General features: G+C 35.1%; 1 protein-coding gene and 5 long non-coding RNA genes across 23 annotated transcripts; 4 read left to right on the forward strand and 2 right to left on the reverse strand.

Annotated features, from left to right (window-relative positions):
• The first annotated feature begins 3639 nt into the window (after window positions 1-3639).
• Window positions 3640-21549, forward strand: LOC129923273 (mitogen-activated protein kinase kinase kinase 13-like). Its single transcript, XM_056013540.1, has 4 exons — window positions 3640-3740; window positions 4020-4127; window positions 10875-12015; window positions 21256-21549. The coding sequence occupies exons 1-3, from the start codon at window positions 3670-3672 to the stop codon at window positions 11035-11037; spliced, it is 342 nt and encodes a 113-aa protein (XP_055869515.1). The 5' UTR covers window positions 3640-3669; the 3' UTR covers window positions 11038-12015; window positions 21256-21549.
• Window positions 21550-45111: 23562 nt separating this feature from the next.
• Window positions 45112-87824, forward strand: LOC129923276 (uncharacterized). Of its 15 annotated transcripts, none has more exons than XR_008775202.1 (23): window positions 45112-45290; window positions 48878-49035; window positions 52070-52260; window positions 54403-54510; window positions 55603-55711; window positions 56361-56477; window positions 57140-57264; window positions 59747-59857; window positions 60121-60216; window positions 61080-61202; window positions 61482-61624; window positions 62934-62996; window positions 63144-63210; window positions 63441-63547; window positions 63655-63778; window positions 79925-79996; window positions 80238-80442; window positions 81118-81231; window positions 82659-82776; window positions 85613-85751; window positions 85987-86076; window positions 86457-86545; window positions 87025-87824. It is a non-coding gene; the product is annotated as an uncharacterized LOC129923276 (long non-coding RNA). The 15 variants fall into 15 exon arrangements; XR_008775204.1 differs by having other exon boundaries at window positions 54403-54475; XR_008775203.1 differs by having other exon boundaries at window positions 54406-54510.
• On the forward strand, window positions 67764-71865 carry LOC129923286 (uncharacterized). The gene is made up of 2 exons (XR_008775231.1): window positions 67764-69789; window positions 70618-71865. It is a non-coding gene; the product is annotated as an uncharacterized LOC129923286 (long non-coding RNA).
• LOC129923291 (uncharacterized) lies at window positions 71406-77866 on the reverse strand. The gene is made up of 2 exons (XR_008775237.1): window positions 77695-77866; window positions 71406-72617 (listed from the first exon to the last, which is right to left on the reverse strand). It is a non-coding gene; the product is annotated as an uncharacterized LOC129923291 (long non-coding RNA).
• Window positions 87825-102725: 14901 nt separating the features above from the next.
• Window positions 102726-107320, reverse strand: LOC129923283 (uncharacterized). Its single transcript, XR_008775227.1, has 2 exons — window positions 107168-107320; window positions 102726-104489 (listed from the first exon to the last, which is right to left on the reverse strand). It is a non-coding gene; the product is annotated as an uncharacterized LOC129923283 (long non-coding RNA).
• Window positions 107321-115180: 7860 nt separating this feature from the next.
• On the forward strand, window positions 115181-134647 carry LOC129923278 (uncharacterized). 4 transcript variants are annotated; one of them, XR_008775219.1, is made up of 8 exons: window positions 115181-115474; window positions 125998-126419; window positions 129854-130089; window positions 130344-130491; window positions 131539-131894; window positions 132475-132666; window positions 133332-133397; window positions 134024-134647. It is a non-coding gene; the product is annotated as an uncharacterized LOC129923278 (long non-coding RNA). The 4 variants fall into 4 exon arrangements; XR_008775220.1 differs by lacking the exon at window positions 129854-130089 and adding an exon at window positions 119103-119275 and having other exon boundaries at window positions 115182-115474; XR_008775217.1 differs by lacking the exon at window positions 129854-130089 and having other exon boundaries at window positions 115188-115474.
• Window positions 134648-144179: the final 9532 nt, after the last annotated feature.

Here is a 144179-nt window from a genome sequence, read left to right on the forward strand (position 1 = left end):
TTTTATGATAGTAGATCATCATGGGGTCTAATCGCTGCAGTAGCCCTGCCTCTAATATCTTTGTGATGTGGTTTAAAATGTGATACCTAGGATCCTTCTGTAGCAGCTCAATTCCATTGCTAGGATCCTCCTCTCTAGCTCTGCAGTCAGTATCCAAGACTCACAAGCATATAAACAATGAAAAGTAGGCATGCTGATGCCTTGGTAGTAAGGGCACCTAAATTCCCTAAGTAATGCTGCCTATAATATAGCTTTAAAAAGAAAAGGACAATGGGCATTGCTGAAATCGAAATTTTCAAAACAGGATCCTTACTTTACATTCAGCACTAATTTTGTAAGCAGCTCAAAGGCAGATCCAAAACATTTTTTATGGGCCGAAAGTCGAGAGGCACTGAAGGGAGCACAAAGAAATTGTCGTCCAAAGCAAAGCTGGCTGCACAAGGAAAAAAGGCCACTCTTTGGACATCCTGCTAATAATAATAAGGCTAGTGTTCGAGTCCGAAGATCAGTGAGGAATGCAGTATTTCACGTGGCTGCGCAGTCCCAGCTGTGACCTACATATTTTGCCACATCCAGGGCAAGCATAACCATTGTCCGCAGGTGGTCGATTTAGATTTTCTTTTCGCCGTTTGTTCTCGACAGCAGATTTTCTTTTGGTTTTAAAATATGTATCCCGCGGCCTTCGTAAGTGACCTCCAGCTGTCTCGTTCTGAGGCCGCATGCAACCAGGTGCTCTCATCTGTCAGCCAAGGAAAGTTGACGCCTAAGCTGGTCTTTGAAGCGTTTCCGCGGGGGAAAAAATGGGGGTGGGGAGGATTTAGATCTAGTTGCGCCATAAATCTAGAATCTAGACTATATGTAAGAAGAATAGAACTACAGAAAACTGAAAAATATCCTTGGTAACTGATAATTTAGTTTATTTGATTTCGTGGCTTTTCAAAAAAAACTTTTTTAAGCTTACGTACAGTCAACTCATTTGTTTTGAAATCACGGAAATGGCAACACTCAATGTTTGTCGTAGAAATTGAGGGAAAATTGATAGATTTCAAATTCCCATCTCTAGATCTAGATGATTCTGTTGATTCTCTTGCAATTGAAATTAGTAAACAGATTCTAACTGACGATTTCGGTAACCTAAAATTTTTATAAATAGTTTAAAATACTTTAAATGAATCTGGTAGATTGGTAGATCTATCATCTTCTATAAGTTCTAGACATCTCTCTAGTGAGACTCTAGTCTCTACTACTCTGACTCTAGTAGTATTTAAGTATTCTTTATTTCTTAGTTCTAGACTAACTCTTGAGCTAGGCCTAGTACTACTACTAGTACTCCAAGTAGTACTCAGTGTGTAGTAGTACTATTAGTAGCACTCTTAGACTCTAGTAGTAGTAACTAGATTCTAGATCTGATCTAGATCTACAGTAACTTACGTTTATCGAACAAGTTAGCTCATTCGCCGACATTTTTTATGTTTGAATTTGTGTATCTCCGTAAAAATTAGACCTAGAAAAAAACTGATTATATCTATGAACTCCTCATCCATTTTTCTTAAAAAGTAGATATGTTTTATTCTATTACTACTCAAAGTTAAACTTATATTTGATGTTAAAGTGAGTCAGGTTGATGATTTCAAAAGCTTAAATTATCGAACACTTTTTTTACCTTTATCTTATCTTATCGAACATTAAGAACTTATCGAACACATGAGAAGTATGGTGTTTAAAAGTGTTATAATCTTAAAATTTTGTGAAAAGTATGGTGTTTCAAAAGTGTTATAATCTATTTTTTTTTTTTTTATTTATATCATTTTCTTTTTACGCCATGTCAAGACAGACAGATTTTAGTCATTTCCACATGGTCCACATCGAAGGAATCTATAATCTATCACTGATCAGCTCTGCTTAGAAACTGACGGTGCTAAGCCCAGTAACGCATTATCGTAGTACTTATTTAGGTCTAAGCTATTTTGAGTCATAAGGTCATTAATAAATTAAATCCAGATATTATCTATTTGAGGGAGAGCCTAATAAGCTTTGGTAGCCAATAGATAATCCTCCCCAAGTCATTGCAGGACACAACAGTTTACTTGGTTCACCTAAAAACAAAACATACGGTACGCGGTCCTACGTAACTAGCCGCCGATCTAGCACGCTCAGTGTATGTAACAGCCCAAAAGTCAGTGCTAGATATTTTTCGATCTGGGCGGGGAAGGGGGGGTTGCTGAAAAGCTATGGTAGCTTGCGAGCTGTGTTACCTATAGATGTAGATAGATCCGCAATCCCTAAACCACCTGGTTGACCAAAAAAAAAAACCGTATTTTAGAGCACGCTTAGTATTTGTCACACACACACAAACAACATATCTATATATCTATCACGCCTAGTGTTTGTGACCTAATTAGCGGCTTGACCTTAGGTATTTGTATGCATAGGTTACCACACTCTCTATATACATGAAATTTTAAAAATAAATCATCAACCTATTCCTTTAAAAAAAAAGGGTCATCACCAAAGAATAATTTTAATGGAAAATATCTTTTTTTTTTTTCAGGAGTGCAATGCCCAGAAAGAGACTGGTACCATCATTTAGACAAATTCTCATGCACATTGAGATTGCCTCTGCTGAATTACTTCGGTTCAGTCTGGAGGACTTTTCTGAATCTCAAGTAAGTCCTTTACTGATTGACACTATGGGTTCTGTCATTATCAACAAGAAACTCTTAAGAAATTATCTGAGGTGTTCTCATTTTCCCAATTAAAATATACAGATGAAAAACCTGCCTTTGTGCATTATGCATATATATATACATTATTATTTGAGTAAAGAGCAGATGGCCTCCTGACTTGTCATATTCTGCTAGAAAATTTGTCTTTTTATGGCATTTAACGTTTAACAGTACACATGCTTTCTTCATGCAGCTGATGTATCCAAAGGAGTGGCAATTGCTGATACAGTTTGGTATCAGTGGTGTTGCAGGCTCTGCAAATTGTCTAAGGGTTGCGGTCTCCTGATTTTTTCTCAGGGTCAACTCTCAAAACCTTTCCCATGATTCGGTATAGCTGCAAGGCAGCAGAGCTTTTAATTCAGAAGTTTCCTTCTCCTAGGTGGGTACAAAGAATTGATATTACTCTAGTATCAGCATCATGGTTTGTCATCAGAAGTTGGCTTTGTACTTAATGTAGCTGTGTGATAGCAGTGCTAGAGCCAGAAGTGAACTTGTGCTTTGAATGATTAAAAAAAACTTTTTTTCAACCAATGCAAAGCTTCTAAGCTTTCTTCATACAAAAAAAAGAGACAGCCTCTTATTTTCTAGCCTTCTTTTACACTCTGAGAGAGAAAAGCTTTTACACTGCAAGTATCCCTGCTGCTATAAGGTAGTAATGGTGACCATCTTTCAGACTCTATTCAAACTTCTTATTCTGACCAAGAATGACGTTGAAATAATTTGACCTGATGCAGAAATAAAGCAAATTTAACTCCTTTCTGTTCCAGCTCTGGCTTATCTTCTAATGTCATTAGTTCTTAAAGTGAACCAATTCCTATCTAAATATTTTTTCATGATACATTTTTTTTTCTACTATATATATTTAAAAATGTTAAGAAAATATTTAAACCTTTTTTTTGCTTAGGGAATTTGGAGGAAAGAGATTCGTGAAAATTTCCAAAAAATGAAAGCTGAAGGTTCCAACTTACTCCAGCTGGAAGAAGAGCTTATAAAAAGAAGAAAAGAAGAATTAAGGTATTTTGTATGGAGAAGATTTGGGTTTTTTTTCTTTCTCATGAAATTAAGATCATTTATTTATGCAACTGAATTTTTTTTTTCATTTGACTTTTAAGTACTTTGTTTTATTTTTAAGTAAGACATAATAGACTTGACAATTATATTTTTAATTATCTCATGTCCTGACTTGTATCTATATAGACTTTGACTAAACATATAGTAAATTTGGATATTTCCATTATTTGTTGCTATGAAGTGTTAACTGTTATGTTTCAATATGTTAATTATTTTGTTTAGATATGCACAGGATGTCAGAGAGCATTATGAAAGCAAGTTGAACAATTTGTATATAGAATTAACAGCTTGTATGCTGCAACTGGAAAAGAGGGAACGGGAGCTCATCAAGTAAGGACATGTTCTTTGGTGTTAATGTTAGTCATGCTTTACAATGTTTTAGGGGTGCTTTTCTCAACCTGTGGGCCATATCACAAAAGGACCCGCTGACAAGGACTTGACTTATTCCTGTGCATTCCCAGGGGAGCATAGGGCCACAATCACACCTCTCCACCAAACTCGGTTCTGAGCAGCTTTCTTCACTTGTCATTCAAGTACCCTCAGCTTCACGGATGACTGACCTCTTCCAGGTTTGCGTGGGTCTGCCCACTTTCCTCTTTCCTTGCGGATTCCAATCAAGTGAGTACCTTACAACATCGGTAGCTGGTTTTCGCAGGGTGTGTCCTATCCAGCTCCACTTTGGCTTTGTGATGTCTTGGGCTATGGGCTTTAGTCTAATTCTCTCCCACAAATTGCTGACAAGGAGCAGTCACATATCTGGTCCCTTTTTTTTAAAAAAAACTTTCTTATGGCAGTATTAATAAAATTACTTTATATTGTACAATTAAATTTTACTAAGATTATATATCAGTTATTTTTATTTATATTATATTTATGTTAATTTTTGTTGTAAATGTTCTTTTTCAACGGATACACATTTAGATACAAGTAAAGTAACTTTAATGTTGCGTATACTACCACTTTGGAAAGCCTTACTATTTTACTATTGATATAGATGTTTTGTATGAACCACAGCATAAGCACAGTATATTCTATTATAGATGTATCTAAATAAGTGTTTCCCAAATATTGGAATATAAATATTGCACATTGGAAAAAAAATTTAGCTGAATATTTATCTTATTTTTAAGGTAGAATATTCCTTACATTTAAAATATATAATTTGTAAAACACTTTCTGTTTTGTATTAGAATTTATGCTAAGATAAACTGTTATTATAATTAACCCATTAGCTCCTTCTGCAATCTGAAACATTTTCTCCTGTCATTGTTGTCGTAAACTGTTGTAGAACGTTTCTAAAATCCCCTTTTTCAATATAGGCCTACTTGCTTTAAACTTTTTTAAATAGAAGATTTCTCATAGTCTTGTTGCAAGCATGACTATAAATCATTGTGAAGATTATCGATTCTATTTTTAGTAAAATCTGGAAGATTTTTATTGTTGTAATAATTTTTCAAATGAAATGGCCCATAATCCCCAGTGTATAAGCCCCCACCTGAGAAAATGAGTTCTTCTTCATTGTTCTCATTGTTATGTTGTAGTGTTCATATGACTAGAGATGAACTGCGCAGTGGTTTCCATATAATTTTCTTTCTATTGGGGTGATTTGGGGTCAATATCTTATACTGGCCTCTTGGTAGAGAGAGCAGTTTTGGAGGACATGGTCGGCATTTTGTGGGAAGCGTGGTCGAGGGGCTAAGTGCGCTTGAACTTGGCTACCTAGAAGGGGGCTCGAGGTTCAACACCCGACTCGGGCAGAGTTGCGTTTACTGAGCGCCTAAAGGCAGCACGGAAAACCAACTCCTAGATACCCCCTCCCCCCCACCGGTCCACAAATGAGATTGGACCAGAGCGCTCTGAGCATGCTATAAGCATGAAAGTAGCGCTGTATAAAAGCTATAATAATAATTTTCTGGTGATACTCCACATGGGCAGATTTCACTGGTTCCAATTTTGAGCTTCCGGTACATTTGTTGTTGTATTCTGTTGAGTCCGGTCCTGAGTCGAAAGATTGACATTGGTCTTGTCGGGATAGCTTGTAGTAAGCGTCATCTTTCTTGTGATTTGGATGGGAGCTCGTCCATTTCTCATTTATTTTATCTACAATTAATTTCTTCATTTCTTCTGGATAGAGTGCAGAGTTTACTTGTGAGTTTGTTCTCCCACTCTTGGCGAGTGTGTCAGCCTTCTCATTTCCTGCTAGTTGTATGTGAGCTGGTATCCATTGAATAACAGTTTTTTTTTTGCTGTTGTTGTTGAGCTTTGTAAGTGCTGTTCTGAGGTTTTTAATATAAGGGGAATCAGAGTTTTGCAAGCTTTGGAGGGTTGTTTTCGCGTCTGTTAGAAAGACAATCTGACTGTGAGGAGAACTTGGATGATTTGCTAGCATGGTAGCAGCTAGTGCTAGTGCTTCCCTTTCTGCTCTGTGACTGTCAGAGAGCTTTCCAGTTGCAATGGATTTTTCTAGTTTTCCTCCATCTGGCCATTCGATAAGTATTCCAGCTCCTCCATTTGTGGTGGCTTTATGGGATGAGCCATCCGTGTAAACTCTGATCCATTGATTGCTAGGGTAATTGGTATGTAGAAAACAGTTCACTATTTCCTTGAGCTCTGTTGGTCTGTAATCAGATTTTCTTTTTATGTTTTCAATATGGTCCCTTATAGTAGGAAGAGGGCCTTCGTCCCAGGGTGGAGATTCATTATAGTGTATTGAGGATTCCAGAGTAATTTTTTCAAGTTGGTGTTTCTTTTTTAGGCTTAGAGATTCCTGTATGAAATTGGTTCTTTTGAGACGGTTTTTTGTGCCAGTTTTGTGGATTTTTGTTCTGAGTGGGTGCTTCTTCAAGGTTTCCAATTTAGTGAATTGGGAAAGGATTTTTATTTCTCTTCTTTCATTTAGAGAGATCAGGGCAGCGGTTTCCTCCATAGCTCTTATGGGTGTTGTTTTGATTGCTCCTGTCATTATCCTTTGACCAATATTTTGAACCTTGTCTATTTTTCTTAGGTTGGTTTGGGCTGCTGAGCCCCATGCTGTGGCACCATATTCTAGTACAGGTCTTACATAACTGGTATAGGTCTTTTTCAAGATGTTGTGATTAGCTCCCCAATCTGTGCCAGCTAATTTTTTCAAGAGGGATAGTCTCTGGATGCCTTTACTCTGTGTTTTATCTATTTGGTTTTTCCAGGTTAGTCTTGGGTCATAGGTGACTCCAAGATAAGTAGGGCTGTCATTTTTTTCTAAAGCTTCCTTATCTAATGTTAATTTTATTGTTTATTGTTTTGTTGACAGTGAGAATATGGTATATGTGGTCTTTTTTGTGTTGATGGACATGCCCCAGTCTTTGGACCAATTATTGAGTTTATCAAGAGCATCTTGTAATCAAAATTTCGATGTTCCTACATATTCTTCTGTGCTAATTATGGCAAGGTCTTCTGCATACATGCTGCTTTTAACTTTTCTTGGTTGGTTTTGATTTAGATCGTTTATGAATACTAGGAAAAGTGTTGGGGATAGGACTCCTCCTTGGGGGACGCCATTTTTTATACCCACTGTGTGGCTTCTTTGTCCTTGCATGCAAACTAAGGCTTTTCTATTATTTAGATATTCCTTTATCCAGTTGTACATTCTGTGGGATATGTGATGCTGGATTAGCTTGAGCAAGAGACCTTGTTCTCAGACTTTGTCAAATGCTTTTTCTAAGTCAACCCACACAATTGTTGGTTTCTTTTCTTTAAAGCCGTCTTCTATTTCTTGTGTGATGAAGGCAATTTGATCTTCTGTTGATCTGCCTTTTCTAAAGCCAGCCTGGGCTTCAGTGAGTAGATTATTTGACTCAAGGATCCATGTCAGCCTTCTATTTATCACTCTTTCCATCAGTTTGCAAGTACAGCTATCCAGTTTATTTCTTGGTTTGCTTTGCTTTAGTATAGGGATCATAATGGCTTTTTTCAGATGTTTGGAATTCTGCCAGATTTCCAGCTAGCATTGAATATTTGTAGCAGTTTTCTTTTGGCTTGAGGACCCAAGTGAAGAAGCATGTCATTTGATATTTTGTCCGAGCCCGGGGCTTGTTTTGGTTTGAGGACTTTTAGGGATTCATCTAGTTCCTTCATTTTAAGATTAGTGGTCATTCCCAAGGAGTAAGCTGGATTGTTTTCTTTAATTTTATCTGGGATTTCTGAGTTTACATCTTTATTTCTACTTTCATTAATTTGTATTTGTCCTACGCTTTGGAAAAACTTAATGAATTCATTTGCTGCTTCTTGGCCTTTCAGGGGTTTGTTGTCCTTTTCTATTACTATAGGAGTTGTTCTGCTTTCTTCCTGGTTGAGACATTTGGCTATACGCCAGAGTTTGTGACCATCTCTATATACGTTTAGTTGTTCTCTTTTTTCATGCCAACTTTTCCTCAAGGCAGAAAGGTAATTTTTCCTGAAAACTGTGTTAGCTGCTTTTAGATTTATGTTATTTTCTATACAAGGGTTATTTTCTACTTTTTCTGGCTTCAATAGTGTCATTGTGGAGTTGTTGAAGGTGATCAGACCAGTTGGGGATATAATCTTTTCTTGCTCCTCTAGGAATTGATTCCTTAGCTGCTAGGAGGATTGCTTTGGAGAAAGCTGAGAATGACTTATTAACCTGATTTGATTTGCAGTTTATTGAAGTTGTGTATAGGTCTGTGAGCTTTGAGAATAGGTGCCAGTTGGCTTTTTTATAGTTGCATCTGGGGATGGTGGAGTTTTCTGATATTTTGAAGGAGGTATCGATACTGATCAATATGGGTCTGTGGTCACTGGTGGCTAGCTGGTCTGCAACTTCTCTGCTGCACTTTTTGGATAAGTTGTCAGTTGCAAAGGCTAGATCTGGAGTGGTTGATGTTAGCCAAGCTCTTGAGAAAAAGGTTGGTTTATCCTCAGGTTTATTAAGCAATATACGTCTGTTCTCTGCTTGCCATTCTTCAATTTCTTCTCCCCTGGCATTTAGGTCTGGGTATCCCAAGCTCTGAGAGTGACTATTCATATCTCCTAAGATTAGACAGTCTTCTTGGTCAGGTATTTGTATGTGGTCAATCTCGATTTCCTTGTCTGGTGGGAAGTAGCAGTTAAATAGATAAATATTTCCATCTGGGAGAATTAGCTTAGTTCCCATTATTTCTGATTCTGAGGAGTTGGGCATAGTTATGTCTGTGGTAGGAATATCATTTTTAATGAGGGTGGGGATTCCTCCTTTGGGTCTGATTTCTCTATCTTGTCTGATGCGAGCTTCTTTTTTCTTGGAGTGTTGGCCAGTAGTATTTACTTTCTTGTCCCTGCTCCTGGCTCCACAGGCAGAGATAGAAGAACCACCAGCTCGCTTGTGTGGGCTCCTTCGAGGGGGAGAGCCCGGCCCCCTACCTGCGCGGCAGGACGCCACATCTATTACAATCGTTACTGAACTCCAACATAGATGAAGTTGCTTGTCAATGTGTTATGCGCCAGGAGGCCCATTGACTCCGACTTCAGCCTGCTTTTCTTTCTGAGTGTGCTCCCATAGCCTTTGATCATCCAAGATCATCTGCAAGGTAGCAGGTGTTTATTTTCTGAGTTTTCTCTCCTAAATGAACTACTATCCCTAGCTAACGGGTTTCATCTACCCGGGTTTAGAGTTAGAGCGCCCTATACTTGCTTTTTGCAATCATTTCCCTGGATTTCTCAGATGTTTTTAGTAAATATTCTAACCACTGGAATACTTCACCTCATCCTCCATGACTGCAAACCAGTTGGTCCTCAGCTGTTTATTTGCTATTCACAGCTAACCCTTATATCTAAGGGTCTTTCCCCTATCCGCCACCTGGGGACGCGCTTGGTAGAAGGTGGTAGCTCCCCCAAGAGAAAATTAGTATTTTTGAAGCTTTTTTTATATTCTAAAGGTATTAAAAGTATATATTTTTTTAAACTAGACATATTGTTCTATTTTTTAAAGTTGTTTGTTTATTTAGTATTAGATCTTAAGTTTGATTACTTTTTCAAAATATTTATTTTTTAGGATTCAAGGTTATCCCTCTTTGATTAGGGCCTTGAAAGGTTTTTTTTCTAACTGGAAATAGAAGCTATTGGGTTAAAATTTGAAAAAAAAAAATGACTACATGATTTTGGGTTCTTGAAGTGCATATCTTATTTAAATCAGGCCCAGTATTGGTAAGTTCAATGCTAAAAATGAATTTTGAACCCAAGATTGATTTCAAGTTATATAAAATAATTTTGGATCATTTTCAGCTCTTCATTCTTTTTTTTTTTTTTTTTTTTTTTTTGAGACTATCTCTTGTTACTTATGCATGATGTTGATATTTTCTGTATGATTATTTTGTATCATGGCGAACATTGAATTTTAATCATGAAATATTTTTTTTATCAGACGAGAACAACAACTGACTTTGTACAATAAACATAGAAAGAGTATCGTTCGACCAATCATAAAAGCTCAAGAAAAGTTAGATTGACTTGGTAAAAAATGTACACATAGGTCAGGGTCTGAAGTCACGATGTAAGTAAATTTTCTTGTTGTGTGAGTGTATCTTTATATCCACAATCTATAGCTCACACTCCACTATCATACTGCAAGGGATCCTTGGCCATGTAGACATAAAGCATAAAGAGAAATGAAAAGATAGAATTTAGGTATAGAATGAAATAAAGAGACAGATTTATGGACAAAAAGGGAAATGACAAGGCACAGTCTTACAGAGGGAAATGACAAGGTAGACCTAATGTCAAAGTCAGGGTCATTAATTGAGGAACTGGAAAGACTTGTAATCTATAACACTGTTAAGTAAATATTAACTAACAATCATAAAGAATATCTTCACCAAATGGTATTAAGATGCACAGGCTGAGTTTTGTATAGATAAATGACCTGCCATTAGACCTATAAATGTTTGACATATCAAATTTGAATATGTCACAATATGAAAATGGTATTTAGAAAAAGAAAAAAAGAAATTAATTTTAGAATATATATGTGGTTTTTAAAAGATGAATAACAAGAGATGGAGATGAGATAATAAAAATAAAGACTTTTTATTTCTCTTCTGACTTTAGGCCAGACTCTATGAAAAACACAGAAGGGAGCATGACAACTAGCTCTGAGCTGGTACCACCGTCTCCTACGAAATTGCGCACCAGGAAGTCTCGTCATCGTCGGAATAACAGCAGAGGGTCTATGAAAGACATTACCTCTGCTCAAATCTCAATCTACATATGAAGCATCACTGGACACCCAAACATCAGACAAACTTAACCCTGCAGGGCTTCATCCTACTGACCATGCACCCTATCCTGGGACATTTAAATTTTTGGGACCTGCCACTGCAATCGGGGAGTATCGAAGTGAAGATGAAGCTGATGGCCAAGAGACAAGGTTAACTCATATGGAAAACAACATGAAGAAACGTCAGGAGTGTTGTAGCAGAAACTTATCCACTTCTGTCACCAGGCACTTGCCAATCTCAAAACACTCACCTGTAAGTAAACACCAGCATCAACACAGAACTCTTCATCCTATCAAGACAATAACATTAATGATGTCTGCTTTGGCTGTGATGGTGGCTGCAGTGATGCTACTTGTAGCAGAAATGCTCATCCCAGTCAGTGCAGATGTGGAGTGCACATGTGACCTATCCCCTCTGTCCAGCCCAAAACAGAACTTTGAAACTATGAGTGAAAAATCATCTCCGGATATTGACCTCTCATTCCGACCTGAAACTGGGTCAGGTTCATGTTCTTGTTCACCGGTTACCTCTCCTGCTGACATACTGGAGGATCAATCAAATCCGGTGCGAGAAAAAGACTCATATGAAAATTTAAATTACTAATCAATAGCTCAGCCACTGAAAGTTGTCATTTAACATCTGGTCAACTTGAGGAATCTCTCCAAGACAGTCCTACTACCAACTCTAACAACACACAGTCTGTGCAACAATACAAATTTCAACAATCAACTTCTGGCTGTCAACTCTGGCTTTAAACGTGTACATAGCAGTCAGGATATGAGGGGACAGAAGAATAGAAGCCCCTCCAGAAGGATTCTTGAATCTGATTTGATGAAGAAAGGAGTTATGAAAACATTAGAGGATACAATGCGCTAGGAAATTTAGAGACCAACTGTTTCCAAAGTGGAATAGAAAAAAGAAATGAGTCACCAGAGAAGACCAATGCTCCGAAGAAGTTTAGAAATACAAAGGTTAGTATAGTAAAATATTGTATCAATGTTAAATGACCATTTTTGTTGTGTAGTTATGTAGGTCTTATCTACACTGATCTTAGTAAAATCCTGACTTCCCTGTAACTTTGATCCACACTGTGTCAGTGGGAGTCTTCCAAAGTTGTAGTTTGATCATGACTCAATTATTTATTCCACACAGTGTCAGCGGTGATAATCCCCATCTTGATAATAAAAGACATAACCATATAAATTTCATTGAACCGAAGGTTAAACACCAGTCCACTAATCAGGACTGAAGTGCCAAAGTGTTCTTGTATCACATAGAATAATCATTTAATTGGTTCCAGGTCACTTCATCCAATGGTCACTTCATCCCATGGTCATTTCATCCGCTAGTCATTTCATTCTCTAATCCATCAAATTATAATTGTAAAAAGTAAGAAATTAACAATATTTCATATATTTATTTTTATTATTACACATTATAATATAATAATTATAATAAGTATAATAATAATAAATATAATAATTACACATTAATAAATAAGAATAAAGTATAATGTCAATATAAAAATTGCTTTTGCTTGTTAATTGAAATCAATAAGATAGGCTATTGATAGTAGGTACAGAAGAAAATCTTTTGATTTCTATTGCTGTACATTGTTTCTAATTTCTCGGCCAGTGTTGCATATGTCTTGAAGTCAGCGTTTATTAGAATAAATAAAATGTTATATATTAGGGTTTGAAATGACACGCACATATTTAAGAAAAAAAGTTTGACAAAGAAAGATAAAGTGAAAGATGGCAGTCAGGTGATACTTTATCTGCGGTATGGTCATAAGTATTCTAACTATTCTCATCTCTCAAAAGATTTACACTACTTCCACCACACCTTGGCCTTTGATGATAATTTATGAGAGCAGATTGGCATGATCATAATTATTCAAATTGTACTTCTATTTCTAAAAAGATTTTCCCCACTTCCACCACGCCTTGGCCTTTTGTCATTACATCACGCCATATGCACAGGATAATATTGACATCCCTACAACAAACAGAAACTATATAACTAAATACAAACCCTGCATTACAATATATAGGGGGAACACTATAAACACTATAATAACATGTTCAAAACATAAAAAAAAATATTCTAAATAAGAATATTTATATGTTATATGAAATGAGTGCTTAAAGGCAAACCCGTAACAACACAATTATACAATGACTAAAAACATTTTTAATTGAGAATGTTCTGACCAAAAGTAAGAGGGATGAAATAACCAGTCACCATGTAATTGGACCAGCCAGTTATTAGCACCAAAATGATCATTTCCTGGTGCGGTCAGATTAAACAGACTCAAGTCTGTAAGGTTATACAGCCTCGTATGAATTTTTATCTTCAGCCTATATGGTTTGTTAGTGGGATACTTATAAAATCACAGATGATAGATTTGTATGTTTGTATCATTTTTCTTATTTCATCTGGTTTGTAAAAAACAACAACACTTGAAATAAAAAAAAAACTGATGGTGAAAATGCTCCTCATGAGTTATGAAAATATGAAATCAAGATTAATTTGTTAAATATTAAATCCATTGCCGTGTCTTTTCAATTGTAGCAGGGATATCAAGGCGAATTATTGCAAATGTATGTAGGCTTTGCCCCTCCCACCCACCCCCCGCCACCCACCAAACAAGAGGAGAAGCAGTCTTTATAAGACATGCATCTAGAAACTTTCATTTGAACAAATCTAAATGATTACATACTTCCTTTGAATAATTATTGTATTTGCAATGTATGCAAATTTACTTTCTTCCTCTATGGGGGACATTGCCTGCCAAACTCCAGTTGGTGCCTTCTGGTAACTTGAGGGAGTTTACCCTCTTGAATGTTTTGAAACGAGCTAACATTGTGAAACCTCTTACAGTCGCTGGCCTCTGCAGGCTAACTGGTTATATGCTAGTGTTTGGGGATAGCAATGAGCTGTGGCTTACATGGTTCTTGCATGCTTGTCTGGTTTAAGGGCTGTGATTGTCAGAATTTAGAGCTACTGCTGGAGTTGATCTGCTGCCTGTTCTAAAGACTTTTGAAGGGTCGAGCCTTTCTCATATGTGTAGGTTCCAAACTGGTGGTATTAAAAAGGATCTCTTGCCCCCCTTCACTTTTGTGGATTAAACCCTAAAGATGATGCTTCCTTCCACCTCACAATTGTTTGGCTATGTGAGAAAAATTGTCAGAAATGAAACATTCTATATTTTCTTGCCAAATGTTTTAGTGTTCAATGTACAGTGGATATGAAATAATAATAATAATCTTTGTTATCTGTAAAGACACTTGTCTTACAATTTGTGCATTACTTCAAACAAAACATTATAACTATAGAAAACCAAAATGTACATTCACACCAGACTCACTCATAATTTACCTGTGAAAAGTTTATATCAGATAGTTTCTGTGAAGTAAGATTTCATTCACATAATACTTTGTTCTAGTTATCATCATTCATTATGTTTATAAGCTCTAGCTTGGGATTGCACTAGACAAATTGTTAACAATCTGGGCCAACTTAGAAAAAGTTTTGACCACTTTCTGAGCCAGGAAATTATTTGTTGAAATATTATTAAAATCTTTAACATAATTTAGATAAATTATAAGTCTTGGGTTAGTTTTGTTTTATATATATTTTCTTCAGAAATTTAGCATATTACCTCCTAGTTCAAACATCCTGCAGGATGACAGGTTTGAACCCAGGGCCATTGTAATGACAACCAAAGCACAGACCACACTGCTAAGAAGCCATACTTACTTAGTAGTCAGTTCTTCCATCTATCCATCCCAGTGGCGCTACAGCCCATGGAGGGCTCTGGCCTGCTTTAACACATCCTTCCATTCAGATCTCTCCTGGGCCTTTCGTCTCCACGCCCTAACCCAAAGCTGCTTCAGATCTGCTTCCACGTCATCTATCTATCGCATTCAGGGTCTGCCTTTGGGTCGCCTGCCTTTTGGTTTCTGCCTGTATACGATTTTCGCCCCTCTGTTATCTGACATTCTTTCAAGGTGACCTGCCCTGTTCTTTTTTATTTCGTTCACTATTGGTGGGTCTTCATATAATTGATATAACTCATGGTTAGTGCTGTCCTCCACCCTGTTTCATCCTGTATGGCACCATAGATTTTCCTAAGAATTTTTCTTTCCCAAGTGTTAAGTAAATTTTCAGATGTTTTTGTCAGTGTCCAGGTCTCACTTCCATACATTGCTGCTGGTCTTATTATGGTTTTGTATATTATTTTCTTGGTTTTCCTTGAAATCGTTTTGCTCTTAAGTAAATGGTGGGTGCTATAAAATGCCCTGTTGCCTGCTGCTATTCTTTCCTTTATTTCTGTTAGTAGGTCATTTTTTAAATTAATAGTACTTCCTAGATATTTGAAAGTTTGGACGTTTTCAAATTCGTGGTCTTTGATTTTGATATTTTGTCCCTCTGTTTGATTGTCTCTTGTCATTGTGATGTACTTGGTTTTACTGTCATTGACCTCAAGTCCTGCTGGTCGAGATGCTTCTTCTAGTTGTATGAAGGCTCTAGCGATGTCAGAGGTTTCTTTACCCAATAAGGCAATGTCATCGGCATAAGCAAGGTATTGTAGAGGTTGGCTGTATATCGTCCCTGTTGGTTGTGGACCCATGTTTTCTCTCCTGAAGTAGTTAGTAATAGTTCCCCTTGTGTTTATGTGTATATTTCTTATAACTCTCTCCAGTGTTAAATTGAAAAGCATGCAGGAAAGTGCGTCTCCTTGTCTTAATCCTCGTTTAATCCTAAATTCCTGTGAGTGTTCTCCTTGTATTATGACTTTGCTTTTTGAGTTGTTTAATGTCATATGTATAAGTCTTGTCAGCTTGTTGGGTATTCCAAAATCCTGTAGAGTGTCATATAGGTATTTCCTTCTGATACTGTCATAAGCCATTTTATAGTCTATAAAGAGTTGGTGGATTGGTATGTTGTATTCATGGCATTTTTCTAGTATACATCTTAGTGTGAAGATGTGGTCGGTTGTGGATTTGTTGGGTCTGAAACCACATTGGTAGTCACCTAAGATATCTTCTGAATATTTTCCAAGTCTCTTAGTTATAAGCCTAGACAGTATCTTATAAGTCACATTTAGTAGAGAGATTCCTCTGTAATTACAGCACTTTAACTTGGATCCTTTTTTGTGTATTGGGGTTATAAGAGCCGTTTCCCATTCTGTTGGTATTACTTCTTCTTCCCAAATTCTTGATATTAGTCTTTGTATTTGGGAATGTAAGTCTTTCCCTCCATATTTAATTAGTTCTGCTGTGATTTGGTCCTCTCCTGGTGCTTTGTGATTCTTCATGGTCCTAATTATTTCTGATGTTTCAATGAGTGTTGGAGGGTTCACTAAGGGATCTGGTCCCCCATGTGGCAGTTCATATTCTCCATTGTCTCCATCTTCAGTGGTATTTAGGATCTCCTCAAAGTATTCAGCCCATGACTCTGCTGTTTTCTGTAATAAGCTGACCATCTTTGTTCTCACACATGTGAAATCCGTTCTTTTCATCTTTAATTTTCATATAAATTCCTCTCATGTCTCCCTCCTTTGCTAGTTCCTCTATTTGAGTAATCTTGGACTTTTCCCATTCCCGTTTTTTCTTTCTTACAACTTTTGTGGCCCTCCTTCTTGCTTCATTGTATTGCTGTCTAGTGTTCCTGGTTTCTCTCTGTAGCATTATCATTCGGGCATTGTTCTTCTCTTCTATAGTTTGTCTGCATTCATCATCATACCACCCTATTATCTCGTTTTTTTGTTTAAACCCAACTACCTCTTCTACTGTTCTTTTGATCGCATGCTTTATTATTTCCCAATGCTCATTTATGTTATTTTCGCAGTCCTTTTCTAATGTTGTCAGTTGCGTTTGGAGTGCCATTCTATAAGTTTCTGCAACAAGTGGATCCTTTGTGAGTTTTTGACTATCATATTGCTGTGCTCTCTTTCTTTGGTAATTGTGTATGGTACTTATTCTTTGTCTAAGTTTAGCTTTTACTAGTAGGTGGTCTGAGTCAGCATTAGCTCCTCTGAAACTTCTTACATCTAGTATGTCTGATCCATGTCTCTTATCTATGAGTATATGATCTATTTGATTCTGGGTGTTGCCATCAGGTGAGATCCAGGTTACCTTGTGAATATTCTTATGTTGGAATTTTGTGCTGCTGATAGACATTCCTTTTCCTGATGCAAAATTCACTAATCTTATGCCATTATTGTTGGTCTCTTCATGTAAGCTTTCTTTGCCAATTATTGGTCTGAATGCTGGTTCCTTTCCAATTTTTGGATTGAAATCTCCTAGGACTATTTTGATGTCATGTTTTGGTGCTTCATCATAAATTCTTTCCAGTCCATCATAGAACTTCTACGTTTCTTTTATTGTGATTTGTGCTTTGGCTTTGGTTTAACTTTAATCAAGTCTTTATCTAAGCCTAAGCTAGAGATTTATAGTCTGTTACGTAGCTCTAGTCTTGAGACTTGATTGTTCTATCATCTGATCGGACTGTCCTAGAATACTAGATATCCAAATCTAGATCTATAACCTACATTTGTATTACAATGCCTAAATACGGGACATCGTTTAATGCGCTTTGGCTTGAAAAAGATATTTACAGATCTTGGCTTCAAAAATCATCCGTCAGTGACACCAAAGCCTTTTGTCGTCATTGTAAAAAACAAATTGACATATTATGCATGGGTGAAGCAGCACTTAAATCTCATATGAAATCAGATAAACACAAGCGAGAGTCTGGAAAGTCAGATGGCTGCTTAATGATTGCACCCATATTTGCTAAAAAGGCTGCTACAGTTACAGCGACTGTCACTTGTCCTACAGCTATGCCACCAACCCCACAGGTGCAAGCTGCTCAAGTCATTGATCCTAGCCAAAATATACCAACAACCTCTACGTCAACCCAGGCGCAATCATCAATCAAATCTCACGTGACCACAGAGGAGACAATCAACGCAGAGATACTATGGGCTTTGAAAGTGGTGTGTTCTCATTACTCATATAACAGTTGCCATGATATTGCTGATCATTTTGCTCGAATGTTTCCTGACAGCAACATAGCTAAAAAAATGTCTTGTGGAAAAGACAAAATATCCTATCTTGTGTCTTTTGGGCTTGGTCCTTATTTCCAGGATCTTCTAAAGGACAAGCTCAAAACTGTGAATGATGGTTTTGTACTATTGTTTGACGAATCTCTAAATCGAGAACTAAACAAGAAACAAATGGATATGCATGTCAGATACTGGGATACAGATAAGGTGAGTTGATTTGTTTAATTAAATTATAATTAGGCCTACACTAAATAGGTTAAATTAAACCTAAAGATGCATGAGTGCTATCTAATTATAATGAAAATAAATATTCAATATTAATGATGATTGTAGAATTGTTAATGAGATAAGACTGAATATAATTGTATCTATCGATATGCTAAATATTTTTTGAATTTCCCAACTTTAGGTTGTTACAAGGTACTATGGCTCTGCTTTCCTGGGTCATGCTACTGCTCAAGATATGCACCAAAAATTATGTGAAAACTTTCACTTTGACGGAAAAAGTGTTGTTCAGATATCAATGGATGGTCCAATGTCAACTGGGCCTTGTTCAAATTACTCAGTGAGGACCTCCAGAAAGCATCAGAAAAAAAGTTTGTGGACATTGGCAGTTGTGGGCTTCATACAATGCACAATGCTTTTCGTGCAGGCCTTGCATCAACTGGCTGGGAACTGGGTCATTTTTTCTCATCGCTGTCTTGGCTTTTCAAAGATACCCCAGCAAGAAGGGAAGACTTCACATCACTAACTGGCAGCAGTGATTTTCCTCTTGAACACTGTCAGCATCGATGGGTGGAGAATGTTGAGGTGGCAGAGAGAGCTCTCAAAGTATGGCCCCACGTAAAAAAATTCATTCAGTCTTTAATTACTGCTAAAAAGGCAATCAACACAAAGTCTTTTGAGCACCTGAAAGGCTGTATGGATGATGTACTACTAATTGCCAAAATTGAAAGCTTCATATCCATTGCAAAGGTTTTGCAACCTTTTTTAAAAAGATATCAAACAGATGCACCACTGTTGCCCTTTATGGCCCAAGACCTCTTCAACATGCTTCGGTCATTGTTGCAAAGATTTGTGACACCAGCTGTCTTTAAAGAATGCACTTCAGTTACAAAATCTCCACTGAAAAATCAGCTTGTCCAGTGTTTGAAATGGCTACAGCCTAAAAACATTGTAGAAGATTTTGATGGTTCTTTAAGAGACTTAGATGCCACTTTGAGCTACTTAGTTGAGCTTGGCCGTGTCAGCGCAGATGACTGTGATGATATCAAGTCGGAATTCACCCAGTGGCACAGTTCCATTGTCACCACAAATTCCATAGTATTCCAGTCCTTTAGTATCCAATGTGATAGACTGGATACTTTTTTTAATCAACATATTAACAGTGAATTCAGTAAACTATGGGCACTAATAAGAGGAATTTTGATTCTGTCTCATGGCCAAGCCCAGGTCGAGAGAGGTTTCAGTACCAATAAAGAGACAATGTGCGTCAACATGATGGAGAGAACACTTATAGCCAAGAGAATGATTTGTAACAGCATTGAAGCAATGGGAGGAATTAAAAATGTAACAATTTCTTCAGGCATGCGAATGGCTGCTGCTTCAGCCAGATCAAAGTATAGAATTTATCTGGAAGAAAGGGCTGAGGAGGAAAAAAGAAAGAACCTAAAAAGGAAAAGAAACGATCAATTTGAAGAACTTGAGGCTATGAAAGCCAAAAAAGCTAGGTTCGAAAGGGACATTACAAGCCTCACTGACTCTGCGGACAAGCTTGCAGAAAAAGCAGAAAACACTAACAGTCACAAATTTTTAATAGAATCCAATGCTTTACGTCGCTCTGCAAAGCTTAAAAAAGAGCAGATTGAAAAACTTACTTTGGAAATGGAAACCAAAGTGAGGGAGATCAGTGGACTCTAAAAAACATTAAAAACCCTTGTATATATGTAAATATATTGTAAAGAATGGATGTTCAGGATGCGTTTTATGGTAGGCCTTACACTCATACTAGTTTATAATGTATTTTTTTGCATGTTTTGAATATCTTGAGTAAGTTATTTTTATTTAGTAATCAAATCTAAATTATTCCAACCTATATATATATATATATATGGGCTATAAATATTTTTTTTAATTTTTTGGCGCGAACTCTTATGTCCTGGAATTTTTAAATTTCTCCTTGAAAACTCCTTGAAAACTCCTTGAATTTCAATTAGACTTTGGTGCAGAAACCCTGTAGAAGACTTCTTTTCTGTTATCATCTGCATCTTCAGTAGGGGCATGAACATTGATAAATGATATGTTGAAGAATTTTCCTTTCAAATGCAGTGAGCAGAGTCTATCCATTACAGGTTTAAATCCAATGACATTACCTACCATTTCCTTTTTAACAGCAAAACCTGTACCTAAGTTGTTAGTGCTTCCACCACTATAAAATATAGTATACTCCTTGGTTCTGAGAATGTCCGAGTCTTTCCACCTGATTTCCTGTAGGGCTACAAGGGGTATCCTATATTTCTTTAACACTTCAGTAAGTTGGGCTAGCGCACCTGCTCTATAAAGGCTTAGCACATTCCATGTCGCAAAACAAAAATCATGTCCTTTTCCAGGCCTAGGTCGTTTTCCGTTGAGATCTGTCCGGGTTTTCTTGTGTGTATTAGCTTTCGTAACAGTATTTTTTATATGACAGAGTAGTTAGCCCTGTGCATAACCATCTGGGGGGCTGCCCCTTTCAGCTCTCTGGATAGCTGCCTTTATTTTCGGGTAAGGTGCCCTAGCCTTTGTGGATCCCTCCACTTCCTGCAAGGCAGCAGGTTTGATTTTGGTCCACCCCGGGTATTTTATTTCCCCGGTACCCACCATATCTGGAGGGCATTCCCCTATCCGCCACCTGGGGAGGCGCTCGATTGGAGATCAAAATCTCCACACAAGAGTCAGTTCTTCTCTTTAGATAAAATCTGTGAAGAAAACTGATGAGATTTTATGTTTAAAGACAAATTTACATTAGGTTTAAAGACAAATTTAGATTAGGTTTAAAGACAAATGTTAAAAAAATAAGTTCATCCACAGTAATTATAACTTCAAACTAAATGACAACTGTATGTTTTAATCACACCATTTTGAACTGTCCCCACAGCACTCTGAAGATTCATGCTCAGAAGAAGTAGGAGACGTTAGTGAGGATGATGAATCAAGTAGCCACCCTCCCTGTCATCAGTCTCACTCAACTCTCAGTTCTGAAGGTGTGTTGTCTGAGGAGGACATGACTAGCAATCGCTCTGGTCATCAAGATGGCAGTGGTGATAATGGCTTGTTGTCTACGGGTAGTGCAGAAAATTTACAAGCAGAGTTGACAAAGTTTACAAATATACCTGATGGGTTGTCCGACAGGGAGAAGACTATCAGGAAGATGAAGAATAAAGTCAACTCCCCTGACATATTTGAAGTAAGTAGGAACTATTAGTTTTGTTTGTTTTGGATGTACCTTCAAATTTGAAGATTATTTTCCAAACCTCTTGCAGGATGATGGGGTATGGCACCGGGCAAATTTTGAACCAGGGATTAGGCAGCCCTGCTTTCCATTCCAACTAGTTGTCGATAAATAAATTTGAAAAACTAAATAAAATAGAAAGAGGCATTATCTCTGAACATCAAGAGGCTACACTGAAATGGCCTGGAACATATACTGCATATTTTTCCTCAAGTAAAAGCACATGTTAAAATGTGCCATCTCTACTTCTCTTTCATGAAAACTTTCCTTAAAGAGATGTACAGCTATATTGTAGCGTGCTGCTCAAAAGAAAATAGAAGAAATGTGGGGGAAAAGAAGGAAAACATTCATGCAGCTAATTAGAGAGTTTAAAAGCAAACACTGCCTCAGGTTATAGAAAAGAAAATTAAGAGGGCTAAAGTATAGGTGGGGGGGCATGGTGGCAGAGTGAGTGTTTGGCTTCTAAATAGAAGACAGTTGGTCATTGTGCTGGCCACTTAACACACTTGTTAACCATCTGTCATAGAAACAAGGCGACCTTTATATCATCTGCCCCAGCATGGTTCAAGGTGTGGGTGACTGCCAAGGGCCTTGTGGTTTTAGGGGCCTCACACCTCCAAGGTTTATCTATTGCATGAAAGACGCGCATCTAGTAGAACAAAATCATTTGAAAAAAAAAATCTTCAATTTCTATAGCGCTGTTAACACACAAAATGTAGGCTCAAGGTGTTGTGATAACATGGCTTAAAGAAAAAAGTTAAAATGACAAACCAATTTTTTAAAAGGTTTGAGCAGACAAGTCAAAATTTTCTTTTTGAGTGTAATGAAGCATGTTGCTTGGGTCAATGCTTGCATGTACTGAAAAAAAAACCCTCAACTTTTGAGGAAGAAACTTGGCAAAACTAGAAGTGTTTAGCCCAAAGCAAGGCTCTTAGAGGGTCACATGGAGTGATCAGTTCACTAAGGTTCAAGAGCATATCTTTGTTCTAAATGCAAAAATGACAAAGTAAGGCCACCCTGTAGTTGATCTTGTACTCACAGAAAGCCAATCAAGTGTATACTAGAGTGTACAGAATCTCATGTTGTTTTGTTTCTGAATTCACTGCAGCTTATCAGTTTTACATGCTGGCATTGCATTTTATTAGTTAAGCCAGAAAAGTATGAATGCCTAAGCAAGCTTTTTTGTTGACACACTTGTCAAATATGGTAGAATCTTGCCCAATATGTGCAGCTGCAGACAGAGATGCTTACAGAACTGAATTATGTGTGGGTCAAAAGATACAGTTGATTCAAGAAAACTCTGAGATTGCGAACTACATGTTATGCAGATTCAACAGTGGATATTTAATCACATCTGTCTCTTCTGCCAGTCAATTCAAGTGTAGTTTGTTTTTTTTTTCATTATCTGCCCCATCAGCTGCGGGGTGGGGGAGGTCTATAATGTATGAGCTGCTGTCTCTGTAAACTTGGAAAAATTTAAGTAATTCTGCAGTCAAATAGCTGTGTATAAAAGTATGAATAGTTTCAAATATTTTTTAATATTCACTATTAGCTCTAAGTAACTCTAATTCTGCTTCACTTACTAACTATATTTTTATTTCATTTTAGAAATGTGATACAGAAACTAGTTCAAGTTCTGATGAATGCTCTGACATGACTGTCTCATCAACTATACACAAAACCAGATCTGTAGAAACTAGTACACACTGGTAGTAGTTTTTCTCTTAGTTCTATTTCCTCCAGACAGAAGTCATCAGTTCTATCACTTACAATTAGTGTGTTCAGTGAACTGTGCTAGATAAACATCATTCGGACATCGATACAAATGGTTAGACAACCATTTACAATGTTTTGTTTGGACATCCATCAAGTTGGATAGACTACCATTTACGCTGTTTTGCCATTTGTTTAAATCAAGCAGTAAACTAGTCCTGTGACGTCATGGATTCAAAATTTCACTATAACAAAAACATCTTAAAACACAAAGACAGCATCTTTGAATTGCTATTACTTGGAGGATGTAACAGTGCATCAAACCAATGTTTTCACTGCTCTTGGTCTGAGACCACCATCAATTGCACATAAACAGATTCATTTATCATTGTGCACCATCTTTAGAAATGAGGACCTTCATGGAATGCATTCAGTTTAAATCTGAATTGAAGTCATGTAACAATCTCAATTTAAAAAAAACTCAACAATTGACATGTCGCCACTACAGCAAGTCAGGAGAAACAGAATTTCTGTGAAAATATCTTAATTTTATATCTTTACACTTAAATAAATAAATAAATTATTGCTTTAATATAGTGCTACTTTCATGCCTATAGCATGCTTATAATGCTATGGTCCAATCTCATTCATGGACCAGTGAGGGGGTATCTGTGAGAAGGTTTTCCGTGCTGCCTTTAGGCGCTCAGTAAACACAACTATGCCTGAGTCAAGTGTCGAACCTCGAGCCCCCTTCATAGGTAGCCAAGCCAAGTTCAAGCGTACTTAGCCTCTGGACCACGCTTCCCACTTAGAATAAACTTTAATTGTATATTTTTACACTTAGAATAAGCTATTTAGTTAGTTTGGCTACCATACACAAACTGTCTGTCATTGCCACTGATACATCAAGACTAAAGAGTTTTGATTTTCCCTACTTATGCTCATCTTCTTTGCATTGATGCGAATATGTAATTTTTTTTTTTTGTGGCATGATTCTAATTATCTTATACTAATAGTAAATGTTTATGTAAGCATCACCTAACCATATCCTGATTGTATTATGCTTGTCACATATAGAAAAAGTAAAATGATTGCTATTAGGGAAAATCATATTAAAATGATGGCAAATTTGTGCATTTTCTGCCAATAGAAACTTGATCTAAACTAATAAAAGCATGCACTAAATCAATAAATGAAATTGTCATTTTATATCAGATTTGTCAGTGGTTTATACAAGTCTAGAATAACTTTTCAAAGCTAACCCTGGGCCATTGATGTATTGTCTGGAGGAGGATGAGCAGTATTTTTTTAATTTTTGTTGTTTTATGTCCATTCTAACAGTTCTGTGAACTCATCCTTTCTAAAACTACCAGCTGTTTCAATTGAACTAACTGCTTACTGGTTAATAGATTTTTAAAAAAAATTGCATTGTTAATTATTTTGATCTAAATGAGATTTGATCAAAGGACATTAGTACCTTTAGATTCTAATTTTGAAATGTATTTAGTTAAATTATGCTACAAATATTAGTGATTTTCACACATTTTTCCATTTCTCTGATTTTTGCTTCTTAGATAATGTACACTGATGACATAGACCTATTTTTTTGTTTCTAGTATAAATAATCAATTTGAACAAGTCTATGTGAATCTTGTGCATATGAAATTTACCTTCCAAAATCCCCCTCAACCCCCTCCCTTTTTTTTTTAGTTTTATCAGGTGAGTCAATAATATTTAAACTTCAATGAGTTACCAAAATCATTGTAGATCAGTTTTATAATTAGTACTGGATCCACTACATCTGTGGGGATATGATCATTTTGAATGGTGGCACTTCATATGGGGATAGAGCCAATGATAGAATCATCAGATGTTTGTGGGAACATTTGGAAATAAAACTAAGTGGGCCTGTGAAGAAAGGCTTCTAAGTGTATGATGCTTGCTATATATTTTAATTTATTTTTAAAGTGAACTAACTTTTGCACTAATGATTTATTTCCTTATGCTAAACCCAGTCTAGCTTCAATTCATTGTGATTGACCTATCTATAAGTAGGCTATCTCTATAGTCACTTTCCCCACTATGTAGTTTTATTACTTCTTTCATCTTAGGGAATCCTATTCAATATGTCATTTATTAAATGGCTTCACTTCTGAAATAATTTCTTTATATGTCTGGTAATTATTAATACCAAATCTTCAGAGATCAGCTCCAACAGCAGAAATAGATTATACCATCAACAACATTTTAATACTAGTAATTTTGTTCAAAAATAACACAAATTGTTAGTTGTATCAAGTCTTACAACATTGGCAAGATGTCACAAATTATACATTCGACAGTGATGTGCCTGGCTGTCTGAAATTGCATGAGTGTTTTTGTCTCTCATTGCACTTTGTTTTAAAAGTTTTTGTACCAGACTCTCCAATGAGACCAATTTTTTTTATACACTAACTTCCTTCTATTGTCTAAAGGCATTGACTGATACTTCTAAACAAAGATATTTATTTTCTCTCTTTGTTCAATTTTTTTTCTCTTTCTTTACTTTTGGATTATCTTCCTTTTCTTGTTTACATTTAAGCTATGGAATGTTACATTTTCCTTTGATTTAGAATCATCTATTTCTGACATCAGCACAAATTTTAGGGCATTCTCCCCTTATGAATATTTTATTGCTAAGCTCTTTGTTGTGTCTTAGCATTTAGTGCTGAATTCACTACTTCTATAGTGATATGTCAAAGGAATTTGTTAGGCTTCACTTGTTTACAATATCAAATTAGGCAGATAAAAGTTAAGTTTTTTTTTGTTTTGTGTATTTTAAGTAAGTTTTATATAATGACAATAATATCATAGTAAAAACAAAAGTGTTCGATATGAAATGAAAACAGTTCATAATGGTAGTGTCTTTGGCGACAGTCAAGTTTTGTTTATCAAGAAGTTTTGGACTTAATTATTTGGTTAGTGACAGCGATGACAGACAGATTCCCTTCATTATTAGATTAAATGTTTGAACCGCCAACACACTTGATTGTCTCATTCTATTGTTGGCATTGCCTCTGTGTTCATTTGGTTAGTTGAAATTAGTTGTTAGAATACTCAAGACACAGCGAAGAAGTTCCATCCACATGTACATCTAGGCCTGACCACAGTTTGAAATGCTAAGAAGATTGTCAAAAACTAATAGTCAAATTGTATGAAATAATTGCTTCTTGGTAGAATGAGATGTTAGCCAATCTTGTAGGATGTTAGTAAAATCTTGATTTTTTTTCCCTCTTCTATTATAAATAAAAAGACAATTATACATATTTTTATCTATCAGTATTAAACTTAGTTCAAAAATGTGCATCAAATTTTCCTTGGAGAAATAAAAGCCATTTGTTGTAGCTTCAGGTTCTTGAGTGAATTCAAAAGTTTCTGCTTCTAGCTGCTATGTCCCTTCAGATGTCAAGTAGCCATTGGACTTGAAAGAGTGTCAACAAAGTATCACTGAAGCCTAACCTTTATTGATTAGACTTGAGAGAGTTCTTTACTTACTTACTTAGACTTAGGTCCTCCCGCACCGTTCGGCGCATTGGGCGGCAAGCTGTCTCCATAAAGATCTGGCAATGTCTGAAGCCTCCTCCCACCTGGTGTCCACTGTTCTGAGGTCCTCCATGAAGGTATGCCGCCAAGTAATATGAGGACGTCCCTGTTTGCGCTTTCCACGTTTTGGCTTCCATGTTATCGCAACTCTTGGTGTGCGTAATTCATTTTGACGTAGAACATGTCCCGCAATCCTCATGTGACACAACCTCACTAAGTGTTTGACTCCCAGTTCGGCATAGGATTTCCTTGTTTGAGACCCGATCTGTGTAACTGACTCCCAAAATCCGTCTCAGCCATCTCTGATGAGCCACATTTAGTCTTTTCTCAATTTTGACAGATGACTTCCACGTCTCACGTGCATATGTAGCAGTTGGAATGACCTTTATTTCAATGCTGACATAACAAACAGACAGTTTGTTATTATTGTATTTGAAAAACATAAATGTCTATCAAAATTGAGGCCTACTTTCTTAAACTCTTTACAAAGGTAACCTGTTAATCATAAATACTGTATGTTAAAAGATGAAGTTAGTGATAGGCTTCTTCAAAAGTTGGTTACAAGTTTCAATTGTGATTATAGAGCTGCTTGTTTGTTTGTTGTTTTTATGGTTGTTTTCTTTTTATTGAAAATAGTCAACTTTTTATGTGTGTGTGTGTTTGATCTCAAAACACACAATAAAAATTAAACTGAGTGAATTCATCAGTTTGAATTTTAACCAGGTGCAGTAGTTTGTATTTCAAATATCAAATAAGTCCACTTGGGCATTGTTTGCTTATTGGGAGCTCTGTTTAATTAGCCTGCCACTAGGAACTTTTGTCTCTTTAAAAAAAAATGAGCATTTCCTTTAATTTCCTTTGAACTTTAAGATGACTCATTTTCAAAACCTGATTGCATTCAAGGTTTGCGTGGCCGATTGCTGCACTTAGTGTAGCTATATTGGCTTAGCCAATGTACAAGGAACTATTGCATATTGGTAATAAGCTAAAGCACAGGAAAATAGTATTTATTGATGACTATTGCTAACAGCCAATATGAAAAGGATTTTCAGCCAGTGCATGTTTTCAAGAGGGGAAAAGTCCTCTTAAATAACTATAAACAATGATTTCATTGGCAGTTTTCTTTGCTTCTTTTCTCCTCATTTTCATCTTTGCTAATGTTACATTTATTTGTTTAGCTCAAGTTTATTTATTTAATGACAATATTTTATCAAATCTTAAAAATTTCAAAAATAATTTAAAATTAACATATCACATTTTTAAAAAAGTTGTTTTTTTATGTATCTTATAACATGGTAACCACTAGTCATTCCGAGATAAGAATAAAAATAAATGCACATTTTTTCAAGTCTATTTTTGCATTCCTAAAAGCATGTATGCATCCAAAATCCAAAACAGCGATACCCAGCATAGGGCCTGCAGGCCATATCTGGCCCATGGTGCAGTGCTGTTTGGCTTTTGAAGCTTCTGCTCATAGTGCATAATCAAACTGCAGAGGCAAATTTCATTTTTGTTTTTAAATGTGGCCCATGACCTGTATTAGAAATTCAGCCTTCAGACTGGAAAAGGTTGGGCAGCGCTGATCTAAATCATTCCTTGTGAGTTTTGTCCACATCTTTCTTAAGCAATGCATGATTTTATTTCCTGTTCAACTTTTCATAGGCCAAAAAAAAAAACGTGTAGGCTTTTTAAAATGTTGATAGAACAGAAAGAAAAAAATAGATTTAAGTTTTCTTTTCAGGGGAGGGGGGCTTCTAGTTATTAGAAATACAGCATTCGGTCCTACAAAAAAAAATTTTTTGTTGAGACTTAAATTTGTTTTGTTTTTTTTAATAGATCAATTTTCATTGTCATCATCTCTAAATTGAACTATTCTCAATCTGAAAAAAAAAATTTTGTCATAGAAAACATTTATTACTACATAACCTGAAAAAAAAAAAAGTTAAATATTGTATATTACAATATCTTATTGATTTTTACTAATGAATTTTTTATTTCAGTTTTTCTGTGTCTTATTACTCTTCTTCCATACATTTGTAAGTGTTTATTTCATTGTATAGATCCTTTTATTTATTTTAACACACACATTGCTTCGTTTGTCTTAAAGTTTACCAGTGACATTTGTATTACATGTCCAGATTATAATTGTTTAATTTGGCCACATAGTTTTGTCACTATTCCATTCATTAGACAAACTCAAGTTTTGCTGGATAAAACTTGCTTCATCGAAACATTGGTTTCGCTGGCTGGACTATTACCTTGATTCTACCTCTTATTGAAAAGAGTTCATGTTATTTTATGCTTTTGTTTGACTTTTGCACTCTCAAATATACAAAACATTAATCATAGGAAAATCATGAAACAATTGTTGTTTTTTTTGCCATGTCTACTACTGTTGTTAAAATTTTAGGGGAAAAGGGGGGGGGGACAAAAATGTCCTCTGTGGACCTCAAATTAATTTTTTTTTAATGTTTGCTTTTTGGTTTGTTTTATTTACATTTAGTTTGTCTTGCTTCTCATTTTATAAGTTTGAAGAAACCAAACAACATGAGTGAACATCTGCTTAATACTTATTTTTTACAAATTATATTTGGTAGCACTCTTTGGCTTTTTTTTTTTTTAAAGCCTTTCTTGTTGACTAAGTTTTAAAGTTGCTGTGTGATTACTACATTAAAACAAAAAAAAAAAACAGTTTTGTATATGATATTATATTACATTATTATTCATAATTGTTACTTATCCATTTTTTTTTTACATTCAAATACTTGTACATTGACAGTAGAACTCTTTTGTGTTCTCCTGATTCCTACAATCATTCTAGTGGCAGCCATTTTATTTCTTGTTATTTGTAGGACTATGATTCAGTTGTTATTGTTGTCAATTAGTGCTGCTAATGGTTATTATGTATTGTGTGTATATGGTTTTAAAATCTTTTATGATTATTCTAAAGACAATCTGAATAATGCTTCCCATTAACAAATGATGGGTTTCAAGGCATTGAACTTGACTTGTTATAAACTAATAGGCCTGTAAGCTAATAAACTAGAAATGATTGAATTTAGTTGTGATGTCTTTTTTTTCGTTTCATTTAAGAAATGTGCATTCTAAAAATAAAATAGACCCCATGTTTTAGGAAGTAATTCAGAGACATTTAGGTGGGGTAGCTAGGTCTTGTATTCCTTTTTAGCATTAAAGAAGCTACATGTATCACATAAATAAACTAAATACAAATGTGAAGGTAACTGCTGAACCAATGCATTAAAGAAGTTGATAATCGTCTTGCAAGTACCTCTTTCACTCATGCTGCCTACAAATAAATGACGTCTACCAAGCAGTGGTTGTCACCACTATTTTGAATAGTTCTTCAATTAAAGGTGCCTCCACTCTAAAATAGGCTTACTTTGAAAGGACCAAATTACAAATATAACTGTACCAGTGACTGCCATATAGCTATGGACTAGGCCGTGTCAAAGCTAAACAGCCACCGTAAGAGTGAAGCAATAAAAAATGATATCTCCTCATGAACTCAATGACCTCTTTGGCGCACCACAACAAACACATCACCATCACATCTCTGAGATCCAGACTGCGGCCCGTCTCCTCCAACCTGGTGATTTGGCCAAGCACGCTGTCAGTGTGGTAGCCAAGACCATCACCAAGTACACCAACAGCAAAAAAGTTTTGTAACAATAAGTCAAATAAAAGCCTTTTCATTTAACATGCCATTTTTAGGCCTCTTCTTGTTCACAATTAGATAATTCCCTATCCGATTGAGTCTCTTTTGATTTATCTACGTCATACTCTGTTAACAAAATTTAAGAAACTTGGTTCGAACTCTAATAATAGAACTTTCCCCAAATGAAAATTATAGATCTATTGTATTATTATATTATATTTGTCGAATGTCATAGACACACAAAAGGCCTTCTTAAATGCTGATAGATATTTTCTCAAACATATATTTTATTGCCTTGCAGATTTAGATATTAGTAAATGTATTTGAAAAAAATGTGTAGCCACTTGGATGTCTTTGTTAAAAGATGGAAGGTCAACTCTTTTTTTTTAAAGATTATATCAACTCACTCTGTCTGTCTGGTAAAAAGCCTGCACACGTTAATTCTCACATATATTTCTAATCGCTTAGAATTATTATTATTATTAGTTTAGAAAAATCTAGATCTATTACAAATTGGATTACATGACTAATACAAAACAATTGATACAATTATTCTAAATATAAGGTTTATTTTTTATAAGTGATTTTTTCTCTTTTTCTTGTTATGTTATACTTTCCCACCCCAACACGAATTAGGTCAATGTCATCATCTTCCCTATTTCCCTCGTTTAGCACAGTGTAATAAAAGTTAAATCACGTGACAATAACGTGTGTAGTCTACAGGGTATTAAGGTCAACGACTTCTCCCTAAAAAAAAACAACTTTGTTATTGTTACACTTTTTGAAATGGTCATACACAATCCTCAATGTTTCATCTAGACTCGGCCAGCTAATTGTCTCTTCTAACACAGTTTTTCCAAAGTGTGGTAGCCTACGCGAATCCCAAGGGATGCAGAAAGAGTTTGAACAGAGTGCGCGTTGCATTGCATTATTAATGATGTTTTAAAATACTTATTTATTTTGTTCAGTTAATACATTAAATTAAAAGCTAATAACTTTTCAATCACATTTTATTTGATGTATTACAAACTAAAACATCGAATGTAGAGTGAAGAGTGTGAAGACTAGAAAGCAAAGATAAGAATGTAGAGATGAAAAAATGAAGATAAGAATGTTAATATGAGAATGTGAATATACGAATGTGGAAATGAAATTGTGAAGATAAGAATGTTAATGTGGGAATGTGAAGAAATGTGGAGAAAAATGGCAGCTGCATCTGAAAAACGCGAAACAACTTAAAAAGACAAAGGCATAGCCCTCAACAAAAATAATTCAGACCGACACGCTCCCTGGTCACTGCCACATTCTTATGTGTGTGAATCTTGGACGCTGACTGCGGAACTAGAGAGGAAGATCCTAGCAATGAAATTGAGATGGTAAATATTGAATATACAAGGATCCTAGGCATCTCATACAAAGACAGCATCACAAAAGAACCGATAAGAATTAGGATCACAACCGCGATTGGACTCCAAGACAACCTGCTTACAACTGTAAAAAAAAACAACTCAAACTAAACTTTATGGCCATATCACAAGGTCCCATTTCTTGCAAAGACCTTCCTTTATTAAACAGTACCAGAAAAAAAAAGAAAAAGGCAGATAGAGAAAGCGATGGGACTCTGGGAAGACAACGTAAATGAATGGACGGGCCTGTAATTGAAAGAGATTCTAGCCAAGGCAAAAGATAGAGAGGAATGGAGAAAGATGGTCGACAGATCATATGTGGTATCCCAGCGGTCCAACAGTCTAGGGCACGTGTACTGCTTGGTCTCTTCAATTATCAATTTTGTTCTGCCTCTCTTAGTTCATCATAGAACCAAAACATGATTTTGTTCATAAGAAATAATTTCATTTGTTCGTATCTGTATGTGTATTTGTGTTTATGCACATGTGAATGATGATCCTATACGGTCAAATGTTTCAAGTCGCCATGTCGACACGTGTATTTTGGGTCGTGTTTTTATTATCATGTGCTATAGGCTAGGATTTTAGTGCACGAGTTTCGCTCGCGTGGCTAGCCTTTAGAAACTAGCTGTGTTGCTGTACATTAAACTTGAAAAAAGGTGACTAGTCAAGCATTGTTATTTCACATAGCACTTAACTCAGTGTTTTTCATACTGTATCCGGGGATCTCAAGGTTCCACGTGACGAAGGAAGTTCCACACAAAGATGAAAACTATACAATTAAAATAAATTCTTCTCTAAAAGCCAGTTTATACAATAGGATAACTTCAAAAATAATCGACTCGTCCCTTACTACTGTTTAGTATGTCTATTACTATTCTATAACGACCTTCACAAAAAAAATTTGCGCGTTTTTAATGTTATAACATGCTTAGTGCACTAGGGTCCAATCTCATTTATAAAATAATGGAATGGGCAAAGGGAATACATGTGTATAAGAATGTTTCCAAACTAACTTAGGGCGCTCAGTTAAAGGAATGGACCTCATTCACCAATCGTAAACAAACAACATTTAGCCACGTGATTCTCTATCTCTTCTATACAAATTACGTAATACACACAGGCTGTTACGTGACAGTTTTTTCAATATTTTATCAATATTATCACGTGGCTAAATGTTGTTTGTTTACGATTGGTAAGTGAGGTCCATTCTATTCGACTCAAATTTTAAATCCTTCGAAAAAACAATTTCCTGGTGCATATTTAGAATGACCTCTAGCTGCTTAACTAAGCGGTGTGTATGACTACTTCTAAGTCACACAGTCTACAATAGAAATACACGTCTTCTTATTTTATTGTGATCTCTACTGGCAAGCTGTTCAGTTTATAACAGATATAAACGAACTGAAAACAACTTAACTATAAAATAAACGTAATTTTACTATCAATATTTCAAGAACTAGACTAATTTAACATTGCTTCTTTCTCTTTACAGACCATTGGATGACAGCCAGAATTTCTCGAAAATTTGACTTAACATAAAATTATTTACTTAAAAATTGTATTTATATTTTATTTATATATCACTGGAAACATTAAAATATAAGGGTTATTTGTTAAATGCTTCAATTTAACTATTCAATTTAACTAATTTAATTATTTTGTAATTAAATCTGTGATTTCACTGTAATTTATATTTCCTCAAAAGATTATGTTTATGGTTTCTTATGTATACAACTCTTGAATACTTGCGGTAATTTCCCACGACATGTATTAAAAATAAAACTTCAAAAGCAATGTTTAATTGTAAGATTATTATATTTTTAAAAATTATAACTGTCCAACCAGAGTTTTCATTGTCCACACACACACATCCATTAAAGGGACATTTCCCCTGGCCATGTTAATCGTTAGTGTTACGTTAGCCCTGTTCATGTGTAACTCCAGGGGATAACACCTACATTACCTTGCTACTAGACCTCTACAGAAGAGATAGTGACTCAATGTGTAATTTTAGTTTAAAAAAAAATATATACATATTTGTGAGTTTGAGTAGCACAGCCGTAAATTCGGAGCTCGCGATAGGGGGTGCGAGCTCTTGAATAAATGGGGGAGGTGGAACAAGTCATTTTCTTTTTCAAGTGAGCTAGCAGAGGGAGCCAGACCCAAGGGCCGCCCAAGACTAACTTACAGAGATGTCTGCAAGCGAGACATGAGAGCCATGGTCATCGACCAAAGTATGTGGGAAGAGATAGCCCAAGACTAACTTACAGAGATGTCTGCAAGCGAGACATGAGAGCAACGGGCATCGACCAAAGTATGTGGGAAGAGATAGCCCAAGACTAACTTACAGAGATGTCTGCAAGCGAGACATGAGAGCCATGGGCATCGACCAAAGTATGTGGGAAGAGATAGCCCAAGACTAACTTACAGAGATGTCTGCAAGCGAGACATGAGAGCCATGGGCATCGACCAAAGTATGTGGGAAGAGATAGCCCAAGACTAACTTACAGAGATGTCTGCAAGCGAGACATGAGAGCCACGGGCATCGACCAAAGTATGTGGGAGGAGATAGCCCAAGACTAACTTACAGAGATGTCTGCAAGCGAGACATGAGAACCATGGGCATCGACCAAAGTATGTGGGAAGAGATAGCCCAAGACTAACTTACAGAGATGTCTGCAAGCGAGACATGAGAGCCATGGGTATCGACCAAAGTATGTGGGAAGAGATAGCCCAAGACTAACTTACAGAGATGTCTGCAAGCGAGACATGAGAGCCATGGGCATCGACCAAAGTATGTGGGAAGAGATAGCCCAAGACTAACTTACAGAGATGTCTGCAAGCGAGACATGAGAGCAACGGGCATCGACCAAAGTATGTGGAAAGAGATAGCCCAAGACTAACTTACAGAGATGTCTGCAAGCGAGACATGAGAGCCATGGGCATCGACCAAAGTATGTGGGAAGAGATAGCCCAAGACTAACTTACAGAGATGTCTGCAAGCGAGACATGAGAGCCACGGGCATCGACCAAAGTATGTGGGAGGAGATAGCCCAAGACTAACTTACAGAGATGTCTGCAAGCGAGACATGAGAGCCACGGGCATCGACCAAAGTATGTGGGAGGAGATAGCCCAAGACTAACTTACAGAGATGTCTGCAAGCGAGACATGAGAGCCATGGGCATCGACCAAAGTATGTGGGAGGAGATAGCCCAAGACTAACTTACAGATATGTCTGCAAGCGAGACATGAGAGCCATGGGCATCGACCAAAGTATGTGGGAAGAGATAGCCCAAGACTAACTTACAGAGATGTCTGCAAGCGAGACATGAGAGCCATGGGTATCGACCAAAGTATGTGGGAAGAGATAGCCCAAGACTAACTTACAGAGATGTCTGCAAGCGAGACATGAGAGCCATGGGCATCGACCAAAGTATGTGGGAAGAGATAGCCCAAGACTAACTTACAGAGATGTCTGCAAGCGAGACATGAGAGCAACGGGCATCGACCAAAGTATGTGGAAAGAGATAGCCCAAGACTAACTTACAGAGATGTCTGCAAGCGAGACATGAGAGCCATGGGCATCGACCAAAGTATGTGGGAAGAGATAGCCCAAGACTAACTTACAGAGATGTCTGCAAGCGAGACATGAGAGCCACGGGCATCGACCAAAGTATGTGGGAGGAGATAGCCCAAGACTAACTTACAGAGATGTCTGCAAGCGAGACATGAGAGCCACGGGCATCGACCAAAGTATGTGGGAGGAGATAGCCCAAGACTAACTTACAGAGATGTCTGCAAGCGAGACATGAGAGCCATGGGCATCGACCAAAGTATGTGGGAGGAGATAGCCCAAGACTAACTTACAGATATGTCTGCAAGCGAGACATGAGAGCCATGGGCATCGACCAAAGTATGTGGGAAGAGATAGCCCAAGACTAACTTACAAAGATGTCTGCAAGCGAGACATGAGAGCCATGGGCATCGACCAAAGTATGTGGGAAGAGATAGCCCAAGACTAACTTACAGAGATGTCTGCAAGCGAGACACGAGAGCCATGGGCATCGACCAAAGTATGTGGGAGGAGATAGCCCAAGACTAACTTACAGAGATGTCTGCAAGCGAGACATGAGAGCCATGGGCATCGACCAAAGTATGTGGGAAGAGATAGCCCAAGACTAACTTACAGAGATGTCTGCAAGCGAGACATGAGAGCCATGGGCATCGACCAAAGTATGTGGGAAGAGATAGCCCAAGACTAACTTACAGAGATGTCTGCAAGCGAGACATGAGAGCCACGGGCATCGACCAAAGTATGTGGGAGGAGATAGCCCAAGACTAACTTACAGAGATGTCTGCAAGCGAGACATGAGAGCCACGGGCATCGACCAAAGTATGTGGGAGGAGATAGCCCAAGACTAACTTACAGAGATGTCTGCAAGCGAGACATGAGAGCCATGGGCATCGACCAAAGTATGTGGGAGGAGATAGCCCAAGACTAACTTACAGATATGTCTGCAAGCGAGACATGAGAGCCATGGGCATCGACCAAAGTATGTGGGAAGAGATAGCCCAAGACTAACTTACAAAGATGTCTGCAAGCGAGACATGAGAGCCATGGGCATCGACCAAAGTATGTGGGAAGAGATAGCCCAAGACTAACTTACAGAGATGTCTGCAAGCGAGACACGAGAGCCATGGGCATCGACCAAAGTATGTGGGAGGAGATAGCCCAAGACTAACTTACAGAGATGTCTGCAAGCGAGACATGAGAGCCATGGGCATCGACCAAAGTATGTGGGAAGAGATAGCCCAAGACTAACTTACAGAGATGTCTGCAAGCGAGACATGAGAGCCATGGGCATCGACCAAAGTATGTGGGAAGAGATAGCCCAAGACTAACTTACAGAGATGTCTGCAAGCGAGACATGAGAGCCATGGGCATCGACCAAAGTATGTGGGAAGAGATAGCCCAAGACTAACTTACAGAGATGTCTGCAAGCGAGACATGAGAGCCATGGGCATCGACTAAAGTATGTGGGAAGAGATAGCCCAAGACTAACTTACAGAGATGTCTGCAAGCGAGACATGAGAGCCATGGGCATCGACCAAAGTATGTGGGAAGAGATAGCCCAAGACTAACTTACAGAGATGTCTGCAAGCGAGACATGAGAGCCATGGGCATCGACCAAAGTATGTGGGAAGAGATAGCCCAAGACCGGACAGCATGGAAACAGAGTGTACGTGCTGGTACGAACTTTGCTGAATGCACAAGAAATGAAGCTGCATCGGTCAAGAGAAAGAAAAAGAAAGCTGCCCTGTCAGTGAGCCCTAGGACAGATGAATATAAATGCTCGAACTGTGGCAAACTCTGCCGATCCAGAATTGGCTTGATCAGCCACTCCAGATTCTGCCACGTCTCAAGACGTAACCAAAGCCAGTGACTCATCTGGGCGCATCCATTGTCTTACGAGACAGAAGGAGCCATGTATATCAATCCATGTTTTGTTATTAACCAAGCCAAATGACATTTCATGTATTACAAATGTTTTTATTTTAACTTCGTTTCATCTTTTAAAAAGAAAGAGCAATTCGGGTGCTGGTCCTTAAAGCGTGTGTAAAGATGCGGATGGGCTGAGTGTATTGTGTAGACAAATGGCTTTGTGTGGGTGAATGCAACAACACACTGGATAAAGAGTAGGATTCTGATAGCGGTTAGTACATATAAATGTGAAAGAGATGGTACATGGGTTGACCATTCTAGATTGCTTGAATGTGAACGACGACTATATCAACACTCCCCAATGGAGTACAAACTTAGATTTAGTTACAGATCAGCCGATTCACATATACAAGTAGGCCTATCTCATTAAAACCGATAACAAAATAGTAAATACACCCATACACATATAGTACTCGGGCGCCTAGGCTAATATTGCAATTTATGTAATAATATTTTAAAGTATAACAATTTGTCCACAGACCTAATCATTACCAGTAACAAGAACCAAACTAAATAAAAGAGAAAAAATAATATCCCTTTCATACTCTATAACAGAGGTTCTCAAACTTTTTTGATCCGGGGACTCCTTTGAATAGTCAAAATTTGCCCTCGAATCTCAAAGTGACAAAGCTACAGAACTACATAGTAGATAATTTTTAAAATGTAGAAAAAAAAGTAAAGGGGAAGGATTGATTTATGAAATTGTAACTTTTGTTAAAAGTAAGTTTTAAAATAAATACTTGGATAACTGTCACGAGATTTTAGGAGTGTATTTGTGTCCGGGTCAATGTTTTTATAAATAGCAACCGCAAATTTCAAGTCCTTTTTTTTTTTAATGTCATGAGATTCTTGGCGGCAATGTATCCAAATAAAAGACGGGAAATCAGCCAACAACTTTGTACAATGATCCATAATGCAGGGTATAAAATTGGAATTATTTTTGAAACCAGAATCTTTCATATCATTGTTCAAACATTGGTTGTAAGTTCCTCTTTTTGTGTGTGTGTTTTTATTGTGTGTGTGTGTTGATATCTCAATTAGCTGCTCCTGCATTAGTATGGATTGATCTGTGTAATGAAATGATAACGACTAGAATACCAATAACATGGCTTTATTCGACAAAATTAGACTACAGTAAACAGTGAATGACACCAGCACGTCTAACATACCACTGATGCAGTCTATACACACATACACAATGGCCATGACCTTCAGACACGCTGGACGCACGCAGAAAATCAACTCAGTTACACTACAATCTGTTATTGGGATCTAGAGTTTGTCTACGCGCTAAAGAGTTCAGTAGAGTCCGATAGGGTATATCAGGTGAAGAGTGTCTTCAAATCTGTTGCCTAGGTCGTCATAAAATAGTTCGTAAAAGACAATAAACAATAGAGATGGGCGAGTCGATTATTATTCGAATTATCCGATCGAATTAACTGGCTATCAGCGAAGAAATTATTTTAATTGTAAACTATTTTCTTTTTTTTTTTTCGGACCTCCCCACGGTCGTATGTGGACCACAGTTTGAGAACCACTTCTTTATAAACAAACAGAATCCCGCTCCTAACAAAAAAAAAACCAGTTTGAGAACCACTTCTTTATAAACAAACAGAATCCCGCTCCTAACAAAGACCAGCTTAGCACTCTAACTTCTGGCCCAACACACATAGTCTCCCCTGAATAAAAAAAATGTTAACAACACAATTCTCATGTCTCACAATAAAAACAACTTGCACACAGTCTCACATCTTACACCCCTCTCTCCTGACATACTGTACTAGTGGAGAGGCTTTTTACAAAACTTAAATTGACTCTGTCCGTCTGGAAAAAAATCTGAACACGTTATTACTCCAGCACCTATTTTCTGATCAAGTTGAAACTTCACTACTGGAATTCTGTCTCCCCGCACCTTCGATATGGAGTCACGGAGGTCATGGTCTCACGCGTGACGGCTGGGGGATTGGTGGTCTCAGGATTCGAGACCAAGATCGTCTAGACCAGGGGTTCTCAACCTGTGGATCGCGACCCCTTTGGGGGTCGATTGACGACTTGCCAGGGGTCGCCTAAGACCATCGAAAATATGGATTGTTATTGTCTACTCTTCTATTGCTGTGTGTGTGTAAGGGGGGAGGGGTCGCGGCAAAGTGAGGAATTGTAAAAAGGGGTCACCGAGCTTAAAAGGTTGAGAACCGCTAGTCTAGACGACAGTGTGGAGCGCATAGAACATGACCGAGCAGCCATCTATCTTGTGTGTAATAATAAATCTAACCAATCTAGTTAATTAAAACTAGTTTACATTGATAATTAGCGATGTTTATTTTAATGTCTATCAATTAATATTAGATCAATCTAACATTTATTTACTTTTTTTTCTTTTGGTCTTCTAATGAAATAATTCAGAAACCAGTGAATCTATTTCTAAACGTTTGCTGTTTTTCGCTTGTGCTAATATGTTTATATTACGTCAATGTTTGTTGTGAATGTTTTTGTGAGAAAGTACTGTAAAGGATATTACGAAATAAAAAAAAAGGAAAGTCTTCTATGTCTACTTGTATAAACACAAAGTCTCTGTTAGTATTATTGTTATAATTTATGTCTACAGTATTTTATTTATTTATCTGTGACAACAGAACATCGCTCATGGATAGAACAGCAAGTGAAGTCAACCTGCTCTGTGTCCTAGAACTTGTTATATACTTTTTTACTTCTCTCAACTTCGAGAATGACCGAGGCCATTCGTTATAAAAAGCCTCAACACTGACCTGCAACGTCACAACCTGTGGACAGTGCAGATCAATAGCTAGTTGTCACGTCGGAATGACCACTCTTCTGAACAAACGGTAACAGGCTTTGACAGTGTTTGGAAAATACAAAATGCAATTGTATATATGGTATAGAGTAGTATAGACTATAGACCATGTTTGGGGGAACAACTGAAGCATCAACAAAAAAAAAAGTACAACAGATGTCTGAGAAATATCTTAGAATATACCTGTACGACAAAATAAAAAAAAAAAAAACACCTGTGTGAGATTGGTTGACAGAGAAATTAAGATATGCAGATCTTAGAAATAAAGTGGAGATGGATTGGTCACACCCTTTCAAAAGATACCAACAACAGAGCTAGGCAGGCTTTAAGAGTGGAACCCCCAAGGCATAAGAAGTAGAGGAAGACCAAAAAAGACGTGGCGACGCAGTGTACTAGATGAAGCCGAGAGGACCGGGAAGAGCTGGGAAGCCAATCAAAAACTAGCAAGAGACCGTGGATGTGGTGTGCTTTTACTGAGGCCCTAGGTTCCATGAGGAACGCAAAGGAAAGATGATAATGATGATAGACCATATTATCACTTATGATCTAATGGGGTGTTTCTTCCAATATTTAGTGGTTTTAATTTTTAATTAATTAATTAGCGCCAAACTATAATTTGTTAATATTTTAATAATAGGAAAATCTAAGATATACATCTTTTTATAATTTCACTTAAAAAGATAGTTAAACAATTGACAGATGGTTCGGAAGCGTTGGTCTATAGGTCATATAGGTCATACACTGACATTACTAAAGCTATATGCTCAGAGCATTCAGGTGATCAAACCTAGAAAAAAAACAGTAACACTTTCACCCACACCCATCCCTTTCTGCCTTAAAATAAACAGGCTAGATCGCTAAACGGTGGAGAGTTGACCATTAGTTTGTGTTGGATTGGTCAGATAGGCCTAGTCTATCGTGTAGTCGGTGTCTCGATATGTCGACTAGTTGCTGTAATGATGAAAAGACTGCCGTCTCCTTGTGCATAATAGGGTTGATTGTCTAGCGAATAAATAGCACATCTGAAGGTCAAGGATAATTATAGATCGACTACAACACAGGCCAAATTTGTCTTACCCCATCCTTTCATTGTTACTTGCCAAGTAGGCCTACAATGTCTTTAGATCTATTTCGTCTACGCATTTTTTAAACTTTGCTGTAACATTTCGTATAAAGTAACTTACTGAATTTCTTAAAAAAAACATAATAGGGCCTAATACATGTAGGCCTATACAACACACATTTTAATAATTCTTATTATGTCATTGATATGCATAATATATCAGGAACTATCGGTATATGAAATACATAAGTTGAACTAATAGCTGAAGTTTATAAAAAAAAGGGGATAGGACCGGAAAAACACACACACACGCGCGAATATATATATATATATATATATATTTGTGTGTTTTTGTGTGTGTGTGTGTGTAGTTTACAACCAGCCTTTTTCTTATCTTGCAAGATCGTTTGTAAACATCGTATTTCTGGATTTATTGGATATAGATTTCACAAAAAATTTAAATAAATAAAATAAAATAAAAAGAACTTCCATTCAAATAGATTAACTGGGTTTAGACCAAATATGCTATCGTTTGTTGCATCAGTACTTTTGACAGAGGCTAGTTGGCTTATACTGCCTACATCTCAATGGTAAAGTGACATTGAGATATACCACACAAAAAAAAACTAATTGTAGCAGCAGTTGTTCCTTCTTTAATACGCTTAAAATAATTGAACTATTCATACATTTATTCAGTTGACTTTAGCATGTTATATATTATGATATTAGCAGTTGAAAAGTAATGGAAATAACAAGGCCTAGCCTCTGTAAACACGCCACAGCGTGACTTTTTGAAAAGTAGATCGAGATTCAGAACAACCCCATTACAACCAAAAATGTTTAAGATACAATTCCATTTTATTAACATGAACAAGAAGAGAAAAAAAAAAAACTAACAGAAGATTGCCAACACACTAATAACACGTGAACACACTGAACATTTGAACAAATGAGACTACAAGAACCCCCCCCTCCCCCCAATTGCGGTAATACCATCAATTATTTTATCAAAATGCAGGGGAGGGGGAAGTCATACCGACGCACGTGTGCAGTGTGATTAGGGCTAGCCACTATTACGAAAAACCTGATTGAAATATTTCCTCACACCAAAGAAGTCCAAACCACTGGTAGGCCTATACAGCTTGGGATCAACATTAAGAGGTTTGATATAGTGTAGCGCTGTGTGCTACAAACTGCCTAATGGTCGCCTACGCCGTCTCCTTATTTTTCCACAGGGTGACCCACAAAACCTTTCCCACGTTTGGGTATAGGTGCAAGGCAGCAAAGGTTTGAGTTCTGTTTTCCGTCTGCTAGGTGGGTAGCAAACCAAGGTTAATGAAAACAGTTCCGCAGATTCAATATTTGTGCCACACGTGAAAATCAAGAAATACATAAGAAACTGCTCTTTGCGAAACCTTTTACAATGATATTTCAAGAAAATAAACTAATTAATATTTAATGTTGGAAGGACTACTTCATAGAACAACAAATTCCTATATGAAACATAATATTCATAGCAACGGAGGATAAGCCTTAAAAAAAACACATTTCCAGTGTGTTTAGTGATTCCAGCAATACATATAAATTGTTTTTTTAATTGGTTTAAATTTCAATATAAATGTTTGTTTTATATGTTTCGGATGTTTCTTGAGAGTTGAAGATAATTACTTCCTAGTCCAAACCTACCGCAGGAAGACGAGGGATGGGAGTGGGCAGGGTTTGAGCCCTGGACCATCGATAAATCTTGATCGACAGTCCAGCGCGCAAACCGCACGACCAGGCAGCCAGCAATAGTTCTATATGACTTCATATGTAGTTTTACAATTTTCACTCTTCAACTAACAACATTTAGAAATTATTTTTAAAAAATGTTTATGAATTTGCAAAAAATTTGCAAGTTAAGCAATGGATCTACCGAAAACCAGAAAAAAATGGCAAGGGGTCTACGAGACAAAAAAGTTTGGGAACCACTGCATTATATCTTCTGCTTTAATCACATAAACTCACTCTCAAATGATGAATTGAATGGGAGATAGGTGTGAAATATAATCATGTGTGTGACCAGAACTACACAAATCATTTAGAGAACAGAAAAATTGCATTCTACGTGGATTCCTAGGACGCCCCTGCTGAGTCCACCCAACTCTAATGGGTGCTTAACATTAGTTGGGGAAGGTAAAGGCGGTTGACCGTTGTATTGGTCATATAAAACCCTCGTTGAAACAGTCGGCCATTGAAATAGATGAGCTTTAACATCATCTACCCCTCCCTATCAATAGCAAGGTCTGAAATGGGTAGGCTACCTATTAGTTGTTTTGCAATTTAAGATTGAATGACACGTTTCATTAACTAAGTTGCAAAACTTTTTTTTTTAAGTTTTATTATTTTCATTGTCCTCCTTTTGAAGGCTTTGTCCTTCTTTCTGTGCTCCTTGGGCTTGCATGTATAAAGTGACCCTAATCTAGCCGGACATCTTATAAAAAAGGACCAAAGTCTTACGTAACAATCTCTTATTTACTTCTACTATAATGAATTGGGTTGCTATAAGAATACTTCTTATTTTATCTTATGAATTACAGACGTTTCTCAAAAATATAATTACGTCCTTATCAAATACATGTGTTAATCTAGTTACGCATGTTAATTAGGGACAACCGCTAAACTCTTCCCACCGTCACCAGACTCGTGTGTAAAGAAAGACAGTTGAGTCCAAGACAGCAAGAGAAAGACTGTGCAGTACCTTGAGAGTCCTCTAAGATGTAGCTGTGCGAGCTAGAGAGACTTGTAGGGATTAGTTAGGCAGTTCTGTTGTGAAGAAAAGCATTTCAGTTAGTGTAGACAATTGTGTTTATTGGCTGTTGTTGATGTAATTTGTCATTAAACCGCCACTTTGTTTATTGAAGCTTTTGTAGTCAAGTTGTTTTAGATGTGTTGTGTTGTTGGCAGTGTTTGCAAAAGGCCTGATAGAGAAGATCGTAACAATATAAACACACACACATACACAATCCATATTAAGGCTACCAAGTGAAAAAAAAAATAAGCGAAAAGTTTCGCTAAATACTCAGAACGTGCGAAGTGTTCCTTTAAGGAAAAAGTTTGGGAAACACTGCACTAGAAACACAATAGCGCTGACCTTTATCTAGGTTTTCTTTCAGTGGACAGTGACTTGAAATTCCCATCGCTTAAAAATTAATATATGAACAAGAAAATATAAAAAAAAATACTTTTAGAAAAAAAAACTACAAACTTTTTGACCAGACAGACAGAGTTGATATAAGCTTTGTAAAAACAATTGGGGAAGGGGAGGGGGAGTATTTGAAAATCCCCACGGACCTCCCCCCCCCCCCCCAATTTGGAGGGCAACCAAATTAGTGTGTTTTTTTATATAAAAAAAATAAATATTACGCAAAATGCGGAGGCCTCAAAAGAGGCCAAGCCCCCTGGGCCCCCAATCGATGAAAAATTCCTAGCTACGCCCCTGCCTCAGACAGGACAGAGGTGAAGAGCCCTACGTCCAGGCCTGGTAGTTAGATAAAAGCCTTTCTAACCACCAATGGGATAATGGCGCCTACGCCCTTCTGGACTTCACTGTAGGTAGACAACTAGAGCGTGACCGCTATGTCGAAGGCGCCGATTAGAGTCGTCGATTTTGGGTTGTTTCGTTTACGCACGCACTGCTAGTTTTTAAATAACGATTTATACCTTTACTAACTCTGACCTAGAAGAGCGATAGTGAAGCTATTTTTAGGTGCTTATGATTATCTGCACATGTTGGAATAGATTTTTTGAAAATTACGTTTTTTTTTTTGCTAGCCTTCAAAATGAAACATATTTAGGCTTATGTGTAGGCTTTAATAGAATAAGATTCTAATGGGAATATTGATGTTTCAGCTGTAGAATATGGATATAAATAGTGATTGGGGTAAGTAATTCTAGTAGTAGACTAGTCTGACTAGTCAGTGACACAGTCAGTTGAGTAAGTCACTAGACTCACTAGTCTAAGTCTGACTCTGACTAGAGTCTAGACTAGTCACTAGTAGAGTTATAGAGTAGATTGGTAGATCTATATAATAAGTATATTACTATATAATAAATATATTATAGACTATAGAGATAGACTAGATGAAGATTCAAGATCTAGACCTAGACTTAGACTTAGACGACTAGACTATACTACATCTAGACTCTAGATCTAGAGACGAGTAATCTAGACAAACTAGAATCTAGATTCTAGATAGTTACAGTAGAGACAGTAGAGTAGAGTCTAGATCTAGAAAAAATCTAGAACTAGAGTTATCTAGACTAATCTAGGTCTAGAGTTTCTAGTAGCAATTTGGGTAGCAATTTGTATAAATTTGTTGAATTTGTCTCATTAACATTTGACAAATTTGAGACCAATTTTTTTTAGTAGTGAAAATGAATAAAAAAATTGATGCTAGATCATGAGTAGATCCAGTATTGAATATATGTTAGAATAGATCTAGTGAAACGGGAGATTGGAAGGCAACTAGATCTAGATCTAATCTAAAATAATCTAAATTATATGACGTGATATTTTAATGTTTTTGAGCTCTGCAAGTGCAGGCCTATTTATGACTATGAATGAATCGGTGAATGATCATCAAAATATTATTCAATGATGCTGAACGTGAACCCTAGGTCTATTTTTTTCTATTATAAAAAGAATGTTTTTGACATTTTTGCTATGTTTTATTAGATCTAATTATTTTTTGCCTGTGAATTTAGTCATAAAATTGATTTTTTAAAATATCTGATACAGAGTTATATATCCCTTCTCTTAGCCTGTCTTAGGGATAGATAGTTTCTGACAACTGTTTAGTGGTGAAAGGGTTAATATAAACTAGATCTATAATTACTACTTTAGTATAATATAATAATGTATAGATCTCTAGAGATTAGATTGATTAGATTAGATTGAATAGATTATAGATCTAGATCTATAGAAATCTATACTAAACTGACTAAATGGTATATTACTATTTATAATGTGTATAACATAGATCTACTGACTAGATGACTATACTATATTGTCTAGATCTATAACTAGTTAGTAGTGTAACTATAATTTAATACTATAATAATTTAATAAAGTATAGACTCTATAAGTAGTATAAGTACTATATAACTTATATTATTATAATTATATAATATAAAAATATAGTATAAATATAAATAATATTAATGGACCTCATTCACCAATCGTAAATAAACACATTTAGCCACGGCATAATATTGATAAAACAATAAAAAATATGTATCAGGTAACAGCCACTATGGATGGCATGTACTTTGTATAGAAGATATAGATAATCACGTGGTTAAATGTTGTTTGTTTACGATTGGTGAATGAGGTCCATTAACTATATTATAATTTTATTTAGTATGAACAAAATATAGTATAAAATAGTAGTATTTTAATTAAGTATAGTCTATAGTGATATAGTGACGGTATTGTCAGACAAATAGTATAGATACTCAGATAGTGTGAGAAAGTCATACTATTTTAGTATTATAATTAAGTATAGTCTAGTAACTAGTCTATAGTGACTATACTCAGATAATAGTATAGACAGATAGTGTGAGATAGTCATAGTATAATGATTATGATAATAATGACTATTGTGATTTTCTAGATCTATAGTAATATATTTTATATAATAATAAATTATAATAGATCTATTATAATCTAGATCTAGAGTAGTTTATGCTATTCGGACACCTATAGACCAAAATTTCAAAGTTTTGACTTTGACAGCGCATTATTTGACAATGGTTTGACTTAGAAAAGAAATAAGTATCAAAATCTTCTTTAGTTTAAGTTTAAGGAGAATAAGGATGACTACTTATATTTGTACCCCTAACCTATGTTTGTTATTATATTTAAGGGCAAAGAGGCCATGTGTTTTCATTTAATGCAGACAAATTTGACTCACATTGTTTTATTCCGGAGACCATAATTTATTTCAGACAGTCTCTATATTTAGGCATTAATGTTAACTAAATTTTTGTTTTTTGTTTATTAATTTAATACCTTTCTGATACAGATGATCTTTTGTAGTATAGTACAGGTTAGGATAGCCATTCTTGCCTAAATAGCTGAATCCTCTATATTCTCTCTCTATAAATCTATCTAGTAGGTCTAGATCTAGGCATTTAACTACATTCAATGTACCAAGCTCACTACAAACATTTGCCCATTTATTCTCTATAAAAAAACAACAAACAAACAAACAAGTATAATATAAGATCATTAACATTGATGTCCAAAACTGGCTGTCTGAAATAAATTTGGGTAAGAAAATCGTAATTTAATTCAAACACCCTATTATTTTTGTTGTATAAAATAAAACAACTTGGCTTATGAATCAAATAAAACAGCTCCAAAAACAGAATAAAAAGTATTGCCGGGCTCATTAGCATAGACTTAGCCAACCAAAAAATATAGTCTTAACCCTAGGAAGAGGTAAAGTCATCCGGGTAACATAGGAAAAAACAAAAACCTGATATAGACATTTGAAATTCTTTTTTCTTACATAAAAAGACAGCTAAATGGAAGGAAATTGGGTCAGAATCATTGGAAATGGACATGCTAGTTTCATATTAAATATCAAAATAAAGATTTAATGACAACAAAAACAGCTAGTGTCCGAATTCATGTAATGTCCGTATTAAATAAACTACTCTATTAACTTTATATAATTATATTAGATCTATATTACATTATTAGTATATAGATTCTAGTTTCTAGATCTATCTCTCTCTATATATATTTATATCTCTAGATCTAGTATTTGTGGATGGCTGCCTGGTCGTGCGGTTTGCTCGCTGGACTGTCGTTCGGATTTATCGACGGTCGAGGGTTCAAACCCTGCCCGCTCCCATCCCCCGTCGTCCTGCGGGAGGTTTGGACTAGGAAGTAAACTATCTTCAACTCTGAAGGAACATCCGAATTATGTAAAACATTTTACAAACAAACAAACAAACATTTTGGACTGTCCTTTGAATTTATTGATGGTCATGGGCTCAAACCATGCCCGCTCCCATCCCTTGTCCTCCTGCAGGAGGTCTTCACGTCTGACCAAACTATGATATCTAGATCTATATGGTGACTATGACTATGAGTAAAGTAAGGGACAGTCTACTAGAGTCTAGATCTGAATCTAGATCAAGTATTACAGTAAGACTACAGTATTAGTGACAGTAAGAAAGCCAAAGTGCTGCCTGTAATCCTGTATTGTTGCATGATGTAGAATCTTAGTGCATCTAGAAATCCAGTCCATTCCTGTATGATTTATGTATATGATGATCAAGTCGTGTATATTTATCACATATATATGATGTCAAGATGATGAAATTTATCACTACATCTAGATCTTATTTAACCTATTTAATACAAAATAGTTATTTTGAAAGAAATACTGTTAAAAGACATAGTAAAATATGAATAGAGCAAATTTTTTTTTTTGTTTTAATGTCATTATTTTTCAGTCATTTTGCAGGAAACACTGTCCATCCATCCATCCCAATGGCACTACAGCCCATGGAGGGCTTTAGCTGGCTTCAACACATCCCTCCATTCAGATCTCTCCTTCGCCTTTTATCTCTGTCACTATCTGTGGGTCTTCATACAATTGATATATCTCATGGTAAGTACATGTCCTCCACCCTGTTTCATCTTGTATAGCACCATAGATTTTCCTAAGAATTTTTCGTTCCCAAGTATTTAGTATATTTTCGGTTGTCTTTGTCAGCGTTCAGGTCTCACTTGCATACACTGCAGCTGGTCTTATGGTTTTGTATATTATTTTCTTTGGTTTCTCTTGATATTGTTTTGTTCTTAAGTAAATGATGGGTGCTATAAAATGCTCTGTTGCCTCCTGCTATTCTTTCCTTTATTTCTGTTAGTAGGCCATTTTTTAAATCAATTATACTTCCTAGATATTTGAATGCTTTGACATTTTCAAATTTGTGATTTATGATTTTAATATATGGTCCTATCTTTTTGATTGTCTCTTGTCATTGCGATGTACTTGGGTTTACTGTCATTGACCTCAAGTCCTGCTGGTCTTCTAGTTGTGTGAAAAAACTAGCAATGTCAGAGGTTTCTTTTACCCAATAAGGCAATGTCATCGGCATAAGCAAGGTATTGTAGAGGTTAGTTGTATATCGTCCCTGTTGGTTGTGGACCCATATTTTCTCTCCTGAAGTATTTAAAAAGTTAGTAATATTTCCCCTCGTGTTTATGTGTATATTTCTTATAACTCTCCAGTGTCAAATTGAAAAGCATGCAAGTTCAACTTATTTCTGCTGTAATTTGATCCTCTCCTGGTGCTTTGTGATTCTTCATGGTCCTAATTATTTCTGATGTTTCAATGAGTGTTGGTACACTAAGGGATCTGGTCCTCCAATGTGGCAGTTCATATTCTCCATTGTCCCCTCAAAGTATTCAGCCCATTCCACAATCAAATAATTCAAATAATTAAACCGTCTTACTAGAAATAGTTTTACCTTTCAGCAAAGGAAAATGTCAAAATCTGTTTTCACTTGCTTGCCTGGAAAAATGGGAAAGTTTTGTTTGAAAAGATTTAGCATTCACATACATTTCATGTGCAATACCTCCGAAGAAAAAAAAAGTTTGAGTCTTCCACTCTTCATTAGAAATATTAGTAGCAAAGTCATAGTCAATGTCCTTCAAGGAACGTAACAATTTCTTCCTTGAGATCCAATATTCTACTCAATATCTTGTCCATGTTAAGCCAGCAGACACTACTGTGGTACCGATCATTGGAATGTTTTATTTCCAAATCTTCAAGTACTTCTCTGAGTTTCAATCTTTGACTGGATCTTTAAAATATTGCAAATAAGAATTTACGCTAGGTTTAGTTTAGGCTTTTTAGAATGATGTGTAGAGACTATTTCTTTCACCTCTTCATCATAACTGATAAGAATCAGAAATTTCAATAATTTATATAGATATTTAAAAGTAGTTATTTTTTATATATTTGCATTCTTTATATGTATAATCTATGAGCTCACCTAATTTCTGTAGGTATGCGCAGGTCGCATAAAACAGTTAGGCGGGTCTCATGTGGCCTGTGGGCCGTAATTTGCACACTTCTGATCTAGCATATCCGATCCATGTCTCTTATCTATGAGTATATGATCTATTTGATTCTGGGTGTTAAATCGAGTGAGATCCAGGTTACCTTGTGAATACTCTCATGTTAAAATTTAGTGTTGCAGATAGACATTCCTTTTCCTGATGCAAAATTCACTAATCTTATGCCATTATTGTTGGACTATTCATGTAAGCTTTCTTTGCCAATTGTTGGCCTGTATGCTGGTTCTTTTCCAATTTTTGCATTAAAATCTCCTAGGATTTATTTTGATGTTATGCTTTGGTGCTTCATCATAAATTCTTTCCAGTCCATCATAGAAGGCTTCTTTTTTGTTATCATCTGCATCTTCAGTAGGGGTATGGACATTGATGAATAATATGTTGAAGAATTTTCCTCTCAAACGTAGTGAGCAGAGTCTATCACTTACAGGTTTAAGTCCAATGACATTACCTGCCATTTTCTTTTTACAGCAAAACCTGTACCTAAGTTAATGCTTCCACCACTATAAAATATAGTATACTCCTTAGTTCTGAGAATGTTTTTCCACCTGGTTTCCTGTATGGCTACAAGAGGTATCCTTTATTTCTTTAACACTTCAGTAAGTTGGGCTAGCGCACCTGCTCTATAAAGGCTTTGCACGTTCCATGTTGCAAAACAAAAATCATGTCTTTTCCAGGCCAAGGCTGTTTTCCTTTGAGATCTGTCCAGGTTTTCTTGTGAGTAGAAGCTTTCAGGACAGTATTTGTTTTTTATATGACAAAGTAGTTAGCCCTGCGCACAACCTTCTGGGGGACTGCCCCTTTCATCTCTCTGGATAGCTGCCTTTATTTTCGGGTAAGGTGCCATAGCCTTTGTTGATCCCTCCACTAATTTCTCACAATTTATTGAATTAGAATTAGAATTAGAAAAAGCTGAAAAGAAAGAGAGGGATAAACTAGAAACATATATTGGGGAATAAGAGAAAGAGATGAAAGAGCAGCTCAACGAGCTCATCAAAAAGAATTAAAAGACTTAGAACTCAAACAAAAACAATTAGAAACCAAACAAAAAGAAAGTGAGGAATGGATAGAATTAGCAAAAGTAGAAGCAGTCAAAGTAAACCCTAATATATCGACCCAACAAACATCTCCAAATTCCATAACTTTAACATCAAAGAGGAAACTCTTGAAAATTACTTGGATCAATTTGAACACATAGCATCAACCTACACAATGTTTAGTGAAGAAATGGCAAAACAATTATTATTTTGTCGGGAGAATCTTCTCTCGATATTAATTGGAAAAAGGCTTAGAGTCCACTAAACTCTAATGCCTACCTTATATGGGTTGCCTAAATCAGCAAGGGAAACCAATGACTTAGCAGAGTAATCTGAGTTTAAGGCAATAAGAAACAGTCGTAATAAATATAGTTTGTTAAGATGTTGACCATTTGTCTATATTTCAAAAGAAATTGGACTGAAAACTTGATTAGTTGTAAAGAAAAAATTTAACCCAAGAAACTTAAAAATGTTTAATTCAGCTATCAGAATGCTTAACCTTATATATCTTTTTTTTTTTTCAAGAATAGAGATGTAATTCTGCTGTGTCCCCGTGAGTTGGAAACCAGTAAGCAAGTCTTCTAATAGAGGTCTGATAGAGTCATGTACATCAAGCGATCAGCACTAAAAGATGTGGACCTGATGTGGTGTCAAGCTGATGAAGCTTTTGCTTTCTTCTTTTGGCTGTTCGTTTAACACAAGACAAAGCACAGACTGTAAGATTTTTTTCCATTTTATGTTAGATTTTTGTTTTAAATTTCTTTTTAAGATTAACTTCATGTTTCTTCACTTAACCTCATGTTCTTCATCGTTCTCATTGTTATGTTGGAGTGTTCATATGACTAGACCAATACATGAGATGAACTGCGCAGTGGTTTCCAAATCAGGGAGCACTCCATATAGTTTTCTTTCTATTGGGGTGATTTGGGGCCAATGTCTTATACAGGCCTCTTGGTAGAGAGAGCAGTTTTGGAGGACGTGGTCGGCATTTTCTGGTGATACTCCACATGGGCAGATTTCACTGGTTCCAATTTTGAGCTTCCGGAACATGTGTTGTCGCATTCTGTTGTGTCCGGTCCTGAGTCGAAAGATTAGACGTTGGTCTTGTCGGGATAGCTTATAGTAAGCATCATCTTTCTTGTGATTTGGATGGGAGCTCGTCCATTTCTCATTTATTTTATCTACAATTAATTTCTTCATTTCTTCTGGATAGAGTGCAGAGTTTACTTGTGAGTTTGTTCTCCCACTCTTGGCGAGTGTGTCAGCCTTCTCATTTCGGTTCTTGATCATTTTTTCTGCCATTTTACCAATGTTGGATGTTAGAGAAATTGGTCTATAACTTTTTGAGTCTCCAGGTGGTTTATTTTTCTTTAAAATGGGTATTATGTTTGCGGTTCTCCATTCCTGTGGTATGTCTCCAGTTTTCCATGTTTGGTTGATAAAGTTAAGTATACACTTTTGGGCCTGTGGTCCTAGTCCCTGAATCATTTCAGTTGTTATTTTATTGTTTCCAGGGGATTTTCTTGACTTGAGGCTTGAGGGCAGTATTGAGTTCATGTAGAGTGAAGGGAGTGTCAAAGATCTGACAGTTGACTGTTGGAGCTTTTTCTTCTTTCTTTAAGATATTACTGAAGGCCTGGTCCAGTTGTTTTCTTGGCTTTGACTTGTTAATGCTGGCAAAATATTTATTGAAGGTTTCAGCCTTTTTAAGGTTTTCTGTTATTATGTCGTCAGTGCCTTTTATAGGTTGGGGGTTTGTTATTTGTTTCTTTCCTGTTAACCGGTGCAGAAGGGTCCAGGCCTTTCGACCATCCTTGTTTAGATCTAGTTGTTCGCATGTTGTGGTCCACTTTTTCTTTTTTTCTGTTTTAATTTTGTATCTTATAAGCCCTGTCAATTTGTTGTACGTTGTCTTGTTCTCTCTAGTAGGTTTTTTTTCTATAGTCTTCCTGGCCATGTTTCTTTCTTTTACTAATTTATCTAATTCAGGTGTCCAAAAAGGTTTGTATTTCTTAACTTGGCCTTGAGGGATGTGTTTTTTTGCTGCTTGTAAGATGTTGGAGACTATAGTTGTGTAGGTTGAATTGACGTCTGTCTCAATTATGCTTGATAGTCTTGTGTCTTTTTCTTGTGAAAAACCTGTCCAGTTAGCTTTTTTATAGTTCCATCTAGTTGTTTTGTTGGATTGGTATCTACCTGGCATTCCAATATTGAGGAGTATAGGCCTGTGGTCACTACCTATGTCTTCAAGTACTGTTATTTTAGAAGAGTTGGTGATGTCTGTAGAGATAAAAGTTAGGTCAGGTCTGCTAGTTGTGTTGTGTGCTCTGTGGAGGAAAGTTGGAGGTGAAGTTTTGTTTTGCAGAAGTTGTAGGTTAGAGGCATTTGTTACATCCTATATTTCTTTGCCATGCTTTTTGTAGTGTGGGTAGCCTAGGGAAGGTGTGTGTGCATTGATGTTGTCAGCTATTATTGTCCTTGTGTAGTGTGGTAGTTGTATGTCTATTTCTGCTGTTGATGATGGTGGGCAATAGTAGTTTTTGATGTTGTTCCTCCTCTCCAAAGAAGTATTTCCTGCGTGTCGATGTCTGTATTGTTCTGTATTTGTTTTACTGTGGCTTGTGTGTTGTTTCTTAGGAGGGTCATAATTCCCTGACATTTGGTGCAAAGGAATCTGTACTGTGTGTAGCCTGTGATGTTTATTTTTTTCTTGGGCAGTAGTGTTTCTTGCAATAGCGCTATGTGTATATCATGCTTCTTGAGTATGTGTTGGAGTTCTGTTGTCTTGTTTTGTAGGCCTAAGATGTTTAGTTGCAAAAGGTTTAGGTGTTTGCTGCTAGTCTGTTTTTTATTTCCAGTAGCTGACTTATCACAGGCAGTCCTGGAAGAAACTGACATGCGCAGACCTTTTATGAGGCGACGTCTGAGCTCGTATGGATTTTTCGTTAAATTCCTTGGCATTTAGTGTAGGCTGGCTGTTTCCTCAGGCTTTTTAAAAATCTATAAATATATATAGTCCCCGCATTTTAAGGGAGTTTTCGGTCTTGGCAATTTTCTCCAATACTGACATAAAAGGAAACATCTAGGTCTGAAGACTGTAACCGGAATATCCATGGGACAAGGTGGGGTTGGCCAATGGTCCATTCTCCGCCATCCATAGAGCTCTCCAAATGGAACTTTTCTGCAGTAGAAAGCTTAAAGTGGACTGTGCCCTGGGTATGCCCTGTGGAATTGTCACATCCTGGATCCAGGCCCCTTTACGATATCACATTCACCAGATCCAGAAAAAAAACACTTCATGATGGCTTTATATATAGTATTAGAATGTAGTGAGACAAGGACCTCTGTCTGGTGTAGTGCAATCCAGACCTCCGTCAAAAAGCACCTAGAGGGGGGGAAGGTCCACTATTATTCACTTAGAAAAATGCAAGTGGAAAGGCAGTGGGGTTATTTATTTCTCTTGGTCATTTCCAAGCCCCGATACCCACACGGGGGAGTATCGCCACAGAGTGGAGGTTTGGAGAGTTTTCCTTCTCCTAGATGGGTTGCATTATTTAGGCTGACGTGCCCCATCAACACGAAGCTAAACTGGTTTTGAGGCGCCAGTGTTCCGCCTTTCATCCTTTCTCCTGTCAGTTTGTAACAACACATAAAAAAGGAAAGTTCCCCTTTCAGACCTTGTGGTCTATAGGACAGATGATATAAAGGTCATCTGTTTCTGTGGCCTATTGTAAGTGAGGGTGTCATGTGGCCAGCACAATGACCAACCGCCTTTACTTTTCCCCAATTAAAATTAAATGTAGCCAATAATCATTTAACTCTTTGGTTAATTATGTTTTGTTAAGGACAATGAATAATAGTGCTATGTTTCAACTTGATCTGAGTATGGGAAGTGGGAGAATAACATGTACACAATTTTTATCAAAAAGTCAGTCAGACTTGATAAAAGCTTTATAAAAAGTATATTGATATAGACTAGTTTAGGTAACCAAGTGAGCTAAAAGATAAACAAAAATTGTGATGTTTGTGACTCATGGAGTTTTTATTTGTATTTTAAGGATCGTCATACCATTTTAAGATCCTGGGATGTGAAAGACTTTGCACCGGACTGTCGTCAGTATCTTTACCTCTTCCATGCCGGCAATAAAATACATCTGAAACTTGTTGGTAAATATTTATTTTTTATTATATTGCTCTAGATCTAGATCCTAGAGGCTTTTTTTGCAGTCTGTAAATGTTTATTTTTAATTTTCAAACATTAATATAAAAATAATTTTTTGTTTTATTATAATTGCTTTGTGCTATATTATAAACAAAAAATTTATAAAAGTCTAATCAAAGCATTCTTTTCACCCCGAATGGCAAAAAAAAATTAATTCCATCTAAACGTGGAAAATAATTCAGGATTCAAAGAGTTCTAATGGGTACCTGACTTTAGTTAGGGAATTGTAAAGGTGGTTGATCATTGTGTTGGCCACATGACACCCTCATTAACCATGGGCCACAGAAACAACATCTACCACATAGACCGCAAAGTCTGCAAGGGGAACTTAACATACATTTAATGCTTTACTTTTTGGTATAAACTTAAATTTGTTAGCTTCAACTAAATAATGACTTAAGGGGAGACTAACGCTCTGAAAACAATAAATTGGGAAAAAAAGATTTGAATGCTGGGACAAGAAGCCCCTGGATGAGGCTGCCAAGTGATTGGTTCAAATTTCACACAGTTCAGGCCAAACTCTTAGGCCCTTACTCAAATAGAGTAATGTTATTAATATATTTACATTTTGACATCAAAGTTTGTACTTCACAGATCATATTGTGCGTAAAGATGGGTTAGGTTAGATGAGTTCAGCTTTGCCTTGTTAGCCAACAACTGTCTGTATCCTGGACTGTCCACACTTGTATTATTGCTGGTACACTTTCAGCAGTAAGTTGACTTTAAAACATTCCTAAGTTATGACTGTTTTAGTTTTCAACTTCCTTTTAAAATAACTCTAGAACAAAATGGTGACAAAATGAGCCTTATAAACTCAAGAACCCTACATATAACAAATAATTTAAAAGTTTTTAAAAACAATTTTTCAAATTGAAAAAAAAAAAAAAGCTAAACATGTTCTCAGTGTGTTTTACAGCTCATTGCATTGCACTATTAGTTCATTCTAGATTTTTCTTTGTTTCTGGCATTCATCAAAACTGTATCTAAAACTACCAACTATGTCATTTCTTTTGGCAGCCCTGGAAAGGGTGGGTGCCTAATGTAAAGCTTGGCATTTCTTAAGATCAATAGAGAGGCAATAATGTTTGGGCAGCCCATGTTTTTAAAAAATCTAAAGCTAAGGAACTAAGCAGAAAGATGGTCAACAGATCTTTGTGGTGCCCCAATGGTCTAACATGCTAAAGGATAGGTAAATGTGATGAAGGAATGCAGCTTGGAAAAGAAATATTGTCTCTCTCAGCAGATGAAGATTAACAAACATTTCATTCTGAAATTGATTTAACATTTGTAATGTGTCTCTCTAACACCAGAATATAAAACTCTATAAGACTTGGAATAATCTAATTAGTTTCTTACTTCCAATGCCACACCAGGTGAGCCATGACAGCAGACGTATAGAAGGCATGCTGGGAATGAAATTCATCACATACAGCTGCAAAAAAGTATTTTCATTGGTAATTATGTGGGCTGCACAAGCCTCAGCTGATGCTCACCAAAGGTAAGTGTATGCAAGTATAGTTTTGTACATTGATACAATAGATAAGCAGTTTTTATGATTGCTTTATTATATTAAGCAGATCCCTTTAAAAAAAAGTTACTTCAAAATGTATTGGCCCATCAGTCATGTGAATAATAATGTTTTCATAGCCAAATGACATAATTATAAAAAAAAGTTCCCCTTTCAGACCATGGGGCTGATGATGTAAAGTTCATCTGTTTCTCTGGCCCATGGTTAAATAGGGTGTCATGAGGCCAGCACAACAACCAACCACTAAACCCAAAGATCCCAAAATTAGAAATTTGAGTCTTTGACAGGATTTGAACCCGGGACCCCTGGTTCAGATAGCTAAGTGCTTTACCACTCAGCTACTGCGCCTCCAATTAACAAAAGAGCGTAGTAGCAGAATTTTGTCTTGTTTTTCTAAGTACTATTCATGTGGCGTTGTTCTGAATACGTTGCATCTTTTGTCATCAAGTATACCTGCTAGCACGGCGTTGCAGTAGTCAAGGCGAGAGAGTATGAATGCCACAGCGGCGTTGTTCTGAATACATTGCATCTTGGCTATTTTGTCATCAGGTATACCTTCTAGCACGGCGTTGCAGTAGTCAAGGCGAGAGAGTATGAATGCCACAGCTAGCATTTTTGTTGACTCAACACATTTGGATCTACTAGTGGACCTCTTTTAATAGTTCATTTCACATAACACTTTTTCATTAATGTGGCTGTAGAAAGATGTTCCTTTCCTCATGTGTCCCAGGTTAAGGTGACATTTGGCATGCTTTTTTTTTCAGAACTGAGGCAAATCTTTTTCGCTGTCCATACCTTTCTTGGTTACCATTTCTTTACATAGTGTGTACATCTGGAACTGGTCGTGAATTGTCCATAAAAATAACACTTGGTATATGATTGTCCTGCAGGACCAAGCCAGCTCAGACGTCATTGTCTGAGGATTGTAAAGATATTTGGAAGACCAATTTTATCAAGTAACTTTATAAATGTTATAATATCATTAGCTCTTGGAAATCCTATGCCGAACTGGGAGTCGAACACTTAGTGAGGTTGTGACTGAACGTCGCATGAGGTTTGCGGGACATGTTCTACGTCAAAATGAATTACGCACACCAAGAGTTGCGATAACATGGAAGCCAAAACAAGGAAAGCGCAAACACGGACGTCCTCGTATTACCTGGCGACACACCTTCATGGAGGACCTCAGAACAGTGGACACCAGGTGGGAGGAGGCTTCAGACATTACCAGTGACAGATCATTATGGAGACAGCTTGCCGCTCAATGCGCCGAACGGCGCCGGAGGACCTATGTCTAAGTAAGTAAGCTCTTGATACCTCAACATCATCAGCAACTTACATCATTCAATAATTTTAGCTACATTTTATAACTTCAGCTATTAATGTTACTAAAATATAACATTATCAGCTATTGATGTAATTATATTGAAAGTTACCTACATCATGATATCAACAGTGATGTTATAATAATACAAGATACATCAGTATCTGGTCAGCATGAAAGAGAGATGAGTGCTGATGTTGGAAAGCCCAGCAATCACACATTTTATGTGCAGATTTTTCCTCAGTAATGGAGAGGTTAGTCCATATCAAATAGAGGGCAGTAGAGCTTCTCTATTCCATTTTTAAATGATTCTTGGCCTCCTTCAGTCATAAAGACAAAGGTTCATCTCATAGAACACTTTTTCAACTTAACAGTTTTATTCCATAAATCCATGGTGTTGTTTTTTCACTCTGCTCTATATGAAGCTTTTCAAAATCAACACCAATAGCATGGAGAAAAAAAGCAAAAGCACAGGATAGACCCTCATGGAAAGCAAGCATAACAGAAATGACCTGGATCACAGTTGAATATGATGCAATGTTTAGTGATCAAAAATACCAAGCCTGTGACTGCAGATGTGTATCTAGGATTTAGGACTGGCCTCTTAAGGCACATGAGTAGTTGCAAAGGGAAAAGATCATCTATTGAGATGTTAAAGGATGTAGACAGACAAGCTTCATCCACAACAATATTTCTTGCAACTTATAACATTTTTATCTTGCATATCTTTGTCACACTTATTATAAGATTACTCTCTAAACCACAATAGTACAAGTTGCCTTATTTACAATACTGTTTGCTTACTGTCAGAATACTAAAAATAGCCATCTATGTTGAAATATCACTAGCTAATGATAACTTATTATCCATGGTTAGATACCAACTTCATTATTTAAATAAGTACCTTCTATTCATCATACTCATTAAAATAGAGAGGCAGGATAATATTTAAAGAGTTTAAAAAAATGAACATTTTCTGGGATTTTTGAAAGTTATTAGGAAAAAAAATTACATACTACACACTTTCAGTGTCAGAACACTAAAGTCTGCAGAAACTGAAGTAAATCCTTTTTGTTTCAACTTACCTGTTTTATGCCATAAATCCATTTTTTTTTCACTCTGCTCTAGAATGTTGAGTCAGATATTGAAGCCAGAGCTTTGTATCTAAGTCAAAGACCACTAGTATTTGACAGTGTTTACAGAGGACAAGATGTCCCAGCTCAGTCCAAAATTCATAAAGTAAGTATAAATATTTATTAAATTATAAAAAAATTTTATGTATAGAATTAAATAAGCAAAGGGTTTACAATAGGTCTAGTGCAAGATACATTCTAGGATAACAAATCTATATACCAGTGATTATAGGCAGAAGAAAGTCAGTATACCATTGTTCTTAGAGGAAAACTTTAAAGACCAGCTCCTACAAATAAATAATATTTGCTACTTTGTCAAAATGTGTTTAAAAAGAAAATTTGTTTACAATTTCTTTCTGTTCTAATTAGGACTGTGTCTCAGCGAAGCATAAGAGTTGGTCTTGGATTCAAACAGTCAATGAATGTTTAGGCATTCATAGTGAAAATACTGCTAACTATCATCAGGTAAATATTATTCCTTTTCCTTTGTGAAATTTTGTGTATTAGAAATTGCTAGCTAGAATCAAAAGTTATTGATTCTCAGTAAATAATTGTGTAGTAAATTTTCACCCAGCCAACATAGATTAAAAATAAAAATAAGTATTTCAAGACTTTCATCTTATATAGAACCAGAGAAATAGAAAAAAAATATGGTAAAAGAAACATTTAAAATGCAATATTATGAAATGAGCTGGGCTCAAAACTGGTCATTGGAAAATGCAGAAAACTAAAGTGAAATCTAATTAGAAGCAGTAGACCAAGTGAAACATTATTACAAGAAGTAAATGAAACTGACACTAAAGTTTGAGTAGTTAACCAAAGTGTCAATAGCTGTAGAAGTGGACAACCAGATGACAGTTTAATACAGGCAGAAAACCAAAATTGCATGCCAATTTTAATACTAAATCAAACATCTCAGTACAATCAGTAAGACATGCATGAAACCAGGTCTATGTCTACAATAATTGCATCTTAATTGTACCAAGATGCTCTGATATTTTGACCATGATGTTCTTATAGATGTAGTATAATGATAAGACATTTCTATTCTTATGTTCTGTAAGTTCTACCATGATGTTCTGATAGAAGTACCTTAATGATTAGGCATTTCTATTCTAATGTTCTGAATGTTGTACCATGATGTTCTGATAGAAATACCTTAATGATTAGGCATTTCTATTCTAATGCTCTGAATGTTGTACCATGATGTTCTGATAGAAGTACCTTAATGATTAGACATTTCTACTCTAATGTTCTGAATGTTCTACCATGATGTTCTGATAGAAGTACCGTAATGATTAGACCTTTCTATTCTAATGTTCTCAAAGCTCTACCATGATGTTTGCCACCTGGAAGAAGACATGCTTTCATTCTTGCTTTGGATGGACAGTTCAACAGTCAGAGCTCAAGTCAAGACTCAAGATCCTGATGTCATGTTAAAACATTTCAGAGTAAGATTATTTATCATTCAGCTTTATTTAGATTTAGATTATATATCATAAACAAAACACAATTATTTTTTTTCATTTTGTAGTTCAAGATTATGTCCTTTTTTTAATTACTTTTTTTTATATTCAGAGCAACATATTTCATGTTAAGATTACTCTTTAGCAAAATTGTACAGGTTTTTTACAGCACTAGAGAAGGTTTAATAAATATAAAGAAAGAAAGTGTCAGATGCTGATGCACAAATAGGAAAATAATTCTTTTGCTAATAATTTTTATTTCAGTTAATAAACAATTGTTGGACTATCAGGGCTAGTTAGATCTTCTCACAGAGCGAAGTTGAGATATTCACCCAGTTCATCACCGCCAAGAACTGCCAGAATGGCATTTGAAGGCTAGAGCTCTTGTCCAATATCAGCACAAACATGTGAGTTTGCCATGGGACTTTTTCATTCAGTTTCCTTGTATGAATCTTTATTATTCTGTAGGAGAACCAAATTGTTAAAGTTGCATCTATAATTGTTCTGTATAGCTGTGTCTATAAACTAAAGCCAGTTATCATCATTGAATTGTTTAGACGATTTTTTCAATGGTTAACCAGATAGTTGCTAATATCAACCTGATCTTGTACAATGAAAATTCTACAGCTACAAAGGACTTGTTTGAAGTCTTATGACCTTTGATGCACTTAAACTGTTAAATGGCACAAGAGTGATCAAAGCTAGGGCCAATTATGTCTTTGTCATTTATCTTTTGTACATTCTTTGAAGTTCTACAAGAACATTCCCTAAAAGACACAATGATTTAGCCACTGTTCAAAGATTTATTTTCATGTCTGTTAAACAAATTTTTTTCTTTGTAGTGACATATTTTATTATAAGATAAGATTAGATAATTTTATTGATCCAATCAAATAGAAATTCAGTTTGACTACAGTTTACAGTTGACAACATCAGCGTAACTACTGTACAATAACATTATAGATGAAAAATTCGAACAACATTCACACACGAAACACAGCGCTTTATAAATTTGACTTCTATGTACTTCTCGATGACGACAGCTGATCTTGTAACACTCCGACCGAAAGTGGGATAAAGGAATTTTTAAATCTTTCTGTTTTAGTCCTAATGGAAATGAGATGACCACTTCATTCAGATCTTATGTAACAGGGATTTAATGGGTGCAGGTTGTCCTTATTTCTTCATTCCCAATTAAAAGTCAGTCTGTTTTTGAAACAAAAATAAAAATATTATTCTCATTTAAACATACAACTGTTGTTATCAAAGATCTTGTTCTTTTTCATCATTCCAAATTGAGTTTCCTTGATTTTAAATTATCAGACAAAGTTAGGTGCAATAATTGTCTTGTTCCTGTTTGTTCATGAAATAGTTGGGAGCTTATCCATATATCTTGTGTTAGGACTTGTCCCTGGTCCATGTGTACCAACATCATATCATAGTCACAGTTTTAAAATGCTTGAAATAAAGTTCATCCAAAGACCAAAATAATAAATAACCAGACAATATTTAAATTTGGAAAGCCTCATAAGGAATTGTGTGAAATGAAATATCTTAATTGTAATATAAAAAAAAATGTTCCAAAAAGGTTTGATGTCACTTAGATCACATGGTACCAGAGCCGGTTTAATTAATGATTAGTGGTAGCTAAGTCTTCTTAATGTGGTTGTATTTGTTGGGATTAATAGTAAAGATTTTTGTTTCTTATACATTCAGGTGTCATTAGCAAAAGGGGACTTTGTCAAGATTTTGGAAAATTTTGATGCTGAAAGATGGAAGGTAATTTTTGTAATTTTTTTCAGTATAAATCTAATTCATTAGCGATTATCAATATAGTCTTCTTATAAATATAACAGCCTAAGTGAAATCTTGGCCTAAACTGTTAATACTATCTCATCTTCTGTGTGTTTCATATCAAAATTTTAGATGGAATAGAAAGTGAAGTCCCTGCTATTGTGTTGGTCATTCCTTCCTGCTTCCAACAGATTGATAAGTAAGTGGATGAATGTTTACATGTTAGTGAAATTAAAACTAGTTGTAAAGTAGGTCAAGTTACAAAATGATTTTTATTTTCTATCCACAAACCTAAATCCTTTGTGAAGTAGCTCTAATAATCTCTTATTATTAAAGATTCACACTTTCATTGAAATACTGTCTATTGATTAGTATGCACTTTCAATGAAGTCATTTTCTAATCTTTTGTTTTGTCTTTGTTGATTTTAGATTAGGAGAACAAATCAAGGTCAATAGTTCTATTGATTGCTGCTGATAAATGGTCACATTTAATCCAGTTTTTAAGTGCTGCTATTTCCCAGACACAGTCCAAAGATGTAAGTACACAGTTGGAATAGGGAGTTATTTATCTATTAATCATCTTTTTTTTTTATTTCTGTATGTGGTAAAAGCTCATAAAATAATATTTTGTTATTATTCATAGTTATGTTTTTCCTGCTGAAGATGATGAATGAGGCAGCAGACATCTTGAAAGGAGCTGATTTCGAGTTCCTTCAACAGTCTTTTCATTTTATTTAGGAAGAAGCTCATCAGTCACTTCAAACCAGGTACAATAAGCAGTAATGTTTGTACTGTAGATATTAGGAATTAGTGTTGCAAACAGAAAGAGATTAATTTTTTCCTTCTCATGATTAAATTATTCTTACCATAATAATAATAATAATAATAATGTTTTAATCTGAGGAAATGTGTTTTACATATGTTTACTGTATATTAGAGTGGGGGCAGGGCTGGGTGCGGAATGTGGTCATTGACAGAGCATGTCAAACACAGAGCAAAGAACCAAATCAATATGTGCTTGACATAATCCTGGGTGACATGCTTGCAAATGTCACTTATCAGAAAGACCTTTTTTTTTTTTGCGATAGAGATCATCTAATGATTATTTCACTTGGCACTGCATTGCTGCTAGGTGGAGTTGTCATATAAGAGTGCTACTGGTTCATGTCCTGGTCAGTGTTGTCATGTAGTTGGCTATATTTAATTCACCATGTTCTCTCGTTAATAAAATATGGTCCCTAGTGCTGGCTTTATTATTAAGTAATATGTATGCATTGATCATTATTTTAGCACTTAGCTTCATTTTTGTATTTAGAACTAAAAGTAGCTCATAAAAGCCCAAGGGCAATACAACAATTTTAACATCACAAAAGTGAGACTTCTAGATTATATTAAAGAAGAGAAAAATTGGCTTCAGTAAATTCAGTTCATTTCAGTTTCTTTTTTCATTTCATTGTGAAGGAATTTTTCTTGTTAGTTTATATTGAGCCTTTCTAAAAGTATCATTTGTGCTTATTTGTTATAGGATTCAAGTTTATGATATATAACTGTTCAATTGTCTTAAGTGGATTTGTGTCTATTCTATACTAGTTCATAGATTCTCTGCTCTGAGAACCTCTATATTTAATATATACTATAAAAAAACTTTAAAATCATGTTTTGAAAATAGGTTTGTGTGTAGGAAAAAAACTGTTTGCATACTACATAAAGAAAAATTTGGTTTCAAAGGCAAAATTAGTTTATTAGGAATACAGTATAGAATCTTGAATCAATTCTTTAATTGTGGTCTTAGTTTTTGAGATCTTAAATAACAGACTGCACAAAACAAATTATTGAATTAGTTCATATTTCCTAACTTAAAGCTAAAGTATGCAAGAACTTTTTATTTTTAAATGCCATGGGTGCATGGAACAGCTTGCACTAATTTGAAAATGTGTTATGAATACAGTTTAAATCAGTAATGAACAACTATATTTCCATGTACATATGTTTTTTTTTAAAGAATTATTTGAAAAATAAAAATTAAGTTGTTACCAAGTCCATATATCCAAAATTAATGTGACTTGATCTCTAACACAAATTTGTTCTTATTTAGGTGATGATGGAGTCATAAACAGTAGGATACAGAGGTGGAACAAAACTGGAGCTTTAGTTTGTTTGTTTGTAGTAAGTCATTTTTCTTTTTTTGAAGTCATTTCGTTGCGACAAATCAACTAATTTGTTTGATTTTTTTTTTTAAGAAAAAGTTGGTTTTTGAGTTTTGTCAACACAAGTCAGTTACTTTAAAGCTGTAATTCTCTCTACTGTACAACAGTATTTCTGGTTTAAGGCATGCAATACAATTTTGGGTTATTTCTTGTCTAGGAACTTGGCGTCTACTCCAGACATTATTCTGAAGAACACTCAAGTAAAAGAAAAGAAGAAATGTTAAAGGTTAAGGACCTGGTCTCCAATCATAGTTACACTTCAAAAGCTTTAATTTGAAAGGTCAGTACTTAGTGATGGGAACTAAACTAAATTTAAAAAGTTAAACTAAAACTAAGTTTCAACTAACAAAAAGTAGTTAAACTAAAAGTTTATCATGAATTTCAAAATGTAGTTAAACTAAACTAAAGATTAATCATACCATACAAACCTTTTCATAACTTTGGGGGGGCGGGATCTAGACCTATCTAAAATCATTCGACTCTATGCCTGCAGCTTGAACTAATTCTTTTAACATTGTAGAGCATAATAACATCAGTATTGAGGAAGATGTTTCTTACATAAACGTTAATGCACAATAAAATTTAAAAAAAAAGATGTCTAAATAAATATGTGCGCTTGTATATTTGCCTTGAATTAAAACCTTTACCTGGTACTTTTACAAAAAAAATTATATTAACTTATTATTATACCGGTAAAGTTTAAAATCTCATTAAATAACAGATTTAGAATTTCAGATTTAGATCTAGTAACGAAAGATATAGAAACAAAATTTTGGAGTGTTATTTTCTTGTCTGACCACTCAAAAACACTATTGCATAACCGTTAAAAGTGTGCATAGAAAAAACCATGGGGTGGTCTTGTCACTATGGGCCGCACACTGCAGTACACTAGACCTACATGTGTCTATGTCTATCTGATCAGGTTGTCAAAATCACTGTCTGTTTACTTTTTGGGCAGGAAGGGTGTGTACAAATTTCAGTGTAAAGATAGATCTACGAACATGCTTGACTAAACATGGGCCAGTGTGTTATTTTCTTGTTTGACCACTCAACATTAAGCAAACACAATTGCATAACGTGCAATGAAAAAAAAAAAACAGGGTAGTCTTGTAGTATCATTGACTACACATGTACAGTACACTAGGCCTACAGACTGTTAAAATCAGTCGGACACAGTCTATTTACTTTTTGGTCTGGGAGGGTATGGATTAGGATGTTGTTTTTTTCTAGAGTTCATTATGCTAATGCTTTTAGATCTATAATTGAGACATAGATCTCAATAATAAGTCTTAAGACTAGAATCTATTATATGTCTCTGCTTCATCAAAGGTTTAAGCTATAAAAAGGTTGTACTTGATGTTCCTGCAGAGAATGAATTGACTAAAACTACTAAATATTGACCTAACTCGCTAATCAGATTCCCACTATAAACAGAAATTAAACACCAGAACATGATTTTAGAAAAAACTCGGAACAACTCTATTCATAATATTGCATAAAAGCTTTTGGTAAACAAATGTTTAGCAACATTTAATACTACTGCTAGTTTCAAGTGCAGATATTGACTCACGGGTAACTTCTACTTTACCCTCTTCAAATGCAGACTGACAAAATAGTTGTTAACTGCATCACTCTTTGATAATCAAAGGTTGTTGATATCACAAGACCAGAAAACTGGGATGTGCTTTTCAACCGCTACTACATGTTGAAAATTTTACAAATTTTTATTAAACATTTTAGTTTGTAACTAAAAAAAAACTATGATTTTAACTAAACTATTTTTTTCTAGTTAAACTTTGGCCTTAATTAATTTGTTTTAGTTAAACTAAAAGTTTCTAGCTTTTTAATTAACTCTTGCACAGTGATATATAATGTCTGATTAGATTTAAGTAGATCTTGATATAGATAGATCTAGATCTAATGAGACTAATAAAAGTCCAACGACAAGTCTAGATTTATCTAGAGTTCTAATCTAGATTCTTGATCAAGAAAATATCATCTAATGAGTGATTTATAGTAGATAAATCTTTACTAGGAATTACAAGTGTCTAGAAAATCTAGGTTTAGTCCTAGATTTTAGTGATAATGAATGATACATTATTTAAAGAATATAATAAATATAATTAATTCTACATTATTTTTAAAAATTCAGCGACATCTTTTTAAAGTCGCTGCAACAGGCCAGTTTAAAAAACGCTGGTGGACAAAATTTCCTAAAATGTTTTCAAAGTCTGTTCCCATCACTGATTGAAGTTAATGTTAAACTATTCGTAGAGTTAGTGAGACAAAAAATTCAAGTTCAAAAATGGAGGCATGTGTTTGTGCGTGCTAAATAAAAACTTGAATGTAATAGCCACTAACTATCAGAAAAAAAAATTTATTCTTCTTCTTGAAACTGTCAGAGTTGAGCCTTCGGCTATTTGGAAGTGAACAAGAGCTCTCTCTCACTGGCCTGAATGAGAACAGTGTACACTGTTCTGTCTGGCGGGTGGGTCAGACTCACAGCAAGAGGCCGCGTACACTAAGACCACCCCCCCCCCCCCCCCCATTTTCCTTTTCTATACCAGGCTAACCATGCGGGACACGCCATTTATGTAACAGCCCCTTGAGGAACAGCGCCTGGATTGTGACAAGGTTGTGGGAGCTTTTTTACAACTCTGCGCAATGCAAGAGGATGCTCTCGCACCCCCTTAGGCACCCCCACGGGAGTCTTGTTTTGCTACCCTTTAACCTCGTTTCCTCCTACGATCGTTTCCACCCGGGCACCACTATGAGGCAGGGTATCATGCCCGGGAAAAAAATTTCTATCAAATGATGATTAATTTATATGTCAAGATAAATGTCAAGATTTTTTAACCACTTATTAATCTGCGTGTCATGTGTTTATCACAAATACCAACTATCTTTATTTTCCAACAAAGGAACCAAGGCCTTCTGAAAATCCTATTTTGAAAATTGTTTTATTTGGATTCATGTCAAAATATTTAAAAGATCCATTTTGTATAATTTAAATAATAATTGTGAAATTCAACTTGATATAGCCTAGATTTTAGTCCTACTCATAATATTCTGTATGTATAAATGATTATTTTTTCAATGAGGTTTATAGGCATATTAGTCAAATATTGTATATGTAGCATTAAACAATATAAAATTTGTTTATAGTAGGGGTGCACTGGATAGTACTTTTTTATATCTGGCCGGAGCCGAATACCTAAGTGTCTTGTAAATAGCTTGTATTGCTGAGCATTTTACGAAACTGTTAATAACATACCTATATTTGTTTGTTTTTTTCTCCTTTTATATACCTTATTGTTTTAAACTCTGTTACTGATTGATTTATAAAAGATTAACAGTATAAACAAAAATTAATCTGTGTAGCATGAGCGTGTCTGTATGTATGTACAAGGCCACCAACTATAAAGGCTGTGTGTTGGAGGGTCAATGTAAAATATGTTAGTAAATATTTAACTAGTTACTAATGTAAATCTCTCATCTGGCTTGTATGGTGGTTGGATGTATGTGTTCAAGAATTTCTGACCAACAACTGGTCATCAGACTTGTAATTTTAAGTCCAAAGACTGCTTCTGGATTCAAGGGCATAATACTGATAGCTGTTAGTTAATAGTTGGAATCTGAAGCGTTGTAGGTCATATATTTATTAATCCATTTGCGGCAAACGATATTTTATTAACAGCAGGAACATCTATTATACCTACTCATAGCCAGAGCCTTAAATGTTGCGAAACATAGATTTAATTGTAGTCTGTAGGCCTTTTATTGATATCTATGTTTAGATCTACTGTTATATAGATCTAAGAGAATTAGGAAAACCAAAAAAACAAAAACATATTTGTTTTATTTTATTGTGCAACGAACGTTTGTTCAGCGCCCTAAATGACATTTCTCTCCAAGTAAACAAACTTAGTCTCATCATCTAGTTACCTCTAGACAGTGTCAATATTTCTCAACAATCTGCGTTAATCCATTCTGGCTTAAGAATGGTCAATGTCTATCAATACTTTGTCATGGATTAAACAAATAAGAAGTTGAGCATGTTGAGTCTCTTGAGTCCTCCCTTTAAAGATACCCCTGGTCAGTGTCTGTTTGGCTTGTAGTCCAGCCTCCTAATTGAGACTTAAAGTAAACAAACTTATTGTCCCGGCCAAAAGTATAAAAGGTGTGGCATGTGGTCCAGACCCTTGATTGACAACCTATCTCATAATAAACAAACTCATACCAGATTAACCTTATAAAGATTTGGCTTGTAGTCCCGCCCCTAATAAAAATTCTTCTCCAAGTAAACAAACTCAGTTCCCTCATAAGATGTGACCTCTGGAAAGTGTCAACACGTTGACATCTGGCTTGATGTGGTAAGCTGCCTATCTGTGAACTCAATGTTATGGACTATACAAACAAAAAGAGGTGGGGGTTGCTCATCTCTACCTCTGGAGATATACCCGCACATCTAGACAGATTATCAGCGTGGCGTAGTTAAGGAATATTACATGTTTACTAGACCACTCAAAAGTCAAGACAAGCTTTTAAAATGTGCATGACATCGTTGCTATGTATGTAATGCGAATTTATAATGTAAAGTCTTATTTCTATTTAGATTAACATGCCTTGTCTTTGTACTAAAAAAATATTTGGTGCATATTCATAGTTTATAGTTTTAAAAACAGATTTTTTTATTTGAAACAAAAAAGTTAATGTATTTCAGAACTGACATTATTGAATCATGTCCACTTTATGAGTATTGGTTTATTTTTATTAACATGGAGATTTAGTTTAAACTTCTTGTTGGACATCGTTTATCAGCATCGACTACTTTTATATTGTTTGCCTTTCGCCTGTGTTGTTTCGATATTTAAGTGTTACCTCCGTTTGGCGTATCTGGAAAACACTTAGCACGGAGGCGCATAACAATATTCATAGAAATACAGGTGTAGCTTTTACTATCCGGTAGTGATATCCAACCGGAGCCGGATAGTGAAAAAGTGCAGAATATTCAGCAGAAGCCAGAGCCGGAGCAACTATCCGGTGCACCCCTAGTTTATAGGCATATCCATCAAATAATATTCTATCTGCATGATGACTGGGTTAAGTTTAGGGATTTGGTTAGGTGAACCCCATGACAAAAGTCAAGGAACAGATGATATATAATATATACAGTTAAGCATTCTGTATTTAAAAGATCTCTAACATAAAAAGTTACTCACTAAAACAACTTAAATTTCCTTACTACGTCATTGCAGTGTGTTAAATTAGTCTTTCTGATTTCATGATTAGCCATGTAAGCTGTCCATTTCACACACTAGAAAATGATTTTTTAAATATATTTAGTTACTTAACTTTATTTTTGATATTAATACAATAAACATTCTTTTATTTTACAGGTCTTATATTTTTGTGGAAATAAATTTTACTAGTGGAGTTTTTGTAGCTGCCAGAGTGGATCAAGGTGGATGTGATATCTATTTATAAACATGTATACCAGTATATTGTAATCAGTGATTTTCATTTTTTGGTAACAGTTTGTTTCCATTTAGATTGCAGTCTTTCTTATGTGAAAACAAGATGTCTGCATAATCTTAGAGGACATTTTTAAACTCATTTAAATTTATTAGATGAAATATTTATAAAACATACAATGTAAATTGTTTTGTAAAATGATTATACATTTGAGTTCATAAAAATGTGTAATTTTTTAATGGCATCATGTTTCTGCTTATCTGTATCTGATACTGATGATGTGTTTTCTAAATCTATTACTGCTTCACCATTGAGGAAAAACTGCACATGTTTAAACCCATATCTGAAGTAACTTTCCAGAAAAAAAAAAGATGTATGTTGGACAGTGTCCAAAATTTCAAATCATTTCCTTCAAAATGTTATCAATTTCCTCCATAACTTCATAACATTATTGAATTTTTTCCTTCAGAACACAATTGTAAATTATCTTTTTTTTTTTTTTTTTTTTTTTTTTTTGTTAAACCACAATGAGAGTCTAATAACTAATAGTCTAGCAAACAATTACTTATAATTTGCCTTATTATTATACAATATTAAGATTTACTTCTGCAGGGATGAAAAACTTTTTTTAAAATACAATAGACATGTATAATAATAAAGTACATTCACACCTGACTCACTCATAATTTACATGTGAAAAGTTTATATCAGATTGTTTCTATTTAATGATTTGATTGCCATCAGTGTCTTGTATCTCTTTTGTGATGGTAAAGTCACAAAATGTAGGAAACCCCACTGTGTTTGGTCCAGTATGTGGGTTATTATATGTAAGTCTATTGTAAGTCTATTACTGTTTAAAAAAATACAATAGACATGTATAATAATATAAATAATAATAATAATCTTTATTGTCGTATAACTATAAAAAACCAAAAGTACATTCACACCTGACTCACTCATAATTTACATGTGAAAAGTTTATATCAGATTGTTTCTATTTAATGATTTGATTGCCATCAGTGTCTTGTATCTCTTTTGTGATGGTAAAGTCACAAAATGTAGGAAACCCCACTGTGTTTGGTCCAGTATGTGGGTTATTATATGTAAGTCTATTGTATTTTCTATATTATTTTACAAATGTAAAAAAAATAAAAAGAAATTGTTACACTGTTGATGTTTTTAAACTAACATTTTTATTTATTTATGCTTACATATCTGTTGTGTTTTAGTTTGTTCATAAATATAGATTCTTAAATTAAATTGTTTGTTTCCGCACTTATAAACCATGATCATCTGTAAGCCTATCTTAACTTTTTTTTTTTTTTTAAGTTCCAGAAAACATTTATATTTTTTTTTCTTGAAACCACTCTATGGAAGCCTCAATTTTAATTATATTAACTTTCATCATAAACATTGGATAGCTGCCTGGTTGTAATGTAGCGGTTTGCTACCATCTCAAGAAGAGCTTTTCCATGAAACATGCCTTTCCAAAATACTCACTATTCTTAAAGATAACCTTCACCCATTAAACCACTGTTACATAAGATCTGAATGAAGTGGTTGTCTCCTTTCCATTAGAACTAAAATAGAAAGATTTTAAAACTCCTTCATCTCACTGTCGGTCAGAGTGTTACAAGATCATCTATCATCATCGAGAAGTTCATAAAAATCTAATTCATAAAGTGCTGGTTGTGAGTGTGTATGTGTTTTGTGTGTGAATGTTGTTCGTATTTGCATCTATAATGTTATTGTTACAGTAGTTATGCTGAGGTTGTCAATTGTTGTCAAACTAAATATCCATTTTCTGGACTGTCGATCAGAATTCTCAATGGTCCAGAGTTCATACTCTGGCAGTCTGCCCAATGACATCCCCGTCATCTTGCAGGAGGTTTGTACGTGAAATTATGTTATCCTGAAGGTACATCTGAAACATGTAAAGCAAACATTTCTTTAGTCTGGCACACAACTTGCACAAGCTTGGACATATGTCGAATACCAGAATAGTTTACTCTAAAGAAAAGTGTAAATATTTGAAATCCATAAATCTATATATGAAAGTCAAAACATGGACTCGCTCTTCTGTGATTCTCCTATTTAAAGATAATTTAAAATTTTACCCAGTTTTTCATTACCTCTTCCTTGGAATAAGTGATCACTTTTTGCATTCAATATCTTTACTAGAACTGCAATGGTCCTCTTTCCTAAATCATTTTTTTTTTATTTCATCACTTAAATTTGTAAAATGTAATGCAACTTTTTATTCAACAAAATATATTTCTTTTTCAAAAATACTGAATATCACACTATAGCTTTTAGCCATTATGAGCCAATGCATGGACTACATTGAGAATGGTAATGCCTTATGGCAATGGTGAGTGACTACAAATTGAAAGATGTCATAATGAACTTAAAACAGTTTACAGCCATTAAAAGAACAATAAATAAAATAATATTTTTAATTATTATTTGACTAAGCCAAACTTAAAATACACTCAAAAGTAAATTCAGCTTAATGTCCATGTTAACATTTCGGAGAAAAAAAAAATTCTGTTTCATTATGTTATTAGTAGAGTTGATCATGAATTCTCTGTAATGAAGAAAATCCTGTTAAAGGGGATAGAATCAAACTAAGGATCTATAGTAATAAGGCTTATAGTCTTCGAGTCCGAAGATTGATGAGGAATGCAGTATTTCCTGTTGCTTCGCAGCACCAGCTATGACCTATATATTTTGCCACTTCCAGCACAGCATAACCATTGTTCATCTATAGAGGTTAACAAAATGCTTCTCATTCATGATCAAAGATGTCTACAAAACATCATCATCATCATGAACCGGTTAACAAAATGCTTATCATTCGTGATCAAAGATGTCTATAAAACATCATCTCATGTACTGGTACTGAGCACGAATCCCTCTTAGTTCACACACACATAAAATCTCAATGTGTTCGCAAAGTTTAAGTATATTCTCATTTTGAATGTAGCCTTCACTAATATGGATGCAAAAGACGAGTTTATCTGGATCATTAAATTAGTCATGGCCTACGGAAGCATATACCTTATTAAATTAGCTCTATTCTACGTTTCTTTTTGCAGCTGTTGTCTTTCTTTCACAGCAAGACAATTTCGACTACAAGAAATCGATTTTAAGCTACGTTTTCCCAGTCCGATATTAGTTCCACATTCTTGGATAGAAATCTTGAGTGTAATTTCATAGCGTTTTTAATGATCCCCTTGTGTCTTCCTCTGCAGTCAATCGGCCATACGCTTAAGGCAATCCTTTTGTTTTGATGAGCAGAAAGGTCGGCCTAACATATGTTCACCCCCCCCCTCTCCAATCCCATGAAACCATTTTAAGATCAGCTTAGAGCCAGCAAGCTTTAACTGACATAGAAAACACCTGGCAGAAGCGACTTCAGAACGAGACTTCGAGACTTGTTACAAAGGCTGCGAGATACACTATTGAGACAAAAAAAAAAAAAGAAATCTAGGCTACTGCCGAGGACTGAGTTATTTTATAACAATAATAATAAGGCTCGTCTTCGAGTCCAAATATATTATACAGACGTTACTTCAAAAAAGAAGATGATTACGTCCCACGCGTCATGCATTTAGTCATGCATATTAAACAATGACCTAAACTCTTCCAAGCCACGTACTGGTTTTTCCTGGCTAGCTCAGGCTACCCATTCCAAGCACTAATAGCACTAGGGAAGAAGGAGCATTTGTCCTAGCATACGGAACGAAGAATATGCCTTTATCTTTGTTTCTTTTTGAGTATTTTATTAAATTTTGTATTTGAAGATTATGGATATAAAATGTTTTATGTATAATTGCTACTTTACTTTTGAGTCTTCTATCCTGAAGATTAATGAGGAATGCAGTATTTCCCGTAGCTACGCCTCCTCAGCTGCGACCTACATGTTTTGCCACATCTAGCGCAGGCATAAACATTGTCCGCCGCTGGTCGATTTAGATTTTCTTTTCGCTGTCTACAACAGTCCTCAGCAGCAGATTTTCTTATGGTCTCAAATGTGTATCCCGAGGCCTTTGTAAGTGAACCTCCGACTGTCTCGTTCTGAAGCCGCCTCCAACCATTGTCAGCAGGCGACTTTTAGAGGTATCCTATCGACCTGTTGCGGCTAGTAATTAGTTAGCTATTTATCTAAAATACTGTATTGCCTCTAATATATTAGGCTATCAATTAAGTCTAATATTTAATTTCAACACTGATGTTTAAGATGCAACTCAATTTTATTGACATGAAAACAAGAAGATGAAAAAAACAACACACTAACAGGAGACTGTAATACACAATTATAGGCCAAACAAACTTGAGAAAAACACGTCAACACACTAATAAGGCTTGTCTTCGAAGATTAGTGAGGAATGCAGTATTCCCCATGGATGCGCACCCCTAGCTGTGACCTACATACCCTGCCACACACAGGGCAAGAATAACCATTGTCCTCAGGTGGTCGAATTAGATTTTCTTTTCGCCGTCTGCGTCTGTCCTCGGCAGCAGATTTTCTTTTGGTCTCAAATGTGTATGCCGCGGCCTTTGTAAGTGACCCCCAGCTGTCTCGATCTGTTCGAACGCGAAAACACTGAACAGTAGAATAAGGGAGACTACAAGAAAACAAACACACAGCTTACACAAATACACATATAAATGTAACAGCCTCCTTTATAACAATAATAATGTTATATTATTACAAGCAGGGCGGACTGGCTATATGGGCATTTGGGGAAATGCCCGGTGGGCCGGTACTCAAAGGGGCCTAAAGCAGGCATATCAAACACGGCGTTCGGCGACACTTTGCATGCGGCCCGCTTGGTCAGCTCAAAAATTATCAAAATAATATTAGTCTATTACGCTGGAAAATAAGAGATAACAAGCTACTTGAATTGAAACAAGTATTTGTTAAGCTGAACAACGAGAATGAGTCTGCAGTGAAAGCAAGCTACATTTTGTCAAACTTAATTGCAAGCCATAGCAAATCATTAGTGAATGTGAGTTTATGAAGGAGTGTGTCGTTAAAGCTGAGATTTTTTGCACTGCGTGAAGAAAATGTATTGTTTCTGAACATGAAAGGTGAACCTGTTGAACATTTCCAAACTGACGAATGGATTCAGGATTTTTGCATTTATAGTTGATCTCAATGCTCACCTGCAAGACTTGAATTTGAAACTTCAAAGTAAAGACAAAATTGTCACTACTGCGTGTGATCATGTCAAATGCTCTCAAGCAAAATTACGACTATGGATAAATCAAATATGAATAGAAAATCTTGTTTACGTCTCAACGTGTCAGGAACTAAAAATATTAAATACGGCTACAACATTTGGTAAATATGTCCTACACCTGGAATCATTAGTAGATGCTTTTCAATGACCGTTTTCTTGACTTCGTTTCATACGAGCAAGAATTTTCGTTGTTTGTATCTCCATTTTTATTTGCTTCTGAAAATGCTGCTATAATGTGCAACTAGAGCTGATGGAAAAGCAGTATGGATCTTTGTTGAAAGCAAAGTAGATAGAAGTGGCTGTGCCAAAATTTTTACAGTCATTTACCTGTAAAGAAAGTTAAATTGCGGAAATTTGCAGCCCGAATTCTTGCTTTGTTTGGAAGCAGTGATCTCTGTGAGCAGTTCTTTTCCATAATGAAAGCTACAAAAACACCTTCCCGTTCGAGATTATCTGATCAAAATTTGTCATCAGTGATGAAAGTGTCAGTGGCAAACAAGCTTCAATCAGACATTTATAAACTTGTATCCCAGAAAGAATGTTAAGCATCAGGACAAAGAAAATAACGCGTAATCATTGTAATTTATAATTACCAAAATAGTAGGCTACTACAAATTTAGCTAACTATGGGACAGGTATATTATGCTATTAAATAATGTATTCTATTGTATTGTTTATCATCATCATCACTACTTTGAGTTCCTCATGGAACATAGGGCCTCGACAAAAACACGCCACTCTCCACGGTCTCTTGCTAGTTTTTTTATGGTTTCCCAACTCTTCCCGGTCTTCTCTACTTCTTCAAGTACACTGATGCGCCATGTTCTTTTTGGTCTTCCTCTGCATCTTGTTCCCTGGTGGTTCCACTCTAAGGCCTGCCTAGCGCTGTTGCTGGTATCTTTTCTAAGGGTCTGACAAATCCATCTCCACTTCCTCTCTATTGTTTATAATTTACATAAAACTAGTAGGTTGTTTTGCAACTGATTTTTGGCTGCGGCCCCTCAGGTCATAGTAAGTTTTTTATGTGGCCCATACACCTTAATGAGTTTGACATGCCTGGCCTAAATGGTCTCATGAATGCCACTATGGCACGCATAAAATTTTTAAAGGTTTTATAATATTCTCTTATATAAGGGGCTATATGAGCATCAAGTTAAATACATCTTTTACAGACTACAGTGTAATACTCATTTAATCTCACACATGTTCAAAAATAATGTAATAGCCTACATACGTAGACAGTGCTATTAGTAGGCTTCATTCTTTAGGACGATTCAAAAGCAACATAAGTCCTATATTTCTTTTAAAGATATAGAGTATTATAGAGCATGCATACATTTATCAATACGTCATTAAAAAAACCCAATGATTTTGAGAACAGATAGGCATATAATTGGAGACCCATCAAATGATATACAATTTACGAAATGTACTGTTTAGAAATGCCTGGACCGATTTTGACATCCAATCCGCCCTTGATTACAAGTACAAGTTCTTCTTCCCTAGTGCCATTAGAGTCTGGAATGGGTTGCCTGGATCAGCCAGGAACACCAACTTAGAGTTTAAGCCCCTTATTAACATGCATGACTAGATTGACACATTAAACGCATTTGACGTAATTAGCATGTCTTCTTGAAGACGTGTCTGTAATTTAAAAGATAAGATTAGCCTATAATAAAGTCACCACACTCAACCATTCCCTGGCCACTGCCAACAAAAGGTAGATGAGGACAAGGACGCCGCAGATTTTACCGTAAGTAGATCTAGATCTAGACGACTGGACAGATATCTAGATATATTAGAATTAGATTGTTGAATCTTCTTATCTTATAAAATACAGAGTCCCCAGACGTTACTTTGAAAAAAAGAAGATTATTATGTCCTACGCGTCATGCATCTAGTCATGCAATGACTTAAATTCTGCCAAGTTGAATCTTATCATTTTTATTTTACACCATGTGGCATGTCATAATTATAATCAGATTACCAGTCATCATAACAATAACATGTTATGAATTATACTAGACTCTAGATCTGTATAAATCTAATGTACATCTTTGTCTAAACCTAATTAAATTAACTAATTTGGTAATGTGCAGTCCAAGACTCATTTTCTCTCTAATATATGTAGATCTATGTGTCATGCTAAATGTACCCAAGTCCTGGGCAATACCATTTATTATAATGACACATACAACGAGAAAATAAGATTCAGAATGCCACTTTACCGACATAGAACATGTTTAATTACATTATTTGCACTATAATACAGAAAAATAGTTAGAGTCCACACTTAGACTATATATATCCAAAAAAGTCCAACTGTCCTGGACTAGGAACAAAAAACACACTCGGAGATATGCGCTGTCTGGGTGCAGCAGATACTTCATGTTACTGTACTCAGATATGCGCTGTCTGGGTGCAGCAGATACTTCAGGTTACTGTACTTAGAGATATGCGCTGTCTGGGTGCAGCAGATACTTCAGGTTACTGTACTCAGATATGCGCTGTCTGGGTGCAGCAGATACTTCAGGTTACTGTACTCAGAGATATGCGCTGTCTGGGTGCAGCAGATACTTCAGGTTACTGTACTCAGATATGCATTGTCTGGGTGCAGCAGATACTTCAGGTTACTGTACTCAGAGATATGCGTTGTCTGGGTGCAGCAGACTTGGACTTTGCTGATGATGTTGCACTACTCGGGGCTACAAATAAATGCATTCAAGAAATGACGGAGAGCCTAGACAGAGAGGCACCCAAAATTGGCCTCCGCATAAACTTGGATAAGACTAAAATTATGCGAGTTGGATATAAGGCAAAGGGTGTCCCCGTCAGACTTGGCGAGTCAAAGCTTGAAGAGCTGGACAAGTTCACGTACCTTGGCAGCATCATTACAAATGATGGAGATGCTTACCATGATGTAGCATGTCGAATAGGAAAGGCAGGGAGCATTTTCCAAAGGCTGCAGCCTATTTGGACTAGCCAAGCCATTGGACTCGAGACAAAAATACACCTTCTCAACACAATCGTCATTCCAACTGCTACATATGCATGTGAGACGTGGAAGTCATCTGTCAAAATTAAGAAAAGACTAAATGTGGCTCAACAGAGATGGCTGAGACGGATTTTGGGAGTCAGTTACACAGACCGGATCTCAAACAAGGAAATCCTATGCCGAACTGGGAGTCGAACACTTAGTGAGGTTGTGACTGAGCGTCGCATGAGATTTGCGGGACATGTTCTACGTCAAAATGAATTACACACACCAAGAGTTGCGATAACATGGAAGCCAAAACGAGGAAAGCGCAAACAGGGACGTCCTCGTATTACCTGGCGACACACCTTCATGGAGGACCTCAGAACAGTGGACACCAGGTGGGAGGAGGCTTCAGACATTGCCAGTGACAGATCATTATGGAGACAGCTCTCCGCCCAATGCGCTGAACGGCGCGGGAGGACCTAAGTCTAAGCATAATATCATTATGGTTTCTAAACAAAAAACTGCTGTAATTTGGAAGTTCAAAATATATAGAGATCTATGTTACTATGTAGGCCTATTAAAAGAAAAACATAATAAAAAGGCAGAAAAAAAAATACATCAAAAAGATATTATTTTTTTCTTTATGTAAATTTGATGCTTTAAAAAAAAAAAAGCAACAACTAAGCAAATAAAAAAAAAAAAAAACATGTAAAATAGAATAAATGAGACTGCATAGAGTTGATAAAGTAAGCTTACACTGTTACACTAGAAACAAACAGATAAGTTTAAAGTCAGGCCACTGATTTTAGAGATTTAATGTTATTTAATTAAGAGAATTCAAAACATAAATGAAAAAATTACAATGAGACTAATAAAGCTTAAACTGACCCCATGGTACCAAACACAGGATTTTTTTTATAGTACTGGTAACTGAGGAAGGTTTATTACAGGCATGAGTTTGATCTTTTTGAAACTAATTCCTAAAAAAAAATGTTTTCCTAGGCAACTTCAAAACTACTTTGTCAACTATCCAGAGATTCAGGGGAATGAAATCTTAGACTATTTATAATTAAGGTAAATTTGAGAAAAATAGTAATTTCTTGATTATGATTTTAAAACTGCTTTTTTCTATGACATATATATTATAATGTAATAATGTTGTTTTTTTTCAGTTAAATTAAACTGATGCAAACAGTATTTACTTATTAACTTTGACTTACTGATTATCTATGATGAGTCTGGAATTATTATGTGTGCATGATCTAAATTGTGGTGACCCATTCTGATTATTGTAAAAATGTTTTACATGTTTCAGATGTTCCTTCAGAGTTGAAAACAACTACATTCTAGCTTGAACGTCCCACAAGAAGATGTGGGGTGGCAGCAGGCAGGGGTCTAACCTAGGATCATGGAGACCACTAAACGATAGTCCAGAGTGTATATGATTGATTGAGTAGACAAAGAAGGGATGGATTACTGGAGCTAAGAGAAGGCATAATTTAACAATAGACTACTTTGGGGTAAGTTTCCGTAGCTGCCCCTACACTTTCTATGGTCTTATGTATTGGTTTTCTCTAGACTGTTTTTGTTTTTTTGTTGGTCTCTATTACATACACAGTTTAGTTCATAATATAAAGATATTTATATTTAACTCTATATGAAAAAGTTTATGTTAATATGTATTACAAGTGCTATGCCCCTTTGCTTGGGTTTGAAATGCCCTCTGTGTCAAATGAGTTAGCCTTAGTCAAGATAGCAACATTAAAAAAAAAAACATTCTTGAAAATGAACTCTACAAAACGAATATATTTGTTCTAGTTTCTACTAGCCTTAATTAACAGTTGACTGTCTAGATTTTACTTTTCTGTTGAATGAAATTTAGATGTTTATTTATTTATTATTTTTCTTTGGTTTATCATAACATAAAGCTTGCTCAGTGCTCAGTTTAAGCTCTTTGGGGAACATGTGGGGAGAAGCAGTATTTGGGAGAAGATTTCCATGCTGTTTCCAACCCTTACTTAACCCTTTCTGCAACATAGCTCAAGCCAAATCTAAATTGAAAATTTATGAAAATGTGTGGTGCTTACTGGAATTCTAAATCCAGCCCCTTGAAAGGTAGCCAACTGGTGTATGCCCCTCAGCCCCACAGGGACTTTGTATAAATCTAACAACTAATTTTAATTTATCTTCATCAGATATGGAATGAGAGAGGCTATAGTGTTGATTATATAAATATGTAGGTCTCAGCTGGGGCTGCACAGCCACGGAAAATACTGCATTCCTAACTTATCTTGGGACTTATTATAAAGGTAATTGTCTACATTTTATACTATACTATCTTTATAAGACATACTGTATAATAATACTTGTATATTTTTGGAAAAAGTGAAGATCTTTGTTTTTACCAGATCATATTGGATGTATCTGATAGTTGTCCAAGAGTTAAAGATTAGTTTCTTGTCATCACAAGGCATCACTTATTCTATAGTGAATCATTGTAGAAATGATATAAAAAGTATTCTGACTTTTAATGTATATTGACATTTTTTCTCAAGTGATCATAAGGACAATCTTCTATAGCTTTTAAACATATCAAAATATTTTTTGAATATATAATAAACCAGATGGTTCATAAATAAATTGATTATTGAAATTCAACAGATTGTATATTTAGGGTCATATTTTCCTAATCATTTTTGTTTTTGAAATTATTAGTTCTGTTAGAAGGCCTGCATACAAGATTTACCAGACATCTTTGTTTATCTCTCTATTTGCAGACTTTGAGAAATGCATTAGATTTAAACTTACTTTAGACTTAGGTCCTCCCGCGCCGTTCGGCGCATTGGGCGGCAAGCTGTCTCCATAAAGATCTGGCAATGTCTGAAGCCTCCTCCCACCTGGTGTGTCGAGTTTGCCGTTTCTGTAGCAATAGTGGTTTTACAGGGTGGGGGTCGCTAGCCCCACGCCAAACCCTCCTCCTTTTTCACCTGGGCTTGGGATTTAAATGGCTTTTAAAAATATTTTAATTATAGCACATGATGGAGGATGGGATATTGCTCATGACATCTTAAAAGATAAAAAAAAAAAATGAGCTAAATCTGTTTATGCTATTGGGTATGTTGGTTAAGTTTTTTACTCCCCAAAGCTAGTGATGATGAGATAGAAACAGATAAAAAGACACCACATAATTATTTTCAATTTTCCCTACTGCCATTAGAGAGGGGAAAGGGATGCCTCAATCAGACAGGAAAACCAATGACTTAGTAGAGTTGAAGTAACTTATTAACATGCATGACTAGATTGATCATGAAATGCATAAGACATAATTATATTCTCTTTTGAAGTAATGCCTGTAATCTAGAAGAAATGAAGATTGTGTTGTCCTGTTCTTTTTGGTCTTCCTCTGTGCCTTGTGCCTGTGGGTTCCCATCTGAAGCCTGAATAGCTCTTTTGTTGGCATTTTTATTTTAGGTGTAACTTGTGTATTGTTCATTATTTATTAAGTTTTGAAAGTGGTTTTCTGAGTTTGGAAAGATCTAATCAACTTTCTAACAAACAGCTCTGCTAGCTTGTAGACATCTAGGTGAACATATAAGGATATCTAGCATGTAATAAATTCTATGAAACTTTTAAAAGAATAAGTATATTATTATGAGGTTGCTTTTAGAATAAAGGCATATATTAATATATGTAAATAGTTTTGGAAAGTGTTATGCAAAAGTGATTCTGTTCACAGCTGCCATTATCCAAGGACATATGATTCTCTGGAGGCTTACATCACTGGAAAAAGTCTTTGGGCCCCTGAAGATTACAGTACATGTAATGCTGCAAAAGGAGGAGGATGCTGGGCCAGGGTAAACACTCCATAACATAATGGCATAGTGAATGAAATAACATTTTATTTTAGTGTATAATAGTTGTAATTTTAGTCTAAAATATTTAAATAAATGTTACAGTATAAGCCAGTTCCTGAATTAGCTTGTCACAATGCACATTCAGCCAAAGTTAAAAATTCTTGAATAAAGTTATCTTTATTGTACTTAAGCTAGCTATATCCTGTATAGGCAAAAGATTGGCAGCAATTCTCTCTGCAAATGATGATGTGCTGATTCATAATGGAACATTTGATTTTTTTTAATTGGGGGGGGGGGGACTTAAGTGGTTAAGTGCAGATTGAAATCTTGGTCAAGATTGTTTTTGAATTTCAGGATCATAGAGTGCCTCAGGTCTGTGCAATTTTAATGACATTAGTTGGGGAAAGTAAAGAAGGTTTATCATTGTGCTGGCCATATCATGATACCTTTATAACTGTAGGCCACAGAAACAGATGACATTTAAATCATCTGCCCTATAGATTGCAAGTTTTAAAAGGCATTCTTATTACATTTTAATCCGCAACTATTATAATAATTTTTTCAGACATTTTTTCTTTTCTGAGCCACTAAATTGATGATTATGTTAAATCAACAATTGATTTTAAAATAATATTTCTGATTTACTTTGATGCAAGAAAAAGCTAATATTATAAGCAATACTTACTATAGTCAAATTATGCACTTTTATAAAGTATGCTAAGCAGGCTTAAACAAAGCATAAAAAAAGAATATTTGCTATTGATCTTTTAGAAAATGGGGCTATAGAATATACAACTATATATTTGTTATAATTTTAATGAAGGTTTTTTTGTTTTTACATTTTATCCTCAAATTTAAATCAAAACTATGTCAATAGCTATATGTCTTCATAAGTTATAACTAATTTAACATGTATTTATCTTTGGAATGTTTGTAAATTGTTTTACATGTTTCGGATGTCCCTTTAGAGTTGAAGATAGTTTACTTCCTAGTCCAAACCTCCCGCAGGGTGACGGGGGATGGGAGCAGGCAGGGTTTGAACCAGAGACCATCGATAAATCCGATCGACAGTCCAGTGCGCAAACTGCACTACCTGGTAGTCAGGATCGTTATCTGGATAACTATTGTCTGATAAATTGAAATAATGATTAAGTCTAGAAGAAGTAAAACTATGGCATGCATCCTGTCTGGAACTATCTATTCACCTTAATAGATTTCGATTTAATTCCACTAATTTCGATAGTAAAGCAGTTTACTTGCTATGTTGTGAGTCTTTTTTTTTAAAAAAGATAAAAAAAAAATGAAACATCTGTTGGTGCTTCTGCTCTGACACTGAAAAAAAAGTAGGTCTGTTGAAGTTAATGAATAATAAAAACAAAGAAGAATATCCAGATCATACATGATTACATTTTGTAGTGTCATTCAATAAGGAAATCTACTTGAATTGTAAGCATGTTTCTAACCCTAAATATTTACTATATAAATAAATTATGGCTTTCATATAGTGCTACTTTCATGCTTATAGCATGCTCAGAGCACTATGGTCCAATCTCATTTGTGGACCAGTGGGAGTAGGTTTTCTAACTGCCTTAAAGCACTCAGTAAGCACAACTCAACTCGAGTAGTGTGTCGAACCTCTTGCCCCCTTCATAGGCAGCCAAGTTCAAGCGTAGTTGGCCTCTTGACCACACTTCCTACTAGGCTCGATTGGTTACCTTGGTTGTGGAAAAGGAAATATTTAAAGTTCTTGAAGTGTTCAGTATCCTCATTTTGTAATTAAACCTGATGCATAATGGACATTAATATTTTTACTTTATATTTTCATGTTTCCAACTGTGAATTGCCTCTTACTTTAAAATTTAGCTCTAGCTGGATAACTTTGTGCAATAAAAAAATTATGTTTAGATTTTGGAAATTATAATTTATGTGCTACATTATAAATTCACTATATACTCGTAGAACTATTGCTTGGAATCTAATTGCAAGCTTCTACAGTCGACTGTCATACTAGATAAGGTCTTATGACTGCATTAGAACCTTGGTCAAGCAACTATAATGTTTGCCCCCCCTCCCTCCCTTCATATGGAAAGCAGGTAAATCTTTCATTTAGAGCCAAATTATATAACCCTAACCGTATTTATACAATAAAAGTGTACTGAGCATGTTATAGTAGAAAGAAGACACATTATAGAAATCTTATACATAAGAATTTGGATACCAAGAAAAAAAATCTTTTCTCTAGTGAAACTAGATCTGTATGGATAATGGTTTGCTTTTAATCTTTAACAATACAGCCAATCAACCTTACTGGTACATCTGGTAACAGGTACATCTCTTATGGCTAAAATGACCAGTGTGTGTGTTTTGTATCAAGGATGTGCATGTTGTTGGTTTTGAAAAAATGTTTGATGTAACTGCCAAGGCTTTTTACAAATCTTTTGTATGTGTGTATGTGTTTTTTTTTTCTATTTTTTTAAATTTTGTATTGTAATCGGAATTCTTAAATGGTGGTAAAAAAATGTAAACCACTATTTTGACTGTCAAAAACAGTAAACCTAAAAAAAATGAATTTTGTAGTTTTAAACAAATTGAATCACACTTATAACATATATAAAATATAGATTTATAACATATTGAATCACACTTATAATACATACAGGCTGGCTGCCTGGTCGTGTGGTATATTGTTTGGACTTCTCTATGGTCCTGGGTTAATACTCTGCCTGCTGTCATCCTGCTGGAAGTTAGGACTAGGAAGTAAATTATCTTCAACTCTGAAGGAACAACTAAAATATGTGAAACATTTTACAAACATTTTTTTGTTTTCCTTTCTCAGCACATACAACTCAATTTACTTCTATTGGCTGGAAATATTTAAAGCATGACAGTGGCGTAGGTAAATTACCAAATAGTGGATCTTATGTTGGATTGATCAGCCCTGATGAACTGACCTGACCATTGTAATTGAAACCATAGTGAGTCATAATTTCTTAAAAGCACTCTTCTTACCTCCCTCCCCTCCCCTTAAGATTCTAAAGAAAAAATTTGTAGCATGTTACATTACTAGACTGTAAGACTATTTATGACATATCTGTCAGACATACCTACAGGTTGGAAAACCTATCTATTTGACATACCTAGATGACATATTAACTCTGATTAATAAAAGAAAAAAGTTTTTCAGACACAATCACTTTATTTGTATTTCAGACTCATGACCACTCTATCTGTATAGGTCCTGGTATACCCTGGGATGATGTTCACCCACAACTTTTAACTTGAAATCTTAAAGGAAGTTTTGTAAGTATATTTCATTAGATTCTTCTGCTTAAAATAATTTATAACAATAAAGAAAAAGTTAAAGACTGCTATTGCATGAGGCTTGTATTAAAAAAAAAGAAAATATAATTACTGACAAATGAATTCAAAAGTTTGATGTCAGCTGGCAGAATATGAACCTGGCACCATTGTGAAAGATAATCCAGTGTGCATACTGCACAACCAGGCAGCCATCCAGTCTTAAATTAATCATTTTATTTAGTTTTAAATTAGACTGTTTTATGTTTTATTTGTATCTCTTTTCTATGGACTTTCTTTTGTTTTAACAATAATTTATTACCAGTTATATAAATTTAGTAGAATGTTTTGCAGCTAAATATCACTACCATTGTTATCTTTAGGCTAAACTAACAAGCATGAATGTCTGGTACAGTAAGATAGGGTTAATGGTCAACCTGACATTATGGTTCATTCATTGGGACAGCTAATGGTGAGTCAATTCTATTTTTAAATATTAAATTAATCTGATGAATTCCTTTGACTCTTTTTGTATTAAGTATCAAACTTGGCAGTGAAACAAAGACCAAGGAAAAGAAGCATAACTTAATTTATTTAGGTGATAGAGTAGCAGAGTAGGCCTAAAGTGTCTAATGCAGAACATTCTCAGGACATAAGCAATGTATTCATATCTTGTACCTTTGCTGAAATGTTAACAGACAGAAATTTAAAGAAGGGAATCCACCTGGGAAATAGTTTAAAGAGTGTTGGTAGACAAAAAGATTTTTTAAAAATAACTATAGACTTGCAATGAAAAAAAAAAAGAGCCTACTGCTGTGCCACACCAGTTGGTTAAAAGAAAGACTTAGCAAAAGAAAATCTGGAGATGCTTTAGTAATAAATAAGTCAGCACTTTAATATTGTATTCATATATATATATATATTCATATTATCACATTCCATCTTTCACAGTTTGTGTCTGATCAAGCAGTTCTCAAGTTAGGGCTTGATGAAGTCTACAAACTGACCATTATATCTACTGGACAAAAAAGGATCTTATATGTATATTTTAAACCTGGTCAATGCCTATTTCTCCACTATTGTCGACATCTTGAGATTTAGCACGGCGTGACATCACCATCGGCAGAAACCGAAGACGGCTGATACATTTGTGTGGGTGAAAAACTGAAGGCGTCGCTCAAAGACAGCTGATACATTTGTGTGGGTGAAAAACTCAAGGCTTCGCTCGAAGACAGCTGATACATTTGTGTGGGTGTAAAATTCAAGGCGTCGCCTGAAGACAGATGATACATCGTTTCCACGTGAGCGCTCGTCACCAACTTTTGACACGCTCTTGCATTGTCGAGGTTTCACCTTACATTGCTATACAGAAGGTCCTCCATTTAGACCTCTGTTCACTTATGGTCATTCTAATTTTTCAGAGACTTTACATATTTGGATTATCTAAGCTGAAGTTCTCCACTTAAGTACTGTTGGATTATTTATACGAATGTTCAAGTACTTTTGGATTATTGATCTTTGACGTTGAAGTTGGACTAACTTGTACCTATTGGCGCTCTCCTAGTCATCGTTGTACGCCGAAGAAATAACACATGCCTGCATTACTACACTTACATTTTGGATTATCTGTTGGACTTGTGTTAATTGTAAAGGTCAAGAGGAAATATTTTTTGACATTACTTGAGCATTTGAGCCATCTTATGGCATATGACTGGATTATTTTACTACTACTTTGATGCTCACATTGATGTGTATTCTCATTCGGATTACTTAGTTACCTTACCCATGGATTATTATTGAACTACTCAAGCTGTATTTGTATTTGACAAGCTACGAGAGGATTAATCTAGATCAGTCTACAAAAGAAAGTCTGTAAGTTATAATTAAGGATTGAATATATTCATATGATTAATAAAGTACATTGATTTTGCTGTGGTATAGCAGTAATTGAAGTTGATTATATATAGAGTTAGTGATTGATAACTCTTGGAACCATATTAAATTGATTTTCATTTTTTAAATTTGTTACCTTAAAGGGCGGTCGGCGTGGGTCTGTCTTATGTTTTGAGACTGAATCGGCACAATTTATTTGTTCCATTCCATTTCACTTCATCTGATAGGGATCTTTAGGGATTTTCTTGTTGTTCTCCTAGTCCTAATAAGGTCCGAGTAGACCAGCCTTAATAGGTAGGGACTTCTAGATCATTTGGAAATTTTTTGTTTAGTGGTATATAGTTTTGTTTGTACAATCGTAGTGTGATTTCTCTTTGCATTCATATTGTTTGTTTGTGTAAGTCTTGTATTTACATATCTGTGATTCTCTTGTCAAAGTCTTCTATTTATTGATTTCTTTTAAAGCAGACTGCATTGTTATCTATATTGTTTTTGTGTTCGTCACCTATACTTTAATTTATCTCTTTATTCTCTCATTAATTAATTTTTTTTTCATTTTTTCACTGCACATATAACATGTTACAAAGATATATTTGAAGTAATAATATTGTGTACATATATACTATCACTTGAATTAGAGCCTTATTTTTTGAGCTCTTGTACTTATTTTGTATTGACACATTTCTCGTACTCTGATTATTTTGTTGGTACATTTTGACGCAACACTTATTACTATTGACTCATTTGTACATTGTATTTGGCACACATTGATTATAAACTCAACACATTTATTGGCCATCTATTATTTAAATATCAAATATACATGCAAAGTGAGACATTATTATTTGTATTTTGATAAATAAGCACTCACTACACAGTTAATACTACATACAGATTGGAATCCTATATATTTGTTGACTTTATACACGTTGAAGATTATTTAATATTTATTGACATTATACACACTTGAAGCCTAAACCCATACCTATCAACAATGTCTACCTATGATAAAATCTTGGAGTTGGCCAGAGAAATGGAATTGAAGGGTGAAAAGAAAAGAGAATTTTTCGAAAGAGAATTGGATGAATTAAAGAAGAAAGAACGTGAAGTAGCGGAACGAGATGAACGAGCGGCAGAAAGAGCGCATCAGAAAGAAATGAAAGAAATAGAGAGAAAAGTTGAGTTAGCTAAACTGGAAGCTGCAAAAGTGAATCCGAACATATTACAACCACTGACACAGCAAGCCAAACCATACGTCTCGAAGTTCCATAAGTTCAATGAGAAAAACGAAACTCTTGAAAACTACATTGTGCAATTTGAGCACATAGCCTCAACGTATGACATGTCTCCTAGAGATATGGCCAAGCACCTACTCGCCAATCTTGCAGGTGAACCGCTGAACATAATAGCCACCCTGACACCTGAACAAAAGACTGACTACAAGGCTGTGAAAAACAGACTCCTCGAACACTTTGGCAAATCCGAGGACCACTACAGAAAACTCTTTCGAGACATCAGATTGCAAAAGAACGGTGATTACAACAGAATTATTTTTGAAATTAAGCAAAATATCTTAAAGTGGCTTGAACTCTCCAACTGTGATATGATGAGACCAGACCAAATCATTGATATGTTCTTAATTGACAGTGTACTATTGAATGTTACAGACAACATTTTCACTTTCCTGAAAGAGAAGAAAATTAAAAACGAAACAGAACTCATAACTAACCTGAATTTATTCAAAGACAGCCATCCCAATCACACCATCGACAGAAGAGACCATCAAATAGCTGCCACCATTAACACTGATTCAAGTAAATTCAAATACAGCAGCAACAATAAAACCTGCTTTAACTGCGGCATAAAGGGTCACATAAAGAGCCAATGTAGATCAATCAACAGAAGCACTTTCCAGTATCAAAGTGGCACATATCGAGACAATAAATATGACAACAGAAGAAACAGCAGAGCAACCCAAAGTTACAGCCCTAATGATAGAAGAAGGCAATACAACACCAACAACGATAATTACAACTTCCAGAACTATCAAAGAAGACAGCAATACAATACCAACAACTTTCAGAACTATCACAGACAATCCAGACGTGATGGCTACGAACGAAACAGATACAACAGAAATACTTCAAACAGATGGCAAAGTAACAGCAACAATAGAATCCATAGACGCCCTAGCAGTTATGACAACTCAGCCGCAACCATCGACACTCACGAACACGAACATGTAGCATTCATGAACTCAACTCCAGAAAATAATTCCTATCCATTACTTACAAACCGGCTGGACAACGCATCACGAAACAGTAACATTAGAACTGGAAACACACATGACACTAGTAGTTAGCAAGCTAGACATAGGGCAGCACAACATACAATTTTGTTTATTATACAATAGGATACAACACCATCACAAAATCATTAAATATCAGTAATATAACTAAACAATGACATTGTTCACATAAGTCAACAACTATAATTATCACACTATTTTACATAACACTAGCACCGTTAAGGACTCATTAGCCAGTACAAGTGTAATTCATTGAATCTGTTGATGCCATATTCTACATATAACTTTGATTGTATTTGTACACATGACACTTCAAAAGGTCATATGTGCCCAATTTTTGCATATGTGTAAATTATTTTTCCAAGAGTCCATTTGAACAGAACGCAGTCATATTAAAACCTGAGTATGTGACACTATTTATTGAAATGTATTTTTCATTTTTTCAAATGTACATAACCTTTGTAAATTGTATAGATATGACTGTGACATTGATCTTCACTGATGAATTTATTTTTCCCACATATCAGTTTTGAAGACTATTTGAGCTTAATTGGAGGCTTGAAACGATACACTTGATGATATGTAATGCAAACAATGATTTTTTGAAAAGAATATTGTATTTAATTAGTGAGATCTATTTGAGCATTACTGATGGCTTGAAAAATAATTGATACTGTGTAATGCAAACTGAATCTTTGAATAGAAGATTGTACTTAATATGAGAAGTATTGGAGCATTATTGATGGCTCATGAAGTAATATATATAATGTGTGATGTAATCGCTGATTTTTTGAGGAGAAGATTGTATTTAATATGAGAAAATTATTTGAGCATTATTCTCGGCTCGTGAAGCAATACATTTGATGTGTGTCGTAGACACTGACTTTTTGAGAAGATTGTATTTAATATGAGAAAATTATTGTAGCATTATTGATAGCTCGTGAAGTAATATATTTGATGATGTGTGATGTAGACACTGATATTTTTTGAGGAGAAAATTGTATTTAATGACAAAACTTTTGGAGCATTATTGATGGCTCAAGCAGTATATTTTATATTATGTGATGATAACACTAATTTTGAGAAGAATATTGTATGGATATGAGAAAACTATCGAAGCATGATTAATGGCTCGAAGTAATATACTTGATTTTTGAAAGAACATTGTACTTGATTCATGAAGACTATTGGAGCACTATTAATGGCTCAAAGTAATATATTTGATTTTTGAATAGAACATTGTATTTGAGTGATGAAGACTATTAGAGCACTATTAATGGCTCGAAGTAACATATTTGATGTTACATAACGTGAAAAGCTGATTCATTTTTTCGAGAGAAGATTGTAACTTACACTTATGTTAAAAGAACTTGTGCTCACAGTAAGACATATGAGCCAAATGAATATCATGATAACGACCTTGATGCTTTAATATGCTTATGATTTTGATGATTTAAATATGTTCCTCATAAATCATCATTAAAGAATATATTTTCTTGACTTTCATGATTTAGTAGCATTGTCAAAACATTGCCATTATTTTTGTACATAAACCATTGAGACAACATAAATATTTATTATAGATACATTTCACTTGCATTGATTTATTTTAAAGAACATTGTCAATATCTTTTCATTTGACCATGTAACCATTGTCAATATTTTTCATTTGATTATGTAACCTGATGGGATAAACTAAGTATATTTGTATACGAGCATTTTTCATGGCTGCTCATTCCTTTGTAAAATTAATATTGAAAGCATTCTTTTGATAAATTGAGAATTTACTTTGAAATTTTGTGTAAAGAAACACTTGCCTTTTGAGTAATGTTGACAACTATGAGTATTGTCTACACAGACAAATATTTTTTCAAATATTGTAAGGTCAAATGAGACCATATATTAGTCTCATCAAATTTTTTGATGGCATGATAAGACATGTGCCAGAGATTATAGCACACATTGTACATTTGTATGGATTATTTCTCTCTCAAAAGATGTGACTATACATATAATAGTATTATTACTTAAATTTCAAAAGATTTTTACAAAATCTTTTTTTTTTGAGGGAAAGGGCGTAATGTCACAGTCTTAGTTGACATTGCATGATCTAAAGTTCACGTCATGTTAATAGTTTAAAAGACATGTGGAATTCCTAATGTAGAAAACAGGAAGTAGAATGAATAAAGTTGACTTTGAAGTCAGTCAGTCAGTCAAGTAAAGCAGACAAGTGAAGTCAAGTTAGAAGTCAAGTGTTATTCTTTGGACAGAGTGGTCAAGTATATTTTAGTCCGGGATGGACAGTAGCGACTTAGAAAAGTCTGTAGTAATTTCAGTTAGAAAGTAACTTGTGGGCAGTTGTTGCCAGTGGTCTTTTGAGACATGTATTAGTTAATCTATATTTCTACACAGTGTTGCCCGCTGAGATGCGGACATGATTTGTTGTTAACGTATTGGATACTTTTGATACCACTGTTATGCGGATAGGATTATTATTTCTTGACTTGTAGCACTAACAAGGAGTGCAGTATATTATTATTATTATAGTAAAATAAACTTCATGTTGTCTGCTGAACGGACTTGAGTCAGTCGTATAGTGTTTGTCTTGTCACGTGTCTAGAGTACTTCAGGAAGTAAGAACTCAGTATTACACCATTCAACGTTCATTGACAGACCCCCTTCCTCCCAACCATTTCCTCTGCCTTATCTTGATGACTTTGACTTTAATTAGACATTAAGCTTTCCATGTGCTGAAATTTAGCATTGTAGAACAGGAAATAAATTGTCTACGACAGTTCAAAGTGTGTATACATTTTTTTTGACGCACCCTGTAAATATATTGTATTCATTGATTTTTTTATTTTACCATTTTCTAATATTAGTTTGTTAGCTCAATAACTATTAACCTTTTAGATTGTTATCTTTTGTAATGTTAAGACTAGAAAACAATCTCAAAATTATATTTAGGACGATGATTACAATTACTTAGTCAATTACTTAGATAAAATAATTATAAAACAAAAGTTATATAAAGACATAATTATACAATGTTTATGTTTTGTATGTTCATAAAAATGTGTATAGCAGTGTTATGGAGTGTGTGTGTGGGTGTTTCCAAGGTAACGTTGAGAAATTAGCGATTGGTTGGCGGATATGCAGTGAGGATGGTGAAATTACAAAAATGGTCTAGTGTAATGCAAATTACCCAGGGATCTGAAACTGTACAGACAGGTTTTTTGTAGTGAGTTAGATTTTGTTTAAAATACTCAAAATACCATTTTATATTATTGCTACTAGATTTATTTCATTTCATCTAGGTTAGTATTAGGGTTAGTGTTATGTTGTAATAAAAGTTATATTTAGTTTTGTTTCATAAAAAGAAGTTTTTTCAAGTTTCACAATTAAATATATATATATATATATCCAAGCAGTAGTTCTCACCAAACTTTCATACACTGGCAGAACTACCTTAAAAAAATGTTCTGCTGGAGGCTGGTGTGGGTAGTATAGAAGAAATACTTATTCAACAGCTGTGATGGGTTGGAAAATTATCCCACATGGGGGGCGACTGCATGCCAAATGGTATCTTCAAGGATGGCGTAACGGGGTGCTCCTGTAAGCACTATAAAGATTAACTCAGGCACCTTTTTGCCATAGAGGAAAGTAGGTTGTAATAGGGTTTATAAAAACACTGCACTCATCTTTTATCTTCAGCATCATTATTATTATTAAACCATTACTCAAATTTTGCTTTGTTATTTTGCCATGTAGCGATTTACTGCTGCTGGGGTGAACAATGCTTAAAAAAATAAAAATATGCTGTGTTTTTACTTTGGCCCAGCGGTGGCTCCCACATTTATGTCTTTTGTATTTTTCTATACCAGTTCTGTTACTATGCAAATGCAAAAAAAAAAATGCAAGTTTTTGCACTATTGATATTTTTTATACTAATTTTTTATTTATATTATTAATTATTTATTATTATCTAAGCATCTGTTTGTATTTGAGCTGGGTAATGAATATAGATTCTTAAATTTAATTGTTGTTTGTTGCTTTACTCACTTTTAAACTGTGACCATGTAAATTTTGTCTAGATGGAGAATGGTAATGTCTTAGTGTTAATGATTAGATTGAGAATGTTAATGTCTTAGTGTCAATAATAACAGTGAGAATGGTAATGTCTTAGTGTCAATGATAACAGTGAGAATGGTAATGTCTTAGTGTCAATGATAACAGTGAGAATGGTAATGTCTTAGTGTTATTGATTAGATTGATAATGGTAATGTCTTAGTGTCAATGATTACATTGAGAATAGTAATGTCTTAGTGCCAATGATAACACTGAGACAATCATTAGATTGAGGATGGTAATGTCTTAGTGTCAATGGTGTAACACTATGATTAGAGTGAGATGCACGAGATGATTTCAGTTCACGTGAAAATGGGTCTTACACATTGTCGAGCAAAGAGGTACCATTTTTGATCACATGACCACGATTTTTTAGTAAGTTAGCGCCATGATGTATCAAGAGACGTAGGTGTCTGTTTTATGAAATTGGATTAAATAATATGAGTACCTAATTGGAGATATTTCTATGGATGTAGTTTGTATTTGATGTGAAATAATTCATGATATTTTATGGCTGAGATTGCCTACTTTATGAACTATTATTTGATGTAATAAATATTTGTCTGCCAGAGAGTAGTTTGTAATTATTTTATCCATAATATGTAATGTGTTTGATTAAGAATACAAGAACACTACATCAAGGCCAGAAGAGGCCCTTATACCATTCAATCAACATTCACACCATTCAAGACGGTACAAATAGTTAGATTGAGAATGGTAATGTCTTAGTGTCAATGATTACATTGAGAATAGCAATGTCTTAGTGTCAATGATTATATTGAAAATGGTAATGTCTTAGTGTCAATGGTAATTTTTTAGTGTCAATGATTAGATTGAGAATGGTAATGTCTTAGTGTCAATGATTAGATTGAGAATGGTAATGTCTTAGTGTCGATGATTAGATTGAGAATGGTAATGTCTTAGTGTCAATGATTACATTGAGAATGGTAATGTCTTAGTGTCATTGATTACATTGAGAATGTTATGTCAATGATTAGATTGAGAATGGTAATGTCTTAGTGTCAATGATTAGATTGATAATGGAAACATCTTAACCTCATTGATTAGATTGAGAATGGTAATGACTTAGTGTCAATGATTAGTTAAGAATGGAAAGTCTTAGTGTCAATGATTACTTTGAGAATGGTAATGTCATAGTGTCAATGATTACATTGAGAATAGCAATGTCTTAGTGTCAATGATTATATTGAAAATGGTAATGTCTTAGTGTCAATGGTAATTTTTTAGTGTCAATGATTAGATTGAGAATGGTAATGTCTTAGTGTCAATGATTAGATTGAGAATGGTAATGTCTTAGTGTCAATGATTAGATTGATAATGGAAACATCTTAACCTCATTGATTAGATTGAGAATGGTAATGACTTAGTGTCAATGATTAGTTAAGAATGGAAAGTCTTAGTGTCAATGATTACTTTGAGAATGGTAATGTCATAGTGTCAATGATTACATTGAGAATGTTATGTCAATTTTTAGATTAAGAATGCTAATTTTTAGTGTCAATGATTACATTGAGAATGGTAATGACTTAGTGTCAATGATTACATTGAGAATGGTAATGTCTTAGTGTCAATGATTACATTGAGAATGGTAATGTCTTAGTGTCAATGGTAATGTCTTAGTGTCAATGATTAGATTGAGAATGGCAATGTCTTAGTGTCAATGATTAGATTGGGAATGGTAATGACTTAGTGTCAATGATTAGATTGCGAATGGTAATGTCTTAGTGTCAATGATTAGATTGAGAATGGTAATGTCTTAGTGTCATTGATTACATTGAGAATGGTAATGTCTTAGTGTCAATGGTAATGTCTTAGTGTCAATGATTAGATTGAGAATGGAAATGTCTTAGTGTCATTGATTACATTGAGAATGTTATGTCAATGATTAGATTGAGAATGGTAATGTCTTAGTGTCAATGATTAGATTGAGAATGGAAACATCTTAACCTCATTGATTAGATTGAGAATGGTAATGACCTAGTGTCAATGATTAGATTAAGAATGGAAGGTCTTAGTGTCAATGATTAGATTAAGAATGGAAGGTCTTAGTGTCAATGATTACTTTGAGAATGGTAATGTCATAGTGTCAATGATTACATTAAGAATGTTATGTCAATTTTTAGATTAAGAATGCTAATTTTTTAGTGTCAATGATTACACTGAGAATGGTAATGACTTAGTGTCAATGATTAGATTGAGAATGGTAATGTCTTAGTGTCAATGATTACATTGAGAATGGTAATGTCTTAGTGTCAATGATTACATTGAGAATGGTAATGCCTTAGTGTCAATGGTAATGTCTTAGTGTCAATGATTAGATTGGGAATGGTAATGACTTAGTGTCAATGATTAGATTGCGAATGGTAATGTCTTAGTGTCAATGATTAGATTGAGAATGGTAATGTCTTAGTGTCAATGATTACATTGAGAATGGTAATGTCTTAGTGTCAATGATTACATTGAGAATGGTAATGTCTTAGTGTTGATGATTAGATTGAGAATGGTAATGTCTTACTGTCGATGATTACATTGAGAATGGTAATGTCTTAGTGTCGATGATTACATTGAGAATGGTAATATCTTAGTGTCAATGATTAGATTGAGAATGGTAATGTCTTAGTGTCGATGATTACATTGAGAATGGTAATGTCTTAGTGTCAATGATTACATTGAGAATGGTAATGTCTTAGTGTCATTGATTACATTGAGAATGTTATGTTATGATTAGATTGAGAATGGTAATGTCTTAGTGTCAATGATTAGATTAAGAATGGTAATGACTTAGTGTCAATGGTAATGTCTTAGTGTCAATGATTAGATTGAGAATGTAATGACTTAGTGTCAATGATTAGATTAAGAATGGAAAGTCTTAGTGTCAATGATTAGATTGGGAATGGTAATGACTTAGTGTCAATTATTAGATTGAGAATGGTTATGTCTTAGTGTCAATGATTACATTGAGAATGGTTATGTCTAATTTTTTAGTGTCAATGATTAGATTGAGAATGGAAATGCCTTAGTGTCAATGATTAGATTGAGAATGGTAATGTCTTAGTGTCAATGATTAGATTGAGAATGGTAATGACTTAGTGTCAATGATAAGATTGAGAATTGTTATGTTTAAGTGTCAATGATGACTGACTAAGTTTTGGAGGATGTCAGGAGGAGCATACCAGTTTACAGCAACTTCTATTAGTGACCATAAAAAGAGCAATGAAAAAAGGGCCTTAAAAGTTATTCAATTACAATCTTAGAAGCCCAACTACAAAGTACTGTTAAGTAGTAAACTCACTTTAATTTTTATAATAATACTTTGAAAAAGTTTTCTCTATTAAATCAATTATTTTATAAGAGTTAAACATACATTCTCTATGAAGAAAATATGGTTACAGGAGGCGAATCACAATATAATCATCTGTAGTGTAAACAAAATGTTACTTCGTTACCAAAGATGTGTTAATTTCACACAAAAATAAGCACAATGTCATTGTATTCACAAGAATTCATTCAATCTCGTTTTCACTATGCATGAAGATAAACATATTCACATTTTCTAAAGACTCTGGCGTTCAAAATTTTGCACAATGTCATTTTATTTGTACACGAAGGTAGCTGCAAAGTCTTGAGAAAAAAAAAGACTATATCTAAATCATTAAATTAAGCTTGGTCTAAGACTACCTTGTTTCTCATTATATCTTTTATACTTTGCTAATCTACTTATAAGTCATTAAGCTGCTTGGCTTTGTAGCACTGGCAAAGATATATATATTGTAACGTTTCTCACTACCCAGATTCTCTGCAAACTGTACCACACGACACAACCAATTCAAAGAACTTGACAACTCAGGGCTGAGTAACAGTTTAATATCAAATATAGACATTACGATTAGGATTTTATAACATTAGCCAATTGCGATTGAACTTGGTCCGTGAACGAATAAAAAATTACGGTTGGGGTTCGATGCTTAGTGGAGAATCTTATTAGGGGGTTGCAGCACTAAAAAGGTTGAGAACCGCTGGCCTATCTCAAGAGTTGCCCTGGCTGTAAACGTCATTGTCTAGGGGGTTGGGTAACTGGAAAGCGACTCTAAGCCTTAGTTAGCTTCTTGACGACAGAAACATCTTAACTTGTAAAAGTGTAACATGAACATACAGGGCTAAATTTAACTATGTGGAGGCCCCCGGGGTAGAAATTTTGTAGAGCCCCGTACACTTTTTCAAAATCATAAATTAAAAAATCCACTTATTAATAATAAAACTATATGCCATGTTTTGGAAGAAAGAAACAAAGTAGGCCTGCTTGTAAATTTATTCTACTTTATACTTTATAGACTCTTAAACAAAATTTTTATTGTATTTTTTTAGTTAAACAAAGAAGGTACATTTAATTTATCTTTGAGTTTGTGGAGGGTAAGGTCCTGGTTTGACGCACAGCCGTTGAGATTCGAAACTGCATTTCTAAGTTGTAAGCATGATACAAGCATACACTTCTTTCTTGTCAATCGTAAAATTTAAAGTTTTGTCGGAAAAAATGTTCGAAACAAAAAACAACAAACATAAAAGTGGCTGAAACGTCAAAATTTTGAGACTTAAAATCTTGTGGAGGCCCCTTTCTTGTGGATTCACTGGGGCAGTAGCTCCACCATGTCCTGTCCTAAATCCGGCCCTATGAACATAGGCTACTCTTTAAATAGACACATCTCAGAACTTTATAGTTAATGAAACACTTTATTAACTATTCTACGTATTAAGTAGTACGTCCCGTACGCAGATAAACGCAAAAGAAAATACAACGCTCACCAACAAAGACTATCTACGATAAGACTTTCCTACTAATAAACCCTCGACTTACTCAAACCCAAACTATAGTCTAAACTAACCTCTGAAAGTATATGCACTCTCTCTCATTTGTGCCCCAGTCACCAACTCGCTCTCTCATCTGTCCTTACACACATTCACCTGGACCTCGTGCAACTATGAATCTATCCCTACCATTATAATAACTAACACGGTTTGTTACACTGGTCTGTAAAAGATTAGTTACTTTATGTAAAACTGGGTGTGTATGATGTGTCTGTCAGATGGACTAGTAAGCAATCAATGAAATAATTACACGTAAGTAACATATCCGGTGGGGCTATGGTTGAGTAGTTAAGTGCTTGACTTCAAAACCTGGTGTCCTGGGTTCGAGTCTTGGTGAAGACTGGGATTTTTAAGCGGTCGGTCGTTGTGCTCTATAGCTGTTGGCGAACTATAATAATTTTCTCTGAGTGCTGTGCAAACTGCGTTGGTAGCCTAATAATTTAAAGTCGTAGAATAAGCCAATCATAACTGTAATTAATCAACTTTTTACTTGACAGCCAATTAAATTAGTCCACCGATATCTCATCAGTCGAATCTACACCTGTTTATTATTTAAATTTGTTTTGAGGTCAATTAACAAACCTATTAAAGCACATCTTGTTTATTCTTTATTATGATATTGTGTTCAGATATGAGGTGATGAAGACAATACAATATTTTATTTTACAAAAACATTTTCTTTTAGTTTACAATCTACTTCACATTATCTTCCTTACTAACTCTAATATTTTCACATGCATTTAAAGCTTAAATATATATAGATTACAGACATAACTTCAAAAGAGAAGATAAATACGTCCTACGCATTTCATGTTTAAATCTAGTCAGTGGCGTCACTATGGGGAGAGGCGTGGGGTGCAAAGCCGCACCGGGTGGCACCCATCAGGGGGTGACACCCAAGTCGAGAAAATGCACTTTCCCAAAAAAACAACTTTTAAAAATACAAATTTCTACCTCGAATGTTTCTCACATTTTAGAATCAGCATGTACTAAACTTTCTGAATTCAGTTTGATTTGACTAGTAATTTTCCTATTATGAGAAAAATATTACGTTGTACACCCCACGGCAAAGAAGATTATGAAGCTCAGAAATGTAGAAAAACGTTTGGCACCCGGGGATCCCCCCAGACAACTCTGAGTGAGATTAAGGCGCTCCCCCTTAACAAATTATCTGATCAGTTGAGTGGCGAAAGTAACATTTTATTAATGCAAAATGTTGAGAAACACATTGACATAAGCGCTCGCGCGCTATTCGACACATAGGGCTGCAAGCTTTCTCCACAGCTACTTTCTGTAACGGACTTAGGTTAGTTCTTTGAGAGCTAATTTATGCCCAAACTGTAGTTCTCTACAAGCGTACAAGTATTATAAAGTACACTCAACGAAGGAGTAGAAAATTAGTATTTATTTACTGCAAACAATATAAAATATAATATAATATAATATATTACATAAGGGTATCATGACACATCATAGCATTACCCCAAATATTCAGTACGCACACATAGCAAGAATAATAATATAACATCTCCTTACTCTAGGCATAATAACCGAAAAACAATCACCAACACCCTACTCAGACAAGGTCAGCTTTCTGACTAGACGGACCACAGGAAACCTTATTGTCCCTTCCCCCCTCCCTTGAAAAACCCCGTGCTAAAAACAATATACAACTCAACTAATAAAATAAACAAACACACACACACAATTTCACTTTTTACACACCCCTCTCTTGACAATATACAATTGGGGCATTTAAATAGCCCCTCAAAGAACTAACCTAAGTCCGTTACACTTTCCTCTTGAATCGGTGTGACACCATGATTAAACGTTGACGGCATGTTTTTGCGCTCCTCTTTTCGGCTTTCGTGTTAAGGATGACTTAAGTAAACATGTTTCGTCTTGTCTAATTGTCACAGTCTTAGTTGACATTGCATGATCTAAAGTTCACGTCATGTTAAGAGTTTAAAAGACACGTGGAATTCCTGATGTAGAAAACAGGAAGTAGAAGGAATAAAGTTGACTTTGAGTTCAGTCAAGTCAGTAAGGTTTTGCTCCCGGTCCAGGAAGGTTGGACGTTGCTTCCTGGACTGGTGTATATATATGTATATAGGATGAAAGTCGATGGACTAATGATTGTTGATTAATAATATTTGAGAGTTGATTTCATTACGTGCTTATTGAATATTAAGGTATTATTCGTATTTCAATGGATATCTATAGTTGAAGCTCCAGTGTCACTAGTAGTAATTGTTCTTATTGTTACCCGCTGAGATGCGGACGTGATTGATACATTTGATACCGCTGCTATGCGGATAGGATTGTTTATTATTTCTTGACTTGTAGCACTAACAAGGAGTGCAGTGCATTATTATTGTAGTAAAATAAACTTCATGTTTGTCTGCTGAAACGAGCTTCAGTTAGTTTATAATATTCGTCTTGTCACGTGTCTAGAGTACTTCAGGAAGCAAGAACTCAGCATTACACATTGACACTAATGATGTATCTCACAAATGTCAATCGACGTTCAGTCGCCTCTTTCCGTAGACGGCGAATGCCTGTGCTGGAAAATATTTCTCTATTGGTAGCATTATCTCGGTATGTTATTCAAATGATCCTTCTCAGCCGTCACTGCTCAGTCTTTTTTCAAGGTGGCGTTGGGACAATGATTGTTTTGAGTAGGTGGATTTCATCTCCAAGCTAATTGATTTGTTTGTTCAAATTGGCCGTGCTTTTTGAAAGATGGCTCCTGCTTTCCAATCCGTGATAACACTGCCTAAATTCGGGTGTAACAAATCAATAATTTAGCTTACAGTTTTATTGTTCAATTTTAAGAAACAAAAAAAACCCACAATAGTTGTTTGTTTTTAGGGAGAGATTTCGTTTTCCTTGGGTGACACCGACCCTAGTGACGCCACTGAATCTAGCCATGCATGTTAATCAATAATATAAACTTTAGCCTACTAAGTAGTTGGTTATCCTGGCTGATACCACACTCTAATTTTTAGTACCCAATAGAGTTTGGTGGACTTAGAGGTATCATAAATATTCTGAATCTCAAAGCCCTTGTCTTTACCAGGTTCAAAAGTCATGTGTTGTAACCTTCAGCCATTAAATCACCTAATTAAAGATGTAGTGAAAGAAGTGTATACTAAAAAAAAATGTATATGGGTTAAATACATTTTGTCGCATAATAACCTCAAAATGAATTTTTAAAATTTTTTTTTTTTTTTCGACCACATTTTTCACCTGCGGTCACATCATTATTTTTCTTTTTTTATGAAAATTAAACATATTGAAAATTTTTGCAGCCTATTACCTATGATATACTATCAATAAACTACATGTGAAAAATTATTAGTCTAAATTATACAGAACTAAAGATTTTGAGATTCTTGTGGACAACATGCACCTAAAAATACATTTTGAGAAAAACGCATTTAAAGTTTTTAAAATGATATAAAATATTTATTGCAACCATAAAAATGAAAAAAAAAAGGGAATATTTACATAATATAACATAATAGATAATAAAAAAAACTATTCATTAAAATGGCCTGATTGATAGATTGGACCTTCTAGAACCTCTGCCCGGTGCTCATGCTCAATTCTTTGCTTTTTCAATTTTTTTCTCCTGGACACTAATGTGATTGATCTTTTTCTAACAACAAGCTGTAGTTTGACATTTTGCTTTTTCTCACTAGAAGAAATGTTCTTTAGTGTCCAGGGAATGCCTAATATGTCAAAAACTGATTTAATGCCATTATTGAAGGCTAAAACAGCAAGGTATGTCGCCGTCCTTAGTTTTTAATGTTGCGAATTCTGTTTTGGGGCAATTTGCCAAATTAGGGAATGAAAAGATTCATTGGCGTTTTGTGTTCCCATTCTTGAACATGTTTTTAACAGATCTGTGTCTGTTATAGGAAATAACAGTTTTCCTATTTCTGATGTGATGGTCTGATTATGTTTTTTGTATGGCTGTTTTAGTGCCTCTGATCTCTTAAAGTGTGACACCAAGATGTAGTGCCATCAGGACACAACCTGTGGTTATGATCTAGGTCTGAGCTCATCATATGAAAAAATGAGCCCATAACAGCCAGCTTCATTTTTTTGAATGTCAGGAGCATTTTGGCGCAGAACTTTGGAATAGTTATTTGTAATTTTTTTCAATTTTTGGCTTTGTAAGCCTATAATTTAGTTCTTTTTTGTTAGACATTTTTAAATTGTTCAAAGCATTAAACATTCTTTTTGAGATGTGGTTAATACAGTCCTCTTTTAAGATTTCTACATCATATCCTGAGTTGGTAATGGCAGATGAATGTGATTTACTATCGCCATCACACAGCATCATGCCATAAACAAGTTTTCTGATGCCACAGAGTGAGAACAAATTTTGGATGCTGCTGCGGCCTCCATTGCATTTGCTGAGCCACTGAAGTTTTTTTGACACATATGCTTAGAGGCATCAAAATTTAGTTCTGAAGAGTTTGAATCACAAACACAGCAATAATTTGATAGGACTTCGGTGTCGATGACGAGTCCAGTATCAAAATCAATAACTGTGCCAATTCCTGAATGAGATGAGTGGCCCCTTTTATGCCAAGTCCCATCGAAAGAAACTGTAATAACAGGACAGCCTGTTGAACTTATTCTATCATCTGTAGTCAGAGGTTGTGAAATGTTTCTTCCATGCACAACAGCAGATGCCCTAATCATACATTCTTCACCAGCTTCAATTATAGCAGTGTTGACTATGTTAGCTAGATTGTTATAAGTATTTCTGTGCATGCAGGGCATACTCATAAGTCCACAAAACCTATCAAATTTAGAATGCGAGATTCCAGATTCTTTTAATGCAGCGACAGCGCGGACATTAATATCCAGATGAACATTACTTTTTTTTGAGGTCAAGTCAGGCCACAAATATATTTCACAATTTAGGCATTTGATTTTAATCAAATGAGCCATGCCTTTTGATTGTGTGATGCACATGGTTAATTTTTTGTCGAAGCAATGTGGACAGCACAACAAGGAGACCATTGTGGTCAATTCCATTGAATTCATCATGACGTATATGAAATCTTCAGGCAGCCTCTTATTGGTGTTATCAGCGTTAGTAATTGCAGTTAGAATTATTTTTCATTCAGCTGCACTTGCAAGCTGCGTTGTTGCTGCTTCAGATCCAGCTGTATCCAAAACAGAGCTGCAAACAAATAAAAAAAAATTAGAGGTTCTTTAAAAAAAAATTCAATAGTATGAAAGTACACGTCACATCTATTTATGTACAACATGAAGATTATTTTAAATTTTAAATGCATTTTAGGAATCATATATTGTATTAATCATCAAAAGTACAAAATGTAAAGAGACATGTTACATGTAGATCTATATATCATGGTTCATACAACTTTTGTGAAAATGAATTCCAGACATTTTCCAGACATTTATCTTATGTTTTCCAGACTTACTAACAGTAAAAAGGATGGCTACCTGAGCATGCCATATGTGCTCTGGACTGCTGTATTCGTGATCTTGGGTTCAAACCCTGCCAATAACTTAGTTGTAAAATCTTATTCTTAATCTCATAACTAGTCCAATAGTTTTATAATTTTTATATAGATATTTAGTGGCTTAAACATTAGACACTAGTTAAAAAGTAAAGACTTATTTAGACTAGCCTAGGTTAGAGGGCCTACCTCTAGTAGGCCTATAATTCTATTGGAGGCGATAATTTTAAATAAAGATCTAGAGATAGATTAACTGTATTGAACTTGAAATTTAATTTGTAGTAGTGGCTTACTTATGTCTAATTCACAATATGCCTATGCCTATGTGAATACTGACTTGTTTTTTTTAACAGGGTAAAAATTGATAATATTGATATCTAGATCTAAATCTATATCATAACCATACTAGATTATAATTATAGATCTATATGCTAAGTATGCTAGATCTAAATCTAGACTTAGATCAAGACTAAATCTAGTAGTAGATCTAGTATTCTAAGTCTTTTTAGTTTTTGAGTTTAGACTCAAGATCTATATTCTACATTGAATAGATTTGGGGAAAAAAAAAAGGGGGGGGGGGTAATCGTGCATAGATCGAGACTAAATCTAGTTGCAGACCTAGTAATCTAAGTCATTCTTGTGCTCTAGTCTTTTATCTTTTAGTTTAGACTAAGATCTAGATCTATATTCTATGTTGACTAGATATAATATAACTTGTTTTCTTTATTTAAATAGGGAAAGGGGGGGGGGGGGGAATCGCGCATAGATCGAGACTAAATTAGGTACTAAATCTAGTAGTAGACCTAGATCTAGTAATCTAATTTGCGCATAGATGAAGACTAAATCTAATTCTAGACCTAGTAATGGAAGTCATTCTAAAGGCCTAGTCTTTTAGTTTAGACTCAAGTGCGCATAGACAGCTGCCAAATAATTAACCTAAAAAACTAGGGGCCTTCGATGGGAAGTTTTACCGATCTTATAGGCATATTCTATGTTGACTAGATATATTATAATATAATTTGTTTTCTTTATTTAATGTAGGGGGGGGGGTAATCACACATAGATCGAGGCTAACATTAGGCTAGTAGAAAACCTTGATCTATTAAGAAGTGGCGCATAGATCAAGACTAAATCTAGTAATCTAGTCTAGTAGAATTTAGAATTTAGTAGATCTAGTAGACCTAGAACAGATATAGATCTAGTAATAAAAGTCGCGCATAGTCATAGATCGAGACTAAATCTAGTAGTAGACCTAGATCTAGTAAACTATCTAAGTCGCGAATAGATCGAGACTTTTAAATCTAGTAGTAGACCTAGATCTAGTAAGTCATTCTTGTTGCCAAATATTTTTGGTTTAGACTCAAGATCTAGATCTAGACTCTCTCTCTATATATATTCTATATTGACGTCATTGACGAGATATATTTGTTTTCTTTATTTAAAAAAAGGGGTGGGGGGAGTTTCGCCCATGCATAAATAAATCTAGGCCAAAAACTTCCCGACCTTTGGTAGCCTAACTGAAATTTGATCGACCATCTAGATAATATAGAATAACATCTTCTAATCATCATCTTTTTTGAAGTAACGTCTGTATTATATAAGATAAGATAACAGCAGTCATAATAAACTAGTTACTAGTCTAGGACTAGATCTATTACTAAATCTGATTTAAGTCTACAGTACACTGTCTAGAAATTGGCTGGCATTTCACAGACATGCCGTGGATTGCGCATGCTTTCACAATAGATAGATCTAGTAGGCCTATTAATGGAAGCCTCTATGCCCAACTAGATCTAGCAGCCTAGCGTTTTACCGGTTACGGCGCCTGAGGGCTGAATGACATCGGATTATTTTTTTTTCAAATTCCAGACATTTAACAAAATTGCATCGAAAAGTAGCAATTTTCCAGACTTTTTTAAGACTGAAATCTGAATTTTGAAATTCCAGACTTTTTCCAGACCGCGTACGAACCTTGATATATGTATTAGATCTTAAAAAAAAAAGACCAAGTTGAAGTCCTACAACTACATGATAATCTAGATTTAGAATCTAGATTCTAGATCTAGATTGACTAGATGTCTAGATCTAGTGACAATCTAGTCAATCTAGAATATCTAGTCATTCTAGTTCTAATGTGATCTATGTCCCTAATCTATACTAGATCTAAAAAAGGATAGATCTCTATGTTTGCAATCACTTTCATGATATTTATTTAATGTCTAGATCTATATATTATATAGATGTGATTCATTGATATGATAAACACGTTGCGTTTGTCGAATTCAAAGATTGATGAAGCAAAGTGATTATCTCATTATTTTATGTGTAAGCACACGCTGGTCTAGTAAATAAAAAACTCTAGATTTAGACTTACCTTTGTAATTATGCATTTGTCTTTGAAGCATGTCTTCCTCTGGGCTTACAGTAACGTTTTTTCTTTCCAAACATATAACCTTTTGTTGGCATTTCTGAGTTTGAATAATGAATCGAGGCTTTCAAATGTTTACAGAAGGACCGGTTCACGTCATGTGCGCATGCGTGTAAATTTTGTTGTCATAGTTACCAATGTAGCTTTGATAGTGCGCATGCGTAAATTTGGCTTAGTGAGTGTGTATATGAGGATATAGGGAAAAAAAAGAGGTAGTGACGTATTTTGAAAGTTTATATTTATAGAATGAGAAACCATGCACATAATCGGAACTAGAAAAGTAGACCTTTGTATCGATACCATCTGTTAGGGATAAGAGCGTACATTAGCTTATCAACTTTAGCTTACAAAATGTTGATTTTTAACCAAAACATCAAAATTTTGCTTATACATCTACTTTTAAAATACAAAATTGATGTATAAAGCGCAGTTTTTTTAGTATTCTGATAGGGAATTCGTTTTCTAGACATTTTAAACTATTAAAATCAATTAATTTTAAAATATCGATATTTTTGACCTAGATCGATGTTTTCTCACTGTGCATCCCCCTTAAATACGCAGAAGTCCGATTTTAAAGATCCATCCCCCCAAAAAAAGCACAAGCCAATTTCAAATAGCCACTACAAATAACGAACAGGTCGATTCAAAACAGAAACTACGAATAATGTTCATATATGAAAAATGCACAAGTCTATTCAATCAGCCACCCCCAAAAGAGTAGAAGTTGATTCTAAATAACCACAAAAAAAAAAACTACAAAAAAACAACATAACAGTCATTACAAAAATGTCGATTCCGAAAAAGCAATCACAAAAAAAAAAATGGATTACAAACAACAATGAATTTAAGAAATTTCTTGATTCGAAGACAAGCCTTATTAAGTCCTTAATTAAGATCATTCGGGAAATACCAAAAATAAAATACAAAAGCTTTAAAGCAAGCCTGCAGATTATCACTATAGGTTGTTCCAAGATTTCGAATCTGTCAACAACTGTTCTTACTAAGCATCTAGGAGGTAAAAAGAACCTGTGCAAGAAATTTCTTTTTAATAGGTGCGACAATGTAAGAGATTTCTTGGTTTTTGAAGAGAAGCTTTATAATTTCCTTATTAAGTTGATTGGGAAATATCAAAAATAAAATACATAGCTTTCATAGCAAGCCTACGGTTTTTCGCAAATGGTGGTCCTAACGTTTTGATTCTTTCGAAACCCGTTCTTAGTAAGCATCTAGGAGTTAAAAGAAACCTGTGTACGAAATTTCACGTAAATAGAAGCGACAGTTTAAGAGATATCTTGATTTTCAAAGACAAGTCTTATAATCTCCTAATATTTATTTATAGTTGATTTGGGAAATACCAATAATAAAATACAAATCTTTGATAGCAAGCCTGTGGTTTTTCGCAAATTGTGGTCCCAACGTTTTGATTCTATCGAAACCCGTTCTTAGTAAGCATCTAGGAGGTAAAAGGAACCTGTGTACTAAATCTCACTTGAATAGAAGCGACAGTTTAAGAGATATCTTGATTTTCGGAGACAAGCTTTATAATTTCCTTATTAAGTTGTTTTGGAAATACCAATAATAAAATACAAAGCTTTGATAGCAAGCCTGTGGTTTTTCGCAAATTGTGGTCCCAACGTTTTTATTCTATCGAAACCCGTTCTTAGTAAGCATCTAGGAGGTAAAAGAAACCTGTGTACGAAATTTCACGTAAATAGAAGCGACAGTTTAAGAGAGATCTTGATTTTCGAAGACAAGTCTTATAATCTCCTAATATTTATTTATAGTTGATTTGGGAAATACCAATAATAAAATACAAAGCTTTGATAGCAAGCCTGTGGTTTTTCGCAAATTGTGGTCCCAACGTTTTGATTCTATCGAAACCCGTTCTTAGTAAGCATCTAGGAGGTAAAAGGAACCTGTGTACTAAATCTCACTTGAATAGAAGCGACAGTTTAAGAGATATCTTGATTTTCGGAGACAAGACTTATAATTTCCTTATTAAGTTGTTTTGGAAATACCAATAATAAAATACAAAGCTTTGATAGCAAGCCTGTCTTTTTTCGCAAATTGTGGTCCCAACGTTTTGATTCTATCGAAACCCGTTCTTAGTAAGCATCTAGGAGGTAAAAGGAACATGTGTACTAAATCTCACTTAAATAGAAGCGACAGTTTAAGAGATATCTTGATTTTCAGAGACAAGCCTTATAATTTCCTTATTAAGTTGATTTGGGAAATACCAATAATAAAATACATAGCTTTGATAACAAGCCTGTGGTTTTTCGCAAATTGTGGTCCCAGCGTTTTTATTCTATCGAAACCCGTTCTTAGTAAGCATCTAGGAGGTAAAAGAAACCTGTGTACTAAATTTCACTTGAATAGAAGCGACAGTTTAAGAGATATCTTGATTTTCGGAGACAAGCCTTATAATTTTCTTATTAAGTTGTTTTGGAAATACCAATAATAAAATACAAATCTTTGATAGCAAGCCTGTGGTTTTTCGCAAATTGTGGTCCCAACGTTTTGATTCTATCGAAACCCGTTCTTAGTAAGCATCTAGGAGGTAAAAGGAACCTGTGTACTAGATTTCACTTGAATAGAAGCGACAGTTTAAGAGATATCTTGATTTTCAAAGACAAGTCTTATAATCTCCTAATATTTATTTATAGTTGATTTGGGAAATACCAATAATAAAATACAAAGCTTTGATAGCAAGCCTGTGTTTTTTCGCAAATTGTGGTCCCAACGTTTTGATTCTATCGAAACCCGTTCTTAGTAAGCATCTAGGAGGTAAAAGGAACCTGTGTACTAAATCTCACTTGAATAGAAGCGACAGTTTAAGAGATATCTTGATTTTCAGAGACAAGCCTTATAATTTCCTTATTAAGTTGATTTGGGAAATACCAATAATAAAATACAAAGCTTTGATAACAAGCCTGTGGTTTTTCGCAAATTGTGGTCCCAACGTTTTTATTCTATCAAAACCCGTTCTTAGTAAGCATCTAGGAGGTAAAAGAAACCTGTGTACTAAATTTCACTTGAATAGAAGCGACAGTTTAAGAGATATCTTGATTTTCGGAGACAAGCCTTATAATTTCCTTATTAAGTTGTTTTGGAAATACCAATAATAAAATACAAATCTTTGATAGCAAGCCTGTGGTTTTTCGCAAATTGTGGTCCCAACGTTTTGATTCTATCGAAACCCGTTCTTAGTAAGCATCTAGGAGGTAAAAGGAACCTGTGTACTAGATTTCACTTGAATAGAAGCGACAGTTTAAGAGATATCTTGATTTTCGGAGACAAGCCTTATAATTTCCTTTTTTTAAGTTGATTTGGGAAATACCAATAATAAAATACAAAGCTTTGATAGCAAGCCTGTGGTTTTTCGCAAATTGTGGTCTCAACGTTTTTATTCTATCGAAACACGTTCTTAATAAGCATCTAGGAGGTAAAAAGGAACCTGTGTACTAGATTTCACTTGAATAGAAGCGACAGTTTAAGAGATATCTTGATTTTCGGAGACAAGCCTATAATTTCCTTATTAAGTTGATTTGGGAAATACCAATAATAAAATACAAAGCTTTGATAGCAAGCCTGTGGTTTTTCGCAAATTGTGGTCCCAGCGTTTTTATTCTATCGAAACCCGTTCTTAGTAAGCATCTAGGAGGTAAAAGAAACCTGTGTACGAAATTTCACTTAAATAGAAGCGACAGTTTAAGAGAGATCTTGATTTTCGAAGACAAGTCTTATAATCTCCTAATATTTATTTATAGATCTAGTATCCTATTATTTCCGACATTTGGATATTTCCGGTATTTGGTTTCGCCCTTACCAATATAAACAACCATATTCATATTGGTTTACGTTCGATTGACGACTGCTGATAAAGTTTTCTGTACACTACGTGTGGACTTATTATTCAACTTCTAAATCTACATGTAGGCAAAAAACTTAAAAATAAATAGACCTTGTAGATTTGTAATTCTAGATCTAGATCTAGAACTTATAAGACCCAGACTTAGCCGGCAAGCTAGGCTGAGAGAGGCCTTATTCCGGGCTATTAAATTAATCAAATTAATGTGGCAATTCGATGATCAACTAAACAAATTATCATTTTTTTAGTCCTTGCCATAACTGATGTCTCTCAATCAAAACTTAGAAATAATTAGAAAAGTAAAGCCTATCAAAGCTTGCAATACACATGTGATCTAATTCTAGACTAGATCTATAGATTTATCTAGATTATCAACAGTTCGCTTTCAGTGGATCTGATTTCACTACTAGATCTATAACTTACTATAAGTATAACTACTACAAGTTGTAATCTAGTACAAGATCTGATCTAGATCTATAGGAAAGGCCCATCAGCGAAATGGCATACAAAGTGAACACCTCCCGGTATTTTTTATCCATTCTTATTTATTTCAAAAGTAACTGCAGAACTAATAAAATGGTGTTACGAAGACATTTTTTTACATTTCCCACATATTCACTTTTGTTTTCCCTCAATAAAATAAAGCGTAGCTAAAGGTCAAAGTTGACATGTATGGAAATTTCATTCTCAAAACATTTCCAGATAAACGAGAATAGGTCCGAACTTAAGGCGATTTGCATATTATGCTTCTAAATTGACGAGGAAATAGTTAGCTAGAATAGCTAAGGCTATTCATTTCGTTGAAAAAAAAATATTATGGGGTGTTCGCTCAAAATGACCTTTTTAACTGAAAACCTATTCAGCGAAACCCCTATTATAAGCTTAAAAAGCCATTAATAATAATTTAGTTACTGATTTAATCTGTTTTTCTTTTTGTCTTATCTATTGTTATTGTTTGTAAACTGAAATATTAAAATAATAGGCCTATTTTTAACCTTAACCCAACGTCTTCGATTTCGAAGATTAAGGATGAGTGCATCACTACGTGTTTCACATGACTACGCCCAGTTGCGACCAGCATATTTTCCTGCATTTTCTTTCCGTCTAAAATGTTTGACTCGCAGCTCTCCAACAGTCTCTCAGAGGTCATATGCTGGCAGCTACTTTCCTCTATGCCAGTGAGGGTGAAATGACGCTTCAGTTGATCTTAACAGCGCTTATACGGGATACGGGGGGGGGACCTCTGTTTTGCCCTCCTCCTTTTTTTTTAACTGTCTGGTTAACCTCTTGTTACTAATTAATGAGATTAATATGTGTATAAATGTTTAAAAGGAGTGCAGAATTCATTTTCACAGGGTTACCCCACCATTCTGAGATTAGGTTTTCAGATCTCCAAGAGTTTTCCAGGAGAAAATATTCGATTTCAGGATCGGAAAAAACGCGAACTTTATATTTAGTAATAAATATAAGAGTTACCATATAATATACATTTATAAAATTACAAGATATCTCCTGAGCCTTTTGTCTCCATGCCCGAAAACCAAGCTGTTGTAGATCTGTCTCCATACATCATCAATCCATCGCATTCGGGATCTGCCTTTGGGTCAATCAGCTTGTGTGTGTGGGGGGGATCGAGTTGATGGCGCTTAAGTGCACTGAACATAATTTCTTAAAAAAAAAATAGTTGAGTAACGAGAGTTTATGAAATGGAGAGTAGTACGACGTGGAGTAGCCTATAGGAAGGTGGCGTGATAGAATTTTGTAGTTTCTTTATTTCTTTTAAGAAAAAAAATTTATCGCAAGTTTCGTAGCCTATATAGACATCAGTTCCAAGCAGAGAAAGGAGATGTGGAGCACGAGAAAGTGAAAACAAATTTAGGCTTTATGCCACAAGGAGGACAATAGTTATAATGCTTCATGGAAGAAGTTAGATGATAGAACTAATTGAAGCATAATTTCCTATATTTTAACATGCTATTTCGCTATTTTTTACGGCCTTTCGCTCATTATGACTCCCGCGAAAATTGCGTTAGCTGATTATGTCCGACCCATACCGCAAGTTGACTTGAATTATAAATTTAATAGCTGATATGGAAAAAAAGAGTTAAATTTAGTTTTATAGCCCAATAGTTGAGGAGTCCGCAGATGTTTTCATTATAAAATTCTAAACTAAAAACTGGCACAAAAGCGTTCGCTATTGGTCCTATCCCATAGATATGTATAGATCTAGATCTAATTTTCTTCTACAAGATGACTAGTCTATATTCTAGGTCTAGATCTAATTACCACTTTGATATTCACTTTGTAAATAAGACATCAACTACTCAGGTCAAACATTTGTTATTGTTGAAATAGATATATATAGATCTATAAATAAATGTTAGCACTATTGTAGAAAAAAACAAACATAGAGTCTGTATAGATTTAGATCTAAATCTAAGTGATTTTTTATCTATTTTTTTTTAAGAAATTATGTTCAGTGCACTTAAGCACCATCAACTCGATCCCCCCCCCACACAGCTGGGCCTGTTCTAATTCTATATACAATAGATACTTAAATCTCTGGATATATAATATAAATAAAAAATAAATCACATTTTATTTTTTGTATCGGCAGTCTAGAATATAGAGTTAGATCTAATTTTTGATTTCTAATAAAAATGATGGTAAAAGAAATTATTTCGATACGACTTGAGTCTATTGACATTGCATTTATAAAGCTAGAATTTTTCAGAATCTATAAATAGTAAAACTTTCATTTTCTAAGACTTAAACTCTGTCCAACACAACATTCATCACATTTTATATTTTTCAGATGAAGATGCATAGCGGGCTTCATTATATTGCTTTTGGAACAGAGCCACATACATATTAATAAAACCAGCTCTTTTGAGTAACAGGAAGGACTTGAAAACTACATATTAAAAAAACAAGCAGCAAAGAAGAAAATTTAAGGCAAGTTGTTTTTCTAAATATTTTGATTTATTATTTAAAATGAACTTCATTGTTTCTTTTGTTGTATGCATAATACAGAACAGGCAAATTATGAAAATAATCTTGACTAGAATCTTTCAATCTAGATTAGATTTAGATTTAACTTTTTAGAACCGATTTCCACAGGGGATGGGAATGGGCAGGGTTTAAACCCGGAACCATCGGTAAGTCTGAACAGTCCATCACACAAAATGCATGACCAGGCAGATATCTTGATTTGAATTACTAACTAAGATACTTTATAAAAAAAAACAACTAGTTCTTGGCGTCCATTGTTATTCAAACAGTTACATAGTTACAAAAATTGATCTTGAAATAAAATGTTTTTTTTTTAAATAAACAAGTTAACTTTAAAGACCTTACGATCTATAAGGCAGATGATGTAAAGGTCACCTGTTTCTGTGGACCACGGTTAACGAGGATGTCTTGGCCAGCACAATGAACAACCACCTTACTTTTCCCCAACTAATGTCAAATACCAATTAAACCTGGTTGGACTCAGAGGTATCCCAAAATTCAAAATACCAGTCTTTAACGAGATTCGAACCTGGTACTGCAGGTTTCAATAAGGGCCTCTTTTGAATGAATAGATCTACAATTTTCATACTAATAGATAAGATAATAATAATTAATATACAAACAATACTTCAATTCATTTCTTTTATTTCCACAAATAAATGAATGCATATTATGATTTGAATAAATATATCTATATATTAAATTATATAAATATTTCTCATTGGATAGCTTGGATATAATACAGGTACAAAAAAAAATACACTGTCTCACATTTACACATATTTATATCTAATTTAACTACTATAATTATGAATGTACACAAATTATTTTTTTAACACACATTATTTCAAATATTCTAGGTAAACCAGCCTATGTATTAGCTGATATGTTTAAAATTCATCCCACAACTGCATCTAAGACAGGGGTGGGCAAATTACGTCCCGGGGGCCGGATGTGGCCCAGCGGAATGTTTTATGCAGCCTGCTGACACCTACAGCAGACATGCCTATAGTCCCGCATTATGCGGAAACGGCCCGCAGAATCATCAAAAAAGCTCACATGTTCCGCCGTTCCGCATTCACGATTTTTTGTTCCGCCAAGTCTGAATTCCGACACTAAAAAAAAATTGCCATTTTATCATTATTTATTAATAGTGCGAATTGAAAATACTGAGTGCAAAATAAAATATATATAGGTCTGTGTTTATTGTTTACATTTCATCTACTTCCGGACCCGGTGTGTCCTAAATTTACGAAGAAATGGTTGAAGACTAGATGAGATCTACATCTAGTTCTAGACATAGATCTCTAGATCTACTGATCTAGTAGTCTAGGTCTAGATATTAGAATTAGATCTATTCTTAGAATCTAGTAAGTGCTAATTAGCCAAATATTCCATTCAAATCCCTTTCTTTTCACGACAATGGCTCTACTACAGTACTCTACTATAACTAGATGATAGATCTAGATCTATCTATCATCATCTAGACCTAGACAATCTAGGAATCTAGTCTTAGTTAGTGAACTTAGTCTAGACTAGGCTACTAGATAGGTCTAGGTCACTAGACTTCTAGATCTAGAATCTAGACTAGATTTAGATTAGAATGAATATATTTCAATAGATCTAGATCTAATCTAGTCTAGATTGTTTTTTAGATGATTTGATAGATTATCATACTTTCATAGATCAAATAGATCTGACTATTCTAATTCTAACACTAACTCATTGAACTGGTTTCTAAGTAATCTAAGAAACTTTCAAAAGGATTAAAAAAAACAACGTTATTAAAGATCTAGACCTAAATTAATTAATTAACTTGACTTAGACTTAGACACAGTAAGTCTAAGGCCTAAATAAGGCTATTAGATCTAGATCTACTTTTCTTATTACATAGTCTAAATTAGTTTCTAGATCTAGAAGTAGGGCTAGCACTAGATATAGAAGTAGACTCTAGATCTATCTAGAAATAGACTTAGAAGGTGATAGATCTCTAGTTTCTAGATTTCTATGTATCATTATGTAAATTTAGTTCTTAATAAGTCTATTATAGACTATAGATTTAGACATAAATATTTAGATCTCTAATATAATTATTATAATCTGTGTTCTTAGACATAGAGGACTTATTAGATATAGATTATAGATCTAGACTAGTACTAGTAGACTCTTAAATTATTTTAGATCTAGAACTATATAAAAGATCTAGTGTGACTAGAGTAGAGCCCTAGAATTAGAAAAGGATAGATAATCAAGTAGATCTAGAATAATCTAGACTAGATTTCACTAGATCTAGTCAATAGATTTAGACCTAGTAGTAACAAATAAAAATTGTTTGTTTTTTTAGTTTTTGTTCTTTAGGAGGGTTTTTGGGCCAAAGTCTTGTTCGAGTCTCTTGATTTAGAATGCACCATTGAAGGACATGGTCAGCATTCTCTGGTGATGGGCAAGTTTCTCTAGTCCCGACATTTAACTTCCAGAACATATATTGTCTCATTCAGTGAACAAGCCTTTTCCTTTGTGGAAACTAAACAAGTATTACCACTGGTCGATTTTGACTGACTGTAATTTGACAGCAGTCACAAGGATAGAAACTAGTAAGCTAGTTCCACAGTTCCGGAACATCATGCACGAGTGTAAAAAGTAAAATACTGCACATTAAGTACAACTGTATATTTGTCAGGATATTTTAATGTAAAATGACAACAGCAATTTGAAAAAAAAAATCGTAAAATTGGTTTAAATAATTGCTAATTCTTGTTGTAATTCCTTAACGTGAAGTGTGGGGAAAAAAAAGAAACATGAATATAATACAGTGTAAATATGAATTAAAAGACATTCTACACAGTTAGCTTAGAGTGTCTCTATAAGTTGTATATAAATATGCAGCCCGCCATTCCCAATTTTTAAAATAATGCGGCCCTCGATACAAAAAGGTTGCCCACCCCTGATCTAAGATATTCATGTACTGTTTTGGATGTTATGTATGTCGACATATCCGATTTGATTTTCTGGCCCAATAAGGAGAGTCTCAGGCCCAAAAAATTTATTTGTACTTATGACAGGAAGATGACAGTAATAAATGACTGTTTTGAAATTTTCATTGAGAGACCTAGCAGCGTTAAAGCACAGGCACAAACCTATTCTTCCTATTAGCACAACACAGTAAAATATCTGATTGGAACTCATTACTTTCAATAAATGAATTAAAAATATTTATACTAAGCCTTATAGTTTTATTTGGATTTAATAGCCTTTAAATTTTTATTTTTAGAAGTGATGTTGTTCACAAGAGAATCAAATGTAACTTTTTGTTTTTTAATGAGGTGATATCAATCTCAGAAACCTTAGTTGGCAAAACCTTTTTAAGCTCTGATGGATTTATCCAGTAAGATAACAAGCCTGTAACTGTCTTACTGTCTTTGAGCCTGGTGTTGGCTTCCAGCATAAATAAAGTGTCTGCCACATTTCTTCTTCTTCTTCATCGTTCTCATTGTTATGTTGGAGTGTTCATATGACTAGACCAGTACATAAGATGAACTGCCCAGTGGTTTCCAAATCAGGGAGCTCTCCATATAGTTTTCTTTCTATTGGGGTGATTTGGGGCCAATGTCTTATGCAGGCCTCTTGGTAGAGTCAGCATTTTCTGGTGATACTCCACATGGGCAGATTTCACTGGTTCCAATTTTGAGCTTCCGGAACATGTGTTGTCGCATTCTGTTGTGTCCGGTCCTGAGTCGAAAGATTAGACGTTGGTCTTGTCGGGATAGCTTATAGTAAGCGTTATCTTTCTTGTGATTTGGATGGGAGTTCGTCCATTTCTCATTTATTTTATCTACAATTAATTTCTTCATTTCTTCTGGATAGAGTGCAGAGTTTACTTGTGAGTTTGTTCTCCCACTCTTGGCGAGTGTGTCAGCCTTCTCATTTCCTGCTAGTTGTATGTGAGCTGGTATCCATTGGATAACAGTTTTTTTGCTGTTGTTGTTGAGCTTTGTAAGTGCTGTTCTGAGGTTTTTAATATGAGGGGAATCAGACTTTTGCAAGCTTTGGAGGGTTGTTTTCACGTCTGTTAGAAAGACAATCTGACTGTGAGGGGAACTTGGATGATTTGCTAACATGGTAGCAGCTAGTGCTAGTGCTTCCCTTTCTGCTCTGTGACTGTCAGAGAACTCTCCAGTTGCAATGGATTTTTCTAGTTTTCCTCCATCTGGCCATTCGATAAGTATTCCAGCTCCTCCATTTGTGGTGGCTTTATGGGATGAGCCATCCGTGTAAACTCTGATCCACTGATTGCTATGTAGAAAACAGTTCACTATTTCCTTGAGGTCTGTTGGTCTGTAATCAGATTTTCTTTTTATGTTTTCAATATGGTCCCTTGTAGTAGGAAGAGGGCTTTCGTCCCAGGGTAGAGATTCATTATAGTGTATTGAGGATTCCAGAGTAATTTTTTCAAGTTGGTGTTTCTTTTTTAGGTTTAGAGATTCCTGTATGAAATTGGTCCTTTTGAGACTTTTTTTTGTGCCAGTTTTGTGGATTTTTGTTCTGAGTGGGTGCCTCTCCAAGGTTTCCAATTTAGTGAATTGGGAAAGGATTTTTATTTCTCATCTTTCATCCAGAGAGATCAGGGCAGCGGTTTCCTCCATAGCTCTTATGGGTGTTGTTTTTATTGCTCCTGTCATTATCCTTTGACCAATATTTTGAACCTTGTCTATTTTTCTTAGGTTGGTTTGGGCTGCTGAGCCCCATGCTGTGGCACCATACAGGTCTTACATAACTGGTATAGGTCTTTTTTAGGATGTTGTGATTAGCTCCCCAATCTGTGCCAGCTAATTTTTTCAAGAGGGATAGTCTCTGGATGCCTTTACTCTGTGTTTTATCTATTTGGTTTTTCCAGGTTAGTCTCGGGTCATAGGTGACTCCAAGATAAGTAGGGCTGTCATTTTTTTCTAAAGCTTCCAAATCTAATGTTAATTTTATTGTTTGTTGTTTTGTTGACAGTGAGAATATGGTATATGTGGTCTTTTTTGTGTTGATGGACATGCCCCAGTCTTTGGACCAATTATTGAGTTTATCAAGAGCATCTTGTAATCGAAATTTCGATGTTCCTACATATTCTTCTGTGCTAATTATGGCAAGGTCATCTGCATACATGCTGCTTTTAACTTTTCTAGGTAGATCGTTTATGAATATTAGGAAAAGTGTTGGGGATAGGACTCCTCCTTGGGGGACGCCATTTTTTATACCCACTGTGCGGCTTCTTTGTCCTTGCATGCAAACTAAGGCTTTTCTATTATTTAGGTATTCCTTTATCCAGTTGTACATTCTTTGGGATATGTGATGCTGGATTAGCTTGAGCAAGAGACCTTGTTCTCAGACTTTGTCAAATGCTTTTTCCTAGTCAACCCACACAATTGTTGTTGGTTTCTTTTCTCGAAAGCCGTCTTCTATTACTTGTGTGATGAAGGCAATTTGATCTTCTGTTGATCTGCCTTTTCTAAAGCCAGCCTGGGCTTCAGTGAGTAGGTTATTTGACTCAAGGATCCATGTCTGCCACATGAGTGCAGGACTCACCAAGTCCAACTATACAAGAACACTGGGCTGATAGAATAATACCATCTTCTTCTTATATAATACAGACGTTACTTCAAAAAAGAAGATGATTACGTCCTACGCGTCATGCATTTAGTCATGCATATTAACCAATGACTTAAATTCTGCCAAGTCCCTGGTTTTCCTGGCTAGCTCAGGTAACCCATTCCATGCTCTAATAGTACTAGGGAAGAAGGAGTATTTGTACAAATTTGTCCTAGCATATGGGACGAGGAATGTGCCTTTATCTTTGTGTCTTTCAGAGTATTTTATTAAATTTTGTATTTGAAGATTATGGTTCAGTGTTTTATGTATGATTGCTACTTTACTTTTGAGCCTTCTGTCCTGAAGGCTTTCTAAATTTAGTGATTTTACTAAAGGTGTTACTCTAGTCAAATGTGAATATTCGTTTGTTATGAATCTCACTGCTCTATTTTGTGTCTGTTCCAGTTTCTTAATGTTTTCTTGAGTTGAGGGGTCCCAAACGGAGGATGCATATTCTATTATTGGCCTAACCAAGGTTAAATAACATTTTAGTTTTATGTTCTTATTTGATTTATAGAAATTTCTTTTAATAAATCCTAATGCTTTGTTTGATTTTTTTGTAGTTTCATCAATATGTGGATTCCATGATAGTTTTTCATTTATTATAACACCTAGGTATTTTGCGTTTTTAGTCTGTGTTACTGGTTTGCCATGAATAAGATAAGGGGAATTAATTTGTTTTAGTTTTTTTGTTACTCTTAACAACTGACATTTTTCTGGGTGGAAAGACATGCTCCAATTTGATTCCCATTTCTGTAATTCATTTAATTCTCTTTGTAAAATATCTGTGTCTTGTGTTGTTTTTATTGTTCTATATATTATGCAATCGTCTGCAAATAATCTGACTTTTGTTCCTGAAGTAATGCAATTTGGTAAATCATTTATGTAAATTAAAAATAGTAGTGGACCCAAGACTGTTCCTTGAGGTACACCTGAGTTTACTGTTATCGGTGTTGATTTTGTTGATGGTCTATTTTGTTGATGAGTATATATATGTTAATGGTGCATGCGAGTCCATATGACACAACAACAGAATGAATCAAGAATATACTTAATAACGCAGGCTGATAACTTCAACAATTTAATAAACAATAAAAAGGGCACAGTCCTCTATCGTCGCTAGCCTAGCGTCGTCCTCTTAGGCGTCTTGTCCGTTATTCTTCTTGTTCGTAATCCTACTCTGTTCTTACTCGTCACATTACTTAGGAAAAACCCGATTCACATCAACTTCTACGCATCTTGTGTCATTACATATTTCCTCCCCCCTTTATCAAAAAAAAAAATTTTGTCAATTTTTTTTTCAGTCTAAAACACTATCCCTACTGTCATGTCTGTACAATATACATGGCCAAAATTTTTGGGGAAAGACAAAACAAACATATATCTTGATCTTGATGGACATCATCATGTTTCCCATCTTCATCAGTTCCTGGTGTCCATGTTTGTATGTCACAAAGTTCACACTGTAGTTGAATGTTGACACCAAGAAAACAATATGTACAGTTCCAATACAGTTATTGGTAAGAAAATATCCGGTATACGGTGTTCTAATCATCACTCCTGTCATTGACGATAAAATAGTATAGTCCAGTGTAATATTTTCACCAACCAATAGTACTAAGTCCATCAAGACATGTATACAGTCCCCATACGACGATGCCTTTGTCGATTCCACAGACATAAAACAGAGTTTTTCAGAATAAATACACATGTATATAGTCCACATACGAAGATGCCTTTGCTGACTCCATAGGCATAAAACAGAGTTGTTCAGAGTAAATACTGTTATTGGCTATATGTACATGGTTGATCGCCTCACATCACACCAAACCTTTCCTGTCAGACAAAATGTAATATTTGTGTCAAAACAGCTTTCCAAATTATTCTACCTAACTTTTTTGTTGGGTACCAATAAGTATATTTTCTCTCCACTTACCATTTCCAAACTGACCTAGCCTTTTACTAATGAATGATAATGATTATATAAAAAAAAATAATGACTGTAGATGATCATACTTACTTTAATTTACACCTTTGACTTTAATTATTGGAAAATTTTTTTTTTATAATTATCTCCCTTGATTTAATAAAATTCCCAATTTATATTTTACTGAGTTATCTTCCTTTAAAGGAAATAAAATATAGTATTCATATATAAACAACTTATTCATACCCATTGACTAGAACATATACATATATATACATGCATAAACAAATCAAAATGAATAATCATTATTTACACCAGTTTATCTCACTGTAACTCTTGACAACATGTCAGCTATAATATTAATTTCTCCCCTAATAGCCTCTAATTGAAAATTATATTCTTGTAAAATTAGAAACCACCTGTATAATCTACCATTTTTAATACTTTTTTCTTGCATAAACTTTAGAGGCCTGTGATCAGATAACAATATGAATTTGTTTCCCAGTAAATAGCTTTCCAACTTAGTTACAACCCAAACAACAGCTAAAGCCTCCTTCTCTATGACACTGTATCTCTTCTCAGTATCAGATAATTTCCTACTTACATAAATTATTGGGTGTAATTTATCATACTGTTGCATACGTGGCTTACCTTATCTACTTAAGATAAAATTACTAATATATAATAAGAATAATGTAAAATAAACGTAATAAGACACAAAAAAATAAATCTATTCTAATGAGATGAGACTTTTTAGAGGAAGTATACACTGAAAGAGACAAATAAAGATGACTTGACTTCTAAAAAAAATAAAATGTATGTGGATACGAACAAAACAAGACAATCTAAACAATCATTGAGACTTTATTAAATGGAGCAGGTCCACTTTCTAATGTGTCCTATAATGACGCCCTTATCAGGCAACCTGCTCTTAACAAAGATCTACTGTCCCTAATAGACTTAATTTAATAATAATGGAGAGAAAAAATAAACTTATCTTTAGTTAGATCCCCTTTGTTCAGTCCACGGAGCTACAACGGTCAGTTCCACACAAGTTCCCCACTGTCTTAGTCTTAGGCAAGGCAAGGTGTGCTCCCACAAAGGCTATTCGACAGGCAGTACTGAGTTAAGCCAATCTCTTCTGGTGCTGCCACGGTATGGTACGGTTCTCAGATAAAGTCCTCTAGTCAGGTTCCAAGGTTCCGGTTCCACTTGATGATCTGTTGGTATGGTGCTGGCTTCTGTCTTTAGGTCAGGAACATAAGTCAATACTGAGACAAGCTGGTGGTGCTGTCTCAAGAGAGGTAAAAAAAATGACAAAGTCCAACTCTCTCTTTTGATGAATATAAATTAGTAGACTTTACAAGTTGAATAGATGGTCACGCAGTGTGGTAGTAGGGTATACCATCACTCATGTGTAGATTAGATTCCAAGCTTAGCAACACTACAACAGTCAATAGCTTGAAAAACAAACCTGACAAGGTGACTCCAACGGTCAGCTTGTAAATACTAGATATGTAGACTCAGGTGACTTTCCGTACTCACAATAAACAGATAAACCTGACAAAATGAGGTATCTTCACTCTTGAGGTATATAGGTAGAGGTATACTGACGACGGACTGCCCTAGATCACTTCAACGGACGAAATAGTTCTAGATTCAGACACAATAGATAAAAATAGTCAATATAGATCTATATATAGATCCAGGTTCAATCTAAAAATATCCAACCTGGCTGACAAAGCTAGACGCTGGTAACGGTTTCGAATTTTCTCTAATAGAAAGTCTAGATCCACTGGAACAAAGATGCCAAAATCCAGCTGCAGTCCAGATAATTAGCACAGACGTAGGGTAGATCTAGTAGAAATAAACGAATGTTAATCCAGTACTTCTCCAGTGTACTTCGCCAAGTGTAGAATTGTAGATAGATATATCCAGATAATGAAGTTAACTAGATTGTAGATCAAAATGACGCCCTGGCCGTCGGGGTCGCCACATCTGTTGATGAGTATATATATGTTAATGGTGCATGCGAGTCCATATGACACAACAACAGAATGAATCAAGAATATACTTAATAACGCAGGCTGATAACTTCAACAATTTAATAAACAATAAAAAGGGCACAGTCCTCTGTCGTCGCTAGCCTAGCGTTGTCCTCTTAGGCGTCTTGTCCGTTATTCTTCTTGTTCGTAATCCTACTCTGTTCTTACTCGTCACATTACTTAGGAAAAACCCGATTCACATCAACTTCTACGCATCTTGTGTCATTACAATTTAGAGCCATTTATTATTACAGTTTGTTCTCTCCCTATCAGAAAATCTTTAATCCACTGATGCTGTGGACCATTAATGCCGAAATATTTTAATTTTTTAAGCAAACTATGGTGCTGAACTTTGTCAAAAGCCTTAGAAAAATCTAGTAAGATAGCATCTATTTGTTCACTATTATCTTGACTTATTACTATCCAGGGCTGCAGTACATGCCTACCACTAAGAGTGAAGACCTATTAAAAAGAAAAAAAAATTATTTAAAATACCTGTACATATCAAGACATTGGTCTCATATACATGTAAATACCTTTGAATATCAAGATATTAACTATAATATAACAATATTTATTACTTACCTTTGCTAGTGGTTTAAAAGCCATAACATCTTGAACCCAACCATCTAGGAACTGGTTGTAAGCTGCTAAACTCTTGTAAACCTGTAGACATTTTCAAAAGTAAAAATAGCAATAACATTTTAATAATAGATGTAGAACTCTTGTAATATAAAGAATTGGTTGGACTTCGAAGCATCCTAAAAATATAGAAATTCAAAACCCTAGTTTACACCAAAAATTCAATTGAGACTAGTGAAGTGCTTCAGCCGCAACAGCCAAAAGGTTTGGGCTATGGTGTAATTAGCTTCAAATCTTAAAGAGCATTTGAAAGTTGTAAAAGAAACACAGATCTAGGACCATTAGATTTATCAACAAGTTACTAGTCTTGATGAGCCTAGTCCTAAAATAAACTTTAAAAAGTCTTCAGCCCTAGACTTAGATCTAAACTGGATAGTAAAGTTTTCTTTGGTTTAGATGCTAGATCTGATCTATATAATACTAGTATCTAATAATAAGTAACTATTATCTGTAACTATAGTCCAAATATATCTTGTGCAGAGATGTGTTTAATGAGCGCCTAAAGGCAGCACTGAAAACCTCCCAGATACCCCTCCCTTCCGGTCCACCAATGAGATTGGACCATAGCGCTCTGAGCATACTATAACTATAAGCATGAAAGTAGTGCTACATAAAAGCTAAATTTATTTATCTTATCAAGTGACCTAGAAGTGAAGACTAGATCTAGCTATATCTATTAGATAAAAAATTAAGTTTCATATGCTTAAAATATGCAGCAACAGAGAGATGTAGATTTTAGATGTTATCTAGATTTTCTAGATCTATTCTATAGAGTCTAGATGAGATCTAGAATGATCTACTAAGCCTAAGCATTATGTAGGCTAGACTCTAGATCTAGTCACACTCTAATCTGAGACATTACAAACTACAAAAATTTCGCGGCACACCACAAAGAGCAACAGATGAAAAAGAAAAAAAAGATTTTGCCTGTTTTTCAGTATTATGTTTAATGTGAATGTTGTGCCTGTTTTTGAGAGCAAATGTGATCTAATCGAGGCTCCAAAGTCGACAAACAAACTCGCATTTCATCGTCTTTTGTAAGAAGTCTCTCTCTTTTCTTAGATTTGATTTCAGTCAGTGCTGAAAATCCAAACTCACAAAACCATAAAGATGTAAATGGAAGAATTATTTTGATTGCTTTTAAATTGATTACAGGATATAACTTGTTGATTGAAATCCAAAACACATCCAGGCTTTCTCTGCAAACTTGACTTAAGAATTGCATCGTTTTTTAAATCATTGAGCTGCTCTTCTTCTTTAGTTGTAAAATTTGTAGCTTCATTGTTTCCAAATGGAGAGCTGACCCATTTATATTCATTACTTCAAACTGTTGAGAAGTAATGCTGCAATGCTGACTGCAGGTGTTTCAAAGTGTCCAGAATTTCGGGGGTGATTTCTTTATTTGAAGCACATTCATTGTAAGTACGAAAGCAGTCCTTTCGTGATTTTACTTTGCCACAAAGACAATCAATTTTAACCAAATGATTTTAGTTTTGAGGATGCAATGATGATGGTTTCCGATGGTCCTTGAAGACTTCAATTCAATGAATTTAATTTGTCAAATAAATCAGAGAGAAATGTCACCTTAACCCACCAAATCTCGTCATGAATAGAAAATCCAAAGTCTTTTTTTTTTTTTTTTCAGCCTCCAAGAATGAAATCAGCTCAGCCTTGAGTTGGACGACATGCTTTAACACTTTTCCCCTGGAGAGCCAACAAACGTTGGTGTGATACAGGAGACATTAGTAGTCTGAATCCATTGCTTCACAAAGCTCTGAGGAAAGTCAGAATGCAAGCGGTCGAGATTTGAGGAAGTTTACAACTTCAATCACTTGATCCAGAACAGACATCAAATATTTGAAGGCAAGAGCTTCTCTGTGGATCATGCAGTGAACAACTAATACATTTGGATTTTCTTGACACACAAGAGTGAAGAATGCCTTTCTATTTCCCTTCATGGAAGGACAGCCATCGGTGCAAACGCTGACACAGTTTGTCTCCACTGTACTTTGAATAGCAAAATGTTTTCGTTCACCACTTAAAAATCTTCGCCTTTGGTCGTAGTTGGTAAGTCTTTTTAAAATAAGAATTTGTTGACACATTTTTCATCCTTTATGAACTGAATAAAAGTTTTCGAAGTATTCCTTCGGTTGCGCTTTTACAGCTGGATGTTTTGTTTCCAAGTGTCTCTTCAATTTGCTTGGAAGAAGCGCCTCATTCAACAGAGCTGAATTGCAGATCAGACAGAATGACAATGGAGAATCTTCAGGTCCTGAAGATATGAAACCATATCCGATGTAATCCTCTTTGTACCTTTGTTTGGTTCCATGCTTTTCATTGAACGCTTTCGCAGTTTCATTCTTACCAACGTATTTCTCCATGGATAACAATGACTAAGGCTTAGTAATAATTTGTTATTATTAGCATACACCTACAAAATTTACATGAAACACATCGCTTATTATAATCGTTACCAATTCAAGAACTGCTGAGCGTCTGCTAAGGCGGCCTACATTTGAGTCATTATAATAATATATGTATAGTGGACAACTCCATAACCTGAAGAGCTAACACCCCTTTCCGTCATAATGTAGCGATCCACTACTATTACTGGTCGTTGCAAGTTGGGATGTCGTCCCAAGGTAAAATAAAAATTTAATAGTACGCAAACCTGTGTAACGCTGCACGTGTGGCATTCTGAAAACTCCTCGGCACACCTGCAAATCTTCGGCGGCACAAAGTTTGAGAAACACTGCCCTCGACAATAATAAATATTGACTATTCAATCTGATTCTACATTTATGTCAAACAATATTATGAATATAGTAGTCTAGATATGCTAACTTAAATAGTTAGAATATAGATCTAGAATCTAGTCTAGATTAGTTATTAGTAGATCTAGATGTAATCTAGGTCTAACAATAAAATTGATTCGGAATACCTTGAACTCATCCTTTGTGATTGTGTAAGCACTTTCAGTAGAACAAGATTATAAGTGAAGAGATCTGGATAAGCACGCTGGACTGTCGTTCGGACTTATCGATGGTCAGGGGTTCAAACCCTGCCCGCTCCCATCCCCCGCCGTCCTGTGGGAGGTTTGGACTAGGAAGTAATTATCTTCAACTCTGGAGGAACATCCGAAATAAGTAAAACATTTTACAAAACATGTATTTTTTTTTTTTTTTTTTTTTTTAATATTTAAAAAAAAAAACACAAGGAGGGCAGCAAATCATTTTCTTTATTATGCTGGCTTGCTTTCAAAGTGTAAGAATTAGTATTTGTTTCTGACTATATCTTTCTTTGCTCGACTTATCCATGGTAAGTGCCTAAAAGCTTGTGTTGACTGTGCATAGAAACCAGATTTTTACCAACAATATGTCTGCCGTGCCCTGATCACATGACTATGTCTACCAACCTAAAGGTACCTGGTGTGATGGGGAAGGTAAAGGCGGCTGGTTGTTGTGCTGGCAATCTCTTTAACCATGGGCCACAGAAACAGATGACCTTTACATCCTCAGCCCCCTAGATTGTAAGGTCTGAAAGGGGAACTTTACTTTGATTTACTTTAGTGGGAAAAAAAAAGTTTCTTCTTCCCTTTTTTATTCATTAAACACTGTTTTCTTTTCACTTAAAGAACTTGTAGGACTACTTTTAGCCTAATCAATTTGATGGAGGCGTGGTGGCTGAGTGGTAAAGCTCTTGACTTTCATACTGGGGGTCCCGGCTATGAATCCTAGTGAAGACTGGGCACCTCTGAGTCCACCCAGCTCTAATGCCCAATCCATGGTTCAACAAATTTAAAGATCTTACATGGCAGTATGAATAAAATGACAGTCTATAAAGTCAACTAAAAAAAAGTGAAATTGTACAAGATATAAAATGGAAATATTAATTTGGAGCAAGTCACAACATTTTGAAATAGAAATGTACCAGCTACAACTCGCTAGATGCAGTAGATACCAAATCACAAAATTTTGAAATAGAAATGTACCAGCTACAACACGCTAGATGCAGTAGATACCAAATCACAACATTTTGAAATAGAAATGTACCAGCTACAACACGCTAGATGCAGTAGATACCAAATCACAACATTTTGAAATAGAAATGTACCAGCTACAACACACTAGATGCAGGGGATACCAAATCACATCAGTGTAACTGGCAACTCAGATGTAGACTTCTTGGACAACCAGGGAAGGCTAACACCAACCACCTAGCAGGCTGTGAGCTTCCATAAGCAAATTACATTTTGAAAAAGAAATTTACCAGCTACATCACTATAGAACACAGTGCTACATCATATGATTCAGCAGTCAATTCTACAGAAAATAGACAAAGTAAAAAAGTAAAACAAAAACTAAACTCCAAACAATAAAAACAACAACCTTCAAAGCAATGGAAGAGATCATTTTTTCCCTGGTTTCTCTGGACAAAATAAGAGAAATAATAATCCTTACTCAGTTTACTAAAATGGAAACCTAAGAGAGCTACCCACTCAAAACTTAAACCCACAAGTCTGGCACTCAAAACTAACTGAAAAGACCATTTCATACAAGAATCTCAAACAAAGAAACACCACTTATAAAATATAATTTATGAATCAGTTAAACAGTGCAATGACTCTCTTCCCTGGGACCTAAGCTCTCTTTTTGCTGTGAGACAGTATTGAAAACATAACCAAAAAATCTTATCACAGAAAGATCTCAAGAAAATGGTGAATATTTTTCTACAAATCTAATAAACCAATAACTAGTGGGTCAATTATACAGATGGATCATCTTAAGAATCCACCAGTAACAGAGGAGCTGTCTTATTCAATAAATGGCTCAATTAAGAAAGATTAGAAAATTTAATTGCCACTGGCGATCTCTCATGCACACTTTCTAATGAATAAACATTTCTTTCTAATGTTTAAAAAAATCTGATGCCTCCTCTATCAAAAAAGTCAGGACAGCTCTTATAAATCTCAACAATAATAGCAAGAAAACTGTTCTTCAATGGGTCCCAGCACACTTTCAAATAGAGGAGAAGAAAAATCTGACACTGCCAAAATGGAAGAATAACTAAGCAGTCTTAAATTCCATGGGAGGTGCAGTGGCTAAGTGGTAAAGCACTTGGCTACTGAACCAGGGTGCATGGTTTGAATCCTGCTGAAGACTGGGGTTTTTAATTTTTGGATCTTTGGGCACCTCTTGAATCCACCCAGCTCTAATGGGTACCTGAAATTAGTTAGGGAAAAGTAAAGGTGGTTGGACACATAACCATAGGCCACAGAAACAGATGACCTTTACATCATCTGCCCTATAGACCACAAGGTCTGAAAGTGGTACTTTACTTTTTCTTTTCTTAAATTCCACTATATCTGGAAGAGAAAAAGAAAAAAAAAAAGAGTAGTATAAACCAAAACCAAAACAGTTGTCACTCAAACATCAGGATTAAGGATGCATGTTACATTCTATCAGGACACAGTCAATGAATTATTTTTCACCTTTGAACAGGGCACAACATAATGAGGCAACACTTATTCTGGATGTTGAAACTAGTGAAAGAACACGTGGCCTTGTTTTATCATGAGGCCCATACAAAATACTGGCCCCCAACAGTCCTTTAGAATAAAGATTGTATGGAAAGCTGCCTGATCTGAAAAGAATGGAGTTCATCTTCGATAAATATATATATATATCTGAACCCTACAATTTATAATGAGAACACAGAGAAAAAAAAAACGCAAACAGTATGTAATATTTAAGTTAAACTTTTGTCACACGTCTCATATTTGTTTATATTGACTTTAATATTCAAATTTATTCAAATAAAATAGCTGTATATTTTATACATTTATCCTTAAAATTGGCCACTAGTTCAAATGTTTGATGTGTTTAAGGATATATAAGGTTATAACTATTTCTTTGGCTCACATTGAATTAAAATCATACATTGTAATAATTTGTGTGTCTACATCCTCTTATTGTTTATTTGTGTTTTCAGGTGGTGATTTTATTGTTTACCATGGAGTTGTCTACTTTTCAAATTTTACTGACCAAGTTTGTACAGTGACTGATCCATCTGTAGTTTCCGAACCAGTAACTGATATCTCAAAAAAATATTGCTATACTGATGGTGTCTGTCACCTCAGGTAATCTTTCTCTTTTTCTTTTAAATATGTAAAGAAAATTATATGTATGTATTTTTTTATTTAGAAATGGATACTTTTTGTCTAAGGTGGATACTGTTTGTCTAGGGTGGATACTGTTTGTCTAAGGTTGATGTGTTTGACCATGGTGGATAAAACAGAGCCTGATCTTTGCAGAAGTTGTAGAACATTTTTCCACCATAGAATCCATACATTGAAATGAAAATGTTCAGATTTTATCCATGATCACCTGTCTGAAGATTAGGAACTAGATATAGGTCTTGAAGTATTACACTTAATGATCTATTTAAACAAATAAAAAGAACTCTACTGTTTAACCACAAATATTAATAAAATTTGGAAAGACCTTCACATAATCCTTGTTAATTTTTTATTACCTTTTCAATATGTTTAATTTGTTGATTTTTTCTTGAAAAATGTGTAGTTTTGGATACTGGATAGACAACACTTATACCCACATTCTCATTATAAAATAATTAGTTTCTACTTTTGGACATTTTGACAAATAATATAATCTATTGGCTTTCTGGAGGTATCAAAATGCTCTATAAAAAGGAACTTGATTCAAGAAACACAAGGAAGGGAAAAGAGAAATCTATTATACATAAGTAAGAAGTAATGGGATGCACAGTGGATATTAATTTTTAAAAAAGTATTACAAAAAGTAAAGTTTACCTTTCAGACCTTGCGATCCATGGAGCAAATGATGTCAAGGTAATGTTTCTATGACCAGTGGTTAATGAGCAGGTCGTCATGTGTCCAGCACAATGACTAACCACCTTAATTTTCCCCACCTAAAGTCAGTTACCCATTAGAGTTGGGTGACTGAGGGGCACCCTAAAAATTCAAAATCCCAATCTTCATTGAGGTTCAAACCCTGGACCCCATTGTTTTCCTATGAGGTACACAAATCATTTAGCCGACAAAAAAAATCAAAATATTGATATAGAAGCGAAATGAAAAATGACTGAGCTTTTGGCCCATGACTTTGAAATGCTAATATCTATGTATACTTCTTTATGTTGGCAGATGATCAACATGATTTGTTCATTGAAAGACACTTGAAGGTGTAAGTTGTAAAAGGTTTTGAAAGACTTGCCAAAGCAAGGCATTCTTGACAGGGATAAACATTGGGAGCAGCTCTAGCTGACTCAGCTCAGAGGATGACATCACAGTTAATTGACATCTTTCTGTTAACAATGCATGGATTATCTTATCTTCTTCATTCTAGGGGAATAATGCATTAAGTGAAGACATCTTGCTGTAGAAGAGAAGAAAAATTCAGATATTCCACATGATTTACAATATGGCTTTGATTGTCTTATGTTAATGGCTGGTAAAGAACTGAAACATGTAGGCTGGAGAATCACTTGATAGAAATCAAGGTAGGACTGCACTTTTGCACAGAGTAAAGTTGAAGCATGTAGTTACCAAGTGTAAAATAATATTCAAGTTGCTATTAGCTAAACTAGTGAAACCTGTAATTTAACATACATTAACATTCTTTTCTTATTTGAAGTCTACTGTTAAATTTCATCAATTATAACCCTAGCCCTATCAAGTAATTTACAGGTCATGTTTCTGTCTGCCAAGCTATTTACTTTTCATAGTTCTATGTATTCTGCCATAAATTTCTATGAATGAATTCAGCCTTGAGTGGTATATTTTTGTCTGTATTTGCAAATACATATTTGTGTTGCTTTTTGTTGCTGGGGCTGCGCAGCCATGGGAAATACTGCACTCCTCACTAATCTTTGGACTCCAAGACAAGCCTTATACATGATCATTGTTAAGCTCACTATCAGTTCATTATTTAGAATTTTCTTTAAAAAAAAAGCATAAAAAAAAGTTCCCCTTTCAGACCTTATTGTCTATAATAATATAATATTAATAATACATGCTTTGTCCAATACAAGAAAAAATAAATATTAATTGTTTTTTATATTTTTTTTTATTTACTGTCAGATGTTTAGTCACTTTGGGAGCAGTGATCTTGAGATTTCGATGCTAGATACTCTCAGATTTGAAAGCCGGTATCTTGGATATTTTCTTAGCTCCTCTAGATCAAGATGGCAAAGAACTTTATAAGGATAGGTCTCCCATCCATCACACAACATTCAAGCACCAAAGGGTTTCTTTCAAGGAGTTGAAGATAAGGTTTGAATCAGATTTATCATTTTACTACCTCTGGCATTTTTTTTATTCGTCTCATGCTAAAAAGTGATATTTTCTTTTTGCAAATTAGAGGACAGAAGGTAATATCAACACTGGCACTGGTGTAGATGAGAGTAGCTGGCAACTGATGCTTTCTGATAGAGACAATTAAGCTCTCAAGAAGGCAGTGGAACACACATTTAAGGCCAAAATAAAACCTGTTTTGAAAGACAGGTGAAAATTCAAAAGAAAACAATTGGATCCTTGAAGGACAACAGCTTTGTCTGCATCAGATGATGAAAAATATGCATGGAAAAAGAGGGTTTGCATAATATTGATGTGTAAAAACAAATGTCACAGATAACAATCTCAGCTCTGCATGGCCTATACAAATGTCTTCCACACATTAGGCTGATTGTTGACAAAGGGCAAAAGATTAGCAGCAAAATCTCAAGTGTGATAATTGAAAAATAGAGTTAGACTTGACTCAAAACATTTTGAAAGGACTTGTAATGACAATATCAATGCAATTTCTGATTAAAACAGAAGGAAAGGCTGGATGAAGACTTGGAGAAAAGTTCATTTTCTAAATAACTTTTTTATGTAAATTTCATTGACTTTCTAGAATTTGAGTTCAATCTATTTAACTGTGTTTATTTTGTGCATAGGTAGTTCCCCTTAACAAAGCTGAGATGAGGAAGTTAAAGCAAAAGGACTGCAATGTTTGTTTCAAGGTATGTTTTTATAGACATAACATTTACCATCCTTTTTATTTATGAAAGTAAAAAAGTTTTTTTCTTTTCTGGAGAGGGGGGGGGGGGGGGTTTGTGTAAACTGTTTGTGGTAAAAAAAAAAAATAAAGTTGCCCTTTCCGATCTTGTTGTCTATAGGTCAGATGATGTAAAGGTTATCTGATTCTGTGGCCTACGGCTAACGAGGGTGTCATGTGGCCAACAAAATGACAAACCACTTTACTTTTTCCCTAACTAATGTCAGGTACCCAATAGAGCTGGGTCTTTACCAGGATTTGAGCCATGGACCCTGGTTCAGAAGCTAAGCGCCTTACTACCCAGCCACCGCACCTCCCTGTTTGTGGTAATCAGGGTTTGAGTTTTGAGTTTAGGCACATGGGCACAATTTAGGCCATGTCGTTCCCAGGCTATTTGATCTTGATAGGCTATAAATATAAGTGTCAAATACTTTTAAATGTGTATAAGATGCATGTCCAGATAAAGGTGCTACAACTGACCAAATTAAAAAAAAATTCATATGTAAAGATAAACTAAATCATGAATAGTGATGTGCCTTTAGAACTGTTTCATGGGAGAAAAACATCTAAAATCATTTTTTTTTTCTGCAGGACCAGACACAAGAGAATTCGACAACATATGTATCAGAAGATCAAAATCAGAAACTGAAATCTGCCCATTTGGAGTGTCACCAGAGAATGCTGACCATCTCCTCCAAAACTGCTCTCTTTACCAAGAGGCTGTACATGACACTGGCCCCAAAACACCCCAATAGAAAGAAAACTATATGGAGAGTTCCCTGATTTGGAAACCACTGCGAAAATAATCTCATATACTGGTCCAGTCATCTGAATGCTCCAATAAAAAAATGAGAAGGAAGAAGAAAGAAGATTGTATGTACCATTTTTGTTTGTTTGAGGATGGGGAGAAAAGTGTTCTTAGAATTCAAACACAAAAAGTATGTGTCTTTATGAATTCAATGTAATTGATACTAGGCTTTTTGGGCTGAAAATAAAATGCAGGAAATTTTATTGGAAGTGCAGAAAAAAAAAAGAGTTTTTAGCCAAAATAAACAATGTATAGCCTGAGAACAAATCAGGTGGAAGAACCAAGGGTAATGCTAGTATACTATAGAAGTAGTACCTTTTTTTATGCTTGCAACTTCATTGATGCATAAGTGTCACAAACTGCTTGTTAATGTGATATGAAACATAATTTTTTTTTTTTTTGGTACACATATAATCACTCTAAAAAAATTATTTCTAAGATAGATAACTGTCTCTAGTAACCTGCTAGTGGACCATGATGAACCTTTTTCTATCTTGCTTTGTATGATATAAACTTTCCTAGTTTTGACTTTAAATTGTCATTCTAGTCGTGTCAGTTATGCTTATAGGCTGTTAGACAAAAATAGTGAAAACAAGAGTACATAACATTTTCTAAAGAAATTTTAATTTTGCATTTTTAGGGAAGCAACATTGCTATCAAAAAGCAGAGACGATACAAACCTCATTAGATGAAGAGTTGGTAAAGTCCTTGGTTTTGAGCCAGCAGAGAAACATAAAAAGGTAATTTGTCAACATTTCAGATTTATCACTAAGAGAAAAGCAGAAAAGCTTTGATGGGCAGCATCTCTGTTGACCCAATGATCCATCCAACTTATGGAACAAGTGATGGTGAAGATGTTCATTACAGTGCTTATGTCTGGCAACACTGAATGACTTACATTTTTAGTTCATGCTTTTCAAAATGTGGTGATGAAAGCTGAATTGAAGCCTTCATCTCTGGCCAATAGTCATGCTGTTTATTATTGCTGGTATTATTAATGCTTTTGATTAGCACAACTTCCATGCTCCTATAGCAAGCACAGTGCATTCTGGGTCAATATCTTTTGTTGACATATGGAAGGTGGGGGGGGGGGGGAGGATATCTGTGAGTCCTTCCTTTAGGCTCTCAGCAAGCACAATGTGGAATCAAATCAAAAATACCTAGTCTACAATGTGATTTCAATGAAGCTCTCCTCACATACATAATCAAGCAGTTTATAGCTTAGCATTTATAAATTGTATAATGTGTTATGTTTATATGTGTGATTTTTTTTTATGATTTAAAGAAAGAAACTTAAGGATTTTAATTTTTATTCTTTTTGAAATATGTAAGGAATGTTAGTATATTGTTGGCAACATTGTTGGTGTAAAAATGTATTTTCACTTGGTAGCCAAGAATGCTTATAACTGATATATAATTAATAATAACAATTAATAATAATAATTAACAATAATTTAATACACAAAATGTCCAAAGACACACAATTGTATTAAAAATGTCTGATATTTATGTTGCCAACAATTGCTTTATTGTTTCAATGTTATAGACATTGGAACCTCAGCATTAGGGTCAAATGGTCAGTGCCCCACCAATATTTTTTTTAGATTTATCAATTGGCTATGAACTAAACTGCATTAATTGGAAGCATTAGCTTTCTAAAAAGTAAAATAAAGTCTATTGGCAGATGATGAAAAGGTCTGTTTCTCTGGCCCATGGTTAACAAGGTTGTCATGTCCCCAGCACAATGACCAACTGGCTTTTCTTTTTCTCTAACTTATATTAGGTACCCATTAGAGCTGGGTGGACTCCGAGGTATGCTAAAGATCCCGAAATTAAATGTTAAAAAAAGTGGGATGTGTAGCTGTTTTGGATAAAATCTCTTGGCTCCCTATCAATGGGGCTTGAGCTCAAATCTTACTTGAGCTTAGTTGTGTTTGCTGAGCCTCTAAATGCAGTACAGAAACCTTTTTACTCCAAGTTTCCACTAAAAGAGATTAGACCATGAGCATGTTATAAGCATGAAAGATGCGCTCTATAAAAAAATAATAAAAAAAATAAAGGAATACCTTGTAGTGAATGGAAAGAGCAAGGATATTTATTTGGTAAAAAATTAAATGACTCCAGATTAATACATTAAAATCCTAAATAAGAACCCTTAAAATGCAAAGTAGTGAAACTTTATTGAAAGCTTATAATCAGCCACTACATAAAACATTCACTAACCCTAACCATATGACAATCAATGACTACAAAACATTTATGGCTGCCTTTTAGCCTTTTAAGCCAACAATCAGTTGCCTGATTGCAAGTTATTAGAGCTATTGAAACTATTTTACCAAGCTGGGTTCAAAGAAGTACTCAAATTTAATGTTGAGATATTACAGTGAGACTTTCCTAATCCTATTTGATGTTGAGATGAGACTTTGCTAGTCATATTTGGTGTTGAGACATTACATTGAGATTTTCCTAGTCATACTTTGATGTTTAGACTTGACTACTTTCTCTTTCTTCCATTCAAGTTTATACTTTCACTCTGCAATCTAATACTTGATACTATTTCTATTATTGACAAATTCATGTATGATAGCAATTACTTCATTTTAATGTACATTAGCTTTAAAAACTGTGTATTCATCATAATGTAGTTACCACAATGATCGTTATTGTTTACAAATTTAATTCTCTCACAAACTATGTTCTTTCCTCTCAACAAACACTCTTAATGTTAATGTCTTCTCATCTACTCTTGATAATGGTATACAGAAGTAAACCTAGATTTCCATTTGAATCAACTTACATTAAAAGAGAAATTCTTCTTCTTCTTCTTCGTTCTCATTGTTATGTTGGAGTGTTCATATGACTAGTTCCAATTTTGAGCTTGCGTTATATGTGTTGTCGCATTCTGTTGTGTCCAGTCCTGAGTCAAAAGACATTGGTCTTGTCGGGATAGCTTATAGTAAGTGTCATCTTTCTTGTGATTTGGATGAGAGCTCGTCCATTTCTCATTTATTTTATTTACAATTAATTTCTTCATTTCTTCTGGATAGAGTGCAGAGTTTATTTGTGAGTTGGTTCTCCCACTCTTGGCGAGTGTGTCAGCCTTCTCATTTTCTTCTAGTTGTATATGAGCTGGTATCCATTGATAACAGTTTTTTTGCTGTTGTTGTTGAGCTTTGTAAGTGCTGTTCTGAGGTGTTTAATATAAGAGGAATCAGAGTTTTGCAACCTTTGGAGGGTTGTTTTCGTATCGGTTAGAAAGACAATCTGACTTTGTGGGGAACTTGGATGATTTTCTAGCATGGTAGCAGCTAGTGCTAGTGCTTCCCTTTCTGCTCGGTGACTGTCCGAGAGCTCTCCAGTTGCAATGGATTTTTCTAGTTTTCCTCCATCTGGCCATTCGATAAGTATTCCAGCTCCTCCATTTGTGGTGGCTTTATGGGATGAGCCATCCGTGTAAAATCTGATCCACTGATTGCTAGGGTAATTGGTATGTAGAAAACAGTTCACTATTTCCTTGAGCTCTGTTGGTCTGTTAACAGATTTTCTTTTTATGTTTTCAATATGGTCCCTTATAGTAGGAAGAGGGCTTTCGTCCCAGGGTGGAGATTCATTATAGTTTATTGAGGATTCCAGAGTAATTTTTTCAAGTTGGTGTTTCTTTTTTAGGCTTAGAGATTCCTGTATGAAATTGGTCCTTTTGAGATGGTTTTTGTGCCAGTTTTGTGCAGCGGTTTTCTCCATAGCTCTTATGGGTGTTGTTTTCATTGCTCCTGTCATTATCCTTAGACCAATATTTTGAACCTTGTCTATTTTTCTTAGGTTGGTTTGGGCTGCTGAGCCCCCCCATGCCGTGGTTATAAGAGAAATAAATCTGAATAGTATTTATTTAGAATCTTGTCATACTGATTATTTTGATAGTGACTCCATATTGTCTGTGTTTTTATGCTTTTTTTCTAAGTTTTGAATTAATCATTTGTTTGTTAATGCATTGGTTAAAAAACAAAAGAGGTCTATTGTTTTTTTTATTTTTACTTTTTTATTTGCTTTTATCAATAGGAGCGGAAATTCGTAGTGTTGGCACAGAAGCTGGAATGTTTGCTATCAGGGTTCATAGAAAGATGGCTACAGAGAAAGATTTTCTGGAAGCAGTAAATAAAGTCATCAAAGCCTACGCCAAATCTAGTGCAACTCCTTGCTACATGACTTACAATGAAATCAATTGTAGCTTGATAGAAATATCTACTAGAGAATCAGTACAGAACTTGTGTTTACTCACTGATCTGATTTTAACCTTAAGTGAATCATTGTTTGTATTCATGATGTTTTATTTCAACTTATTAAATCATGGTATCTTTCTTATTAAATATGTTGTCAGTGTGTTTTTTACTTTTGTCAGTAATTTGTTACATCTGGATGTTCCTTTGCAATTTAAGATTATTGCATCCCAAACCTCCTGCAGGATAGCTGGGAATGAGTATGGGCATTTCATCTAGTAGGGTAGCTAATAGAATCTGAACATGAATGAACTAGATCAGTGTGCTTGATACTCAGGGCATTAAAAAGTAATGCATGAACAGTACCCAGATGTGGCTTAATATCAATTGATAAAGACACTAGAAAGCATTATGAAAATAATTCTTCAAAAATCAAGTGTACAGAAATAATTTTTTGGGTAAATAGGTTGGCATGTCTTGAGCTTATTTAAAACATAAAAATATATTTTTAAAAATTTAGACAATTAGGTTCCAAACCAAATTGCTGTCATTCAAGTTTGTAAAATTAGGCTTCTAATTACTATTACTATTACAATGGCTGCATTGTATATATAAGTACTTGCTTAAATCAATAAGATTTGAGCATTTCTTGTGTAACTGTTAACAGTTAGTTGAAAATAAGATTTGAGCATTTCTTGTGTAACAGTTAACAGTTAGTTGAAAATGTAATAATGCTGAAAAACGTGCTGCAAATAGTAACAGAGGATCTAGACATTTAAATATTTATGCTAAATAAATTTTAACTTTGGGATGCTGTGGGTGAGAGGTTAAGTGCTTGTCTTCCAAACTGAGGGGATCTAAGGGTTCAAATGTTGCTGAAGAATGGGATCTTTGATTCTTACGATGCCTGAGCCCCTCCTGCCCGAAGCTTACTGGTTAAGGTGCCAGTTACTCGCCTTTGCCCCTTCTCCTGTTAGTGAGAACAGTTCCGCCGGACTCAATATCTGAGCCACACATGAAGGCCATGAGTTGGACTGGTTGTCAGAGGCTATTCGAGATGCATGCCATTTGGAAGAATTTTATAGGTAGTGGAGTGCTTTCATCCATTACCACTTCCGGCTATGACAACCTTGCTGGCTACCCACCTAGGAGAAGGAAAACTCTGAATTCAAACCTCTGTTGCTTTGCAGCTATACCCAATCATGGAAAAGGCTTCGGGAGTCAACCCTGAGGAAAAATCAGGAGCTGGCGACCCTAAGGCAGTTTGCAGCACCCAGTGCTACACTCTGGCAGAACCTGCGATGCCGCTAACCCCAAACTGTATCGGCACTGCCGTTCCTTTGGATACATCAGCTGCATGGAGAGGGAGGAACTGATGTGTGGGCAACATCGTTCCAACCACAGCTAATGCCCAGGCATTCATCTCACCGAGATGATCCATAGGAGGCCATAGAATGATGCCTGAGAGTCCAACCAAATCTATTGGGCACCTGAGATGAACTCCAATTGGTGACAAGGCAGGGAGACCTAGGTCTCCCGTAGTGCCCTGGTAAGGAACTCTGCTGTTTGGCGTAGTGCCTCGTAGCTTCCATACAAATTTAGTAAACCACTAGATACGTCCTCCCGCAGCTCGCGGAGCTGCGGACACTCTTGCAAGACGTGCGCCACCGTCTCTTCTGATTCCCCACAGTGTCGGCAACGGGCATCAAAATTTGGCCGGAACCGGGCGAAGTACGCACCTATGGGGCAGTGTCCCGTACGCCACTGCGCTATTGTTGTTTGTTCCGACCTTTTTAGCCTCCACCACGGGTCCTCTCGATTTGGGCGGCGCATGTGCTGCCAGACTCCCCTGGCAGTGTTGGAGTCATCCCAGGATTTCAACCACTTTTCATGTACCCACTCTCGTATTACTGAAAAGACAGTAGTTGGGGAAAGTAACGCTGGTTGGTCATTGTGGTACTTTACTTCTTACAGGGTCATTATCTGTAGATAAAAGTTGCATTGTATAATACGATTTTTACAATAGAGTTGGGTGGCTAATATGATTAAACACAATTAAACTTCAACTATAATTCACAAAAGTGGACTAAACAAGAAGATGGAACATATTAAAACTCTTTTATTGTCTCCCCTACTTACTATTATTTTTCTCTAACATTGAACTGGTACTCTTATGTTCAACATTCTAGGCCATTTAGAGTAGGGTCATAAATACAAATGACTGATGTTTCACAAAACCAATGTTTATGTAAGCATCCAATGTATACATCTCATGACAGTGACACATACATTATATAACAAATAGCAGTATTAACCTGGATTTTAATAGCCAAGATGTAGGTTTTGTTTCATTTAATTTTTTTATTTGAAAAATATTTTATTACAATATAATTATTCTACAATGCTGTCAGAAAGCAAACATCCCAGTCTACAACATAGTGCCCCCCCCAGGGTCAAAACAATTAGGCTTCAAGGAAGTAAGAAAACAAGACTTCATTAGGAATGGAAGAGCATTGCTCAAGTCTTGGTTGGGAAGAGAGCCCTTCTGACTATGTCAACAATCCCAACATTCTGTTTCACAAATGGAATGGGGATTGTTGAGTGTGGTAAAGAGAAGGAAGATGGCAGGAGTTCTTGGTGTGCTTAGCAGTCTGCCAATCTCTAGCCCCTGTGTCTGGAGCTTCTGAAGCATTGGAAATAGTAGTGTGATACAGACATCAATTAGGATCTCTTCCAGACAGAACAATCATTTCAGTCAGGCTGGTGAGAGGAAGCTTTTGTTATTTTTTGCTGGCCTATAGTTTTACAAGTCTTCAGTTCAACTCTTCAGACAGTTTTGAAAAAAAGCTTCAATGAACTCAAAAACCTTAGACCATGTAAAATTTTATAAAAAAGAAGAATTCCATCAAATCAAATCATAGCTATGTATACAAATTCAGCTTATAACTAAAATTAAAACTAAACAAAAATGTAAAATAAAAAATTAATAAAGTACAAATTTAATGAAACCTCTCTGGTTTTACACAAATACTTTTAAAAAAATCATGATGGAAACTAATGACTTATACATGTGACCAACACAAATCATCTCACAAAAAATTACATTATTAATTCAATAGATTGTGCACACACAAAATGAAGATGCAATAAACTATAGCTCGGGAAGAATCAATTAAAATGCATTATAGTATCCAATACTTTACAGTTTATATTTTTAATAATAACAAAAAGCTTTACGCAGTTTATAGTTTGTATGATTGTGAAATAGATTAATGTATGAACTTGGTTGTATATAAACTTTTTACATTGTCAATATCTATATGTTACAACATCTAATCACAGAAAAAATATACCAAGACCACATCATAACATCATTATAAGAAAGACAACTACAGTGGTATTTAACATTGAAATCATGTAAAAAAAAAAAAAAAAAGGAAAACTCCAACCTTAATAGCTAATAATCAACCTTTGCATAATATACATACTATCCATATGGCTATTTACAACAACAAAAACAATCAAAGCTAGCTTTCCCAGTTCAGTGATAGGATTCCAAGGTTGAGTAAATTAATATTTTAATATATATAGAGATTTTAAAAAAAATAATTTTGCTACAAATTTTCAAACATCTTTTTTACTAACATAAAATATAAATTTTCAATGGTACAAAATACTAGACTTACTTAGACTTAGGTCCTCCCGCGCCGTTCGGCGCATTGGGCGGCAAGCTGTCTCCATAAAGATCTGTCACTGGCAATGTCTGAAGCCTCCTCCCACCTGGTGTCTACTGTTCTGAGGTCCTCCATGAAGGTATGTCGCCAAGTAATACAAAGACGTCCCTGTTTGCGTTTTCCTCGTTTTGGCTTCCATGTTATCGCAACTCTTGGTGTGCGTAATTCATTTTGACGTAGAATATAACTTTGCCATCTGCCGGTCCCAAGCCCGGGTGAAAAAGGAGGAGGGTTTGGCATGGGGCTAGTGACCCCACCCTGTAAAACCACTATTGCTACAGAAACGGCAACCTCGACAAAATACTAGACTGGTACAAAATTAAATAAAGTGAAAACAGAAACATTTTCCTAAAAGAGAAATATGATAATTAATGAAATAGTGGATACTTGAACATTCATCTGTCTAGTGGATACTTGAACATTCAACTGTCTGGTGGATACTTGAACATTCATCTGTCTAGTGGATACTTGAACATTCAACTGTCTGGTGGATACTTGAACATTCATCTGTCTAGTGCAGTGATGCCCAGCCCAACTCGACCTGCGGGCCATTTTTATTTCCGACAGTCGTGTCGCGGGCCACATGAACAAAAAGGCCTACAAAAACGATATTGACCTTAATTAATGGGATATTTGAAATGTATCCTTTTTCCCCGCGTCTGAAGATGGCTTCATTTCTCTACTTAAAATATCAGCAACATTGTAGCTAGCTTTACATCCGAGTCATTTTCCTGTCTCTTTTTGGTAAATATTCCCACCAATCCTCCAATTTCTAGGCGTAGTTTAACAATCTTTTATTCGCGGCTCAAACCAAGAATGCCGTCATATTTGTTTCATAATGTCGTTTATATGTTTTTGTTGTTTATTAAATAACCACACTTTCTTTATAAAACAAAATATGTTGGCTTATTATCATGTTCCACAAAAAAGTAAAGAACCGTTCACTTTTCCTGGTAGAAAATGTACATTCTACACTCAGATACCTATTTCATAAACGCACAAATGTTAAATGCCAAGGAAAACATCAGGAGAAAAATTGAGGGCCCTAAGCCCCTAACGTAAGTAAAGATACATTTTTACAATTCAATTTTTATTTTGGAAAATGGGGGATTTTCTACACGTTTCGGCGGGCCAGATGGACTCACGTTGCGGGCCGGATCTGGCCCGCGGGCCGTACTTTGGGCATCACTGGTCTAGTGGATACTTGAACATTCAACTGTCTGGTAGATACTTGAACATTCATCTATCTGGTGGATACTTGAACATTCATCTGTCTGGTGGATACTTGAACATTCATCAGTCAGGTGGATACTTGAACATTCATCTGTGTTATTGCTTTAAAAGTTAATAAATGAAAATTTTGCGCTGAAAAAAAATGATACAAATATGTAAGTTACTAGCTATTTGAATTGTATATAAAAATTAAATACATCTTGACACTATCATAATGATAACCATTCAATATGCCCATTTTTTCCCAGATTCAACAAATTAGAATCTTTCAAAGATAGCAGAAAAAAAAAGGAAAAGTTTTTACAGAAAACTGATTAGATACTTAAGATTAAAAAAAGGACTCCTTATGACAAGGCAATTATTAGTTGTTGAATATAAACTTAGCAAGTTGCAAAATACCATAAAATCTGAAACTCAATTGTTTTTCTAGTTTTTGAGATCTAAACATGACAGTCAGATGGTCATACTGGCAGAGCACACAAAACTAATAGCAGCTCTTCCATTTTTGTAAGCCAGTAATAATAAGGCTTGTCTTAAGAGTCCGAAGATTAGCGAGGAATGCAGTATTTCCCGTGGCTACACAGCCCCAGCTGTGACCTACATATTTTGCCACATCCAGGGCAAGATAGTAAAATATGTCTATAAACAACTTATATAAATGTTTATTCACAAACCTTCTATTTACTCAACTCTCCTTGGCAACTTTGACTTTGTTAGGTCAACATATGAAGGGGCCTTAAAAAAAAACAATTTACAAC

Source organism: Biomphalaria glabrata, chromosome 16, assembly GCF_947242115.1.
Source record: "Biomphalaria glabrata chromosome 16, xgBioGlab47.1, whole genome shotgun sequence".
NCBI lineage: Eukaryota > Metazoa > Mollusca > Gastropoda > Planorbidae > Biomphalaria > Biomphalaria glabrata.

Coding starts and splice junctions, on each gene's coding strand:
- LOC129923273 (XM_056013540.1), top strand. CDS start 3,670: ATGAAAGCTGAAGGTTCCAACTTACTCCAGCTGGAAGAAGAGCTTATA. Junction 3,741..4,019: donor AGAAGAAAAGAAGAATTAAG/GTATTTTGTATG, acceptor TATTTTGTTTAG/ATATGCACAGGATGTCAGAG. Junction 4,128..10,874: donor AGGGAACGGGAGCTCATCAA/GTAAGGACATGT, acceptor TTCTGACTTTAG/GCCAGACTCTATGAAAAACA.